Source organism: Panthera tigris, chromosome B1, assembly GCF_018350195.1.
Source record: "Panthera tigris isolate Pti1 chromosome B1, P.tigris_Pti1_mat1.1, whole genome shotgun sequence".
NCBI lineage: Eukaryota > Metazoa > Chordata > Mammalia > Carnivora > Felidae > Panthera > Panthera tigris.
Window position 1 is genome coordinate 203,247,860 of NC_056663.1, and position 137,292 is coordinate 203,385,151.

General features: G+C 60.5%; 3 protein-coding genes across 16 annotated transcripts; 2 read left to right on the top strand and 1 right to left on the bottom strand.

Moving 5' to 3' along the window:
- Positions 1–285: 285 nt before the first annotated feature.
- Positions 286–12,663, bottom strand: TACC3 (transforming acidic coiled-coil containing protein 3). Of its 4 annotated transcripts, none has more exons than XM_042985152.1 (16): positions 12,559–12,663; positions 10,498–10,660; positions 10,194–10,336; positions 8,546–9,478; positions 7,480–7,555; positions 7,226–7,331; positions 5,505–5,557; positions 5,097–5,200; positions 4,695–4,782; positions 4,379–4,495; positions 3,691–3,767; positions 3,570–3,613; positions 2,876–3,036; positions 1,078–1,184; positions 822–942; positions 286–508 (listed from the first exon to the last, which is right to left on the bottom strand). In XM_042985152.1, the coding sequence occupies exons 1-16, from the start codon at positions 12,570–12,572 to the stop codon at positions 443–445; spliced, it is 2,373 nt and encodes a 790-aa protein (XP_042841086.1). In that variant the 5' UTR covers positions 12,573–12,663; the 3' UTR covers positions 286–442. The 4 variants fall into 4 exon arrangements, with proteins under 4 accessions (XP_042841086.1, XP_042841085.1, XP_042841088.1 ...); XM_042985151.1 differs by having other exon boundaries at positions 7,226–7,379; XM_042985154.1 differs by lacking the exon at positions 8,546–9,478.
- Positions 10,667–18,509, top strand: TMEM129 (transmembrane protein 129, E3 ubiquitin ligase). 3 transcript variants are annotated; one of them, XM_042985156.1, is made up of 4 exons: positions 10,667–10,764; positions 15,491–15,965; positions 16,652–16,811; positions 16,942–18,509. In XM_042985156.1, exons 1-4 carry the CDS (start codon positions 10,746–10,748, stop codon positions 17,188–17,190), a joined length of 903 nt encoding a protein of 300 aa, XP_042841090.1. In that variant the 5' UTR covers positions 10,667–10,745; the 3' UTR covers positions 17,191–18,509. The 3 variants fall into 3 exon arrangements, with proteins under 3 accessions (XP_042841090.1, XP_042841089.1, XP_042841091.1); XM_042985155.1 differs by lacking the exon at positions 10,667–10,764 and adding an exon at positions 13,107–13,522; XM_042985157.1 differs by lacking the exons at positions 10,667–10,764; positions 16,942–18,509 and adding an exon at positions 13,107–13,522 and having other exon boundaries at positions 16,582–16,782.
- Positions 18,510–19,482: 973 nt separating this feature from the next.
- LOC102960084 (stem-loop binding protein) lies at positions 19,483–93,577 on the top strand. Of its 9 annotated transcripts, none has more exons than XM_042985160.1 (9): positions 19,484–19,646; positions 19,767–19,883; positions 24,034–24,138; positions 26,825–26,884; positions 27,177–27,314; positions 27,952–28,101; positions 29,592–29,673; positions 70,182–70,306; positions 93,454–93,576. In XM_042985160.1, exons 1-9 carry the CDS (start codon positions 19,588–19,590, stop codon positions 93,503–93,505), a joined length of 888 nt encoding a protein of 295 aa, XP_042841094.1. In that variant the 5' UTR covers positions 19,484–19,587; the 3' UTR covers positions 93,506–93,576. The 9 variants fall into 9 exon arrangements, with proteins under 9 accessions (XP_042841092.1, XP_042841093.1, XP_042841094.1 ...); XM_042985161.1 differs by lacking the exon at positions 93,454–93,576 and adding an exon at positions 86,099–86,153; XM_042985162.1 differs by lacking the exon at positions 93,454–93,576 and adding an exon at positions 81,886–81,957.
- Positions 93,578–137,292: the final 43,715 nt, after the last annotated feature.

Consider the following 137,292-nt stretch of genomic DNA (forward strand, 5'->3'; position numbering starts at 1 on the left):
ACCCCTGGCCAGAGTTCCATCCGCAAGGACAGCGGTCTCGCAAGGGACACAGGCTGACCGTCACCCAGGCTGTTGACAGTTTGCTTTTCCACACGAGAACCTTCGTCGTTTGGGTTCTGACCTGTGGTCGTGAGGTGGACACTCAGTCCCCCGTGGGGACCATGGGAACCGAGGGGCCACGTGGAGGAGAAGGCAGGGTCGCGGGGGCAGCAGTGCGGGGTGGGGTCAGCCTCCAGCCGAAGCCAGGAACCTGCAACGTCATCAAAACCAGAGCAACTCCAACACTTGAACTGAAGGGAAACTTTATTAGTCTTCTTGTTAAAGCAATCTAATTTAAAAACGAGCTGAAGTTAAGAAAAAAGAAAGAACACGACACCTTCCACAGACAGACAGACAGACAGACAGATAAACGGGGCAGGGGTGCTGGGAAGGGGCCTCCTGGTCAGATCTTCTCCATCTTGGAGATGAGGTCATCACAGATTCGGGTCAGTTCCTCGTTTTCCTTAGTCTGAAGGAGAAAAACAAATAAACAGGGGTTTGACTTTTTTAATATAAAGATTTTAGCGTCCACATCTACCGTAGAGCTTGAGCTCGCGACCCAAGATCAAGAGTCATGCGCTCCACTGCCACTGCCCAAGCCGGCCGGCCGGCCCGGACCCCTGGCTTCTACACGATTCCCGGGAGTAGACCACGGGGCCTAGAACTAGAAGGCCCGGTGCTAGAAGGGACTGGCGACCAGCCCCTGCTACGGGGCAGGTCCCCAAGCCGGGAGGGTCCCTCCCTTCACGTCCCACCCGGGGGCCGGGGCCCCACGTGCTCGCCTTCTGCTCAACCGTCTTCTCCAGTGACTGGACGCGCGTCTGCTCCTTCCTCAGGCTGGCCTGGAAGGCCAAGGCCTCCGCCTGGGCCTTGCTGCGCACCTGGGCGATCTCCTCGTTGGCGCTGGAGACGCAGAGGGCGGGGCTGAGACGGTCAAGGACCGGGGTCCGGGGGAGCTGGAGGGTCTCCCTCCCCAGGCTGGCCGGACTTTTCTCCACCCATTCCCAGCCCCGCTGGGCCCCTCGCGCCACCACTCACCGCTGGAGTTTCTCCTCCGCGTGGGCCTTCAGGGCCTGGTACCGCCGGGCCTCCTTTTCAATTCTCGCTATGTAATCCTCCACACATCTCTTCAGCGACTCTTCGTTCTTGAAAGAACGAGCAGACGTGAACCGCTAACTCTGTTGGAGCCCGTCAGGCCTGGCTTTTGGGGGATCCCGGGTCAGGTGTGGACGCGCCCACGACCAAGGGGCTCTGGGGTGTTAACACAACAGCTCTGACAAGGCAGGCTGCGTGGACGCGGCAGCGGGCCTCCCCTCCCGGCTTCCGTGGCCGCCCGCAGCCCCCCTACCCACCCCCCTCAGCCTGCCCGGCACGCAGAGCCCACGGGTAGGGCCCCGTCTCTCCGCTGACCACGGGCGGACACCAGGACACGTGGACAGGGCTGTCTACCTAAGGGCCACGTGGGGACAGCCGTGCGGCCAGTCTTCCGCCTGGTTTCGGGCAACGACAGAACCCACAGATGAGGAGCAGGGGTGTGGCCAGGGGGAAGGCTAGAGGCTGAGGCCCCATGCCCCCGGGGTCCCACGCCGTCCCCTGGCCCCATGTTTAAGAACAGCGTTGGCTCCTAAACCGTCTCCCGGTTGTAGAAGGTTCTCTGCCGGCTCCCTCCACGCAAGGAGTATGGCCCGACGGCTCTCGGGTCCCCCCCTGCGTCAGGCTGCCTTCCCCCCCCCCCCCGCCGGCCCCCGCCCTGGGGGCTGCAGTCAGGCCCCCACACCCCCTGTGCTGGTGCTTCACGGCAGCCGGGCTCGGCCGTGTCCCCCGAGTCATGCTCCGCCTTAGTCCTGGGCCCGAACCTCCACCCGGTCCTTTCCTGAGGGCTCTGCTGCAAGGACACTCGTCACTACGGGGATCAGGCGCCGTCGGCCTGTGGCAGTGCCTACCTGAGGGCAGTGCGGGGGTGGACGGGCCTGGAGGGGAGGAGGCAGCCGGGGGGGTGGGGGTGGGGGTCGGGGTCCTCCAGCAACGACAGACCGGCCCCGGGCGGCTTCCCCCACCACAGCTGAGAGGTGCAGGCACACCCCACCCCGGTCCCTCACCTGCCACCTTGTGGGTCTGTTTCTATGGACTGTGACCCTGGCTCAGGTGTTTCCAGTCTCCTGTGCTAACTAGTCAGCCATCTTTCAAGGAGTTTTAAGCTTTAAGGACTTTCTTCCGCACAGCAGGAACACCACCAGCTGCCCCAGAGTCATGGTGAGACAGCGCGAGCTCGGCCTGGTCCCCGTCCTCCAGGGCCCTTCAAGTCCCCACTCCTCACGGCAACAGGCCCTACCTTTCAGCTCTCTGTGTGGCTGGCTCCCTCCTGCCTGGCAGGTGGCACCTTCCAGGCCCCGTCCGGCCCTCCTCAGGGGCCTCAGGCTACCGCTCCCACCCCCGGCACAGGCCGGTCCCAGCATCTCGCAGTCACCGGGCCGTCCCTCTACCACGCGTGAGACTCCCTCTGCCCTCCTGCAGGCCCACCGTGCCCAACGGGCCAGGCCCTCCTCCAGAAGGCAGCCGCCTACTCCTTGGGGCCCGCGGGGCTCTGCCTCCAGTCTGGGCCCCTCGGCGCCCCTGCTCACGTGCCCGCACGTCCCTAGGCACCCGGTGGACTCCCCACACCTGGGCCCCCGGCGAGGAAAGACCTAGCCCGGCGCCCAGCTGAGTTATCTTCGTGGAGAGACTGCAGCTTCCTGGACAAGGTCAGGACACAGGACGGGCCTGGTCGGGGGCTGACCACAGCCCCCCAGGGACCCTCTGGGGGAGGACAGGCACATGCCTGCTCGCCGCCACCTACCGTGCGGTACCCCTCGATCACCTCCTTCTGTTTCTCAAACCGCTTGAACAGGTCAGAGAAAGACTTTTCCATGGAGCTCAGGTCTGCAGTCAGCTGCTCTTTCTCCTTTAGAATCTTCTGGATCTCAGCTTTTGCGAGTTCCTTCTGTTTCTGAGCCTCCTCTTGAGAAAAGAGGAAGGGGCACTGGGGATCAGAGGAGCACAGGCGAGGGCAAGCAGGGGTGGAGGGGTGGAGGGGTGGAGGGGTGGAGAGGCGGGCGACCCCACCCATGGTCCTGCTAGTGACTGGGTGACGGGGCCCCTCTCTGGGGTGACCTTGCAGAGCAGGGCCTGGGGGGGGCACAAGTGCCCGGGAACAGCCGTTGCCTCCACAGCAGCTGCGGGTCAGGCGACAGGAACCTAGGGTCCCACGGAGCCTGCAGCCACCGGTCTGTCCCCACTGTCCGTACTGCCGGGGAGTGGGGGGCTCCACGGGGCTCAAGACTCTGCCCCGGGTGAAGACTGGCCCCTCCGAGCCCCGCCTGACACATAGCCCCCTGGTGGTGCAGGGGCAGACCGCAGAGACAGCGCCCAGGGCGGCGTGCTGTCCTGATGCCTGCAGGGGCCCCAGGTACCCGCCCAGGGTCTGGCCCGTTTTGGGGCTGACCAGCACCAGGCCCATGGCACCGCCGGGGCTACAAGGTGCCAGCACTCACCCATCGCCTGGTACACGATCCCCTCGAACCCGTCCATTATCTTCCTGCGGGGAGAACAGACGTGTCTGTGGCGGCCCGCGGCGGGTACCCCGAGCTGCGCGGAGCCGGCCACGGGCCTTACCCCATTTCCAGGTTTTTCGCGTGGAGCGTCTCACACCTGCTCCTGAGCAGCACGTTCTCCTGTCGTGTGGCTTCCACCTGCACAGACCACACGGCAGGTGGTGAGGGGTGAGGGGTGAGGGGGGATGGGCGGTGGAGAGCCCTGCAGGGGCAAGGCCAGCTGGTACCCAGAGAGAGCACAAGTCCCCTGGGGGCATCGTCTGTCAGAGACGGGCGGGTCCCCCTTGGTGGGCAGGCATGTAGCAGGGGTCCCCGCAGCCCCCGGGAAGCATGCCTGTTTGTGGGGGATGCCTCCCGCTATAGGCGAGACTGAGAGAGCAGCCAGCAGAAGGGACGGGGCCAGCTCTGAGCAGGGCCAGGGGGCCAGGGGGCCAGGGGACTGGACAGGACGCTGCTGCTGGCAGAGGATGTCCCCATCTGGGCCCCTCCCAGCAGAGGCCTGGCTAAATACTGCCCAGGGGATGGTGGGGGCAGCGAGGGGACTCGGGGGCTCAAGGTCCAGCGGTCCTGCTTTACGACCCCTGGGGTGGCTCAAAGCAGTGCCATCGGAGGACACCCGAGACCCTCCGTGTGCAAACAGGTGCTCCGTGAGATGCCGGGTGGGAATACGGGAGCCCCAGCAAGCCGATACCCACGACCCTCCCTGCAGCCGCACGAGGGGAGCCGGCCGCCCCACGCCTCGTCCTCACCGCGGCGTCCATGTCCTTCTGGCTATACTGTGGCACCTCCACGATGGAGCCCACGATGGGGCCCGTGGGCAGCAGGGGACCCCCAGGCCCGAAGATGCACGGAGGGGCGTCCGGCACCTGCGGGGGTGGGGAGAGGGGACACAGCAGCTGGGCCACATGCTCTGACACGCACCTCCAGCTCTACCCTGCCATCGGGGGAGAGGCCCGCAGAGGCCGGGGGCCTCTGGTGCCGCACGGCGACCAAGGGGCCCTCACCCCCCCCCCCCCCCCCGCATGAAGTCAGGCCCTTGACAAGACGCATTTGTGCGTCACTTACGGCAGCGCCCGGGGCTCCTAGGAAGTCGAGGTCTAGCAGCTTCGCCGCGGGCAGGCTTCCCGAGGACGGCGCAGCCACGTCCTGTGTGCTGAGACCCCACGAGGGAAGGTAATCGCACCCGTTTCCCCCAAAGCCCAGAGAAGAACCGTCCTCGGGTTGGTGGGTCGCATGGCCTGTTGCAAGTGCTCGGGCTCGGCCTCTTGACGGGCACGGGGACGCGGGCACTGCACAGACACGGGACGGAGAGGGCACCCGAGCGCCCACGGAGCCTCATGAGCAAGGCCGCCCGGCCGTCCCGCCCACACCTGGCGGCTCCCGAGGCCGAGCCACAGTGTCCCCACTTGGTCCGGAGACCTCCCCTGCTGCACGGGGCCCACGGCCACGGTGGGGGGCGGGGGCTACCTGCTGGCGTCCGGGGCCGCGGGCACCGGTCTCTGAGGGCTGTCCTTCAGGAGCGGGTCAAACTTGAGGTACAGGGACTGTTTCCTCAGGGCTGACTCCTTAAACTGAAGGGACGGGCACGTCAGCGGGGTCGCAGAGGTCCCCGACAGGGGGACCACAGCACACCAGGAGCCGCCACCCCCCGGGCGGCGTTCACGTCCACACCGGGGCCCGAGACGGGGCCCCGAGGGGCCCCCGGGAGACCCGCGCGGCCGTCACCACGCCGGCCCCGCATCCCGCGAAGGTGCGGAGGCCGCCGGTGCCCGAGCACAGGGACCCGCGTGACCTCGGGGGCGCGACAGCGGCACAGGGCCGCTCTGGGAGAGCCGCGCTCCGGGCGAGGCTGCCGGGGCGGCGCCGGGGACTCACCGAGGACCTCCCGAACTGCTCCAGGTAGTCCACGTCGGCCCCCGTGCCTAGAACTGAGAGGCGGCGTGTCGGCGCGGCGGGCCGGCCCGGGCCGTGATCCTCCCCCACCACCCCTGCGGCCGGGAGCGAGCACCCTTCACGTTGAAGCGGGGTTCCTGGCCTCTAACGACGCTCGGGGCCACGTCACGCCGTGGGGCTGTCCCGTGTGCCGCAGGGAGCAGAGCGGCAGCTCTCGGGGCGGGACAACCCGGGGTTCCCCGGGGACCGGACCGCCCAGGTCGGGAACTGCTCTCCAGAACCGCTGTCCAGACTCCTGGAGTTCCTGACGACATCCCCCCGTCCTTAGCAGGCCTAAGGGCGCCTCGCACCACACGGACTGACCCACGTGAATCGAAAACCCAAACAGAACAACGCGAAAGCCTTGGAAGCCGGTGGGCAAATCCTCACGGTGTTGGATTTGACCATGGTTTCCTAGACCTCAGGCCCAAAGCACCAACAACGAAGGAAAAAACAGGTAAATCAGACTTCCAGGTCAACGTTTGTGCTTCAAAGGAGCGAGAAAGAAAAGACAACCCCCAGAAAGAACATTCTCCGAGCCCTAGATCTCACAGGAAACCCTTAGCGGGGACAGGTTTGAAACCCTGACCGGGTAACAAAGAGGAACACTCCAGGAAGACAACAGAGTACCCAGCAGGCCTTCCACAAAACCTGTGAGGGGACGTGAAGAGATGCCGGTCCCCAGGGAGGCGCCGAGGTGGCGCCTCACCGCCGCCAGGACGGTGGGAATCGAAGTCCGAGACGCGCAGGTGCTGACGGGGACCCCCAAACACCGCGGCTGTACGGTCGCCAAGCGGCGCCGCCCCTCCGGGAAGCCACCCGGCGGTGGCCCCGGCACTTTTCACACACCGCGACCCCGGACCCGGACCCCTTCCAGGCGTACGCCCAGGAGAGGCGGAAAGCTGACGTCCACACGAATCCGTGTACACGGATGTTCGCGGCAGCCTTCTACCAGCCGTCCAGAGCAAACGGCCCACGCGTCCATCGGCCGTTGAGTGCTTTGCAAGCGTGGTCCGTCCACACAGTGGAACGATCTCGGCCGCGACAAGGGCGCGCTGACACCCACTACGACGTGGACGAACCTTGAGAACGTTACGTTCGGTGAAAGGAACCAGACACGAGACCCCGCGTCACGGGACTCCAGGGTCCCTGTGGGGACGCGGGCCTGCCCCAGCCGAGCCTGTCCGCGGTTTCGGGACCCCCGTACGGTGAGGACCCTCGATCATCCTGCCACAGACGAGCCCTACGTGCCACTGCCAGTCTTCCCTCTGCCCGGACGTTAAGCAACCGAAATGGAGACCCCGGCAGGTTGTGTCACGTCTACTAGGGCAACTCGATCCCACCCGTGTTGAAGCTTCAGAGCTTCCGGTCCGTCAGCCTGGGTGCTCTGTCCTAACAGCAACTCTGCAACCCTGTGAATCTGCACAGAACCTCCTGCGTGACTCCCGCCTACTCCCCTGAGCCTCCGACCTCCGTTCCTAAAAGTCCTTTCGGTTTGCGGCTGTGCCCCGAGAACGACCACCTTCTGCTCAACCCGAAGCCCCTGCGTGGATCACTTAAAGCCCAGGAAGAGAGCTGCCGGGAAGCCGCCGCCAGGCACAGGCACGGACGGAACGGCAGGCCTCCAGCAGGGACAGACCAGTGACTGGGGACAACGTACGTACCCTCAGCGGGGTCTCGGAAGTGCTCCTCATCCAGGTCCGAGGGGGGCTCTGGCCCGTGCGGAGGAGGGGGTGGCGCTGACGCACTGGCACGGCCCGCGGCTCCCTCCTGGAAGGAGGATGGCTCCGTGGGGGCACCCTGGGGCAGCCGAAGGTCCTGCACGGGACCCCTCCGTCACCCAGTCTTGTCTGGGCACTGTGTCCCACCCGGCCCCCGTATGAACGTGAGGACAGCACACACGTGCACGCGGCCCTACCTCGCCCCCTGCACCTGGGGTCCCTGCCGCGGTCTGCATCATGGGTATGTCATCTGCTGAGGCCGAAGGCACCTGCCTGAAGAGATGGGGTCAGCCGGGCCTGCACCCCTGTGCCCCCACCAGCCAGGTGCAGGGGTGAGGCCTGCAGCCTGGCCCACCTCAACTGCACAAGAACCACAAACCTCAAAGGACAGCCGGGCCAGGAGCTCCGGGGCTGTTTCAACTCAAAAAGCAAACCCCAAGCCTTCATTTTTCACTAGGAAACTGGCAAAACACACTGGAGGGAGGGGAAGTGAGTGCTGGGGCCGGGAGGCCCTCCCGGTGTGGTTCCAGTACCGGGCAGGTAGGGTGCACGTGCCAGAGGGGCAGTCCCCGGATGCCCACCAAGGCCGTGTGTACCAGTGTGGGGGCCGGGCACCAGCTAAGCTTCTCTCGGGGACCCAGCACTTGGTGGCCACTCAGCAGCCATCTCCAGAGAGTGCGAGAGAGCATGAAACACCACCCCAAGCGTGGATGGCCACTCCACCGGCTTTGGAAGTAGACAGAACTTGCTAGAAACCTTTCTAGGTTTCCAGGTTCATTACAGATAATGCTCTTAAGAAAGCACAAAGACTTGGGGGGAGAAAAAAGTGCCTGGTTGGCTTTGTCAGTTGAACATCTGACTCTTGACTTCCATTGGGCTCTGCCCTGAGTGTGATGCCTACTTAAGAGTTTCTCTCTGCCCCTCTCCTCCTCTGCTTGTGCACACGCTCTAAAATTAAAAAAAAAATTGAAAAAACAAAATTGAAGAAACAAAAAAAATAGCACAAGAGTTGCCCACACCCCCGTGGAGTGGACGGAACGAGGCACCACTGTGTACTCCCCTCTGTGATCTTTCACCAGCCATCTAAGGTGGCCGCGAGCCCCCTCCTCAGTCTCAGGACCCACGACCGGCAGCCGCCTTGTGCAGCCTATGTATGCTCCGAGGCCCCTCCTCGGGGGCACGTGTAAGTGGCATCTCTGGCCTGGGGTCCTCTGGTGTGCTGAGTGACCAGCCACCCCACCGCCACCACCACCAAGTACTCACTGGCTCAGGGGGCAGTGCCCTGTGGCCTCCGGGCCGGCCTGCGGCTGCTTGGTCACAGTCCCTGCGGGCCTGCTCTGGGGGCACTCTGGGGATAGGGTCTGTCCTCCACTTTCAAATGGGTTAAAGTTCGGGTCATCCAGCTTGCTCCAATCCAGGTCGTAAGACCCCCGGGGGAGGGGAACGGGCCCTTCACCTGCCTCCTCGGGTGCCTTTTCCTGCCTCGGCTCTGGTATCCTAGAGGGAGGTTTAAGGCTGGGTCCCTTCCCCGCTTTCCCTCTGCTGACGACATTGGCAGACAAATCAAATTCTAGCCCTGTGGGCCCGCGCCTCCAAGAGGCAGCCTGCTGGCCGTCGGCTTCTTCCTTCTGAGGACTTGGGGATGTGACCCCTCCAGCGTTCAGGGGGCTGTCCAGGATGGTGTTCCCAGGACCAGAAGTGTCTTCAGGGCCAGCGGGGGCCTCGCCAGGCAGGTCTTCGAGGGGCCCTTCTCCACCTGCTCCTTTGAGGACAGTAGCAGGGGGCAAAGTAGCCCCGGCTGAGGAAGCAGGGACCTGGCTGGAGCTTTCTCTGGCAGCCCCACGGGGACCTTCCGTTCTGTCCTGGAGAGCCATCTGGGAAGGGTCTTCTAGGATTTCTGAGGTGGATATAATACTTTTCTCGAAGAAACAAGAACAAGCATTTTCCTCCAAGGCTTGCTCAGGGCTCCTAGACGTTTGTCCTAGAGATGCCACTTGATTTTCAAGACTTTCTGGCATCTGGGGAGAGCTTGAGGGACCCAGGCTGGCCAGGGGAGCAGAGGTGGGTCCACTGGAAAACGGCCCATCTTCAGAGGCTGGTCTCACATCCCCTGGAGGCAGGTTGGCATTGCCCATCAATGGTTTCTGGACAATTCCATTGGTCATTTTGGTGTCAACTTCCTTGGTGAACTGTTGGCTTTTTAGAAACAAACTTAGTTAACGCTAAGGAACCTGTTAGCTTTTTCACTAGACTTTAGTAACAAAACATGAGCTAAAGACAGAAGAAAAGAATGTTTAGTCGATCTTCTTCCTGGGATTAACTTTCTCAAGCGTTTCCTCCTAAGTCAACACTACTGGGCCAACTAGGTCACGTGGGTTTCCGAGAGACGTAGACAAACGAATAGTCACAGTTAAGGTTTTCTGTGCTAGCCTATCTTCCCTGTTCAGCCAGGACCACTAGCTACATAGTCAGGGACAGGGCACAGGTGGATCAAGGTTTTTCACTGCAGAGAAAGGCAAGGTCGAGAACTCTGCCCGCAGACACAGCAGGCTTTGACACCGAGAGTGTCCAAGCTGACGTGCAAGCAGAGAGGTGACCAGGGGGGTGTGAAACCAGGAAGAAGCCAGAGTGTCCTTCCTTAAAGATGCGATCAGACCTTTCATGAAAGAAACGCCCAGGCCGATTTGCTGGTGAAGGCACAGGAAGGGAGCAGACACGAAACTTAACCTTATTCTAAGCGTTTCATTGTCTGCTTTTCTACTAACAAATGACTCCCGACGCGAGCGCGCTGGGCACCACACTGCACACGCTTACAGAGGAAACCAGGAGGAACTCGACCAGACAGAATTTTCCTGCCGCGTCTGCTGGAGTGCTTGCGAACGGCAGCACACCAAGCAGCACCGACACTTACTTCTCTTTCTGGGCCCAGTTTTGGTGAGAATTTTCCAGCCCAACAGTGTCCTCCAGAGCAAAAGGAGCCTCGGGCTTGCTGCTCGTGCCAGGACTCAAGATGCGGTGCGTCTGTGGGTCTCGCAGAGGAGTCTGAAAAGTCACCTGTTGGGGAAGGAGGAGACCCGTTCAACAGCTGGCGTCTTCACCACTCTGCTGGCAGTGCCCCCCCCCCCCCGCCCACCCTGACGTCCCCAGGAGAACGAGTCCCAGGGTGACCTAACATGTGACACACGGTAGATGTGACACAGGCAAAACGTGCTTACTTTCATAGCTTTGACTACGCTCTTGGGTGGCACATTTTCTTTCTGGGACAGACGAAGCACAGATAATCTTCCGGTAGGTTCTGGTGGCGAAAACAGGAACTCACAGTTTTCTGCACTTTTGTCACCAGTGACGTTTTCATCGTTGCAGATCTGCAGACTCATCCTGGAAAAGCAAACAGTGCGTGTCAGCGTGAGGGCTGTGTAGTCCGGATGAACAGACACGACGACGAGCTAGCCCTGCAAGGCAGATGTCCCCTTCCTGCGCAGGTGGGTCACATCTCAGGCAGCACATCTTCTGCCAGGCAGTCCTTGTACTGCATCAGGGGACCTGCCGCCTCCCAAGACAAAGAGCTAGAAGGGCCTTCGGCCTGCAGCGCAAAGAGGAAGAATCGGGTTTTCAAAACAACTTGGGTTTTGTGGGTAAAAGTCAGAAGACGGGTGTGCTGGCCTCTCAGAAACCTGGGTCTCCCCTCAGGCCTCTGCTGAAGGCACCGAGGCCGCAGCACAGCTGGAGCAGGCTGCCAAGCTAGCAGAAGACAGGAAAGCAGAGGGGTGCTGTGACTTCTCTTCCACCACAGGCTGGGAACTGGGGGTACACCAGGGCCAAGGCCCAGAGGAAGAGCGGGACGAGGCAGCGACCAGCGAGGTGAGGAATTACTTGGTAGGGGTTGAGGAGCTTCTACATTGAGACTTGGGAGTCTAGAGACACGCACCAGGGACCTCCACTGAGGCCCAGGGGGCTCTAGAACAGTCCCCCTCCGCCCTCCCAGGGTCCTCATGATGGTTACCAGCATCACACTCCCAACCCAGGAGTCACAGGAGGACCTAGCCAAGGGAACATCACAGGTGTTTTGCTGGAGGCTGCAGCTTGAAGAGCAAGGCCAGGGTGGCTGGAACAGAGGGGGCAAAGGGGGCCTGGAAAGAGGCGAGGTCAGGGCAACAAGATGCCCTGGAAGATGTGGGGATGGGGCCGTGTGTGTGGAGGTTGGGGAATGGGCAGGAGGGAAGCGAGGGGTCAGAAGCTCCTGCAGACGGTCAGGGGTGGAATGACAGGCTCTGGCTTGGCCGGCAGGCCCACGAGGCACTTGGGAGAGGGAGAGAAACAGGAGGCAAGGACCACTCAGGTTTTTGGGGAACAACTGGGGAAAGCAAGAAGGGGGCAGGATGGCTGTGGGGTGGATGAGGGAAGGGTCTAGAGGACACCTTTCTGGCATTCTCTCCCCTGAGGAAGGTGGCCAGACCTTGGCGGGGTCTGTCGGGTTTGGCTTCCGCTGACGATGGCGGCCGGGAGCAGAGGCGGCCAGCCAGGCGGCCTTGTGAGCTGAAGTGTGGGGCAGGAAACGGGGGGGGGGGGGGGGGGGGGGGGCGGAGCTGCGTTGAGCAGGTGGGGAGAATCGGCAATACCGGGAGGGCTGGAGCCTAGGTTTCTGCGGCAGGTGCAGCTGGAGTCAGCCGTGGCTCCCAGGTGGGGTGTGGAGAAAGCAGCATGAAGCTGCCCCGCAGGGCCGGGAAGGGCTGGAGATTAGGAGCCCAGTCTCGGACACCACGCAGCGAGCCGGTGGTGTAAGGGTGGGAGGTGCACATTTGCAAGGCACGCCTACCGGTGGTATTTGAGGCTGGACGAGGTCAGGGGGTGATGGGAGGGGAGGCCAGCGGCCCAGGCCGCGAAGGACCCTGACGCATGGACCTCCCAGAGGGCGACGAAGGAGAAGGGAGGCGCCAGTAGGCAGGAGCCCACCAGGCGTCGGGAAGCGGGGAAGAAGTCAGCCAGCTCCACTCCCGGGCTGTGACCGGAGACCGACAGGACACGCGGGCTGCTAGGGGCCCCGGCAGGAAGGTGCCCCTGCAACGGCGGCCGTAAAAGCCGGCGGGCTGGGCTCAAGGGTGAAGGGGTGCCGTGTGGACAGGGGACACGGGAGCCTCCGGAGAAGCCGGAGAGGGAGGAGGTCCTGTCAAGGGCGGGCGTAGCCCTGCTGTCGCGGAGTCGGGAGCCGGGGCGCGGGACCGGGGGAAGAGGCGGGGATGGAGCCCCAAGCCCAGGACCCCGCCGCCGCCGCCTACCTGCCGGCGGCCATACAAAGCCGAAGGAGCGGGAGGCGCCGCCGAGTCCGGAACACCGTCCGCCCGCCGCCGATTCAAATACCGACGGTTGGCACCCGCGGCCAATCAGCGCGCGGCCGGGGGCGGGACGCACGGGGCGCCGGCGGCTCCACTTCCGGGGGCGGGGCACGCTGGGCGCCGGAAGCCGCCGGAATCGCGGCTCGTCTAGCTTGCGGAGGGGAAGGGAAGGGCTGCTGGCGGGCGGGGAGGTGACCTGGGCTCGCCGTCGCCCGGGGATCTCGGGTTCGGCTACGGACGCGATTGGGTTCCGCGGAGAGGCCAGGGCATGACAGCCATTGGCCCAAGCCGCAGTTTCCCCAGTTGTAAAATGGGGCTAGCTGAAACACCGCCCCCAAGGCGGGTCGTGGGATAGAGCCAAACCCTCGCGAGGACTGTCGCGGACTCGCGACTTCGGGCTGTCCTGTGCAGGGCGCTGCGACTCCACTTCCCAGAGTGCCCCGCGGTAGACCTGGTGGCGGGACTCCATTCCCCAGGGGGCCCCGCGTCGACGTGACGTCTTCTAGAGCGTCCCACGCCGATCTGTGGGTGGGGACCCACGGTCCAGAATGCCCCGCGGGCGGGGACACCATCTCCCAGAGCGCCCCGCGCCGGCCGGCGCCCACCTGCCGGCGCCCATCGGCTCGGAGCTGTCGGGTCTGTTTCCCGTCGGGTGCTGCGGGCCTCTCTCCCTGCCGGCTTCTTGGCGGCCGCGACAGCGCGATGGACAGCCCGGAGGTCACCTTCACGCTGGCCTACCTGGTGTTCGCCGTGTGCTTCGTGTTCACGCCCACTGAGTTCCACTCAGCCGGGCTCACGGTGCAGAACCTGCTGTCGGGCTGGCTGGGCAGCGAGGACGCCGCCTTTGTATCCTACCACTTGCGCCGCACGTCCGCCACGCTGCTGTGCCACTCGCTGCTGCCGCTCGGTGAGCAGGCCGGACCCTCCCCCAGAGAGTCCCCGGGGCGGGGCGCCGACCCGCGTCCCCCTTGGTGGACAGAAGTGGCCCCTCGGGCTCGCGGCCGAGTTCCGGGATCCCAGAGGTGGCTGGGCCGCGGGATTACCTCCGTGTGGAGAAGAGTCGGGGGAGAGTGAGCGGATCCCCGGTCGCCCCGAGCTGGGGAGAAACGACTGACCCCGAGAGCCGAGGCTGTGGGCCGGCCGCCCCGTGCGCTCTGAGCCGGGCCTCTCGCGTCCGCTGCTCCCAGGAGTGGAGAGGAAGGTGCTGGCGGCAGCTGGTCGCTTGCAGGTGGCGGAAGTGTAGGCTTAGAATACTAGCGGGGAGCCTAGTGATGCTTCGCCCAGCCAGGGCAGGTCGTGAGCTATTACGTGAGGCGGTGAGATTCCAACGGAAGGTGGAAGTGAGAAGGAGGCAGAGATGGGTAACCCCATGGGGGTGTCACAGGTGCAAAGGGCTGGGGCAAGACGCTTACACGTTGCCCAGGGGTTGGGCTGGGCGGTGATCCAGGTGCTATCCGGCCTCTCCGAGGCTTGTTTGCCAACTGGGCGGACACGGGAATTGGCTGGAAAGCCGGTTGCTGCCTGTGTGGGGGGGGAGTTCTCTGGAGGATACAGAGCAGAAGCAGGTCTGGAAGGGCTGGTGGCTGGCTGGTAGGGGGCCCTGTCTATGGCTCTGTGGACTCGGGAGTTTCTAGCTGCCGGCAGGGCGCAGCAGCCTGGGCTAGGTGTGGAGAGCCACCCGGAAGGGGCTGGGCTGAGGCCAGGCGTGAACAGGAGGGCTGCCTGCCTGATGGGGAAGGTGAGCAGAGGGGAGCCCATGGCAGGATGGAGACTGGGTCTTCGTGGTGAGCTGGTGGTCTCCATGACCAGCTTGGTCTCTCCACCTGCTGTCAGGGTAACCGTATGGCTTTCCCAGCCTGAGACCCCAGTACCCCTTAGTGCCCCTCAGATGAGGAAAGTGCAGTTCAGAACTTGGGCTCCTGGGAGGGTCGTGGGTTGGATTTCTGCCCCGGGAACTAAGGACCCCCCCAGTTTTCTGGAGTCCCTTTATCTACACCTTTCCTATAACCTGTGAGGAGCTGAGCCGTCACCATGCTGCAGACGGACAGAAACCAGAACTTGGGGAGCTGAGTGACTCATGCAGGTGGAGGAGATGATGCAGCCTGACTTGTGGCCAGTCCTGGAGTCTGTCTTTTAGGAACTTGTTTTGAAAAGCTTTGAAACGTTATTGTGTATTACCTGCTGCTACCTAGTAAGTTACCTTAAATGTAGCAACCTGAGCAACAGCAAACAGGTTACCATTATTTCTGGAACCTTAAGCGTGCCCACACAGGCCTTCACTATTTACTTTGTTTTGACATGCACATTGGCCTGGATCTGGCCTGCAGGGGCCCTGGAGCGTCCCCACGACTTTGTGCTGTGCGCCATTATTCTTTGCTTACTGTTTGGCACAGGACATCTGTGCTCCGGGATGGGCCACGCTCTGATTTGCCTCCTCAGAAGGGGTGGGGTTGAGAGGCCAAGGTCCCACCCCTGGGAGAGCCAGTGTGCAGCTCTGCCTTGGGGGGGGACACAAAATTCTCGTATTCGTTTTGGCATTTTTAGTTTTTCCTATTTCAGTAATTGTGTACTACTTATGTAAAACTGAAGATGTAAATTAAAAATGTTTTTTCCTCGTTTATTTTCCCGTTGTCATGGGCAAGGGTTGAACCGGGCCAGCCGTGGAGGCAGGTAAGGCTCGCCTGCCCTGGGGTACCATGGCCTGGCTGTGGGAGCCGACGGGGCAGAGGGCCAGGCCCGGGGCTGGGGATGAGGGGAAGCACCCCTCCCCCCTGGAGGTACAGGGACAGCACTGTGGCCCTTGGTGGGCACTATGAGGGGAGAACAATGGCTTGGCAGTCCCGATTTCCACTGAGACCCTCCCCATCCTTCGTAGGGTACTACGTGGGCATGTGCTTTGCAGCTTCAGAAAAGCAACTCTACTCCCCCAGCCAGGCCCCGGACACCTGGCGGCTCTTCCTCCTGCTGGCAGTGACCCTGCCCAGCGTTGCCTGCACCCTGATCTACTACTGGTCCTGGGATCGGTGGGCCTGCCACCCACTGGCCCGCACCCTGGCCCTCTATGCCCTCCCGCAGTCAGGCTGGTGGGCCGTCGCCTCCTCCGTCAACACCGAGTTCCGGCGGATCGACAAGTTTGCCACAGGGGCACCTGGTGCTCGCGTGATTGTGACGGACACGTGGGTGATGAAGGTGACCACATACCGTGTGCACGTGGCTCAGCAGCAGGATGTGCACCTGACCGTGACAGAATCGCAGCAGCACGAGCTCTCACCAGACTCCAACCTGCCTGTGCAGCTCCTTACCATCCACGTGGCCAGCACCAGCCCTGCTGTGCAGGCCTTCGACATCCGGTAGGTGTGCCTGTGGCTGGGGTGAAAGTGAGGCTGGTGCAGCCAGAGGCGGCCGGTGCCCGGGTTCCAGTCTGGCGCCTCTCTGGGAGGCCATGACGGATAGAGCGGGCTTTTCTGGCCGCCGCTCCTGCGGGACCCTCCCTCCAGGCGCCTCGGCCCCTCGCGCTCCCGGGTGTTCTCTGCTGCTCTTTCCATGTACTCTGAGCCGCCTTCCACAGCTCTTTTCGGGGGAGCACACTGGGGACATTTGGGGGTGGTACGGGACCAAGGCTTGGCGGCTGCCTTGGCTCTGGGGCCCAAGCTGGGGTCTTCCCATCCCATTCGGGCTGCAGCCAGTCTGCTGTCCCTCTCCCGGGACCCACTTTGGGCCTGACCCCGTTGAAGGTCAGGTGTTCTGTGTTTCGGCTGCAACCCCCCCCCCCCCCACCCCAGTCCCTCTTTGCCCTTGGCTGCATCCCTTTGGGGCGGGTGGGTGGTGCTGGTTTTGTGGGCTCTGGCTTCAGGGCTGTCTTTGCTGGCTGGTCTTCATCAGGCAGCTGGGCTGTGTCTGAGCCCCCTGGCGTTCTGGGAGGTCGTGGGTGCCGTCACCCTAGAGGCGCCTTGGCATCCCCATTAGGGACGAAGCCCCGCCCTGCAGAAGGGCCTTGGTCCGACGGCCCCAGCCCAGCAGTCCCCACCTTGTGCAGGCTGAACTCCACGGAGTATGGCGAGCTGTGTGAGAAACTCCGCGCACCCATCCGCAGTGCGGCCAACGTGGTCATCCGTCAGAGCCTGGGCGACCTGTTCCTGGAGACATTTGCTTCTCTGGTGGAGGTCAATCCGACCTACTCGGTTCCCAGCAGCCAGGTGAGGGCCGGGCGGGGTGGGTGGATTCCCACAGGCCAGGCTCCCTCGGGGGCGGGGGGTCGGGGGGGTGGGGGTGGCCCCACAAGGCCGCGCGGCCACACTGCTGGTGACCCTCTGGGCCCGCCCACAGGAGCTGGAGGCCTGCATTGGTTGCATGCAGACGCGTGCCAGCGTGAAGCTGGTGAAGACCTGCCAGGAGGCGGACGAGGGCGAGTGCCAGCAGTGTTACTGTCGCCCCATGTGGTGTCTCACCTGCATGGGCAAGTGGTTCGCCAGCCGCCAGGACCCGCAGCGCCCTGACACCTGGCTCGCTAGCCGCGTGCCCTGCCCCACCTGCCGTGCTCGCTTCTGCATCCTGGACGTGTGTGCCGTGCGCTGAGCCGGCCGGCTGGGCGAGGGAGTGGCCTTGGGGACCCCACAGCCACCGTGAGGAGCAGCCAGGCCTGCAGGCCCGTTTGTGTTATCAGCCAAGGGTTCTTTTTCCGGCATGATGTAGGAGGAGGGGAGGTTTTCTGCTGCAGCTCTGGCAGTGACCGTGGGATGGGGCTTCTGTGCCTCTGCTTCCTTTGCTTTCTGTTTCACCAGGTAGGACAGGTGCTGGACACAGAATCCGGTGCGGTGTGGGGCCTGCTTCTGGAGCATTCTGAGGCCACCTGAGCTATCTTCTGGGAGACCGGGAGTCCGCCCCTGTGGCTCTACCCTGAACCACTTGCCTTAATTTTATGCAGCACACTTGCCTCTTAGTTACGTACCGGACCCAGGTTTATCTAAACTGGTTGCAGTCTGTCCTCCAGGCTCCCATCTCCAAGCTGGCTGCTGGCCTTGTGGTGTTGTGTCTCCTCCGCACCCCACCAGGCTGCTCTGATGATCTGGGGGAGAGTCTGACGGTGCAGAGAGAGGCCTGGGGTGCAAGTCCAGGGCGGGAGCACTGTCTGGGGCTTCCTGGTGGCTGTTCCTGGATGGGGTGGCCCCTACCTGCTCCCTGCCTGGGGGAGATCCTGGGCTTCCTGTTAGAGGCTGGGTGAGGGGCTGGCTTCTCTCAACTCCCGCTCTTTAGTTGCATGCTTGTGGGGTTGCCTATCTCTTGGAGAGGCATGCACCTCCCTGCCTACTGCTGCCCCCATGAGTCCAGGGAAAGGCTAAGCTTCAGACTCCTGGTTAGAGGGGGCACTGAGCTGAAGACACACACAGCGACGTCCTACGTCCAGGCAACAAGCTTGTTGGGACACAGCACAGGGCCGGCCAGTAGGGTCCTCCTGTGTCAGAAAGGGATGTGTGCCTCTTCCCAATTTCTGGTGGCACAGTTGAGAGGGCAGTCCCGGGCCCAGCTCTGACAGATGTGGTTGCCGGAGGGGGTCCTCGCTTGGAGCCCTCACATTCGTAGTCCTAAGCCCCCTAAGCCTGGCTGTTTTAAGCAGGGGTGATGGACCCAGCCGTTGGACTTGCCCAAGGCCACACCGGAACCCCAGGGATTTGGCAGTGGAGGTGGCTCAGTTTTGTGGACCCCCAGGGTACTCTGCAAATGAAGGCCGGCCATCAGAGGGGAGGACAAGCCTAGCCTCAGCCCAGTTTCCGGTGCTGCCAAAGGAGGGCTAGGTCAGGTTATTTTTATTACAAAAGAAAGTTACTTAGTTTTATAAAGATAAACGTATTGTAGCTAAGCGATACGGTATTTAATAAAATGATAGTCTGAAAACATACCGACTTAAATGGAATATTTTGTTTTTCTTGATGTTCGAACTGGTAATGGGGAGAAGCCACCTGAGAAGGAGCAGCACTGTGCCCACTTCAACGTACCCATTTTTGCTTAAAATGAGAAGGGAGGCAGGCGCTGTAGGAACCTTACCCTCCCGTTTTTCCCGTTGCAGGCCAGGGTCTCAAGAAGTCCGTTTCCAGGGCTCCCAAGGGGGTGGGCCCAGCAGTTCTGGGCCTGCGGTTCTGGGGAGGGGGTTGTGGCCAGGGCCCTTGGGGTCAGCATGCAGGCACTCTAGATGTAGGGGCCCCCGTGGGAACACTGGTGGCCCAAGGGCGTGGGTCCTGGGTGAGGCCTCCAAGCGCAGGGGTCGGGGGTCATGGAGGGCCCGTGGAGCACGGACGGGGGGGAGGGGGAGGGTCGGAGAGCCGGAGGCGGCGCTGAAAGCGGCGGAAGTAAACTGCGCAGCGGGGAGGACTGACGGGGGCCAGCGGCGCCCGGCCGGTGCGGCGGCCGTGGGCCGAGACCGCAGCGTCAGCGCAGCCTCCCTTTCCGGGTTCCCGTTTCCCGCCAGCGCAGAGACCGCCCCCGCGGGGCCGACCAATCAGAGACCCGCCGCCTGCCCGCACCCCCTCCCCCCAGGAGCGCCCGCGTCGCGCGCGCGCCCCAATCTCCCGCCAAGACCCCCTTCCCCCGCCCGCGGAGGCGCGGCCGCCCCAATGCTAGGAGGGGGGCGACTTTTCTTCGGGCCTCTCCTCGTCCACTCGGACGGCGTCGGTCCGCCGCCTCCCCGAAGGCAACGTCGGGGCTGCGGGCCGGCGGCGCCCCGCCCGGGGTCGGGCAGCCCGCGGAGCGGGTTCTGCCGTCTGGACTCCCCCGCCCGCCCGGGCCCGATGGTCTCGCCCGACGCGGCGCGCGCGGGAGCTCGGAGGGGCGGGGCCGCCGGCGCATAAAGGCGGTTGGGGGCGGGGCGCGCGCGCAGAGCTTGTCAGCGCCGGCGCGGGAACGGTCGCGGCTGCCGGCCCCCGACCCCCCGCCCGAGGACGCAGCCCGGCGCCACAGCACCCCGCCGCTGCGCTCGATATGGCCTGCCGGCCGCGAAGCCCCTCCGGCTGCGGGAGCCGCCGCGACGGCGACGCCAGGTGAGGCGGGCCGCGCGTCCCGGGGCGTTCCGGGCGGGCCGGGGCGGGGCGGCGGGCGGGCGGCGGGGGGCTCGAGGCCGCTCCCTCCCCCCCCCCACCGACGCGGCCTCTCGTCCGCAGCCCGCCGGCCCCCGCGAGGTGGAGCCTCGGACGGAAGCGCAGAGCCGACGGGAGGCGCAGGAAGCCCGAGGACGCCGAGGGCCCCGCGAAGCCGCCGGGCGACTGCAGACCCGACAGGTGGGCCCGGGCCCCAGCGGGCTGCTTGAGGCTCCTGGGGTCCCCGTCCTGATTGGTTAAGGCGCCTGGGGGGACTCTGTCCTGACTGCCTAAGGTGCCCGGGGTCCCCCCGTCCCGACTGGTTAAGGCTCCTGGGTTCCCCGTCCTGGCTGCTTATGGCCCCTCGGGGTTACCGCCCTGATCCGCTCGTGGCGTCTGTGCCTCGCATTAGCTGATTATTTAAGGGGCTTGCGGTTTTGGACTCTGATCAATTAGGGTGCCCGGGGGGGGGTCACAGCTCTTTGAGTGGCCGCGCTGCCAAGTCCTACGACACTTGGGTAGCCACGGCGAGTGAGGGTCACTGCACCTGGCTAGTCACGTCACCTCTGGCGTAGCGCCTGACTAGTTCTAGTGAAGGCAGCTGTTTCCCCACACGTTTGGTTGAGGTGCCCGTATTTTCATTATCTGAGTGTGAAGCACCCTGTGTCACGTGACTGAGGTAGGTGACGTTCCCACAGGACCTCCGGTGATAAGTGTCAACAAAAACGGGTCTCAGCCTCAGCCGGCGAGCCTTCCTGTGTTTCAGGGACACTGGGAAGCTTTTAGCACGTTTCAGTGCAGCTGGTTAGGTGGGGTCTCAGAAGACTCAGCTTAGCGAAGTTGGGCGTCGCACCGCAGTGAAAACCGCGTAGGTGCCAGGCCACAGACCGAGATTTGAGTTCCAGATCCTTCTTGCTTTTTAAGTTTTACTTATTTGGAAAGTTTTTTTTTCTTTTAGTGTTTATTTATTTTTGAGACAGAGACAGAGCATGAATGGGGGAGGGGCAGAGAGAGAGGGAGACACAGAATCCGAAGCAGGCTCCAGGCTCTGAGCTGTCGGCACGGAACCCGAGGCGGGGCTAGAACTCACGAACCGTGAGATCATGACCTGAGCTAAAGTCGGCCGCTCAACCGACTGAGCCACCCAGGCGCCCCAAGTTTTATTTATTTTTGAGAGAGAGAGAGAGTGCATGTGAGTGCAGGTGGGGGAGGGGCAGAGACAGGGGAGGGGGACAGAGGATCTCTGCACTGACAGCAGAGAGCTCAACTCGGGGCTTGAACTCAAGACCTGCGAGATCATGACCTGAACCAGAGTCTGCACCTCTAGATTCCTCCTCCTCCTCCTCCTCCTCCTCCTCCTCCTCCTCCTCCTCCTCCTCCTCCTCCTCCTCTTTTTCTCGGGCACGTTTTTTATTCTCTGGAACATCAAATTCCTCCCTTCCTTCCTAGACCCTTCTTTTCATTCTGATGACTCCAGGTATTTTCTCTCTGAATGAGCCTTTGCTACAGCGTTCACGTGAGTTGTTTCTAGAGCGCGTTGTGTGCTGGGGAGGTTAGGACACCTCGGAAACCACGCTTTCATTTTCCTTGTGCTTGTACTCTGATGCGGGTGGCTCAGCTGGTCAGGGTATTTCAGAGGGACGGGGTGTGGGTGGAGACAGGGCAGGGACGAGGGCTAGGGTGCTCTTGAGAGGCCACAGGGAAGGAAGGCCTTTGTTGGGTTACCTCTGTGTGGTGACGGGACAAACCGGCCCACAAGGATCCGTGTGCCAAGGCTCCCCCCCCCCCCCCCCCCCGCCTCCGGGTGGGGATGCGTTTGGCCTGTTTGAAGCCTGAATGGAGGGGGACAAGGTGGGCGGGCTGTTAGGTTGAGGTGGAAGGGGATGGTGAAAAATAAAGATGGGGAGAAATATGTGGTTGACATTCTACTTTTTGAAATCAAAATTTATTAAAAAAATTTTTTTTGATGTTCGTTTTTGAGAGAGAGAGAGACCATGTAAGCAGGGGAGGAGCAGAGAGAGAGGGAGGGAGACATGGAATCCAAAGCAGGCTCCAGGCTCGGAGCTGTCAGCACAGAGCCCGACGTGGGGCTCGAACTCGTGAACTGTGAGATCGTGACCTGAGCTGATGTCGGACACTTAACCGACTGAGCCACCCAGGCGCCCCTCACGTTTGACTCTTTAAGGCAGGATTCCTGATGTTTGCTGGTGGGTTGGGTGCAGAGAGGGGTCTAGGATGACTCCGGCGTGAGCTGTGAACACCTTTGTTTCTTGTGGAACCATGTGCTGAGGTGAGGAGGTTGTGGGTAGAGCAGAGCTGGCATGGGGGGGAGTCCATAGTCAGGCCGAAGCTTCTCCCGTGAGCAAGAGAAGGTGTCGGGAAGGTATTGAGACCTGAGGGTGTGGATGGGGAGGCCACGCACGTTTTGCGTAAGTGTGAGTTCTATGCCTTTTAGAGACTTAGGACTAGAAGAGATACTTGGGAAGTGGTCTTGAGTGTGGGAGAGGCCCTGGACAGGGCCGGAGTGGATGTGAACAGAAGCTGTCAGACATCATTGAGGTCAGGGTCTGAGTCCTCCAGTGGTCTCCCATTTAGCTGAGGACGAGATGTTAAATCCTTGCGTTGCCTTAAAAGTCTTTGGTGTCCCTGTGGGTTCCCCTGTAGCTCATTAGCCACGTGGGCCTCCTTATTCATCTAACGTGGCAGAAATGCCCTTGTGTCTGCCGTTGGCAGTGCTTTTCTCCCCAGTCCGCCATGGTGAGGAGTGGGGAGTGCATACAGGTGCCTGCAGCAGATCTGTCGCGGGATGTGAGAAGTTCCTGTGGAGGGAGGTTAGCTTATTGTGTAAAATAGGCTTTGTTTTCTGTTCCAGCACCTTCCCAAAAAACGTTTTTGTTCTGAGATAGGATAGGTTGGTGACTATGACGTACTTAATCTGAAAAATAGGCTTGGAGTGCCTGGGTGGCTGAGTCGGTTAAGCATCCGACTTCGGCTCAGGTCATGATCTTGCCATTCGTGGGTTCGAGCCCCGCGTCGGGCTCTATGCTGACAGCTGGGAGCCTGGAGCCTGCTTTGGAGTCTATGTCTCCTCTCTCTGCGCCTCCCCCACTTGTGTTCTGTCTCTCTATCTCAAAAATAAATAAACGTCAAAAAAAATAAAAATAAAAAGAGGCTTCAGTTCTGCAAGAGGCATTTTCTTTTCTACAAAAATATGTGATGTAGCAAGAGGTCATTTGTAAGCGCCCTTTAAAAGTTCAGGAAACTGCCGTGGTGGAGACCTGAACCCCTTGATAGACTAGTGAGAAGTCCATGTCCAGCTCTGGACGGTCCCCCCATTGGATTCTTCTCTGTGTCTGGGATACGGTTACTGAGGCACATTAACTTTTGGTTCATTAATTTGACTTCAGACACTGCCACCCATTTTTAGATTCTGGAAATTTTCTTTTAGAAATCTAATTTTAGTTTTTCTAGGTGAGGAAACCGTAAGAGAATAAACGATAATTGCGCAAAGAGATTATTCATTTGTTACCGCAGTTGCGCTTCCGAAGCTCGCCGTTTGGTTTGCAGCTCAGGTACTGAAGGCTGCTTAGAGCTGCAGCTGCAGTTCGTGTCCAGCTTGGCTTCGCCCGTGGTGGCCAGTAGAAAAAGATCGGTTTATGTCTAATCTACAGATAATGGACATACCAGCAATTCTGACTGCCAGATTTCAAATTCCCTAATTTGACCAAAGATTTAACTTGGCCGAAGGTTTCCTTGATCTCCAGATAGAACTGAACCCCTAGTTTACGCTTAACCCAACTCTAGGGGGGGCACTGTTATCAGTGCGTTAAGTTCTTGTAGCGGGGACTCAGTTGCAAATTCTTACCCTCTTGTTTTAATTACGTGGTATATTCCGAATCATTACGCGCATCTGAAACTAACTAGTATGCGCCGTGTATTAAGTACCTTTCACGTGCTGGGCACTTTGCTTAGTATGAAGTATTACCTAAGGGTTTTTTAAAATGCTGAAAAGTAGCTTCTCATTTTACAAATAAAGGAAATTGTATTAGGTGCCGTTCTCAGGGCTGAACATGCCTTGTTGCCTTTGCCTTCCCCCCAGTAGACTTTTTCCTCCTGATTTAGCCAACACTGGCACATGGTAGGTGCCCAGAAGTTCGATAAATGAAGCCCAGAGAGGCTTTCAGTAAGTTGCCTAAACTCAGTGATCTAGTAAGTTATGGAGCAGAGATTGGCCCAGAGCCCTTTCCCTTGGCACCCTCCAAACAGCATGTGAACATTTCCTGACGTACTGTTTGAAAGGAGACGGAAAGTGTGTGCCATGGTTCACGTGTACGTTTTTATCTTATTGCAGTTTTACCACTCCCGAGGGCCCCAAACCCCGTTCTAGATGTTCAGACTGGGCAAGTGCAGTCGAAGAGGATGAGATGAGAACCAGAGTTAACAAGGAAATTGCAAGGTATACGTTGCAGACCGTTTGGAATGTTATTTATTGTGCTTTCAATTATGTGTTAAATCTGAGATGTGTCTTAGAATGATGATTTTTAAGAGTTTGGTCCCCATACCACAATGTTAGCAGTACCTGGGAACTTCTTAGGAATGCACATTCTCAGGCCCCAGCCCAGGCCTGCTGAATGGCAAACTCTGGGTGGGGTCCGGCCATGTCTTGAAGAAGCCCTCCAGATGAGGCTGCTCGCCAAAGTTTGAGGACCCCCGCCTTAGCGGCCATCCTTCCACCGTGATGTGCCCTGACCCACCACGTTGTGCTCTGCCACCCCAGCAAAGTGTGTTGTCTGACACCTGGCTCAGATACCGGCTTGGAAGTGGGAGAGCGCGGTGAGGGGTCCCCAACTGGGGGCCTCTAAACCCCTTGCAGTTGTACCCAAAATTCTTGTGTGTGTCCCAAGTTCTCACAAAGGCCAAGCCACTTCCTGTACTCATATGCACTCTTAAACACCGTTTATCTCTCTTGATTACAAATTCTGTCCCCCCCCCCATATATGCCATCCACCCCAGCTGAATGAATTTTGAGTTAAAATACTGTGGCTCATAATTAGCTGGAGAATGTTAAACTGAGTCCATTGGTTCTTAATTCTTATGAAAATGTGTCCTCTCTGCAGAGAAGCAGGGCCACATTGCCTGTTGCACGTCTGCAACAGAGAGGGAAACACAGAATCTGCAGCTTGATGGTATTTCTAGCTGCCTCCTTAAGAAAGGCACAGGCAGTGTGGGAGCTGGTTATGACCACACGTGTTGTGTGTGTGTTGGGGGGGCAATATACCTCTTGGAAAGGTGAGCCGGAAGTTAACAGGTATGGCTCCAGTGTTTTGTTTCAGAAAAAAAAAAAAAAAAAGATTTAATGTTTATTTATTTTAGACAGAGAGACAGAGATAGAGCATGAGTGGGGGAGGGGCAGAGAGAGAGGGAGACACAGAATCCGAAGCAGGCTCCAGGCTCCGAGCTGTCAGCCCAGAGCCTGACTTGGGACTCGAACCCATGAACTGAGCCAAAGTCGGACGCTTAATGGATTGAGCCATCCAGGTGCCCCTCCAGTGTTTTGAATTAGTTGTTTTATTGACGTAGATCTCGATTTTCCCAACTGTAGAGCTGGGATGTTTGATTTGGTCTGTGTAGTTTCTGTGCGATGCTCCTGAGGTTTATAACAGCTGTCATGGCCTCACCTGTGTGTGTCCTGACCCCCCCCTTCTCCCCTTGCCAGGGACTGTCCGCGGCTCTTGTGCTATGTGTGGAGATCCTGGTCTGTCTGGACACTCCTTTGGTGGCTCCTTCTCCTCAGTTGTCTCACAGGCCTGCCTCTGAAAGTTGTTCTGCTTTGCAGAACAGGCCTGCTCAGTTTTGGGCCACTCTGTTCCTGGATCACACCTTTCCTGATGGAAGGCTGCTGCTTTAGTAAGGCCTGGGTGGTCTGAGTTGCCGATGGTGGTGGCCCGCTGTACGTTTTACCAGAATTTAACTCACTGTGCTCTCAAGAGGGTAACACATACCACACACCAGCTCTCTGAAAATTGGAAAGTGAGTTTTAGTCCTACCTGAAGCCAGTCTTTTTCAACTAGAGTCACAGAGAGTGAAGCCCTGGGGAAAGTGATCCGAGGGCCTCCTCTCCGTGTTGTCACAGGCTGGCATAGAATTGATGTTTCCTGGGTTCACAGGAAGTCAACTCATTCATTACTGCCAGTGCCCAAACTGCTGGATGCCTCAGCAAACTTGGGGGTGGGGATTTTGGAAGGAGATGCAGTGATGACATACTTCAGACAAATGAGCTTCTGGTTTGAGGTGGTTCGTGGTTTCAGTGGCAGATTGTGTACAGTCCTTGGGCCGACATACCTGGGCAGAGCTGGGGCTTGGTAGTTGTTGTGATGATAGAAGTCAAATGCCTGGTGAAGTTTGCAGGGGACACAACGGGGGTGGTGGTGCCATTCTCCTTCCAGGTATAGGAGGAGGTTTGCGGGACTCAGGCACACGCGTCTTGTTAGTAACTAATTAGTTGTGGTATTAGAAGTTAACTTTTTATTTCAACTTTTGTTTATTTTCTTTGAAACTGGGCTTTTACGACTTAACCTGAAACTGTTAGGGACTTTATTTGGTTCAGAGAACCTCTGCCTTATTATATGTGGTGGTGCCCAAGGGCATTGAGGCAGCTGCTCATAGAGCCTGGTTGCCCTAAGCACTTGGTGCGATCTTGGTGTATAACTTATCTTCTTATGAGAGAAGATGACTGAGGCAGATTGAAAATAAGCCACCCAGGGGCTCCTGGGGGGCTCAGTCGGTTGAGCGTCCGACTTCAGCTCAGGTCACCATCTCGCGGTCCGTGAGTTCGAGCCCCGTGTCGGGCTCGTCGGGCTCTGTGCTGACAGCTTGGAGCCTGGAACCTGCTTCGGATTCTGTGTCTCCCCCTCTCTCTGCCCCTCCCCCATTCATGCTCTGTCTCTGTCTCAAAAATAAATAAAACTTCAAAAAAAAAAAAAAAATAAGCCACCCAACTGTGCTGTTACCTGTACTCATTAATCCAGACTACACTGCTCAGGAAGAAGACCTTATTCTTGGGGGCTGTTTCAGTTCTAAAAGCATTGTATTCAGTTAATTCAGTTATGCCTTAAAATCAGTGATGTTTATTTTGCTTTCAGATATAAAAGAAAACTCCTCATAAATGACTTTGGGAGAGAGAGAAAGTCCTCGTCGGGAAGGTAAATGCCACGTAAAGGTTTCTTTTTTAATTTGATGGGCCTGCAGTCTGTTAGTAGAAACAACTGTGCATGAGGTGCTGGGTGTCTCAGTGGCATGTACTGGGTTAGTCCTTTCCTCACTGCGTTGGAAGCTGTACCAATTGTGTAGTAAATTCCCACACACACAAAGATTTCTAGACTGTTTAAGATTAACATGGTTTAGAATCCAGAGGACAGATGTTCTTTCATGGTTGTGTTTCGCCGTTTTCTTACGTAGTGATCTTAAGGTGTGTTCTGTTCCTTGCCTCTTCAGTTCTGATTCGAAGGAGTCGGGGTCCGCAGCACCAGCTGACTTAGAGACCGATGAAAGCGTGCTCATGAGAAGGCAGAAACAGATCAACTACGGAAAGAATACCATCGCCTATGACCGCTATATTAAAGAAGTCCCAAGGTAGTCCTGTCTCACTGGCACATCCTGATGGAGCACGGGGCTTTGCAGCCTGGATGGTTACTTCAGGGGTGAATCTGAGTCTGGGCGTAGCTCACGTCTGCTGAGGACCATTGAACAACTGAGGCACTTACATGAGTGAAGAGGCACGGATGGGATCCCCGGGGACTTGAAGATAAGAAAATACGCTGTATAGTTCAGGGTGTTGGCAGACATTTCAGGTCTTACTTCACGTCAGACTTCTAGTGGTCTTATAAACGTAAAGCTATTAACATGCACGATGGGGGAGAAAGTAAAGTTCGGGTTGCAGGTTGTGGAGATGTTACTGGGGGAAAACATGAGCGTTGCCTCGTTTTGTCCAAGCAGCACGCCCTTCCTACCCTGCTCCCTCACACGCAGGTTGCAAAGCTTAGAGCGTCGATTTCTCAGTGGGACTAGGCTTCAGATGTACTTTTTTGGAGCACACGTCGCAGAAGAATAGTAGAATCGAAGGGGCGGTGCTGTTGTATACGTTAGTTTTGCTCATTTTATAGAGTCTCCGTTGATCTGTATTTTTTTGGTAACTCAACTCATAGTTGGGCTAATGTTGAAGCTGATGTGGGCAGAGTGTGTGTCGGAATAACCGCCCTGTTTCCTGCAGACACCTTCGCCAACCTGGCATCCATCCCAAGACCCCCAACAAGTTCAAGAAGTATAGTCGGCGATCGTGGGACCAGCAGATCAAACTCTGGAAGGTGGCGCTGCATTTTTGGGATCCTCCACCTGAAGAAGGATGTGATCTGCAAGAAATGTGTGTCTTTATTGCACTCTTGGCCTCTGTTTCTGCGACGTGTGCGGTGACCGATACCGCTTGATCGCCTGTGTGGCACGCTGGCCTCGTACTAAGTGCCCCTGGAAGTTTTCTGAGAGCAGGGTAGCCCGCTGCCCCGGCCTCGTGTCTGTTTTCCCCACACACACGTGTGTGCCGTTGCGTGGCTGCACAGGTGGTGGAGGGAAGAGTACGCTTCCTGGATTTACTTTTTGTAGCTAGAGAAAGTAGAGCTTGGTGATAAACCTAGTAATATGTGGGCTGTGGTCTATTAAGTTTTAAACTCAACGTTCTGAAAGGTATTTGAGTAACTTATGTTGAACTATGAAAATAAAAGGTCTCTTTTAGTCCAGGAAACCTTTTATCTTTTTCCTGTTGATTTTCTTTCTTTTTTTCTTTTTAAATGTTTATTTCTGAGACAGAGCACGAGTGGGGAAGGGGCAGAGAGAGAGAGACACACACAGAATCCGAAGCAGGCTCCAGGCTCTGAGGTGTCAGTACAGAGCCCGATGTGGGGCTCGAACTCAAAAACCGTCACCTGAGCCGAAGTCTGTCGCTCAAGCGACTGAGCCCTGCCCCAGGTGCCCTGTCCCTGTGGATTTTTAAACTGGAGCCTAGTTGGAGAGGCCTGAGGCCTGGGGTTTTGCCCTAGGGTTGTGTCTAGGGTTAGGGTTGGCTGTTGGACAGGGAGCTGGAGAGAATGGTCTTGTACTTGTGCCCTCTTGGAGCACCTCTTCTCAGCTCCCTCCTGACCTGAGCCTCTCCCTTCCTCAGAAACAGATTCGTTCATTTAGCAAACACTAGAGTTTTTGCTTTGTGCTGGGGAAATTAATAAACTCGTGTCTGAAATGATTTTTTAAGGTTTTAAGTGCTCTCTGGACTCCATGTGGGGCTCAAACTCAGAAGTCTTCCGCTGCTCCGGCTGAGCCAGCCAGGAGTCCCCGAGATAATTTCTAACATGGCTTTACAGAGTTAGTCTCACAGATGTCATCCTGTCATACAATTTTTCCCACTGTGTCGCTGTTGTTCTGTGCTCTTTATGAGTGGAAAATTGGAAACATTAGTGATGGTCTGCTGTATGGTTTGTTCTGGTGTGCACCTGCCCCCACTGCCTCCCCACATTGGGCGTATTATTGCTGCTTCTGCCTGGTAGGATGCCCTTGGGGGTGTAAACAGTTGCACCGTAGTTGAGAGCGGGCAGGTTGTGTGCTCTGAGCCAGGTGGATGTCTCCGCTTGCAGTAACTGTAGCCAGCTCTCCCTGTGCTGGTTGACTGGGCAGTACTGGGGCAGGGAGGGTTCATTGAAAACCGTTTCGATGCTTTCAGGAGCAGAGGAGACACGAGTGACCATTGTCAGAGGGCAGCATGGTGTTGATTGTGCTTGTGTTTAGTGAGCAGCCTTGGAGCACCTTCCTGCATCATGTGTCTCCTGGCTTTGGTGACTTACTTACCTGTTTGATTTCACTTCGCAGACATCCTGTGGACCTCGGGGAAATGGAGACTGAATCCGCAGAAAGCAGCTCTGAATCCCAGACAAGCTCTCAGGATAACTTTGTAAGTACCTTTTCTTGGTTTCCAGTTAATTGTTGACAATGTGTGCCACTTTGTAAACTGACATTGAGGCCAGAGTTTGATTTTGCTGCTTATGAGTAAGGGGCTCCTTATCCCTTTCTCCTGTTGTCATCAGAGTATCAGATTGAGTGGAGTCCCTCTGTATTGGCCTTAATCTAGGTTTTTGGTTTGATCCACCTAGTTAGTCCTACCATTTTCATTTTACTTATTCAATTAATTAATTAATTTGAAGTTTATTGCTTCTCGGCCTTTTGGCTAAGATAAGTGTAAAGTTTATTTTGAGAGAGAGCACACGCATGTGTGGAGAAGCGGCAGAGAGAGAGGGAGACAGAATCCCAAGCAGGCTCCGTGCTGTCATCACAGAGCCCGACACAGGGCTCGATCCCAGGAACTGTGAGATCATGACTTAAACCAAAGCCAAGAGTTGGGTGTTCAACCGACAGAGCCACTCAGGTGCCCCCACCATTTTCAGTTTAAAAGTAAAAAGCCTTGGCCACCCGGGTGGCTTCATTCTCGGTTAAGTGGTTAAGCATCCGGCTCTTGATTTCGGTTCGGGTCATGATCTCACAGTTCCTGGGATCGAGTGCCGCCTTGGGCTCTGTGCTGACAGTGCTGTGCCCGCTTGGGATTCTCTCTGTCTCTTTCTCTCTCAAAATGAAAATAAGCTTTAAGAAGAAAAATGTAAGGCTTTTTTCCCTTTGGTTCCAGTGCTTACGTAGGTCTCGTCACAGGAATTAATTTTAAGCTGTATACAGTTTGTGCTGGTGATTTGTTAGTACAAGAACCGTTTGCTAATTGTTATAAAATAAAGGTGTGTTTTGGGCCTAGGGTTTCCCCCATATTTGCCAATTTTTAAAAACGGTGTGTTTTTGGAGAAAAAAACTACAAAGATTAAAAGCAATATATAAAATTATCTCAGCTGTCAGTTGGGTAGTATTGATTGGGTAGCTGTTGGTTGGGTACATGTTCTTCCAGACTTTTCTGCGTGTGTACAAGCAGATATATACATGAGCAGTTATGCTTTACGTGAGGTCATCCTGTGTGAGGTCGTCCTGCACTGTTTGAACAGTTCAGAAGCCTATAAAATAAACGTGCATAGTTGCCTTTTTCCCCTTCATCTGTGTCACCTCCTTGGTAAGCCCAGCATAGGTCCATCCCGTCTTGTGGACCCTCTGTTGACCCACTCTTTGTGACCGTGAGGTGAGCAATAAGACAAATGTCAAACAATAGAAGACTAGCAAAGTTATGTTTCTGTCATAAGGTTTTTGAAGACTAATGCGGGAAATTGTTGAGATAAGTAAAAACAGGTTTTTTAATGGTAGAATGATCCCAGTTTTATGGATATTTATTCACACGTATGCAGGACTAAAAAGGAACCCATGAAAATGTCAGCTGGTGGTATCCTTAGTTTGGATGAAGAGGAACCCTTGTCCCAGCTCAAGAAACAGATTCTGAACATGCCACCTGCCAAATCAGAAGTTAGAGGGAGATGGCTCAGGCCCAGGGGACAAGGGGAGGGGGGGCCAGACCACAAAGATCAGAGGCAGGGGTCCTCCTGGTGGGAGGTCCTGGGGGGTCCAGGAGGAGGTGGTTCAGAGATGGCTGGGTTTGCTAAAGGAAGAGAAGCCTGGCTGAGTACCTTATTTCATGCTGTGAACACCCAGAACTGTGTGTATCCCTTACCCGCTCTACCAAGTGTGGACACAGCCACGGTGTCACTGTGCTCAGGAAATGCCATGTTGACAGAACACTGTCTCATCAGCATCCACAGTTGGGTTTTCTGGTTGCCCTGATGATGTCCTTATTGTAAGTTGTTTGTTTTTGTTTTTTTTAAATCCACAGTTGAATCAAGGGCTACTTGTCTGAATTGCCATTTCTTACATGTTCTTTAACTTAGAATAGTCTTCCTGCCTTTTCCCCCATGACCTTGGCTTTTTGGGGCGATTCAGGCTAGTTTTTATAATGCGGAATTCCTCATTGGGGAGTTCTGTTTCTTTAAGAACTAGATTCAGATTGAACCCTTTAGGCAAGAATATGACCATGGTGGGGGGTGTACCCAGGCTCCCCCCCAAAATAACTTTTTGTTTTAACTTTCATTTATAACTTTGGTTTAAGTTGGATGAAACATTGGACTTCAGTGGGTTTAAATGCCCTAAACTGTAAACTCTAAGGTTTGATTGTATGACCTTGTAATTAAACTTTTTTAACGAAAAAAGCAACGCCTGTTTATTGAAGCAGTTCAGAAATGCATTACACACCATTACCAAATCCTGCCTTGAGAGCCACTGTTTGCATTTTGTCTAGCTTTTCAGCATCTGTTCTGTGCTTGTAAAAGATGCACGTGGGTGTTCATATCTGGACTTTTTGTTTTACACAGTGCCTCGCGTATGGTACGTAACGGTCCCTTTGGCAGCGCAGTTATTAGAGTGAGCAAAGGCAAAGAGCTTGACGTGCGTTTTCTCTCACTTGATTCCCAAATGTGGGTGTAGGAAGTGGCCCCCGTGTTGGGGGTGAGGTGGGCTGGAGAAGGAGCAGCCAGGACAGATCCTCCTTGGCCGGTGAGCACGTGCCCTGCGGTTTGGTGCGATTCGGCGTCACAAGGCACGGTGCGTGGGTGATGGTAGGCTGAGTCCACTCTGCGGCCCCCTAGGGGTCAAAGGGCCGGGGCTCGGACGCCTTAAAGGTGTCAGCTTTTAGTCAGCCTCTGGTGGGGGTTGCTTAGCGGGTAGGGATTTGACAAATCCACCTCCAAGAAAGTGTGATGTTGCCCGTGAATTTGAAGTAGGTGATGGTTTGAATTCTCTCTCCCAAGCATCCTAGCGCGCATGGACTTTCGGCCTCCGGGGCCGTGGGCTCAGGAGGAGGCAGGCACCTCCTGCCTTGGGGCGCACAGCTTTGGGTTTGGGGCCAGCAGCAGCGAGTCCCACGTGTCTTGGGGGCTAGCCGTGACCGTGCTCCTGTTTTCTAGGATGTGTACTCTGGCACACCCACTAAAGTCAGGCACGTGGACTGCGGAGTGGAGGACGAATTTGACTTGGAAGCTTGTTTAACGGAGCCCTTGAAAGATTTCTCAGCCATGAGCTAACTGGTGCCACCTAGAGGCCACTGGGAGCGAGAGTTGCCTCTGCCCGGCAGGTTGGGGACCGGCCAAGCATGTGTCCTGCATTTGTAACCGGATGGCTTCTGTTCATAGTTCATTATCACATTAGCTCATGGTGAACTGTTATTCTTGCCTTATTTTCTTAAGAAGCGTTAATTTTATGTATAGCGAGTGTATTTTGCATGTTTTAAATTGTAAATGAAACTAAATCCAAGGAAAATTGAACTTGAAAACTTAATTGCTTAATCTCTGCCATTCTCCAAGTTAACCTGACAAACATACTTTTAACTGGTTCTCCACCAGTAAGTTAGACACCCGGTCTCCCCTCGTCAGGTGGCTGGTTTGGGTTTAACCACACGCTCACAGGACCAGTCTCATGGCAGCTCTCTTTTCCGGTAGCTGACTGAGTGTTCTCATAATTGGATAACTTGAATATCGTTACGGAAACTTAAATTTTGGGTCTTTTGTCAGTATGTCAAGGTGTGTTTTTTTGCCTCATCCACAGCACTGAATAGTCAAAGTTAGTGAATTGAGCCGTTAAGTTAATGGATTTTATGTAAGTTATACAGTCTTAATTTGGTACTTGTAAATAGCACTAGGGAGGCCTTCCACCCGTAACACTCCAAGAGTAAGGCTGCCAGCAGAGGGGCTTAGAATGGATGTTTTTTTACAATCAGTTAATTCACCATGTAAAGTTGCTGTAAATGATAATGTGTACAGATTTTCTGTTCAAATACTCAATTGTAAACTTCTTGTTAAGACTGTTATGTTTCTATTGCTTTTGTATGGAACGATATTGCAAAAATAAAAAGAAAAGAACCTTCTTTAGCTGATTTATTGCCAGCTAGGCGCCTGCTGAGGTAATTCCCACGTTTGGAGGGTCTAAGTATCTCCTTGTCACGTGACGCTGGGGGGCGGCACATGGGGGTGAAGGAAGCCTGACCCAGGATCCGGAAACTACCCGGTGAGGACGGGACCTCATGGGTTTGGAGCTCTTGGGGCATCTCTGTTAGGCTGGAACCATCCAGACCTGACGCGGCAGGGCCCGGCCGCGTTTGGCGTGTGACCGGTGGATGTGCAGAGAAGCTGGGGGACGGACCCAGGTTGGACGCTTACGGGGCATCTGGGGTGTCGCGGCCTTTCCCTCTTTCCGAGACAGACCCAGGCTGCACGTTCTACCCTGGAGCGGAGCGGGCCATGGACCTAGGTTTTGAGGGGTGCCCCCCCACCCCACCGCATGTACTTGGTACCCGTACACTTGAAACCCTGGAAAATCTGTCTACGGACCTTGCTGTTCGGCCACGGCCACGTGCCCTAAGGATGGCCCCTCAGAAGTGATGCTGAACTTGCCTCAGGCCAAGGGGGGGTTTTGGCAACTTTGTTCACGGTCTTTCAAAAGGGCAGGAGGCCCTCTTCGTGCCCTTTGTTGAGCCCGTGCCGTGTGTCAGTCCTGGTAGACACTGGAGATGTGCAGGAGACGGGGTGCTCCACAGTCTGCGCTCACGCTCCCGTGGGGACAGAAGATAGCCAATACGGAGTCGGGTTAAGGGGTGAGTGGAGACGGGCAGGGGGCAGGGGGACGCCCGGGAGGCGGGAGGTTGCCATTTTTTTCAGGCTGGGTGAGAGATGCCCGACAAGGTGGCGTGTGAACAGATGTGCTCTCCGGGAGGAACGTCCACCCCAGGAGGCAGCAGACGCAAAGGCCCTGAGGTAGGAGTTTGGTGTACAGACCGTTAGCAAAATCCTCACGTGTGGGACAGAGTTTGTAGCTGGTCAGGAGCTGGCGGGACTTTGGGGAGGAAAGTTCTGGGGGCCGCCTCGGGCTGCGGGGAGACCCAGTGGGGGTGGGTGGGAAGAGGTGAGAATGTTAGGGACCGGAGCCGAGTGGGTCCTGGCCATGTGGCGGCAGTTCAGCGTGGGGGTGGAAGATGACGGACCGGCTGGTCCGGACAGGATTTCGAGGCGGTGCCGAGGGCACCTCTGCGTCCTGCCGCCGAGGCTGGAAGGCAGGGGTGGAGCAGGAAGCCGGTGACGGGGCTTGCGTGCACGGGAGCGGCACCCCTTGGCCGCCTCGCCCTCCGCCTTCCCGGTGGCACGCGGGGCTGACGTTCAGAAGTGGCTTTCGAGCAGACGTCGGCGCGGGGCGGCCGGGAAGGGCGGGTCTGTGACGAAGCCGTGGGCGTGCGGCGTGAGACCGCCGAACGGTAGGACCGAGGCGCTCCGGAGCTGTCCCTCTGCAGACCCCCGAGACCCGGGGGGCTTGTTTTGGGGAGGCCTGCGCTTGTGGCTCTTGTGTGAGGAATCGTACCCCAAGAGGTTTCCCCGGGGACCCGGAGAGCTTTTGGGAGAATTGGGTTGTTAGAAAGCCGTGAGTTTGGACTGAGAGGCACGGGCAGCAGGAAATGGAAAGGGGCCTTTGGAGCCTCCCGAGTCACCTGGCAGGAAGCGGGCGGAGGAAGGCTCACGGCTGCAAAGAACACACGCTGCCTTCTGTGGAAAAGCGAGAATTCACAGGGTGGACCCGGCAGCCCAGACGCAGAGCCGGGACGCGTGGAGACCCCCTGACGGAGCGGGAGCCGCATGGCTGGTGGCGCCCGTGTCTCCACCCGCTCCGGACGGGTCCAGCCCGGCCCGCTGCTGTGCGGCGTGTGTGGTGGGGGCCGGGGACGGACGGCAGATCCGACGTCTCTCTAGCTCGGAGGCCCTCAGACTGAGAGCCCCTCTCGGGGAGGAGATTCGGGCCTTTGTTTGGGCTGGCGTGGGAGGAGGCGACTTGGAGGCCTTGAGGGGACTGTCCCTAACCTGTGGCCACAGGGTGACGGAAGTGGCCTTAAACGAGGGCGAGGAGGCCGGTTGGCTGGAGCCGGGGTGTGGCACACGTAGACTTGGGGCGTTACTCTTGAGTGAGGGGGGCAGCAGGGGACGTGCCCTCTGATTTAGGTTCTAGAAGAATCATTTTGACTGCTAGCTTTTGCTTTGCATTTGAATTCTTGGAGTGCCCTTAAGCGGCAGGGAAGTCACCTTTCAGGCTTTAGTTCTTGCCTTTTAATGCTGTTAACATAATCTAGTATTTTCTGTACGAGGTTACAAATAACCACCGGCTAGAATTGAGTCGTCTTTATTCTTGACTCTTGTACATCGAACCTAGAAGTGTCAGAACTAAATTAAGTTTGTCTGCCATGATTAATTCCAGGCTGATGGCTATCTCGTTCCCATTGGTGACTCATTTCCCTATCTCCCCACGCAGAGATGGGGTCCGCTTATCAGGGCTGTCATCCTCTGTCCCCAACTTACTTTTTTCCTGCATTGTGAACCATTCTTGCTTCTTGCTGGTCTATCTGGATCCTTTCCCTTTGGTAGGAAGACCTCGCCGGAGCCCCTCGGGTGAGTCCGCAGTCTGCCTGAACCAAAAGCCTGCGCTTCTGGCTTTCTGGACCCATGCGGGTGGATCCTCTGGTCAATGGAGTGGTTACAGGGTCTTTTTATTCCAGGTTAGCAAATCTGAAAAGTCTGCTAGGCAAAGTCCTGTCACAGTACTTGGCAAACTGAAAATGCCTTGGCAAGTTAATAGTTGAGCTGCCCTCTTTGAACCTGGATTGGCTGGGTGGGAGGAAGTGCGCCTTTTTAAAAAAGTTGTTTTAATGTTTATTTTTGAGAGAGAGAGTGTGGGTGGGGGAGGGTCAGAGAGAGGGAGACACAGACTCTGAAGAGGGCTCCGGGCTCTGAGCTGTCGGCACAGATCCCGACACGGGGCTCGAACCCACGAACCGCTAGATCGTGACCCGAGTTGAGAGCAAGAGTTGGGTGCTTCACCGACTGGAGCCACCCAGGCGCCCCACCTTTTTGATCCTGAAGCCTGCAGATTTTATTCAAGGGTGGTTTTTGTACGTGTGCCTGCATGCGTGTGTATGTGGTTTCGTGCTGCGTTGTGGCCGTCTTGTTTGCTTTCTAACGTGTAGGCCTCGCTTGGACCTCCGCCACCTCATAAAACTCCCATTTCAAAGACGCGTACGAAATTTTCCGGGAAAATAATCCCCTCAGTGTAGTACAGGGAGCCAGCTCCCCAGATAGCGGCACTAAGGGCTTTGGTGGCTGGAGCTGCAACAGAGGCACCGACTGTGTACGTGTCCTCAGCTCTCCGCCTGGCCTGGCCCGTTGGGGGCCGTTCGGTGTGTGCAGTGGGGGCGGGGCGCACACCTGCCACCCAGTCCCAGCTCTGGCTTTTCCAGCTGTGGGGCGGGGCCTTCATGCCCCCATCTATAGACCTGGGGTGACAGCGCCTACCTCGTAGGATGTCTCTAAGGATTAGAGGAGCCAGCGGGTGCCGCATGTTTAAGAACCTGCTGTGGTTGCCGAGGGACCCGTTCAGCGCATGCCCGTAGCCCCGCACGTTGGCTCATTCCTTCACTACCAGTCAGAGCGAGGATGGTCATCAGGCAGGCACTCAGGAAGAGGGATGTCGATTACAGAGACGTGCTAGCCCTTTCTTGGAGGCCGAGAGGTGGTCGCATGTGCCCAGGGAGGGGTCCTGGAGCTACTCCCTCAAGAATGCCAGGCCACGTGAGCAGCGAGTGGCATTTCGCCCGGTGGCCCTGAATGTGATTTTGAGAGTGGTTTTCAGTGTGCTGGCCATCAGTGCACTTGCCGTGCTCCGTAGGGAAAAGGCAGAATTTGAGTTTCCTGAGGAACTTCCTCCCCCTCCTTGGGCAGAACTGCCAGGGTGGGGGCCTGCTGTCGACACAGGCAGGCCCCTTGCTGCACAGCGGATTTCCCCGGGACTTGGTGGATCACAAGAACAGTATCTCAGTTTCTGTGGCTTAGTTGATCCTCTCGTCCGGTCTCTTGCGGGACTGCAGTCAAGATGTTGGCTCGGGCTGGGGTCTCTTCTGAAGGCTTGACCGGGGAGGGATCTGTTCCAGCCTCACTCTCGTGGCCGTTGGTCAGAGATTGCCCTCTGTTCCTCGGCATGCGGGCTTCTCCACGTGGCAGCTTGCTTAGAGCAGGGCGAGAGAGCAGGTTGCAGCCCAGATGGGAGTCACAGGCTTGTATCGCCTTCTTTTGGAAGTGACAGCCTGTCACTTAGTTTGATTAAGAAGCAAGTCACTGGCCAGCGGGCACTCTGGGAGAGGGGATCGCACGAGAGTGGGTCGTTGGAGCCGTTTTAGAAGTCTGCGCATCTCAGGGGGGCTTGCCGGGCAGGTGGACAGCCACGAGCCACAACCTAGATCTCACATTTGTACAAAGGTCCACTTAAAATGAGCCACAGACCTCCGTGTAAAGTATATAACTTGTAGGAGGTCATTGGGACCTGGGGCTGGGCAGAGTTCTTAAGTCTTGACCCCGAAAGCGTGATGCATGAAAGGAAACATTCTTCAGATATATCTCATCAAAACTAAAAGCTTTTGCTCTGTCAAAGACCCGGCTGCAGGATGGAAAGAAAAACTGCAGACACACATCTGGCCACACATCTGCCCAGGGACTTGCGTATGGAGTATATAAACAGTCCACGCAAAAGTGAAAGAAGTCTAATTAGAAAGTGGGTGAAGGGCACCAGGGTGGCTCAGTTGGTTAAGCGTCTGACTTCGGCTCAGGTCATGAGCTCGCAGTCCGTGGGTTCGAGCCCCGCGTCGGGCTCTGTGCCGACAGCTCAGAGCCTGGAGCTGCTTCGGATTCTGTGTCTCCCTCTCTCTCTGCCCCTCCCCTGCTCGCACTCTCTCTTTCTCTCCCCTTCTCTCTCTCTCTCAAAAATAAAAGTGGGCTAAAGGGTGTAGAGGGAGGTCTCCCCGAAGGGGCGCACGGGGGAGAGTGTGCTGTGTTCCTGGCGTTTTTCCCAGAAGTGAGAACACACATCACACAAAAACCTGGACACAAGCGTTCACATCCCCAAACTGGAGATGACCCAGATGCCCTTCAGCGGGTGAATGGGCAAACCCGGGAGTGCCACCCGGGCGTGCGTGGGTCCCCACAGGGACCGACTGTCCGTGCCGGTGTCCCCGTTGTGAGAGAGTGCTGTAATTTTGCAAGATGCTATCCTAGGGGGACATGACCGTTCACGAAGACCTTCCTGAAACACAGGATTTGAAAGCATGCCACGTTCCTGAATGGCCAGAATGGCCAACCCCAAGACATCTGCTTGTAAAATTACTGGACTTGAAAGAAAGAAAGAAAGAAAGAAAGAAAGAAAGAAAGAAAGAAAAAAAAAAAAAACCTTTGGACATCTTGGAAAAAAAGCACATTACTTACAAGGGAAAGCATTAGATGATCAGACTTCTTGACAAACATGCTTTATGCCAGGAGAAAATGGAGTAGTAGCATGTTTAAGAGATTCGAAGAAAGAAACGTGTCCCAAGGATTTTATATCCAGAAAACTTTCTGGCGTAAAGGGTGCAGAAGGTCACCCACGTGGGAGAAGGCCGAATTCTGAGAACATGCTCCTGGGAGCCCTTCCCGAGGAATGTGCTGGAAGATGGGCTCCGACGGCTAACACGATCAGGGACGTGGTTATCTTGGCGATCAGCGTGCTACCCGTGCGGTCGGCTGGCGCGCCAACACAAGGTGAGGAGCCTCAGCTCGGGTGCAGAGGGTGAACGCGTGGAGGGTCCTTGCTCTGGCAGCCGCTTGACCAGATGGAGCGGGGAAGGCGGACCACACAGAAAAACGTTTCACGTTCGTAGTGATCCTATCGTGGGTGTCGGCGCTCCTCGCACCACCGGGAAGACCCAGGGAGACGTTACGGGGTCTTCCGGCCCCCACGTCTGCTGTGCCCTCCGTGTGGGAGGAGAGACACAGGTACCCGGAGGAGAAGGGCTTCCAGAAGAGCTCTGTGGTGTCCGTGTGCACGGAAAGCGTCAGGAAGTACCGTGGTGTTTGTCGCGGCCAGCTGGGAATGACCCAGATGTCCTCCCGCGGGTTCTGGACACGCTGTGTGTCAAGGCGTCGTGCAGCCTGTGTCCAGCCCATACCTCCCTCCGCTCCGTATCTTATCTGTAACCGGCCACCAGTCTGTTGGGCTTACGTAGCCACATGTCCGTAGTCTGTATCTCCTCTGTATCGTCTTTGTCTCCCCTCCACCTCTTTCTGCCGAAAAGCTCTAGAGACAGTGACCAACCCGGCGCAGTGACCATCCTTTGCCCCCGTACCGTGGTCTTGAAATACCATCGCTCACTCTGAGGGCCTCTTGGAAAAATGGCTGATCCCAGGTGCGGGGCGGGGTGTCCGTGATGAGCCCGGGCCTGCGTCCCGCCGACCGCCTCACGGTTTGAGACTCCAGGAGGGTCACACCCACAGGACTCGGCAGTGACCTGAAGCGATCCCCCAGTGCCCCAAACTGGGACAGTTTGATCTCCAGTGGGGACAAGAGACGCAACGAATTAAAACCCATCGAAATGTTTTAAGTTAAAGAGCTCATAACGATATTTTGGGAAAAGCCAGAAACGGGTCCCTTTTGGAAGACGATGAGGGCCCCGGGGGCGGGGGGGGGACCACCTGTCTCTGGCCCAACCTAATTGAGCTGTGCCACGGGGTCTGCCCAACTGCTGACCCTCCTGACCGGTCTGGCCCTCCGTTGTGCACGTGTCCGCTGGATGACCTCTCTCGGGGCCCCTTGGAGACTGACACACCCTCAAAACGTGCCCGCCAAGACCAGAATGCAGGGACACTTGCTTTTGCCTCTGTGAATCTTACAGATGACAGTCGTCCCCCTCCTGAGGCACCGGTGGCCCCACCAGATCTCATACGAGGTTAGCTCTCGGGGTGCGTGCGAGCCCTTGGGTCTCACTCCCTGCCCCTCTGTGTGTCCCCTCGCTCTGTACCATCTGGGACTCGGGTCCGGGTTTTCAGGGAGTGACCACAGCTGTACGCATCGTCCGTCCGATGCCCCGTCAGGAAGTTACCCTGAATGAGACCAGGCGGCACGGAGTGGCCTGCTTCCTTTGTGGTCTTGAAGTGACTTCTCAGTTTGGGGGACGCTCTAGTGGCCCTCCCCCACCTTCTGACGGGGTCGGCGCACGGGTTGGAAAGGGACCTGGAGTGTCAGGACGTGTGACTCGCACAGGCACCGGCGTCACTGGCTGCTCGGACCCTGCGGCGGGTGCCGGCCTGCCGTTCGAGCCGCCCCTGGTTTGAGCGGAGGCCGACCCAGGCCCTGGACCTGGCTGCCAGCAGGCAGGAAGTCACGGGGAAGGAGGTCGTGCCGGCCTTTGCCCAGAGGACACAGCAGCCACGTGCTGACCGTGGGCCTCTCCAGGGACAGGCCCTGTGGTCCCGGTCCGTCGCGGTACAAGAGAAGGGACGGATCGCACCTCTGCGGGCCCGAGACCCCAGGGCGACATCAGGTACAGACACAGGCAGTGTCTGGGCTGTCACCTCCGGGCCCTCCAACTGTTTGTAAAGGAAGTGAGGATTCTGGAGCCAGGCTGATGGCGACTTGGGGAGGAGGAGGGTGTGCGCCTCTTACACAGCCTTGAGATCGAGTCCGCGCTCCGTGCACTTTGCTTGTTTCAAATGCACGCACGGTTCAGCGGCTCTTAGCACACGCAGGACTGGGGGTGCAGCAGCGCGGCCTGGCCCCTGCCTCGCCTCCGTGTGGCCTGGGTCCCCCGTCCCCGCTGCTCAGGGCGCTGCAGCCCCCGGCTTCCCCCTCGGGTCTGGGCGCCGGCGGCCCCTGCGCAGGCCCACGCTGCTCGCTCACGAGGCACGCGGTGACCCGTGAAGGCTGTCGGGTGCAAGTAAGGAAAGCCGAGGTGATCGTGCGGGGGGTGCAGGGGCAGGGCTGGCTCACGCCCGGGGAGCAGCCCAAGGAGACCTCAGATGTCTACGGATTTCAGTGTAGAACAGGTGCTAGGAGGTGGTTTCGGGGAAAGTTCTCATGACCTCTGGGATGGGGAAGGGAGACGCGCCGGGCAGGAGTGAACGTAAAAGGAGTTTCTGAGGACGGCCTTGGGCCGGGCAAGGGGGGTGGGGGGTGGCTTGGGCAGGAGGGGCCACCACCCTGGGCGGAGGGAGTGGGGTGAACCCTGAGCCCCAAGGCGGGGCGACAGGAACGGGCAGGGACCAAGCTGTGGGAACTGGAGCCCAACGGAAGCTGCACAGCTCGGGTCCAAGACCCAGCCCTTCTTCCCAGGGCTCCAATGCACATCTGTCTCTGAGGGTGATACCCCCGCACCTCCTATTTATGATTCGGTAATCGTAAAGCAAGAGAAACGGAAGCCAAGGAAAAAGAAGAAGAAGCCACATCATTTCTTTACTACGTAAGTATCAAAAATGAGTGGCGTCCAGCTGTGGGACCTTCTGGAGAAGGCGGAACCACGGGGGCTACGGGGGGAGGGGAGGGGGGAGGAGGGTGAACAGCCGGAGCCCGGGGCAGCTTTAGGGCAGCGAAGCAGCTCCGTGTGGCGCCAGGGTGGTGGGCGCCTGCCATCACGCGCTCGTCCAGACCCACGGGACGTGCACCACCGAGGGTGACCCTGCTGTGGACTCGGGGTGATGGCGACGCCTCGGCTCCAGCAGGCGCACTGCCCGGTGGGGATGTGGATCGCGGGGGAGGCTGGGGGGGGGCCGGGGGCGTGGGACATCCCCGTGCCTCCCTCACGTTGGCTGTGAGCCTAGATCTGCTCTCAGAATACTCTTGAGAAAAAAGATGAATGAATGTTAGACACAAGAGAAAAGCCGGAGTCGATAGGTCAGGGGCACCCACAGCATATAAGCTGTTTTTTCCCGTCGTCCTCATCCGCCAAGAGCATCTCCAGGCTGCTTTCTAAAAAGCCGTGTGAGAGAAACCCGGCCAGTGAGGCGCCCGGAGGAGGGGACCCCAGGGGCACGCGAGGCCCACGTGGCACACCCGCAAGGTCCTCTCACCCATCCAGGTGGCCACCATCTACACCTGAACCGGGCCCTCTGGGCGTTGCCGCGGGGCTCGGGGCGCTTGCCTTGGCCAAGCCGGCCGCCCAGCAGTCAGCCGGGGCGCCCGCTCCAAACTTGCTCTCTTCCTCCCGACAGGGGCAGGGGTCTTTGGGGCGGTACTTTGAAATCGTAAATATCCTGCCCATCCATTGTTTTTAGCGTCTATGTTAGGGTTCTCAAGAGAAAGAGGACCGATAGGACATGGGGAGACACGTACATATATTCCAATATTTGCCCCTTTTTCATACGAGAAGATATATATGTGTTTATGTCAGACAGAATCTGCCCTTCTGTGACTGGCTTATTTCACTGAGCACAGTGTCCCCAGGTTTATCCGTGTCGTGACAGGTCTCAGAACGTCCTTCCTTTTTCAGGCTAATATTCTGATGTATGTATGGATGGGCCACATTTTGTCCATCCATCCATCCATCCATCAACCCATCAGTGGGCATTTGGGTTCTTTCCACCTTTCGGCTGTTGTGAATAAGGCCAAGAATAGGGTACAAATTTCTCTTCGAGACCCAATTTTAAGTTCTGTGTTTCTGCACCCAGAGGTGGGCTTGCTGGGTCGTGTGCTAATTCTGTTTTTTGGGTTTGGAAGACCCACCCTGCTGCTCCTTGCAGCTGCCTTTTCTTCTTTTATTTTTTAATACTAGGCAATTTTACTTACTTATTTTAATGCTTGCTCATTTTTTAAGAGACAGAAACAGAGTGTGAGCGGGGGAGGGACAGAGAGAGAGGGAGACACGGAATCCGAAGCGGGCTCCAGGCTCCGAGCTGTCAGCACAGAGCCCGACGTGGGATTCAGACTCACGGATGCTGAGATCATGACCTGAGCTGATGTCGGACGCTTAACCAACTGGGCCACTCAGGTGCCCCTCTAATTTCTTTTAAGTTTATTTATTTTGAGAGAGAGAGAGAGACAGTGCAAGCGAGCACTGGAGGGGCAGAGAGACAGGGAGACAGAATTCCAGGCAGGCTCCGCAGGCACGGGGCTCGGACACACGCACCGCGAGATCGCGACCCGAGCTAACGTCGGACACTTAACCGAGCCACCCAGGCTCCCCTAGATTTTTTTTTTTTTTTTTTAAATAGCATTCCTGAACAAGCCTGTGGGAAAATCAAAGGAAACTAATTATAGCGAGCATCTTTAATGAGATGAGCAAAACCACACAGATTGGGTCTGAAGGACACTGACGTTCAAACAGATGAATCTGCTCACCCCCCCTCCCCCCGCCCCGTGCCTTCCACCACCTGGGTCCACCGGGTGTGACGGTGTGTGCAGGTCACTTGGGAGTCGTCTCGCTGGCGCTGCCCCAGGTGCCTCGGCTCCCCTCACCTCCATACCTGCGCCCGGCTCCCTCCCCACTCACCCGGGCTTCTCCACGTGTGTCTCTGCAGGAGCGCTAGTGTTGACAAGGTGTATCTCCTTGGTGCACGCGGTTTGTGCGTGTTCCCGCACAGCTCCTGCAAGCGGGCCGGCTGAGGGTGCGTCCCGTGGCGCTGTGTGAGGCGGGGGTCACCGGCTGGCACTTGCCGGGGACCCTGCGGTGGCGGGTACGACGTGGAGGACCTCCCCCTTTCTAGGCCCGGCTGGGGCAAAGCCCCCCCATTCGCTCGCCAGCAGCCCGCGTGGGGTGCAGGTGTCTGGACGGTTGTCTGTCCAGCCGTCTCTTACTGCAAGAGGTGAAAACTGTCACGGAAAGCTTCCCCTTGAGCCCTGGGCCCCAAGCTTCACCTGCCTGAGGGCCTTGGTGGAGCTCCTGCCCTGCGGGCTCCCAGATGGGGACCCTTGCTGCTCCTGGGTGTCCCTGTCCCCACGAAGGTCCTCCTGTCACCCAGCCCGTGCGCACTTCCCCGGAGGAGGGCCTTCCCACACTCTCTGCCAGAGCACAGGACGCGTTCTGCAAACCAACGACGCACAAAAGGCCCAGAGCCCAAAGCTCTACGGGCAGCGGGCCGGGAGGGGAGGCCCCAGCGTCTCACACGGCGCAGGTGCAGGCATGGTGCCCCGGCCCCACCTGAGCCCCCTCGCGGTCCGGACGACGGCCCGCTTCCCTGGCCACCCTGGTGTCCGTCGAGGCTGCTGCAGGGCCTGAGGGGGACCCAGACCCAGGCTCTGAGTGGCTGGTTTCCGGGCCTGTCTCGGGCACACACGTTGCAACCTCTCCGTGAGCCTCAGTTTTCTCATCTGTAAAATGGGAAGAGGGCATGCCCAGGATTGACGTGAGCCTGAGGGGAAAGACTGGACGCAAGGACACTTGACGGGCCACCAGCTTGCATCAGCATGGTAGGCTGCTCCCATGAGCACCTGGTGGGTAGGCCAGGGCATTCCCCGGGTAAGCCTCTCCCTTCTGGAGCTTTGCTTCTGGCTCAAATGAGGAGTTCTGTTTCTGCCCTCTGGTCAGAAAACCGTTTAGGTCCCCTGTGGCATTTCTTTTTTTTTTTTTTTTTTTTAATTTTTTTTTAACGTTTATTTATTTTTTTTGAGACAGAGAGAGACAGAGCATGAACGGGAGGGGTAGAGAGAGAGGGAGACACAGAATCGGAAGCAGGCTCCAGGCTCTGAGCTATCAGCTCAGAGCCCGACGCGGGGCTCGAACTCGCGGACCGCGAGATCATGACCTGAACCGAAGTTGGCCGCTTAACCGACTGAGCCACCCAGTCGCCCCGCTGTGGCATTTCTAACAAGCTTCCCTCAAAGTCTGGTCTGACAGGCGCTCTGGCATCACAAGTTCAAAGGACTCTGGCAAAGCTGTGTTCCACATCTCCTTAGAGCTGCCCGGTGACATTAGCACATTGAAGGCTCTGATAAGTCCTGTAATAAGGAAGTCGGTATAAAGTGGAGTTGCCAAGTGTTCCCCGCACTTATTGGACGGCAGGACCTCTTTTGTGAACATCTGTGGACAGTACGTGGAATGAATGCCTGAAAATACTGTGCGTCTTCACCCTGGGAGAAGAGGGGGCAAGTCACTTGAAAGGCTACTGGGCCTCACATCCCCGTCTGCACCTCCCGCTGAGTCCCTCACAGACTTGTCTGTTAGAAGTAGGCTGCACAGAGGAAAGTGACCCGACTCCTGCTTCCGGGTGAGTCGTGGCCTTGGCAGTCTGAGCGTGCGGTGGAGCCCGGCGAGAGCCGTCGGCAGGCTGGGACATCTCCTCGCCTAGCGAGGCCTCAGTGGCCTGTCTGTGGGGTCTCCCAGTGAGGGCTGCTGAGTGGTGGGCGAGCTGGCAGCTGAATGCCAGGAAGGCTGAGGGCTGCGCAGAGGGGGCACGGGAGGGGGATTGTGGGAGCCGTCCTGGCGGCGGCTGCAGCGGCAGCGGGGTGCGGGGGCTCAGCTGAAAACGGGGGCTCGGCCCCACTTGGCTCCTCTCGGACCCTGGCCTGCAGGGTCCTGGCTTCCTCTTCAAATGGGGCTTTTAATTCCTGTGTCAAAGGTCAAGTGAGAGGCCATCCCCTTAAGCATGGAGAGAATTACGAAACCGTGTCAACCTGCGAGGACATTTATCTTCTCGGAGAAAGTCGACGGCCTAAAAAGTCACTTTAAATGTGGCTGAGGCTGGCTGCCTCCCCTCGGAGTTTCCATCAGTGACAACTCCCCGGTGGGACAGGAGGCAGGCAGCAGGGCCAGCAGGCTAACTCCGCCCACCAAACCTGGAGCGCCCTGGCCTAGCCTGCGGTCCAGATTCCGTCCAGTCTGCAGAACTCTACACGCTGTTGTGTCTCCCCTGGGTGATGCTGTGGCACAGAGCATGGCACGTGTGTCACAAGAAGCCTGCAGCCCTCCCCCTATCTTGGGGAAGCCAGGCCCCAAGGCCCAGCCCCATGGGGGTGAAGGGAGGGGAGCCCCTCCTCTGGCTTCACCCCAGCAGGGCCACATTATTCGAAGGCCCTTCCTCCATAAAGCAAAACAAAACAAATATCACATTTTATGGCGGCGTTGGTCTAAAGACAAGTAGATTAATACTATATATCACAATTTATTTTTTATTTTTTTAAATTTACACCCAAATTAGCATATAGTGCAACAATGATTTCAGGAGTAGATTCCTTAGTGCCCCTTCCCCATTTAGCCCATCCCCCCTCCCACAACCCCTCCAGTAACCCTCAGTTTGTTCTCCATTTTTAGGAGTCTCTTCTGTTTTGTCCCCCTCCCTGTTTTTTATTAGTTTTGTTTCCCTTCCCTTATGTTCATCTGTTTTGTCTCTTAAAGTCCTCATGAGTGAAGTCATATGATTTTTGTCTTTCTCTGACTAATTTCACTAGCATAATACCCTCCAGTTCCATCCACGTAGTTGCAAATGGCAAGATTTCATTCTTTTTGATCACCGAGTAATACTCCGTTGTATATATATACACCACATTTTCTTTATCCATTCATCCATCGATGGACAGTTGGGCTCTTTCCATACTTTGGCTATTGTCGATAGTGCTGCTATAAACGTGGGGGTGCATGTGTCCCTTCAAAACGGCACACCTGTATCCCTTGGATAAATGCCTAGTAGTGCAATTGCTGGGTCGTCGGGTAGTTCTATTTTTAGTTTTTTGAGGACCCTCCATACGGTTTTCCAGAGGGGCTGCACCAGCTTGCATTCCTACCAACAATGCACACAATTTTTTCTTTGACCTAAAGTTTCAGTTTTCTTGGGACTTCCCTTTGCTCCCAGCTCAGCCTACTCATCTGTAACACGGGGACGATCTAATACCGTCCCGTGGCTAATGCCTAGTGGGAGCCTGACAGGTGGCACTGCCATGACACAAAACCCACGGCCCATGGGAACATGCATCCCATCGCGTTGGACTCCCACACATGGGCACCAAGACCCAGTGGTGACCTCCAGGCTGCCACTCCGTCCCCACAACTTTGTCCCTGGCTGCAGGAGTTTTACGTGAGATCACCAAGCCGGTGAGAGACATTAATGTGGCACAGACTGTCTTGTTCCACTGGAAGCCTTTAGGATTTATCCAAATAAGGGCTGAGAGGGGCAGCCTTTTCAATAAGCACAAAGGTGCCCTCGGTGACTCGAGGTGGTCGTCAGGGGTCAGGGTGAGCTAAGACTTCTCCCGGCACAGGTGCCCTCAGGTATCTGAGCCCTGCTCTGGCCTGGGTCACTCAGCCACTGGCCCTTGGCTGCCCTGGCTGGTGCTGACTGAGTCTCGGAGGGCCGAGAAGGACAGCAGTGAAGACCTGTGGCTTTGCAGGCCTGCCAGTGGAGATGGCCTGGGCACCTGCGTGCCAGCACCTACCCCCATGGCCCTCAGGTGTCGCCGGTGCTGCCCCTGCACCAGCCACACGGGCACTCTTGCTCTTCCAGACGGCCACAGGCTGCATCTTTCCCAGCCTGGCAGCAGCCGGCTTGGCCCCAGAGCCTGTACAGGCCAGGCCCTGCCTCGCCAGGCCCAGAACCTGCCTCGCCAGGCCCAGAACCCGCACCTCCCCTTGCCCAATCCCACGCTGCTGGGAGGTTCACGCTTCCACCTCCTTTGGGGACTTCCTAAATGCTGCTCCCTCTTCTGCCCTGTTGATGCCTTCTACCAGGGGCCTCCTACATCTGTCTGGCCTCAGGGCCTGCACAGGGCCCGGCCAGTGGAGCCCCCTCCTCAATTCCGCCCCTGCCCCCAGGCCGGGGTGAGCACACCAGTGGCAGGCAGGCAGCTTCCTGTCCTCTCCTCCTCACCAGCCCCAGGTTAAGCTCTGGACCACTTGGTCCCAAAGGCCTCTCCCAGACCTAGTGACTCCTCCCGGCTGAGGAGTGTCCTCCCGCCTGTGCCCTTTGAATGAAACCCACAGAGGCATTGCCTATGCAGAAGGGCAGGAGCTCCTGGCCGCCCCTGAAGCTTGATACAGCGCCTGCTATGGGGGCCTGGGGCAGTCAGGGGCCGCCTCCGACCAGGCAGGGACCCCTTCTGGGAGGGTAGGCGTTTGCTGGCCGCCCAGCCTCACACCCTAGAGACCCCCAGGGGTCCAGACACAGCGGGCCATTGTGCTCAGGCTGGCGGGAGCCCCGCTTCTCTCTGCCGCTCACACGGGGCAAATCCGGACGAGACCCGAGAGGGCCAGCGCCTTGCCCAAGGTCACACCGCGGGTCGCAGGCAGGGCAGGGATGGGTACTCAGGCTGCGGCCTCGGCGGCGTACGGTCCGGGAGTGGGGACCCTAAATGGCCAGATTGACGGCGGGGTCAGACCCTTCCCGCTGGCCCTGATCGAGCGCCCCCTCCTCCGCCGCAGGTCGCCACCGCCGCCAGGCTTCGCGGCCGCGTCCGGCGACCTCACCTCCAGCGCAGGCTGGCGAGCGCGCGGTGGGCGGGGCTCCGATCTGAGGGCGGGGCCAGGGTGGTGTCCTCGCCGGCGGCGGGCGGAGCTGAGGGCGGGGCTCCGAGAGGCCGCTCCCGCCCTCCGCGCAGGTCCGCCCTGACATTGCGTGCAGGCCCCGCCCCCCGGGCGCGCGGCGGAGGCAGCGGCAGCGGCGGCCAATGAGCTGGGCAGGAGGGGCGGGGCGCCGGTCGCGCGGGTGTTCCGTCGGGGCTGAGGCGCTGGGTTCCCTGCGGGAGGAGCGCGGCGGGCGAGGCTCCTACCGGGTGTGCGCGCCCGCCCGCCCGCGTGTGCGCGCCCGCGCGTGAACTTGCGCCCCGCGGTCCCCGCCGCTGTCAGCGCGCAGATCCCGGCCGGCGCGGCCCCGTGCTTTCTCAGATCCGCGTCAGCGTCGAGCGCTTTCGCGGCTGGACTCGGAGAGCGAGGCGGGCGGTCTGCGAGAGCGCGGGGCCTCCGGGACTCGCGACCCGGCGGCGTGGGGTCTCCTGCCTCGCGCACGGGCCCTCAGGCCAACCCGGGTCCCCCGCGCCCCTCCCCCACCCCGCCCTCCGGCTGTCAGCGGCCGCGCTGCCTCTCGCGGACCGGACACGCGCGGCTCCGGAGGGTCCTGCGCTCCGGGGCTGGTCGTCTTGTAGCGAGAGGGAGCAGGAAGGTGGACGTGCCAACCCGTGAAGGGAGGGGACCCCGGGGGCCTGGACGGCCACCCGAGCGGATTCCAAAGCCGCCTGCCCTGCGTAGACCGGCCAGGCGTGAGTCCGGAGGCTGCGCGGTGAGAGCAAGGCGCCTGGGCGGGTCACTGTCCTGCCGGGCCCTACCTGTGTCCGCCCGATCACGTCTCCAGCGGGGCTTCGGGAGCTTTTGCATTTTATCATGGGGTGCCTCTGCTTGGTCCCAAAGCCGCCCCCACGTTACATACTTCTGGATTTTCTTTCTGAAACTCAAACTCGACCCCTCCCTTACGTTTAGAGAGGTCTCTGAGCACCAAGAGCTTTTGAAGATGGGTTAGTTTGGGTTCATTCCACCACGTTAAGGGATCTGAGCTCATACATTCTGCTTCTTCAGACAGTCCGCTGTCACCTCACGCCCTCTTGAGTGTGTCCCTGATCAAAGCAGGTCCAGGAAGGGAAGTGAAATTGCCCTGAAAGAGAAATAAAAGTAGAAATTGTTTAGAAACAGTGGCTTGAAAGAAAATCGGGGCAGTTTGTGCAGGAATTCTAGACAGTGATTCTTTCAGACAATTCTCCTACTTCCAGTCTTCATATTATTTCCCAGGTCTGGTGCCATCGTCCACCTCCTAAGTCCCCTTTGTGCTGTGAGCAGTGGTGGGGTCAGTTGTGGCGCCCTCCCGTGGCTTGAATGATTCCCCTGGCTTTCCTCGCTGCCCATGAGCTTAGAACTTGGTTCGGAAGTTCTGTCCCTCTGTTGTGCCCTGGGATGGCACTTTGAGGGTCCTACTGCTAGGGGGGCAGCGTGTGGTGGGAATGGGAGCCGTCAAAACGATTCTGCCCTTTGGATGGATCATTATATTTTCTTGGCTTGCGTTGGATTTGGGCACCATGGAAAAGAGAACAGTTCTCACTGTTACTGGAAACATGTAATGGAGAAAACACCAAAGTTACTGTCATATATTTTTTTAAGTGGATCTATTGGGACCTTTCTTAGTTACACAAGGAGATTGTCATCCTTTTACTGGTAGATAAAGGGACCAGGAGAACACTTAGAGATAGTTTTCACAGGTGCCTTGCAAACATTCTAAAACAACTTTTTTTTTTTTTTTTTTTTTTTTTTTTTTAAGTAGGCTTCATGCCCAGGGCAGAGCCCAATGCAGGGCTTGAACTCATGACCCTGAGATCAAGACCTGAGTTGAGATCAAGAGACGGACACTTAATTGATTGAGCCACACAGGTGCCCCGAAAACAACTTTTTTAAAAAACAGCCAATTGAAAATTTTACATACACCCTTTTGGCTTTTTCTGAAGTGATATTTCCCGAAGGAAAGTTGAGTTTCACAGTCTTTTGAGCATTTGTTTTAAGTGGCCATATTTAAGTGTGTCCCAGGGACCTGGGCATTTTCACATGTGTTATGTCATTTAATTCCTTGTGGCCTCATCAAGCGGGTGATTCTTTACTGTTTTCAGCACAGAAAAGTAGACCCCGAGAGGTGGAGTCACCTGCTTAGGAGATCCCAGCGAGTCTGAACATGGTCTTTCTTCCAGCCAACTGGAGCCCTCCTTATGGCCTAGCTCTCAGAATGCAGTTACTTGCTGTGGCTTTTCTTCTTCAACGTGGGACAGTTCCCACCTATTGGTAGACAGGGGACAACGGTAATCTATTTTAAGATGTGAGTTTTCTTTCCTTTGTTGATTTGCAAAGGTATCACTTCAAAGACGTTTTCGTGCACCTTTAAGTTATGCCTTCGGCTGTCCAGACCCTCTTGTGGGTGTTAATGTTAGCAAGATGTCGCTTCATTAGGTCGGATGACTTTTATCTCTCTTTGCTTTGAAGTCTTTACAAAAAGATTTCAATGGTCTTGCACAGTTTATCAACACCACCAGCTTTGTGGCACCAACACAGAGCTTTAGCCGAGGCTTTTCTAGGAGCCGCTGATATGACATCCAGATGTGTCCGTTCAGGAAGGCGCTCAGCCCCTGGGACGGAGCCGTGCCCCTCTGCTCCACCGATGGCGACAGCTGTGATTTCGCGGTCCGCAGTAACCGCCTGCATGGCTTATCCCCCCGCAGCGTGAGTGTGAGCACACTCCTCTCCCCTTCCTGCCCAGCATCCGTGTGACGCAGGAGTGAGGCTTAGGTCTGGCTCCAAACTTTGGCTCCATTCGCTTTGTTAAGTGTCACCGCTTTACTTATTTTCGCAGCGTTACCAAAGCCTCCAGAGTTGGTGGCTTCAAACAACAGTAATCGTTCATTATTGCTCATGCTGTCAGGGGCTCAGAATTCCCAGGCAACTTGTCTGGCAGCCTCTGCTCGGGTTGGTCGGCGGGGGGGCTGGGGCTGGAGCATCCCTTGAGGGCGTCCCCGCTCCCGTGGGTACCTGGGGACCCGCGCTGGGAGCAGCGGCGGCCCCGGGCCCTCTATCTCCCCAGAGTGGTGGCTTTGGGGCGCGTCCTGTAAGAGAGCCTGGCGGTCGTAGCGCCTTTCCCACTTTGGCCTTGGAAGTCGCCTCACCTCTGTCCATGTTCAAGGGGCCATGTTCAAGGTGAACTGCCTCATGTGGGAGCCGGGCGGAAGGCTCTGCGGCTGCATGGGCTCAGACCACACACGGCTGCCTTCCCGCCAGACCGCGAGGTTGCTCGCGTGCTCTCTGAGAGAAAACTCGAGACCTGGGCCTGGATCTGCTGCGTGAGCGGTGAGCTCATGAGTCTGCAGGGTGCTCCTTTAGGAATGCATGCCGCCGAACAGTATCGGTGGGCTTGACTGTTGTCTTTTTCTGTGAAAACCCACCCTGGGCACCTGGTGATTTGGGGCTGTAGAATGGGCCCGGCCCTAGCCTTTCGTTACTGGGGATGGTTGCTGACCGTGAACTCTGGGGCAGGCTCCGGGCACAACAGGCTAGGCAGGTACTTCAGCTGTTCTCTGATTTTGTGCTTTGGAAACCATCCTGGAGGAGCTGGGGTGGGCCGTCCAGAGCCCGGACTTGAGCTCAGGTGTCTGACTTGCAGCCAGTGAGGGGGTCCAGGTGGGGTGCCAGCTAGGCCTCTGCCTGGGACTCAGGAGGCAGAGAGGGGGTTGGTCCGTCCGCCAGGCTCCCGCTGCGGGGGGCCACCTGGAGGGGACTGCGGCCGTGGGAAGCCCTCTGCGGGGAGGCAGTCCCCTCTCCCTCTCCGCGTGAGTGGAGAGCCAAGGTGACAGGCACGGAGCAAGCCTCCACCCTGATCTCAGAGACCAGAACAAGCAGAGAGGATGGGGGAGCTGAGCCGGTGCAGCAGTAGCTGCTGAGGGACGGGGTGTGGGCGTCCCCTGCGCCCAGGTGCCCTGCTCAGGAAGCTGCCACCCACACCTGAGCGGGGCTGGAGGTCCAGAAGGGCTGAAGGGTGGCCCCAGGCCTCTGACCAAACGAAGCGTGTTGGTCGAGTTTCATCGTTCTCTGGGGGGGGTTTGGGCAGGGGTTTGCACTGGGCAAAGACTGTGTGTGAGAAAAGCGGGGTTATTAACTTTGGGGAACTGAGCTGGGAGTGACGGCCTAGTCAAGGGGTCATGTAGCCATTTGTGGCGGTTCGGACGTGTGGGACCTGGTATAGGGACGTGTTGCCAAGATCTGCACCCTCTTCTTCCTCACCGTCTGGAGAATGTTCTGGAACGTGCAGGGTACCATCGTACACGGGTTATTAGATGTCGACAGAAGTAAGTGTGGCGCTGAGGGGTGAACGCGGCCACGGAGCGGAGCTGGTGGCGCGGACCCTCCGTGGGTGAAAGAAACGGCGGGATTGGTGTTTAGACCGCGCGTTGCCATGGTAAAACATCCGTGGCTTATTAGCAGCTGAACTGTGTCACCTAAGGGTCCAGATGTTGACGCCCTCACTCCAGTGTCTCAGAGTGCGACCTTGCTGGGAAACGGGGCGCCGCACCAAACGTGGGATGAGAAGGAGGAGCCGGTACTGGATGGGGCGGGGCCTTAGAGGAAGGGGTGTGGCCACAGACACAGGGTCCTGCCCCCACTGGCCCTGGAGCCGCCAGAAACCCCCCGGAGGGCCGGGGTCACGGCCTCCCAGCGTCTTCGCAGGGAGCGTGGTCCTGCCCACGCCTCGACCCCCACGCTTGTGGCCTCCGCGCCGCGACATCGAAGCTCTCCGCTGTGCTGAGCCGCCTCCTCCGTGGCCCTCCGATACGACGTCCCCAGGGCACTCGTGTACCTTTGCAAGTGCTGCCTCTGACTCTGTTAATCAACTGAAACGGACAAACAGAAATAGAGCCCGCTCGGGTGCCCTTTTCGGAGGTAGCTTCCCAGAGAATGAGAGGGCCACAGAAGCCAGCTAAGGAGTCCCAGTGCACGCGGGGGGCTGGCGTCTGCACCCGGGCCGAGTCCGCGGAGAGGGCGCGTCCCACAGCACCTCGCGTGCAGCGACGGGAGGGAGGAGCCAGGTGTGTAGATGACGCGCCGCGGGCCAGCCTGAGGATCGTGGCCTCTGTCCTCCAGCCACGGAGGGGGTTTCTGGGGCTTGGGGCTCCGGCTTGCTTCCTTTTGGGCTGGTTGGGGGGCACCAAGTGCCGGGAAGGGACAGCCCGGCCCCCGGAGGTGGGGTGCAGTGGGCGCGGTGGGGGACCCCAATCAGTGGTCTGCTTGCACAGAAGGACCAGCGCCTCTAAGGCGGGTGCTGTGTGGCTGCAGGGGTGAGACAGTTAAGGGAGGACGTGGGGTCCCAAAGGACGGCTCCCAGCACGCGGAGCCACAGCGGGTGTCCGAGCTCAGGTGTGCTTCCAGAAGTGCCCAGGAGCCCAGACACGCGTCCTGCGTCGGTCCTCGTAGCTCTCGGGCTGGAGCCCCATGCCCGCGCGCTTCACCCCTGTCTGTCCGTGAGCCGTCTGGTTCTCTCACCGGCACCCGTTGTGTGGGCCCCGAGCCGAGTCTGGGCTTTGCCTCCCTCTTCCTGGCACCTCCCCATCAGCGTCGGTCTCGGCTTCCTTGTCTGAGCCTCTCTGAGCCCCCGAAACTGGCTGCCCTGCTGCTTGCTTCCTTCTCCACACCTGCCTCCAGCGGTCATTGTTTGTCTCGTGCCTTTCCCGAGGGCAGCACACGTGTCCGCAAGGCCAGGTCGCCATCCTGAGCTGCGCTGTCCCTGGCTTTTCCCGCGGACCGTGACTGCATCACGCGTTATGACCATGACATCCCCTCCTGATGGTTTGATTTCTTTTTCTTTTAATTTTTTTTAATGTCTATTTATTTGTGAGAGAGACAGAGCACAAGTGGGGGAGGGGCAGAGAGAGAGGGAGACACAGAATCCGAAACAAGCTCCAGGCCCCGAGCTGTCAGCACAGAGCCCGACGCGGGGCTCGAAATCACAAACCGCGAGATCATGACCTGAGCGGAAGTTGGACGTTTAACTGACTGAGCCACCCGGGCGCCCTGAGGGTTTCCTTTTTCTTTCTGTGTGGACGTGTGGTGGGCCTGGTGGCCTTTCTGGAAATGGCTGTCCTTTGTCCACCATCGGTCAGCAGGTTTCCCACTCTCACTTCAGCCCCAGGTGGGGAGGCCAAGGCTTACGCGGAGGAGCTGGCCTGCCCAAGTCCCTGGGGAGCACTGTGGGGACACCGTGGGGGACTGTGGGGGGCCCGAAGGTCCGTGGGAGTGCCGTGGGGGGGCTGTGGGTCTGTGGGGTGCCATGAGGGGCAGTGGTGGGGGCTGCAGTTCCGTGGGGGTACTGTGGGGGATGGTGGGGGCCGTGGGGGGACTACGGGGGGGGGTGGTGTGAGCCGTGAGGGGACTGTCGGGAGAACACGGGAGGACTGTCGGGCTGTGGGGGGACCGTGGGGGGACTGTGCGAGAGCCGTGGGGGGACTGCGGGGGATGGTGGGGGCTATGGGTAGACCGGGGGTGACCATGGGGGCCCCTGGGGGGACTGTGGGGGTGCTGCCGGTCTGTGGGGAGGATTTGCAGCTGCTGAGAGACAAGTACGGATCCCTGATGGTGTGAGTGGCTTGTGTGTTGACGGAGTTTCCTGGTCGTTTCGGGGCTGCTTCCTCATCGTGGGTCTGACCGTGTCTCAGGCTTGGAGAACTCCGGTCACCTGGTCCGCTCGCCTGGGCCAGGTCCCACCAGCTTCACGCAGCCCTGCTGGGGGGCCGAGGCCCCGGGGCGGCCGTCTGTCTCTGCCCAGCCGGACTGCTGACGAGTGTCTTCTTTCTGAGTCACGAGGTAACTTTGTCCCTTGTGGGAAGCAACCGGAGATTTCCTTCTGATTGTATCTCTGTTTGGAAGTCACAGGACATGACCCCTTAGGAAGCTGGGCGTAATCGAGGTTACGTGCTGGTGCAGGTTGAAAGGCAACCAAAGCAGAAAGTCAGAAAAAATCGAGCGGCGCCGCTCCTGGACCCCCGCAAGATGGTTCTGTGTCCCCACAGCACCGGGGGCTTGCCCGGGGGCCCAGCCAGATGGCGGTGGCCCGTGTGCAGCCCCCAGGTTGCGGGCGCGGCACCCCTGGGGGTGGGCTGGGAGAGTCGGCGGAGGCAGAGCAGTAGAGGCTCGCCAGGGGGCCCCTCACACTCCACGGGGCGGATCGCAGCCAGGACACGGAGCTTGGTGGCCCCGAGCCAGAGGGTGGGGCCAGCCCGCCTCGCTGGCACCGGCACCTCCCAGGCCCAGCGCCCTCCGGGAAACTGGCCGTGGGCCCGTGCGTGTGGCGCTGTCCACGTCTTCCCGGAAGACGTGGCCCATGGGCTCCGCGGCCGACCTGAGCGGGGAGCGCGGGCGCGGCCGGTGCTGACCAGGGTGCCGCCACATCCCCGCAAGGCGTGAGGCTTTGTGTCAGGCCGCGTCCCGTCCCCCCTCAGTGGTCAGGGGCCTCGGCAGGGCAGAGAACCTGCCTTGTGTCCTGCTCCCCTGTCTCTGTGGCTTCTGTGGAGGTCTTGAGTGGAGGACGGGCTGCTGGAAGTCAGGCGGCCGTGGGCACACGTGGCCCTGACGGAGGCCTGGGTGCAGTCGGCGCCTTAGGTCCCAGGACGGCGCAGGGCCATTCTCGGCACCGCTGCCAGGCGACACCGCCGCTCCTGTTGGGGCCGGACGAGCAGACGCGCCCGCCGTGCACCGTGGTGCCCTGCGGCTCCAGCGTCTGGGCTCTGGGGTCCAAGAGGTGACGCCACGGTGGTGGGAGCGCCTGCCGCGGGAAAGCCCGGTGCCAGCCTGTCCGGGGAGCGCCACAATGCCAGGCCATGCCCTCCCCGGGGCCGCCCTACCTCGCCCACGGTGCCCCAGCTATTTTCCCCCGGCGGCGGCTTCGTGGCTGGCAGTGAGGGCACCTCGGCCCCCCCTTGGCGACCCGTAGGGCCCTGCGCTCCGACCCTGTCACGGCACCCGGCAGAAGCGGGCACGTCCCTGCTCTTGACCCGCAGCACCCCCTCGTCCACCCCGCAGCCGGGCCGGTGGCCGGGCTCATCCGGGCGAGGGGCAGGTGACAGGAGGGCACTCGCTGGACTTTCTGCAGTGAGAGGGGTGAGGCTCGTCTCCAGTGCGGTGTGCTCGCCCCACTGGCACCGCCCGCAGCTTGGGGTGAGATCCGACCGCTCGGGGCAGTTCTGTGGCCTGGGGCGCCCCCGCGGCGAAAGCTGGTGGCTCGGGGAGGTTCTGCCGTGCGATCTGGCAGCCAGCCGCAGGCTGTGCTGTGACGCTGGTTTCCTCTGGCGTGGTGATCTCTGCCCCTCGGCAGGAGGTGGGCAGCCCGGGAGGGCGCTTTGGGCTTCGCTGGGTTGAGGTGGCTGCGTCCCCAGCACTAGCACCTGTGGCCACGCCACCTGCCGGGCCTGGCAGGTGTGAGTCGCCCTCAGCCCCTTGTGCGTGTGCGTGCGTGCGTGCGCGCGCCTGAGCACACACCTGTACACACACCTGCTGCGCAGGCAGGTGTGCGTGTCGGGATCCTGGTCCCACGTGTCCCTGTGGTTCTCGCGTCCCCTGCCCTCCTGGGGGTGGGACAGCCGTGGCAACCCATCTGTACAGGGGGCCGGCGGGCAGGACAGGGCGGAATGGGGCTCAGCGGTCGGGTGGGCCGGCCCAGCTACACGCAGAGGGCGGGCTGCAGGGTCGGGCCAGGCGCGGCACGGCGTCGCCGAGGAACGAAGCCCGGGACGCGGGAAGCCTGTGTATCTCTCCGAAACGCTTCCCTTGGTCGGTGCGTCGCCGTGGCCCGCGCCCCGGTCCTAGAGCTCCGCCCGGCCCGCCCCGGGCTTCCGCCAGCCCCTGTGCCTGAAGCGAGGTGCTTTTCCGAGTCCCGCGAGCCACGCTGGCCGACCACGGGGCCCGGGGAGGGGGTAACGGGAACCCCGGTTCGCAGCTGGTCGGTAGGAGGCGCAGGAGGCATCTGAGGAGGGGGGTCTCGTGAGGCGGAGCCCTCAGCCTCCGGCATCTGCACTAAGCGCAGCGGGTGTCAGAACGGCGCCCGCGTCTGCAGAGAGCGCGACAGCTGGCCCTGGTCCACGTGGAGGCACTGCTGCTCCCGAGTCCTCACTCTTGGTGAGCGATTGCTTGCACGGGAAACGTGTAGGATTTTCTATTTTCATTGGCAAACCTGTGTTTCAAAGTTGAAATTAAGATGTCGTTACTGGAAGTGAGCAAGTTAGCCACGGTGCTGGCGGAGTCTGGCAACAGGTACCGGTTTTTGTGAACCGTGTTTTCACGGCTTTCGGAAGCTTTTGTGGCCGAGAGAAGATCTTCAGCCGCCTGCGGTGTGATGACAGTCCGCGTCGCGTGGCTCCCTGCCGCGGGATCCGTGTAGACTCCCTGCCGGACTCAGCTGCGGGCCCAGCCCCTGGCGTCCCGTCGGAGGCGGAGGGTGATGGCGGTGGGGGGCGCTCCCCCGTCGCCCGCCGGTGTTCGGGGTGAGGGGGCCGCGCCTCGCCAGGGAGCCCTCCACTGCCGCGGGCCTCCCGGGCTGACCTTCCGTCTTGTCGGGCCTGTTCTCGTCCACACGCGTCAGGGTCACGGACGGAGCGGCTGGTACCCGCTCTTTTATCGTTTCTGCTGTCGCCTTCCCCGAAGTCGGACCGACTGTTTTATAGGAGGTTCGTCTCGTCGACTCTGCGTTAACATTTCGCAACTCGGTCGTTCTCCTGTTTTGTTACTTACCTGTAGGTGGAAGGTGATGCACGTGGAAGCCGCGGGCAGAGGTGGTGGCAGTGCCGTGTGGCGATAGCCGGGGGGCCGCTAAGCCTCGGGGGTCACACTCTGCTCCCCATTTCTGAGAGAGTCAGTGCCGGGGTCAGGTGTGGGCCCTGGGGTCAGGGGTCAGTTGTGGGTGCTGGGGTCAGGTGTGGGCACCAGGGTCAGAGGTCAGGTGTGGGCATTGGGGTCAGAGGTCAGGTGTGGGCATTGGTCAGGGGTTAGGTGTGGCCACTGGGGTCAGGTGTGGATGCCAGAGTGAGAGGTCAGGTGTGGGCACTGGGGTCAGGGGTCAGAAGTGGGCACCAGGGTCAGGGGTCAGGTGTGGGCACCAGGTGAGGCTCGGGGTGGGACCTGTAGGGCCCGGGTGGCTGAGGCACCAGGAGTGTGGCAGCCCCGGGCGTGAGGTAGGGGAAGGTTGTGGGAGCCCACCCATCAGGCCCACCATGGCCTTCTCCTGTGGGGTCAGCATGGATATTTGAGTGGTGACAAGGGCATCCCCACAGGCTGCCCCCCCCCGCCCCTCCCCCAGCAGCCCAGCAGGTGCTCTGTGAACGGTGGGATGCGGGGGGTGGGAGGCGCCCCGTGGTCCGACCTCTGGCGAGGTCTGGCTGCCAGCGTCCCTCCAGGGTCCCACCGTGTCTGTTCAATGGAGCTGCTTCTTGAGAGGGGCTGCCAGGAGGGTGTGGTTCGGGACCTTGTGAATCCGAAAGGGTCTTCTGTCTTGTCTCCGTGGCGCTGAATCCGTGGGAACAGCTTCTTTCAGACTCTGGATGCCTTCAGGGCCGAGCGCTGGGCCCCCTGCTTCCTCTCTGGGGTTTCTGGGTGACAGACCGGTGCCGGGGCTCCGGGCTCTGCCGGGGCTGTGTGGGGGGCTTCCTGGATTATCCGGGGCTGATTGGTGGCGCAGAGGTCCCTGGCGTCCCCGGTGTCCCCCACTCTGAGATTGGGACCCTGCTGACCCTCACATTTCCTGTTTCTCTGTTTACCTTCTGTCTTATTTTGGGGGCGGAGCCTTGGGTCTGGGGGTGATTCTTCCTCCTGCACTGCCTTCCCTCCGGACCGCCGGCCTGTCTCCGTGTTCACGTGCGCCTGGGCACCTGGGACATTTGCTGGGACATTTGCACGTCTCCTGGTTTCCCACCAGAGGCTCTGTCTTGCGGCCCTTTGGCCTGAGCTTTTGGGGGGTGAGCTGGGTTTCCCGCCTGCCTGGAGCCCCGTGTCTGCATCTCTCCGGGTTTCCTTTGGGGTCGGGCTCCACAGGGAACGCGTCCAGCCCCCTCCTGGCCAGGCTGCGAGCACAGGCAGGGCCCCCGGGCTCAGTGTCCCACTCTTGTGCAAGGCTGGGAGAGGCGCTGGCCCAGACGTGGGGGGTGGGGGGGGTCTAGGGATCCAATTGTGTCTCCAGTGAGGCCTCCTTATTACAGCTCCCTCACCCAACACACACAGACACACTCCTGCACACGCGTGTGCCGGCCTGTGCACACGCACACCCTCACCTCCGACCATCTCTGCCCCGACCTGTGGCGGGGACATCATGAACCCCACAGGCCTCGGTGGCCTCGGCTAGGCCGGCCTTCTCCCTTTGCCGTCTGAGGGAGGCACTGGAGTTCGTCACATTGGCCCCACGGCCAAGTGCGCGTGAGTGCTGGGTTCCAGACCCCCGCCCCGCCCCGGGGCTCCTGCTCAGCTCCGGCCTTCTGGGAGGGCTGGGACCCCGTGGACAGGGCCTGCTTTGGTCCAGCACAGACGCCGTGAGCTTCGCACACGTAGCTGGGGCCGTGCTTTGCAGGAGCGCAGATCTGTGTGCTGTGGTTCGGATTATGGCCTGTTGCCTCAGCCGGTGCACCGGGCGTGGGCCAGGCCCTGGATCCTCGCTGAAGGAATTTGGGATGGCTCACAGGGGCGTTTCTGTTTTCCCTGCAGAGTCTCACCAGCTCAGCTGTAGCTGGTGACCTCGGCTTGGGGTGGTGGAGACATGATGTGGGGGGGGTGGTGCTCTTGCCGGGCAGGAAGTCGGGGCCTGTCTGTGGGTGCATCCCCACAGATGGCACACTAGTTGAAGGACTTATAACTCAAAATCTGACTTACAGCTCCGAGTCTTGACCTTTGGGTTTGGAAAAAAAAATTAATGTTTGTTTATTTATTTACTTATTTATTTTTTAATGTTTATTTTTGAGAGAGAGACGGAGAGAGAAAGAGAGAGACAGAGTGTGAGTGGAGGAGGGGCAGAGAGAGAGGGAGACACAGAATCCGAAGCAGCTGCAGCACAGAGCCCGACGCGGGGCTCGAACTCACGAACCGTGAGATCACGACCTGAGCCGAAGCCAGACACTTAACCGACTGAGCCACCCAGGCGCCCCTTGAAAAAATATTTTATGTTCGTCTGCTTAGATGCAGGTGATAGGAAACCGAGTGATGGTCCAGAAGCAGGCCTGTCCAGTGATAAGGGTCGCACATGTCAGTGTGGCCCCGGGCCAGGTCCGAGTTGGCCTCAGACCCTGGTTTCCTCTCTGCCGTCTTCAGCCACATGCCAAGGCCCGCCTCCGGGAGAGGTGGTGGTGACGCCCCTTCTCGGGCCACGTGGCTGATGCCGAGTGTAGATTCACTGCTCTGCTCGTGCTCTTTTGTGTGGCGGCCACCACGTCTCTTTCACAGATGGCGTGTAGATGGGCTCGTGCCCCGGCGACGGAGGACCTCTCCACAGCGGCTCTCCTGCCCCCGTCTCGTCACTGCCCCGGGGACGCTCCTGCTAGCTTTCGTGTGTGCTGTGGGGCCAGCGCCGTCCACGCGTGGACCAAGGCAGGGGCGGGAGCCAGCACGGCAGCGGAGGCGAGGGGCCGCCGCCCCGTCTGTGGCCCTGTCCCGCCGGCCTGCAGAGACCAGCCGTGGCCTCGAGGTGGGCCACGTGGCTTGCAGAGAGGCGTGAAATCAAGTCCCCCTTGATTTGAATAAAGAAATTACTTCATGAATCCATGTTTTGTGACCAGGATGTGTGGCCAGTTGTATCTTTAAAGGTTTGGATCAGTCGTTTCTCAGTGGCTTACTATTAGAACAACCGGAAGAGGGAGGCCGACTGTCTTATAGAGCCACGTAATTTCCTTAAAAGGGCTGCTTTCAAGGAGGGACTCTGGGGACGCTGGGTGCCTCAGTCGGTTAAGTGTCCACCTCCTGATTGGCTCAGGGCGTGGTCTCACGGTTTGTGAGTTCGAGCCCCACGTCGGGCTCTGAGCTGACAGTGTGGAGCCCGGAGCCTGCTTCCGATTCTGTGTCTCCCTCTGTCTCTGCCCCTCCCCGCTCGTTCTCTCTCTCTGTCTCTCTCAAAAATAAATATTGAAGGGGCGCCTGGGTGGCACAGTCGGTTAAGCATCCGAGTTCAGCCAGGTCACGATCTCGCGGTCCGTGGGTTCGAGCCCCGCGTCCGGCTCTGGGCTGATGGCTCGGAGCCTGGAGCCTGTTTCCGATTCTGTGTCTCCCTCTCTCTCTGCCCCTCCCCCGTTCATGCTGTGTCTCTCTCTGTCCCAAAAATAAATAAAAACCGTTGAAAAAAAAATAAAAAAAAATAATAAATATTGAAAAAAAAATTGAAAAAAAAAAAAAACAAGACAAAACTGAAAAAAACAAAACACAACAAAAACCAAGAGGGAGTCTGTTCTAAGGGGGAAGTGCTCATGTACTCGGGTTCCCCGTGGAACTCTTTCTAAGAAGTCCTCCCGCCAAAGAGGGAGACAGCCTGTTTCGGGCCAGGCGGTCGCTCGGGAAGGTTTGTGGTGCTGGCCCGGCTGGCGTGGGTTCTGGGCCCTGTAGGTGCCCGTGTGCGGGGGGCCTGTAGAAGCCCCGAACCACGTGGTGACACCTGTCCGGGACAGTGTGTCTGTGGCCCCGGAGGGGAGGCTGACCGCCCGGTCACCGAGATCACGCCTAGCAGGTGGGGCCGGGCGGGGGGCTGCTCCGGCAGAGGGGTGAGCACGTGGCAGGCGACGCACAGGTTCAGGACCAGGAGTTCAGGGTCAGGGCCGGGGCTCAGTATCAAGGGGGACAGGGCGGTGGTCGTGCCACGAGTGGTCAGGAGGTAGAGTGGGGAAGCCAGCACACTCCCTCTGCCCAGCCCTGGATCAGGAGCCCTACGCACGGTTGGGGTGCGTCTGCTGGGTCTTAGACTCTGTGGGACGGCCGAGGACAGGTGCCACCGAGTGGACGGGGCTCAGTTTGCAGTTGAGGGGAGATTGCCCTGGGAGCCTCTGTCTTGAATGGCTTGGGGAAGAATCGACCCCGCCCCCTCGCCCGCCTCCCCCCCCCCCCCCAGGGAGTCGGGTCTCAGCGGGACAGCACCCTGGCTCAGCCACTGGGGGCCTGCAGAGTGGGGCAGGCTTGAGTGTGGTGTGTGACTGGCGCACAGGGGACCACGGATACTTTATGTGAACTTGGACGCCCATTTCCGGGCCAGTGGGATGCTGCCTCCTGCGTAACCCCCTGGAAATGCTTTACGCCTGTATCTTTTCTCTTTTCTTTTCTTTAAACATTTTTTTAACGTTTATTCATCCTTGAGAGAGAGGGGCAAGGACGAGTGGGGGAGGGGCAGAGAGAAAGGGAGGCACAATCCGGAGCAGGCTCCAGGCTCCGAGCGGTCAGCACAGAGCCCGACACGGGGCTCGAACTCACGGACCGCGAGATCATGGCCTGAGGTGAAGTCGGACACTTAACCGACTGGGCCACCCAGGCACCCCAGCCCGTATCTTTAATGTTGCAGACTTTAAAAAATTCCAAACACCTTTGCTCCCTTGATTTTGAAGAAGATGACACCCTAGGGGAGAGGCCGTGTCCTCCCCGTACGACCCATGCGGCCTCATGGGCAACGTTATGCCCGCCGGCCCACGCAGCATGTGCCCAGGCCCCGCCACGTCAGCCCCTGCCCGTGGGCCCCTCGGGAGCCGATGGCCGCTGAGGGTGAGGGCAGGAGCGACAGAGACCCCACGACTGGGACAGCGCGGGGGAGGAGGGCGTCTTCTCTCCCGACTGCTGAGAGCTAGACCTGGGGCACATCCAGAGCCACTGACCCCGGGGCGGGCGGGTTGGGTGTCGGGGGGCCGCCTCCTCGTGTCTTCCCGGCGTGTGGAACGTGACGTGTGATTCGGGTCCAGCCTTTCCTAAAGAAGTATTTTGGAGTTTTATGGCTTTTACAGTTCTGGAGAAAGCGGCTGTACTTTGAATTCTCATCAAGCGGGAGCCCGCGTGCGGACCCCGGTGCGGGTGTGTGTCCTTCGGTAAAAGGCCTGCCGTGAAGGCGCCGGAGGCCCGGCCCCGCTGCTGGGCGCTGTCGTCCGTGGGTGCCGAACGGCCAGCCTGCCGCCTCCAGCGTCCCGCCTGCCCTTCCGAGCGGCCGTCGGCGGTCTCTGCGCTGAGGAGCTTCTGGCCGGGCCGGGAGGACCGTGGTCCTGGCAGCGCCTGCTCTGTGACTTTAGTAAAAGGCCTTGCGTTACACGCGTTTATTTCCTGGTTTAAAGCAGTCAGGCGTCAGGCCCGTGGGTCTGGGGTAGCACAGGACAGAGGGGTGTCTCTTAGTTTTCATTCCTAATTTAATAAGATCAGGGATTCCTACCGAAGTCCCTGAGCTCAGGAACTCTGGGTAAGAGGAAGGAGTTTGTGATAGAGAAAACGTTAACAATCATCGGAGACATGTTCTTGATTTTTGTCCCCCTGAGAAAACGTTCCCAGGTCACAGTCATTCGCGGAAGCCACCTTAACTGCCGCGGACTGCACATCGAAGGTGTGTGAAGCTGGGAAGTGTGTTTCCCCGGATTGGCCTTCCTGAGGCCGAGCGCCAGAGCCCGGAGCAGGACGAGGGTTGGGGGAACTGCTCGCCAGCCCCTTCCCTGCACGATGGGGGGCAGGGCCCCACGGCCAGTCCTTCAGGCCCGCCCTGCGCTGACCTCTGGCCACGTGGGCAGATCGGCAGCACCAGGTCTGACACGTTGATTTGCAGAAGTCTGCAGTGGCCATGATGGCTTCTCTGAGGGTGTCAGAGAACTTTCTCTTCCTAGAATCTAGGCTGTAGTCTGAGGGGCCCTGAGACTTCCAGAGGGGCACCGCTCTGTCCTGGAGCTCACGGGCTGGACTCCTGCGGGAGCGGCGACCGCGTCCCTGCAGAGGGCAGCATTCAGCACGTGCCCTGTGGCCCGCGTCAGGCGGGTGTGGAGAGCCTGTCCCGTGAGTGGCTCTCAGCCACTGCGGAGCTTAAAAAGAAATGGCGCCTGGGCCCACGCGGGGTGTCGCCTGCACGGCGGGGCTTTCTGGAGCGTTCCGGGTTTAACCTGAAGAGGAAGAATGAAAGATCCGGGTGCACAGAGCCCTTTGCTCTGCGGTGCGGGGCGCCTTTGGTCAGCAGCAGGCGGGGCCGCAGCGGCGTCTGGGTGGGGCCGAAGCTGCTCCCCTCCCAGAGCTCACGGGCTGAGCGTGGGTCTGGAGTCGGACCATAGCCAGCAGGCCACCTGAAGTGCAAAGGAGCCTTTGGGGTCCTGCTGGTGCCTAAAAGTGTCACCAGTGTCCCCGGAGCCTCCGCCTGGCCACTGATGGGGTGGAGGGGCCCAAAGAGCCTCCGGGATCTGCAGGCAGGCCCTTGGGGGGCACACGATTCGGGTCCTGGGACCCCCGCATTGGATTTCCAGCACATCTGCCAGATTCTACGCTGCGAGGCTGTGCTTTGGGGTGAATTTCTGGAGTTAGGCTCCATGCGCTTACCTGCATAAAGCTGATGGTTCCCGCTCGGCACTCTGCTCTGGGGTTGACCTGTGGATCCCGTGGCGGGGGTGGGGTGGGGGTGGGTGACGCTACCAGATGGCTGGGTGTGGGGCAAGGTCCCTGTGCTGACAGAGCCCGGGTCACGGTGCTGTGGGGCCTACAGGTCACTGATGGCCTCTGGGATGGGGCAGCCTGGGCAGAAACAGGGGTGGGGGGAGATGGGCAGGGGCCTTGGGGGACATCCTGGAGGTAGTGTCAGGTGACTGGAGAGCCCTCCCAGGATGACTCCTTGGCCGTAGCTGGATGGGGATCCTGGCCTGGTGGGAAAGAGCGGGAGAGGATCAGAGAGGGCAGGCACTGTGGGTGGGAGCAGGCCCAGCTGGCCTCCCAGACCTGAGGACTCTGGGCAGGTGGCGGGTTGGTGGGGGGCGGGCTCCTCACATCCAGGTGGCCGGGAGAGGGCCTACACCATGTCAGTGGCTGGTTTTGCAGTGGGGGCAGTGGGGAGCGGGTGGGGGCAGTGGGGAGCTGGGGGGGGAAGTAGGGAGCTAATGGGGGGCACTAGGGAGCTGGTGGGAGGCAGTGGGGAGCTGGTGGGGGGGCAGTGGGGAGCTGGTGGGGGGTGGTGGGAAGGGCCAGCACAGTGGGGGCCTGTGTCACAGGGGTCAGGCCAGGCCAAGGAAGTCCTGGCTGTGTGGTGGCAGGAGTGTGGACTCCTGTGAACCCTACTGGTAGATGAGGGGCCCAGAGGACACAGCTCCCTCTGAGGACCCCTCACCCCTGTGCCCTGGAGGATCCTTGCCGTCCCTGGTGGTGACCGTCCTGTGTCCTCTCCTGCCGGACGGTGAGCAGGCTTAGGGAGGCGTCCCCAGCTCAGTCCCCTGGGAGCAGGCCCTCGTCTGGGGCTGGAGCACGTCCCACCTGTTCTCATGATCAGACAGCTTGCTCTGCGCCCCCACTGAGCAGAGGGCCTGCTCTCCTGGGTAGGTGGGGGCAAGGGACTGGGCACCGACTGTGAACTTGACCCGCCCCTCCCGACCTTTAGATGGTGCCCTCAGCCCCTCCTGGATATGGAGCAGCCCTGAGGCTGCCCTGGGCCCTGCAGCCTCCCTCTCCCTCCCTCCCCCTCTGCCTTCCCCCGTCCTGTCCCAGCCTGTCCTGGCTGCTCCCTCTGGGGCGGGGTGGCCTCCTCTCTGAGACCTCACCTGCTTCTCTTGGGCTTCCCGTCCCCTCCCCCTCTACTGGAGCTTGCTTCTGGCTGCCTTCTCCACCCATTCCCCACCCCCATTCTGCACATCCTGCCCCCACCCCCCCCACTCAGGTGTCCCACACCCCGCTTAGGGGGCGGGATTAAGAGCCCGCCTGTCTCTGTCGGGGTCTCACTTCCACCAGCTGTGGGTGTGGGAGGGCCGGTGGCTGCCTGGGGCCCTTACCCTGCCCTGGGGCCCTGGGCGCAGGGCCTGCACACACAGGGAGGAGCTCCTGCAGTTTTGTTTTTTACTGAAGCCACTTTCTCACCCACGGGCGGGCCTGACGTTGCTGACGGCCTTTCCTGGGGACCCGGGACGGGGCGAGGCGGGAGGCCTGGGAGGAGGCCTGCAGCGCAGCCCAGCCTTTGGGGCCCATCCTCAGCATCTGCCTCAGCACTCTGTCCTCGGCAGGGTCCTCTGGGTTGGGGCAGCCCCTACCCGGGCAGCGGTGGCTAGAGGGCTGGACACCGTGGCTCTGGGGAGTGGGCAGGGGTCCGGGTCTCAGGTGACAGGGCTTGGGCTGCGGATCTCCAAAGCTACCTCTTCCACCTGGAGGCTGGGCTGCTCCAGACAGTTCCCTGCCCCCACCCGGGGCTCCTGCTCTCCCCCCAGACCCCGTCCCCTCTCCTGGGCCGCCCCCACCCCGGGCCTCCCAGGGCAGGGGGCACTGGTGGGCTCCGGACAGGGAGGGGGCTGAGGCTGGGGGTGGGAATGGGACAGACCCCTCCACTTGCCCTCACAGCCCAGGCTCCCCATAGCCCTATCCTGCCTTCAGCCATCACTCTCCCGGAGACCCCCACAGCGGGGGTTGGCCCCAGCCTTGGGCTGCCCCCTCCCTGCTGTGGCCCCAATGTCCCTGCTGAGGGACCTCTGCAGACCAGGTCCAGGGAAGGCAGCCCCTTGGGGATGGGCCGGCCCTAGGACCCCCGCCCACGTCACCAGCCCCCCTCTCTCTGCTGGCCTGGGCCTGGGCCTTCCGTGGCCGCCGTCCCCGCTGACTGTGCGCCTGCCTGCAGTTCCCTCCACCGGGCGGCTGGGGTGGCTCTGAGGGAGGGGGGCGCAGACTGGGGCCTCAGCCGTGGTGGGCGATGCCGGGGTCTGCAGGGACAGCCTGCCTTCCTCGCCCCTTGTCCCCGACATGGGTTTTCTCTGGCCTCCTGTGCCTGAGTGCCAGTGCCCAGGCTGAGACCACTGGCCTCCCTCCAGGCTGTAGCCAAATGGTAAAGGGCAGTGGTGGCCTGGGGTGGGGTGTCTGCAGTCTTCGCCCTTCCCCCAGCGTGTCCCCCAGCGTGTCCCCCAGCGTGTCCTCTGCCCAGTGGGCCAGTCAAAGGTCTCATCTGCTGTGAGAGCACTGGATTTAGCTCCCGGCCTGTTTGGCCTCTGGGTGTAAGGGGCGTCCCTGGAGGGTCCCGAACCCCACGCTGGCCCCAGTGGCCTCCTGACACCTGCCCTGGTGGGCAGAGGCAGACCCCTCTGTAGAAATATCAGAGACCCAGGTCTCGGGAGCCCACATGCTCGCTCACTTGGCGGATGAATGGTCCCTGGCCGAGGGTGCGGGCGCAGGTCAGGGAGTGGAGTGGGGAGGGGAGGGGAGGGTGCCTGGGGTGTATGTTCGGCCCTGCAGAAGCCCCCAGGCCAGAGCACTCCTGGGTGCTCGAGGGCAGCCAGGAGGCCAGGGGCTGGAGCGCACAGAGCGAGGGGCAGGTGGGACGGGGTCCTCGTAAGCTCTGAATGGAAATAGACTAAAATTTGCAATGAGCGCGAGGGACGCCTACACGTTTAGCTATTTCCAGAAGTTACACGCTACAGCCAAAGCTCACACAATTACAAGCAGAAACTCACAAATCCGACATTCTGCTGTGAGTTGATGCCCCTCTCTCTGGTTAAGTAGACCCAGAAGGAAACCAGACACAAGATGTGATCACCCTGGTCAGTGAGCTCTGGCTGTCAGTGGACGTCTGTGGGATGTACCTCTAACAAGGGGGATTTCATCGATGCCAGGCACACACGGCAGCTGCAGGAAATCGACCACTAATAGGCCAGAAGAGAATGTCAATATATTTCAAGGACTTGGTGGCACACAGACCATGTTTTCTTGCCACACCTCAATAACAACGAGAGAGCCAACAAAACCTCATGCGTTTAGGAAATTAAAAATGCACTCTATGTAACTCACAGGCCAAGGAAAAAGCCATAGTTCAAGTTACAAAATACTTAGACGCATGCTCATGAAAATGGCCCATATTGAAACCTGTCGAATATATCTCAAGTTATAAAAAGAAGGGCATTCGTAACCTCCATGATTATGGTGGAAAAAATAAACGTGGAAAATCAGCCAAGCTTCCAGTTTAACTGTGAGGCAGAGGTCAGCAAACGTCCTGGAAAGGGCCAGATTGTAAATATTCCGGATTTTGAGGACCGCAGGTGGTGTCTGTCCTTCCCTCTTCCTCCTCTGATTTCGTCCGCACACTTGTTTGCTGACCCCTGGATTTGGGCAATGAAAGAATGAACCCAAAGGGGAAAAAAGGAAGGAGATAATAAGAGCAGCCATGCTTGAGCCGGACAACAGACCTGAGCGAAAGACCCTCTGACCCACCTGATGAGTCTGCGAGCCGCGCGGAGAAGGGTGGCGGGGGGGAGGGGGGGAAGGGAGGGGATGGGGAGGGGGCCAGACCCGAGGAGCGGCGGAGGCCATAGGACAGGGGGGATAGTAGGAACAGCTTGGAAAAAGTGGACAAGTTCCTGGAAAAACATTGCCAAAAACTGACTCAAGAAGAAAGAGAAGCCAGGGCTCATCCTGGAAACCGCGATATAAAACGAAACGGTGACTTCACGTCTTCCTGTAAAGAAAACACCAGCGCCAGCTGACGTTTAAGGCAAGTCCTGCAAACTAGACGCGTGTCATCCTGACCTGAGATCCGGACACGGACAGCGAGGCTGCTGAAGGCCGTCTGCTGACCGCCGTGGCCAAGGTGGCGCAGAGGCCCCCTGGGGCTGGCCTTCCAGATGGCGTGGAGGGGACTGGGCGGCCAGGGACCGAGCCCGGAGGGTAAGCAGGAGCCTCAGCTGGGCCCGCCTGGGCAGTACGCCCCGAAGCCACCCCCAGGACACAGGGGGTCCTGTTTGTACGAAGACTCAGGGCCCTCCCGCGGCATCCCCAGGTCAAGGTCCTGGGCAAGCAGGGTCTGGCTCCTCCAGCCCTCATCCCTGCCCTCCAGGGTCACCAGCCCTGTGTCCCCGCAGCTCCACCCCTCCTGACTTCTGCCCTGCTGTTACCCGACGCCCAGCGCCTTTTCGATTTTCCCGCAGTTATGGATAGAACTTCTTTAGGCCTCGTTGAGTTAATTTCGTTAATTTCTATTGTCTTAGAAAACCGTCCATTTCATCGAGAACATCAGACGTACGCTTGCTACTTTGCGTCTTGGCTGCCCCGTCTCCCTGTGCGCGGCCCTCACGGTGCGGGTCCTGCTCTCCGTTGATCGCACTGGTCAGAGGTTGGTTTATTTAATGTATTTATTTGAGGACTGGCTCCTGGATTTACTGATGAGCCCTTCCATTTTTCTTGTTTCCAATTCATTAATTCGCCTTTATCTTTACCCCTCCTGCTTGTGGATTTACTTTATTGTTCTGTTTTCCCTCCTCGTGTCGAATGTTTAGTCCATTTATTTTCAGTCTCTCTTGCTCAGTAATAAAAGCATTTAAGGTTGTGAATTCCCCGCCGGCCCCTCCCCGAGCCGGCTCGGCGGACGTGCGTCTCTGCTTTCGGCACGGCTGTAAATCGCCTGTCCCGGTGACTTTTATTAACTCCCTGACCCGGGAGTTATTTAGGCAAGCGTCTTCAAATTTCCAAATCATCTGGCTTCTTTTTTAGATCCTTTTATTAATTCTTAGGTTCGTTGCATTGGTTTACATAATGAGGCCCCCAAGCGTTTTTCTCTTTGGAATGCGGTGAGGTATGTGTACACGCGAGCACACGTGGGTCCGTGTGTCCGTGTGTCCGTGTGCGTGTGCATGTACATGCACGTAGCATGTTCTGTGGTCTCTGACCAGGCGAGTGTCACCCAGTCAAGGATGTCCATGAGAGGCCTCAAGGCCCTTGTCCTCACTCCAGTGTCATCCCCGAACCTGGGTCTCCAGGTGAGGGCGGGGCCATCCGGCGCTCCGACAGGCCCGCCTCCTCGCTCACAACAAATACTCCCGATCTCACACCCCTCGTTTAGAGCCCGAAGGCCAGGTCTGCTGTTCACAGGGCACAGAGACGTCTCAGGGGCCCCTCGGTGGGTGACTGGGGAGAGGCCGCGGGGCAACTCCAGAGTATTGGTGTTGAGGGGGACGGCTGTCTCTGGCCCAGGCCTGTCCTGTGGCTCAGATCGTACTGCCCCCTGCCCCCCCGACCTCGGAGGGCAGCCTGGACAGATGATCTGAGTGCTGGGGTGGGGTGGGGGTGGGGGGGCCCGGGCGGTTCTCAAACAGAAAGTCCAGTTTAATTCCTAGTCTGCTAATTATAAAAAGTTATGAATAGATGTTAATTTTATGTATTTATTTTTTAAGTTTTGACGTTATTTATTTGTTTTTAAATGTTCATTAATTTTTGAGAGAGAGAGTGAGAAGAGCCAGAGCACGAGCGGCGGTGGGGGAGGCAGAGAGAGAGGGAGACGCAGAACCCGAAGCAGGCTCCAGGCTCTGAACCGTCAGCACAGAGCCCGATGTGGGGCTCAAACTCACGGACGGTGAGATCGTGACCTGAGCCGAAGTCGGACACTTAACCGACCAGCCACCAGGCGCCCCTGATTTTACTATTTTTATTCATCTATTGAGATGATTATATGACATTTCTTTTTTAATCTGCACATGAGTTTTCTAGGGCAGCTGTAGCAACTACCACAGCCCGAGGGGCTCAAACAGCACATTTATTCTCTCAGTCCTGGAGGCTGGGGTCTGAGATCCAGGGTGAGTTCCCTCTGATGCCCCTCTCCGTGCTGTGTAGACGGCCGTCCTCTCTCAGTATCCTCACGTCGTCGTCCCTCCGTACATGGCTGTGTCCTAATCTTTTCTTCTAAGGACACCAGTCGGACTGGATTAGGGCCTGCAACAGTGACGTCATTTTACCCTAATAACTGCTTTAAAGACCCTATCGCCAGTTTGTTTATTGTGGTAAAATATGCATAACATAAAATATATCACTGTAACCGCTTTCACGTGGGCAGCTCCGTGGCGTTGGGCACGTTCGCAGCGGTGAACATCCCCAGCCTCCACCCCCAGAACTCTCTCATCTTCCCAGGGGACACTCTGCTCCATGAAACACCAGCTCCCCGTCTCCCCCGCCCCCAGCCTCTGACCCCCACCATCCGCTGTCTGTCTCTATGATCTGCGTCCCCCACGGGCCTCCCGTAAGTGGAATCATCCGGTGCTTGTCCCCTCGCGACCGGCTTATTTCACGGAGCACAACGTCCTCCAGGTCCATCCGTGTGGCGGCCGGTGGCGGGACGTCCTTCCCGTTCGAGGCCGAGAACATTCCACCGTGCGGATGGGCCACGTTTTCTCACCCGCGCGTCTGTCGGCGGACTCTGGGTTCTTGCTCGTCTTAGCTGATGTGAACAGTGCTGCTGTGAACGTGGGGTGCACGCACCTCTTGGAGACCCTGCTCTCAGTTCTTCTGGGCTCACACCTGGGCCAGACATGGGCTTGCTGGATGGCAGGGGGAGGCGGGCGTCGGCTTGCTGGATGGCAGGGGGAGGCGGGCGTGGGCTTGCTGGATGGCAGGGGGAGGCGGGCGTGGGCTTACTGGATGGCAGGGGGAGGCGGGTGCGGGCTTGCTGGATCACAGGGGACTCTGTTTGATTTTGGGGGGACCTGCCACATTGTTTTCCATGGCGGCTGCACCAGTTTACATCCCCACCGACAGAGCATGGGCTCCCAGTTTCCCCACACCCTCGACAAGGCCCGTGGACCTGCTTTTCTTAGGGCCGTCTTTCCCCGGGGTGTGACGTCGGGTCTGTGGAGTTTTTTGCTGTTGAAACCTGACTTACCTGCATTATAATAGGAAATTTATTGAGACTTTGTGGCCTCAGATCGCCAATTTGTATAGATATCCTACCTGTTCTTGAAAAGGAAATACATTCCAAAAACGTCTGCGGCCTTCTGCATATGTCTGTAAGGTCCACGTTTATTGTACAGATTTTCTCCATCCTTACTGAGTTTTTGGTCGATCTGGTGCACCAAGAACTTAGACTCTGGTGCTGATTTGTCTGTTTTCTCCTCTGGTTTCTAGTTGCACTCACGTTTGGAATCGTTATGTATTTCTGTTGCTTTGAACTTTTGTAATTGCAAACTGGCCCTGTTTGTCTCCGGTGGTCTGTGTTTACCCCATTTGCTTTGGTATAGACGCGGTCTTTCTTCCAGTCACCGTGTTGGCCAGTTTGCATGCTTTTCTCCCTTCCGGTGGATCCGAGGTTCCATTGGGTGTCATTTGTCTGCAGCCTGAACGTTTTTCTTTAACATCTGCCATAGTCAAGTACGGTGTCTCAGCTTCCATTGATCTGAACATACATTCCTCTTGCCTGAATTTTTGCAGGATGGTTTTGCCGGATACAGAATTCCAGTGTGTCTCTTCCTTCCTAAGGTTTAAAGAAACAATTCCATTGCCTTCTGGCTCGTATAGCTGCTGATGAGAAGTCCGAAGTGATTTTGTTGTTTTCCCTGTATGTCACGTGTCTTGTTTTGTTTTGTGTTTCCTGTGTGTTTCCTGGAGGCTTTTCCAAAAATTTCTAAAAGTTTTTTAATGTTTGTTTACTCTTGAGAGAGAGAGAGAGAGAGAGAGAGAGAGAGAGAGATAACAAGTGGGGGAGGGGCAGAGAGACAGGGAGACACAGACTCCGAAGCAGGCTCCAGGCTCTGAGCTGTCAGCACAGATCTTTCTCGTCATGGCTCAGGGTGGTTTTCCGTAGCGCCCTGTCTGCTTCCGTCTGGGACTCTGGCTTCACGTACGTCACACCACTTGGTGGCTCCTGCCGTGGCCCCAGTCCCCGTCCGCGGACGTGTTTTCTGCAGACCCACAGAGCCAGCGAGGTGCCCACCCTGGTCTGGGGCTGCTCCGAGGCTCTGCCCACCGGAATGGCTTCCCTCACTGGCCCTGTGACAAAGCAGGACGTGAAGTGTGATGCCTCTTGTTGCCGTGGGACCCAGGGCTAAGCAGAAGTGGAAGCCAGCGCGTGTATATTTTACATCCTTTTACGCCGAGTCTCTCTGGAGCCTTCCATGTCAGGTCTTTGGAAGACCAAAGCAGTTTTCTTAACCCGACCTTCAGCTTTTACCTGGAATCTTTCGTGTGTTTTTGTTTATCATTTCTGTCACCCAAAACTGTGCCTTTTGTCCCTTATTTGTGATGCTCTGAATTCTATTTCTGACCCATAAGTGGACACCCCAGACTGTAACAAGCACCCTTACGGGATAAAGCTGAAGCTTGTCCGGTCTACACCCTCCCCCTGGACAGGACCAGAGCCTCGGTCTACACCCTCCCCCTTGGACAGAACCAAAGACTCCGTCTACACCCTCCCCCTTGGACAGAACCAGAACCTCAGATCCCTTGAACCCCATCCGCTCCCCTCTTGCTCGCGCCGTCCTGCTGTTGTGTTCTGGACAGTTTTGTTTTCGACCCCACGAGAGAGACGCTGTTACCCCCGTGGTGCCCAGCTGCTGACCATCTGGTGTCCGCATGCACTTTCCTCTCGGGTGGCCCTTTCTGGGCAAATGCTTCTTCCAGGGTCGTCCTCGGCTCCTGCCCCGCGGGCCTCTCCACAGGAGGGGCGAGCCAGCCGGCAAGTAGGGGATGGTGCCCCCACCGCGGGGGCCGTGGTCTGTGGGGCCTGGTCCTGGCGGCGACGTCTGCGCCCGGCCACGCTGTTCACCGGACGTGCGCCCCAGTGCGCGGCCGTGCCTGGCGGGAGCCCCGGGAGGTGGGGGTCGTGGGACATCTCAGCGGCCACCTGAAAGGCCGCGGGTACAGAGCCCTCCCTTTCTGCGGTGAGGGCTCCTTTAGTCCGAAGGACCTTCCTCGCTGGCCGCAGTGTGCCGCGTGCTCCCCCAGGGCTGTCTGTCTGTCTGGGATGCGCTCGGGGGACAGGAAGCCACGCCGCCAAGTGACAAGTGACACGCACGACACCGTCCCCAGACCCGCGGGGGTGAGAGCTCATCGTGGCACCTGGGCCGAGCCCGAGGCCCCGGGTCGGACCTGCGCCTGTGTGGCGGGGGCGATGGGGACCCCGGTGGACTGCAGGCCGGGGGCGACCGAACTGGTCTCTGTCCGTTGTGTTACTGTTAGTTTATGGTGTTCTAGTCATTTACTGGAAACATCCTTTTTACTGTTAGTATGTGCGACATTTGTCATTTGGGTGTTAATTTTATATATTATTGCACCTCCGAACCAATCATCCTGTGTCTTAATCTGTTTCTGAGGTGAAATTCACGTGCCATATCGTTCAGTGCACTCACGTGGCTGTGCCGCAGCCACCAGCTCCCTCCGGTTCGAGACGCTGGGTCCCGGGGCCCAAAGGAAAGTCCCTGCCCTTGTCCGTGTCCCCCCGCCCCCCACTCCTCCCTCCCCACCCCCCAGCCCGGCGGTTACCGGGCCGCCCTGTTTCTGTGGACTGGCCTGTGCTCCCCACAGGAAGGGACCGACAGAGGGGCTGCTCGGGTGTGGAGCGTGTGGGCCTGGGGGCGTCAGGCCGGGAACGTCGGGCTCCGTCCACTTGGGGCTCAGGGAGCGAGAGGCCGGGCCTCGTCCCGCCTGCTGGGCTCCAGCCGCCACCTCGTTCTCCTCTGTCCCCGAGACCCGCCGAAGCCCAGCGTGGGAGGGGCTTGCCAGCGTCTCAGGCTGTGACCACGTGAGGCCCCCTCACGGGGGGCGGGGCTCTGCAGTGAGTAGCCCCCACCCCAGAAATGCTCACCCGGCGCCCGTGGACGTCCTGGGCCCTCAGGCCGGGGTGTGGGTGAGGCCTGAGCAGCCGGGGTCACGATGGGGACGCCCCCTTGCCCTCCTCGGCCTGGGGATCCTGGGGATGCAGTGGGCAGGCACGGGCTGGCGCTGTCTGGCGGCGTGGGGGCCCCCAGTTCCGACGGCCTGCTGCCGTCTGCGAGCCCAGAGGCACCGCCTGTCACGTCTGAGCACGGGTGACACTCCAGCGATGGGGAGTCCTGTGCTCCCGGGGTGGCCACACACACCTGTAGGAGCCGGAGGGGGACTCCGAGGGCGGCGGACGGCTCGCCTTCTCTTCCCCGGAACTGGGGGAGCCAGGATGGCCACAGGCCGAGGCAGTGACCGCTGCGCCCCCCGGGGAGGGTGGTGTCCTGCTCTGCCCAGAACTGGCCTGAGATCCCCCTCTCGGCCCCCAGTTGCCCTCCGGCATGGGCTCTAGCCCAGGGTGGGCTCTGCTTCCCCCGGCTGGTCCCTGGAGGCCCTGCTCTCTCCCACCCTGCGGCTGGGTGGGTGGTCCTGCAGGGCCCTGCAGCCCCAGCCGCACTGCCCCTGGCGGCCGCGGGGTGGCAGCAAAGATCGCCCCTGGCAGTGGCTTCTTCGGCAGCCTGCCTGGGGTGGGCAGGGCTGTGGGGGGCCTGGAGCCCGGGGGCTGGGGGTGCAGACCCTCTGGGGCCCTCGTCAGTCCCTCCGACCCCGGTGCTCCAGGCCCTCCGGTGGCTCCTTCTACTGCCAGGCCGGGGCTGGTCTGAGGACGGGATTGTGCTGCTGTCCCCAGAAGAGAGTGTTTGGCCTCCTGGGGGACGTGGATGGGGAAGAGACGGCCCCACCCTCGTGAAGCCCAGCCGTCCAAGGGTGTCGTTGAGTGTGCCAGCCCTGGGTGGGGTGGGGCAGGGTGAGCTGCAGCTGTGTGGCCCCATGTGACTCTGTGTGGTCCTAGGTGAGTGTGGGTATGGCCCCAGGCGGCTGTAGGTGTGAGCTCAGGTGGGCTGTGGCCCAAGATGGCTGTGGGTGTGGTCCCAGGTGTCTTTATGTGTGTCCCACGTGGCTGTGGGTGTGGTCCAGCTGACTTTATATGAGGTCCCAGGTGGCCATGTGTAACTTATGGAGGGGACCTTGAGCCCAGGGAGTTGCGGTGACTTTCCTGAGGCCACAGAGCTCACAGCAGAGCTGGAATCTTCCAGGGGTCACTCCGTGGTTTTGGGGGAGCCATGTGGGTTCTGAGGAAATGGAGCTTTAAGCCCCAGGCCCCCACTGACTTGCTGCATGACCCTGGGGGGGGGGCCACCCCACTGAACAGAGAGCCTGAGAGGGGCTGCTGCTGGGACCACAGGGGAGGCGTGAGGGGCTTGGGGCCCCTGGAGGGGAGCTCCAGAGGGAGGGTGCTAGTGAGGGCCTTCGCCTGGGCTCCCTCCCCCATTGTACATTGGCCTTGGCTGCAGCTCTTGGCCACTTGGCCTGGTGTGGCCACTGGCTCTTGTCACAGGTTGGGGAGTACAAGTAGGGTCAGACCCAGGCCCTGTGGGGGGTGGGCTCAGAAGGTGGCGGGCTGGGTACCCTCGGACTCCCTCAGTCTGGGGCCCCTGGTGCCACTGATCCTGAGACTATCGGAGAAGTGACCGTGACGCAGAAGGGTCCTGGGAAGTGTGCCATCCAGAGGCAGTCCATGGCAGATCCCAGCTGTCACTCGAGGGTGTGGCTGGTCAGGGACAGAGCCACCAGCTGATCGGCTGCCTGTGGCTTTGGCAGGGTCGGGCCCGGCCAGACCAGACGCACCCTTTGGGGCGGAGGGCGGGGGTTGAGTCCCCTCCCTGCTGGACCAGGAAGGGTCCCTCATCCCCCGTGCTCGGCCTGTGGGAAACTGGCTGGTTCCCACGGAAGCCGTGGGGGGGACTCGGGCCAGGCTGGGGTGGGCACCGGGCGAGGGGGCCACAGCCTCTGCAGACCCGGCAGGGGCCAGAGGCAGCGCCTAGATTGGGGCCTAATGGTTCACGGGCAGATGTGGCCCCCCGCACCCTCCTGGCCCGGCACCAGACACGAAGGCCTCCGTGTGCCCTTCTCTGACCCTCTCTGGACCCCTGCAGGATCTCCCTCAGGCACTGGGCCCGGCAGAAGCAGCGGGCCGTGTCGGGGGAGGAGGGACTGCCTAGAGCCCACCCGGGACCCTGACCCAACCACCGCAGCAGCCCCAGGGTTGACCCCAAATCCCACCTGAGCCTAGACCCAGCCACAACCCCCACCCATCCCAAATCCCAAGCCCACGCAGCTCGCCCCCACCCTAGTGCCTCCCCCTAACCCCACCCCACCTGTCCTACCCTCCGGTTACCTCACTGAGACTCGCTACTGCTGGGGGTCAGGGGTCCGGGACCCTCCTGCCCTCCCCACAGCCTCCCAAAGCCCAAGAGACCCCAAATGGGAGCTGCCCACTCCTGACTATGGCTGCAGCCCTTGGAGGTGGACAGGTGGGGGGGGGGGATGGGCAGGAGCTGCCCCAAACCCGTTGTCTGTTACCTGTTATCTCAGCCCGGGGCCTCGCTCTGCTCTCTGGGGGCCACCACATTCCAAGCCCCGGGTGTCCCACCCGCAGCCCTGTGCTGGGGCAGCCTGCCCACCTGGGGGCCTGGGGGAGGGGCCGGCCCCTCCTCCCCAGAGAGGGGCACAGAGACCCCATCTCTGCCTCGGGACTCCTTTAGCCTTTGTTGGATGAACGACACCTGTGCCCAGGATGTCGTCCTCGGGTTTCTGTCTAAGTTGCTCCAAGTCCTTGACAGACCCTTCCTGGGGACCCCCCTGGATCCTGTGGCAGGTAGGGCTTTCCTGTTGGGCCCGTGAGCCCAGGAGTTTCTGTTGTGATGCTGCTTCGTGACCGCCAGTCCCAATGCGGGTTGATGGCAAGGGTGTCGCTAATGTCCCATGAAGGGCAGGCCAGGCACAGCTCCTCCCGGGCCAGGGCAGGGGGCAGGCCCACCACGCAGCACATCACATCCCCCCACGTCCTGTTGGTCAGGTCAGGTCTCTGGCCTGAGTCAGGGGGTGGGGACACCCTGGCCAGCCTCCCAGACAACCGTGCAGACTCCTGCAGAGGAAGCGGCTGTAGGAGCCTACACTGGGAGCAGGGCAGGGGGCTCGGACCCCTCGATTGCCCCTGGCCACCTGGGCTCGGCCCTCCACCTGGGGCCCCTCTACCCAGGCTCTGCCAGCACTGACCACACGGGCCAGGCCCGGGTCTGTGCCACCTCTCACGCCGCGGGTGATGTCCTTGAGCGAGGCCTTCGGGAAAGGCTGTGAGAGAACGAGTGGGGAGGGGTGTTTCTGCCCCACCTGATTCCAAGGGCAGTGTCGCTGGGACAGAATTCTAGGCCGGCTTTCTTGGAAAGACCCAGCAGCCTGGCCTGTGCCCTGCAGCGGGGCCGGGCCAGCTTGCCTGCCGTCCTCTCTCCCCTTTGTTCACTGGTAGGATTCTGTTATGCTTCCGAGGGCCTAGAACGTCTCCTAGTGGGTCCGGGGTGGGAATCTGCTGGTGGGTTTTGCCGGGATCTGGTTCCCCCTCCACCCCGCTCCCTGGCAGCTGGCCCAGCAACCCCTGGGTCGCCACATCTGGGGCTCAGAGTGGATAGTCGTGCCTCGTGAGCTCCGTTTCCCCCTTGAGGAGTGGGATGCCGGGACCCACTGGCACCCTGCTCTCCCATCTCCTGGGGCTTATGGAGCTTTCCCCCCAATGCCACATGGCCGAAAGGGACACGGAATACCTTGGGCTCCAGCCACCGTTGCCATACTGAGGTGAGCTCTGGGGACCTGCCCTCTCTCTTTGCATGTCGAAGACAATTTACTGACCCTCCCAAGGGATCTCGGGGGCGTCCAGCCTCAGAAGTCACTGCGCGAGTCCCGCTGCGGCCCTCCTGCCCCTAACCCGCAGTGCCCTGGTGGTGGGGACCGCCGTCCCCTTTCAGGGACAAGGGGCAAGGCCCAGTGGGGCGGGGAGGCCTCCTGGAGGGGACTTGAACTGGAGCCAGTCCAGCCGGGTCACTCCTCCAACCCCTCCCCAGTCCTGTGGGCGAAGTGGCTTTTTCCTCCTCGGCACGACCAGGGGGACCTCTCCGGAGGCAGCCGGCAATCCCTGTGGACACCGAAGCCGGACAGTCAGACAGACCGCCAGGCGGGAAGGCCAGCCCTGGGCCCTCGGACATCCTGGGGTCTCTGGGGAGGGGACGCCCTGTCTCCCCGGGCCGGGGGCCGTGCCCATCCAGGCACCGGGCTTCTCGCTGCCCGCCGGAGACGTAGCCCGTCAACGCTGCCCCCTCGACTTTTTTCTCCTCCCCAATTAATTAATTTAAATTGACCATTAAGTCAGCCGAGTTTTTGATTGATATTTTCATTAGCAGCCCTGTCCGACGCCCCAGGAATGTATGGTAATGTCCAATCTGCGGGCGGGCCGCGTTCCTCCTGCCGCACGCTGAGTTATGGCTGGCACCCTCGCGCGTCTCCCAGGGTAATTTGAATTCAGATGAGCTGCCGCAGTGTTCCGGAGCCTGGCGGCCGGCCGCTGACGGATGGCACTCGGGTTATCACAAGGTCACTGGTGCAGCCGCCACCCTCCGCGGGAGGGGCCGGCCAGGCCTCCGACGCTGGGGAAGGTGGGCAGCCGAGTGGACTCCCGAAAATTGCCCGCCCAGGGGCTGACGGAGCGCGGCCGTCCCCGGTAAAACCCGGGCGAGTCAACCTTGGGGCCCGTGTTCCCCGAGGCCATGGCTGGGCCTCACGAGGAATTAGAAACCCGCCCCCCCCGGGGGTCCACCTACGACAGCCCCTCCACAGCAGGGGCAGGGGCAGGAGCCTTGCCCCCCCCCCCCGCCCCCGGAAAGCACTGACCAGTGCGGAGCAGCTGCCTGGTGTTCAGGAGACCCTGGTCCCGGTGGCCCGGCCGGGATTGAGCCCGGGAGCTGACGGTAGCCAAGTGTCCCTCTCCTGGGAAGGGCCACTGTGGGGGCCTGTCCAGCTGCGTGACCACGGTCACCAGGTCACCTGAGCGCTGTGTGCCTTGGTTTCCCCACCTGTGCCACGGGGTAGCACCGCGCGTCCTGTTTGTAGTAAGGTGGGGGGCAGAGGTGGCAGCACGGACGCAGCGTGAGGGTCTCCGGACGCTCCCGAGCCCGTACGTGGGACCTCCCCTCTCGGCTCGTGCTGTCCGGCCTCTTCCCGCCACGCGCTGCTCTGGCGGGGAAGGAGCAGCTCCGTCCTGCCCCCGCCCGGGGACCCCGCCTGCTGACCTCAGGCCTGATCCCCGGATGTCTGCAGTGTGGCGGCCGACCCCGAGGGCTGGGACCTGCGCTGGGCCGGAGAGAGAGGCCGAGGCGGATCTCGGTGGGGGGGCCCTGGGGGCCCCGCGGGGAGGAGGGGCAGGGCTGCTTAGAGGGCAGGGTGGAGGGGTGGGGTGGAGGGGGTGGGGGGGCGGGGAGGCCCCAGGGAAAAGGTAGGGGGTCCACCCCCGGAGGGCCCGGCGGGGGGGTGGGGCGCTCAAGGGGCCGGTCCAACCACATCTGTCTCCAGCCCGGGTGTCCAGGCCTGAGCTTCGATCGTCACACGGGCCAGACAGTGTGACCCGAGGGTGGCCTGTGTCCGGACCCCATTGCAGGGGTGCTGAAAACCGTGGGGCCGACAGGCCATCGGCCGCGGGTGCCCGGACAGAGACCGTGCAAGACCTGACGTCTGCCCCAGTCGTTGGGCCCTGCTGCGGTCTCGGTGCCGGAGAGGGTGGGGCCGTGGGTCAGCGAGGGCGAGGGCTGGGGGGCCCGCCCAAGCCCCCCCGGGGAGCGGCTGCTGCTGGCTCTGTGGTGGGGACCCTGTGGGGCTCATCCCAGCCCCTGTCCTTGCCCTGTGCTGAGTGGGGAGCAGACGTGCGGCTGCTGGGGTCCTTGCTTGTCAGGATCAAGCCAGATACCCTCCCAGAACCGCATTCCCGAATCTTCCTGGCAGCTGGGTGTGGCCATGTGACTGTTCTGGCCGACGTGAGTGCAAGTGTCGGGTGGAACTTTGGGGGAAGCTCCTTACAAGTGGAAAAGCACCCGTACCCTTTGCATTTCTTCTTTCCCGCTTCCTGAGCAGAGGTGTGATGGCCGGGGCTCTGGCAGCTGTTTGAACCAGGAGGCGAACTCGAGGCAGAAGGCCACGCACGTGCAAGGAGGTGGGGCAGGAAGACAGAGGCGCCTGTGTCTCTGATGACTGTGGGGCCCAGAACGGCCCGGGTGTGGCCACCTCCAACTCTTGTCTCCTTGAGAAATGAACCTGTGTCCTACCGAAGCCACTTTCGTTGGTGGTGTTTTTGGTGGGCTATCGGCCGGCACCGTTCCCAACTGAGGCAGAAACCGAGGAGAAGTGCCCTGTGTGGAAACAGTGTGAGGCTCAGAGTGGACCCGGCTCGGGGCGGGGCCTGTGGGAGGCTCTGTGAAAGGAGGGGTCATTTCATTCCCCGGCCGCGGCCAAGAACACTGGGAACCACCTATCAAGAGAAAATGAAGCGGCGCCTTACGAGGCGTCCCCGGGTTTTTAACATAATGTCGGGAAACGTGGAGACGCAGGACACAATGTGAACACGAGGTGGCTGAGGGAGACCACGGGGTGAGGCCGGCGTGGCTCAGAGGGACTCCCCGCGCCAGCTGAGGCCGCCCTCCACGCCCTCCCTGCCCGTGGGAGGTCCCAGCGGGTGAGACACTGGTGCCTGGTGGGGTGATGGCTGCGGTGGCCCGGGGCAGGCGGGACAGCGCCCCTCCCCAGCTTCGTGATTTGTTTAGTTAGAAGGGGCCGGAGCCCAGGGGTGGCCTCGAGGAGGGCGAGGGGCTCAGGCCGCCCCCCCCGTGCGGCTGCTTCGCGGCTCCCGGGCCATCTGCCGCCGAGGGTCCCCAGTTACCGCCCCCGCTGACCCCAGGGTCTTCCTTCCGGTGCCCCCACCCCAGACCCAGCAGCTCAGGTCGGGGTGTCTGAATGCAGGAACCCGCTTACGTATCGGACCCATTAAGGGTCCACTTCCCAGCTGCCCCAGGGAATCCCTGAGCCCTCGGGGCCCCACAGCCCGGGGGTGTCTCTGCTTAGCCCAGCGAGGCCGCTGCTGGTCAGGGACCCGGTTCCTTCCATTGTCAAGCCAGGGTCGGCCCACGGCGGGACACGGGGGGCGGGTGGGTTGTGCCCAGCCGGTTCCGGTCTGCCTAGCGGTTCTGGCGCGCTCTCCTGTCCACACCTGACAGCAAGGCCGCTCCGTGCCAGGGGCAAGGGAGGATTTGGTGACCGTTTAGCAGCTGGCCAGCCTACCCCGAAGCCACCAAGCGGCCTTTCCTCCGTCTCACCACCGCCCCAAAAGCCCCCGTCCTCTCCCCACACCCCAGCCCCTCTCCCCACACCCCAGTCCCTCTTCCCACCCCCCGCCCTTTCCCCACATCCCTGCCCTCTCCCCACAGCCCCCTGCCCTCTCCCTACACCCCAGCCCCTCTCCCCACACCCCAGCCTTCTCCCCACACCCCAGTCCCTCTTCCCACCCCCCCGCCCTCTCCCCACACCCCAGCCCCTCTCTTCACACCCCAGCCTTCTCCCCACACCCCAGTCCCTCTTCCCACCCCCCCGCCCTCTCCCCACACCCCAGCCCCTCTCTTCACACCCCAGCCTTCTCCCCACACCCCAGCCCCTCTCCCCACATCCCAGTCCCTTTTCCCACCCCCCACCCTCCCGCCCTCTCCCCACACCCCCCTGCCCTTTCCCCACACTCCAGCTCCTCTCCCCACACCCCAACCTTCTCCCCATACTCAAGCCTTCTCCCCACACCCCAGCCCCTCTCCCCACACCCCAGACTTCTCTCCATACTCAAGCCTTCTCCCCACACCCCAGCCCCTCTCCCTACACCCCCACCCCCCTGCCCTCTCCCCACACCCCCCCGCCCTTCCCTCACACCCCAGCCCCTCTCCCCACACCCCAGCCCCTCTCCCCACACCTCAGACCCTCTCTCCACATATCCCAGCCCCTCTCCCCACACCCGTCCCCCTGCCCTCTCCCCACACCCCAACCCCTCTCCCCACATATCCTAGCCCCTGGATCCCCAGCCAGCAGGGCCTCTCTCCTGGGTCACCTGTCAGGGGCCCCCCTGAAGTGGGCACTGGGGGGCGGGCACGTTCTTTGGTCATGCAGGGTGTGGAGCTGGGGTGGGGCTCAAAAGGTCCGGGGTCTGTGCCCTGGGGCCCAGCCTCAGCCCAGGTGCTCCCTTGCCACCAGCCCAGTCCCCACGTGTACAGGACTCTGTGGGCCTGCGGCCTCCCTCCGCCGTGCCCGGAGCTCTGATGGCCGCAGGGAGCCTGAGTGTGAAGGACAAGTTGAGGACTGCGTCGCCGCGGGCGAAGCTAAGGAGACCACCCGCTGACCTGGTGGGATGAGCCACCTCTAAGCAGTAGCCTGAATGGTGCCGTGAAGGGACATGCTCCAGATCATTTAGATAAACGTGTAAATGACCCCCAAACTCATGGAGACAGTCTCCCGTGGCTTTTTCCCAGAAGATTGATAGTTTTGGCTTTTAGGTTTGGATCTGTGATTAATTTGGGGTCTGTTGTGGGTTACGTTACACACTCACCTGCTGTCCCAGTGCCATTTTTGGAAAAGACCCCCCGTGAAGGAGCCCTGGTGTCCCATCAGAAGTGAATTGGTGGCGTGTGTACGGGGCCTGTCTCTGTTGCCCTGTCTCACCCCCGTCACGTGGCCTCGATGACTGTGGCTTCACAGAAAGACTTGGAATCAGGTGGTGAAAGCCTTCCGGCCTTTTCCTTTCTGCCAGAAATCTTAGGCCATTCTAGTCTTTCTGCAATCCCATTTGACTCAGCAAGTTTTACCAAAAAAGGCTGTTAGTATTTTGATTGGGACTGTGTTAAATCTACATACAGTTTGGGGGAGAGCTTCTGTCCCAGTGCGGTTGAGTTTTCCAACCCCTGGACACGGTTTGTGTCTCTGCTTAGCTGCCTTCTGTGATTTCTCAGGGTCTGTGTGAGGTCTCGCTCATATTTCATTGGACTTCTCTCCATGCATTTTATTTTTGGTGCTCATTTAAACAGATTTTTAAAAATTCATCTTCTAATTGCTAACTACCAGCTTCTAGAAGTAGAATTGAATTCCGTGTATTGATCTTGTTTCTTGTGATGTCGCTAAAGCCATTTGTCAGTTCTAGTAGTTGTGTTGTGGGTTGCTTGCTATGTTAGTTATTTATTGCTGCTTCACAAATCACTCTCAGAAGTTACTCGCTTAAAACAATAGCTGTTGACGATCTCCGTTTCTAAGCGTCAGTGGCCCATGTGTGGCTTCACTGGGGGTCTCTGGCTCAAGGCTGTCCTCACGCTGTTGGCTGGGGCCACGGTCTCATCTGATGGCTCCACCGGGGTGGGTGGGGATCCACCTCCAAACTCACCCCCTGGAGACCCTCCTTACCCCCTGACGTGGCAGCTGTGGCCCCAGGCGAGTGGCCCGAGAGAGAGGGGAGCGAGGTGGGGATCCTTTCATGGCTGAATTCCCCGAGTGATGCCATCACCCACGTGGTTCTGTCCATCTGACGTGAGTCACAACGTCCAGTGCACACCGAGAAGGGACGTAAGGTGTGAGTGCCAGGCCGTCCCACAGGCTTCCTGCCAGGCCAGGGTTTTCCACATGAACAATAATTTCATCAGTGAATAAGCGATAAGATTTTGAAACAAGATTATGATCTAATCATTCCCGTAACGCGTAAAGATATTGAAATACACTCTCAAGTATGAAAGGACTGAGAATAGCCCACCATGTCCCCTTCCTTTAGAAATTACTTAAAGGTGTCCTCCTGGAAGATGGATCAAAATAAGGATAGCTGACAAAAGGAGAAATGGCGTTCAAGGTCATGTTTTTAATGCACATGTGACCACACATAAGTTTAAAACCCAGGATGCGTGTTCACTTCTAAAATCGCTAATGAGAGGGGCGCTTGGGTGGCTCGGTTGCTTAAGCGTCCGACTCTTGATTTCGGCTCGGGTCATGATCTCACTGTTCGTGAGTTTGAGCCCCACATCAGGGTCCATGCTGACGGTGTGGAGCCTGCTTGGGATTCTGTCTCTCCTTCTCTCTCTCTACCCCTCTCCAGCTTGCTCTCTCTCTTTCTCTCTCTCTCTCTCAAAATAAAAATAAAAATAAAATAAAATAAAATTGCTAATGAGAAAAAGGCAAGGAAAATCTAACTCTTAGGCCAAAAGCAGAGGTGGGGAGAACAGGAAGCAGGAAGAACCTGGCTCCTGAGGTACAGAAGTGTGACAAGCACATGTCTCGACAGCGGGCGAGGACGAGTCCACACGGCACGGCAGCGGGCGTGATGAGTTGAACACCCGTGAAAACGTAACGGCGGTGTCTGTGTCCAGGTCTGTGCGGGACACAGCCTGGGCTGGTGCTCGCCCCGTCGCTCCAGCCTCCTCGTTGGGACTGGGGTGGCCTCTGCCTCCTGCTGGGGACCTGACGTGTGTGCCAGAGACAGAATCGCGCTCATGGGGTACGAACAAGCGGGTAAACGCGGAGCCGAACGGAGAGGGGAGCTACTCATCCTTTGCCACGCGGCAAGTTAGCCCCAAACTCAGCAGCTCAGAAAGTAAACGTTGATTCTCTCACACTGTCCGGGGTCACGAATTTGGGAACAGCTTAACTGGGGGCTCTGGCTGGGGTCTCGCGCCGGGTGGCAGGGAAGCTGTCCGCTGGGGCTACGTCATCTGAAGGCCCAGCCGGGGCCGGGGCCCGCAGCCAAGATGCCTGGCTCGTGTGGCTGTTCCTCCACACGTGGTCTCTCTGGGGTGGGGGTGGGGGTGGGGCTCAGCGCCTGCGTCCTGCACCATCACTTGTCCCACCCTCCGCGGGCCACCGTGTCCAGCCCACACTCAAGGGACAGGCGTTCAATGCCTCATGCTGGACGGAGGGGTGTGTGGGCATTTAAGAAGGTCCGCAGGCTGAGTGTAATTAAAGGTAGAAGCTTTAAATTGGAGAAAAAGTAAATTTCTATTGACAAGAGGTAAAATCCACAATGAAGAGATCAGAGGCATAAACTTGTAGCTGATGAACAATATGGCATCAAAGCATTTGAAGGGACGGCGCTTCCAACAGCAGAGGAGCCGCCGCAGGGATACACTTGCGGTGCCCTTGGCCTGAGCAGGTGTATGAGAACCCGTGTGTATGTAGGATCTGAGTAAAATCGCTCAGAGCTAATTTAATGTGTGTTCATATGTACCCAGCTTCACGCTGCACATCCAGAACACCTTCATTTTCAGCATTTAAGGAACCTTCATTGAAAAGCAGTATCTGATGGCCCACAAAGAAAGTCTCGATGAATTCCTCAAACAGAGGTGACACCATTTATATTCTCCGGCTACAATATAATAACGCTAAGAATCAATAACGAAAGCCAAACCAACTAAACAGCCTCACAGCCGGTTAAAAATTTAATCTCTTTCTTTATTCCTTAAATCACCATTGATTCAAACAGGAAACAAAAGCCCAACCATTAAGGGCAATTCAGAAAATAATGATACCGAGAACATTACACATCAAAACTCACATGCTCTGGCCTTAAATTTGGGTATTAACTTAAACAAATGAGGACGATAACGAACCGCCTTTGAATAACGGAGCCAACTCCTGCAGGTGCCCCCCTCGCCCGGCGACGGGGGCGCGCACCTGTCGGGCGGGGCTCCCACACCCGCGCCGGCCCGTGAGGCCCCACCTGGCACATCTCCCGTTTGTCGTTTCACGCTTCGTTTTGATTCGCTGTGGCTCGTCGTCCTCCGGGAACCATCTCCTCCCTGCTTTTCATAACAGGGCTCCCCGAGCGAGCCTGTGGCCCGCCTCACAGCCACGTGGCCCAAGTTTGGCCGCGGGCTGTGGCTAGACGCGGCCCGTGTGGCTGAGGTTGTCCCTGCCGCCCTGCGGGGTGGGTCGGGGCCTGGGGCCCAGCGCCCCGGGGAGGGTAGGCGGCGGTGAAGTCAAGGCCAGCTGGTGTCCGAACAACCGGCCCAGCGTCCCCCGAGCATCTCCACCGCTACCCCCGTTCCCGCTCCTCCCCCCAGGCTGCAGACGTGGTCGGTGCCTCGCTATGCGCGCGGCTCCTGCTCCAGGGCCTGGCACTGTTTCCGTGCGTGCGACTGACACAGATTCACCTGCCCGCGGACGCTCATTGGTGACCCCACGACTAACCCTGCCGGCGCTTTCCCGGTCATCCGGGGACCGCCCACAGCAGCGAGGAATCAGTGTCGGGACAGGCACGTCCGGCCGGAGGCGGCAGGAGGCCACGCCCCGTCTCCTCGCTTGGGCTCACGCTGTAAACACGGGTCCTTTTTGCTGTCCGTCTAGCGCGACGTCTCCCGCAGTTTTGTGCTTTTTGTTGGTGACTCCACGGCTTGACACGGCCCCCCTCCCCGCCCCCCCGCCCCTGCCGCGTGCTGCTCAAGTCCCCCCAGAGGCCGAGATGTGCCCGCGGAGGAGACCCTGTGTCAGGTGGGCCCCGTCGGGGCGCGAGGTCCGCTGACGCCGGCGTGGGGACTCTGTGCGAACGGATCGACCACGTGTTAGGTAAAGTGTCTTTGGACGGAAGTACGCACCGAACACGGCTCCGTGCTGAGCCGCGGATGAAAACGTGACCCGACGCTCCCAGGGAGCCGACCCTGCGTTTCCCCGGGAGCCGGTGTTCCCGCGTTGACGGAGCCCGGCGGCCGCGGACGCCACCAACGGACTGCACGTTCTGAGCTTACCCGCGGCATTGGGCCACCCTGCCTACCTTCCGCGTGGCCTTCCAGCTGCGACCCAGTGTGGCTCTGTCTCCTGTGCCGTTCTGGGTGCATCTTCTGTCCCCCTCTCATCCCTCCCGCGACGTCAGATACCTGGGCGGCCACCGACCCACACAGGACGAGCCTGCCCGTGGCACCTGGGAGCCCGGCCACGTGGGCCCTGGCACGAGGTCCGCCCACACCCCGGGTCCCCGGTCCCCGGCCCCGGGACCCTGCCAGCGCTGGCATCTGAGCAGTGAGTGTGTCTGATTTTGCATGAATCTGATTCCTGTCGGGGTCGACCTCTTCATGGAGGGGTCAGCCTCCCTCTGCAAATCCCCCGCTCACTTATTCTGTTCTGTTTTCCAACTTTTTTTTTTTTAATGTTTTTGTTTTTGAGACAGAGAAAGACAGAGCCTGAGTAGGGGAGGGTCAGAGAGAGAGGGAGACACAGAACCCGAAGCAGGCTGCAGGCTCCGAGCTGTCAGCACAGAGCCCGACGCGGGGCTCGAACTTACGGACCGCGAGATCGTGACCTGAGCCGAAGTCGGCCGCTCAACCGACTGAGCCACCCAGGTGCCCCTCCAACTTTTTCTTACCAGTTTCCAAAACTTGCTGATGTGGCCTCAGCCTACGTGGGGTCCGAGCTAGGAACACGGCTCTGTCGTTCTCCATGCGATGATCCGATCACCCTTCATTCCTCGTGTTTGAGAGATTAAACAACAAAACACCAGAGATGGCTAGTTAGCACGTACACTCTTTGCATTTTTTGAGATGATCATGTGGTTTCTCTCCCTTAGGCTCTCGGTGGAGCTGAAGGCACGGACGTGTTTTCTGAGGCGCCTCCTGCTTGGCCACAGGGTCACTTAGAACACAGAAGCATTTCACTTAAAATGCGTGGATCTGTACTTGTGCACACGTGTACCTCTGTGCGCACACACCTGTACGTGTATACACACGTACCCGCGTTTTCTCGTCCGGGTTCTGAATCTCTCTTCCGTGCTGTCTGCGTGTGCTTTGCTTTGGCATCAGCGTCATCCCCACCTCGTGAGCCAGGGTGCGGACTTCTCTCGTCTGTTTTCTGGAACGGCTTACAGCAGGCAGGGGAGTCGGAGCGGCTTGAGAAGCCTGGGGCTGGCTGGCTCTGGGGCCTTGCGTGGGGCATGCTGCACTTTTCAAGTCACCCACCTTGATGCATTTTCTGGATGGCGTTTTGAGTACTTGCTCTGGGCTACGTGGAGGGGATGGGGGAGGCCGGCTGGGGCAGGTGGCCGTGGGGAGCCGTGAGAAGCGTGAGAGCAGGAGCGCGGGGAGGATGCCTGCCCCGGGGGCTCGGACAGGGCCGGCCTCGGCCTAGCCGGCTTGGGGTGGAGAATCAGCCTGGGCTGGGTGCACCGGTGGTGGGGGTGCTGGGGCCACTGAGCGCATTTGCCTGAATGTGAGCCCCCACCAGCGGGAGGCCTGGGTGTTGGGCGGGACACTGAGTCTGCAGAGGTGGCTGGCTGGAGAGGCCAAGGACGGAGAAAGAGAGATGTGCCCTGCTGGACTGGAGCCCCTCTCTGGCCCCCAAGCCAAGGGGGGGAGCCCTCTCATCCTCCAGGCTTGCTGCTGGCATCGCCTCCCCCAGGAAGCTTTCCTGGGTGCCCAGCTGGCTTCTCTAGTGACTTGGTGGTTCCTGGTGCCTGGCCGAGCTCTTGCCAGAGGACACGTTGGCTTGAGGGGGGGCATGGGGGCCCGGGGGGCACCTGTGCGTACGTCCTGCCCGCGTGGGCAGGGGGGTAGCTGGGTACCTCGATGGGGAGGCTTCTCTCAGCCCCCGGAAGCCCAGGGCCAGTGGGGGTGGAGCCCGCGGCCCCGGAAAGGGACCACGCGCGACGTGGGGCTGGCCCTGCTTCTGCCACTGCTCAGACCCTCGGTCCCTGGGGAGCGAGAGCCACTGGCAGGGGCGTGTGCGTGTGCACTGTGTGTTAGTGAATTGGTGAAGCTGGGCAGGTACCCGTACCCTGCCATCTGCCGTGTGTGTGTGCCTGAGTGTGCGTTTGAGGGTGTGAACACACACGTGTGGGCGTGCTGGAGTGACCGAGTGCGTGCCCACATCTGTACAGAATGGCGCTGGCGTGTGTGTGTGAGTGTGTACTTGTGGGTCTACTCCGTGTGTGTGCACAGCGTGTTCATGCACATACTCGCCTGCACAAATGTGTGCACACACACACAGGTCACTGCAGCACACTCACACCCACTAGCATGTGTGTGCTTGGGTCCGTTCCCTTGTGTGCCCGCACGAGGGCTGCGTGTGTGTGCACATGTGGCCTGTGCGTGGCACGTGTGAGCACGTGCGTGTGCCAGTTCACGGGTGTCGGAGGGGCCCCGGCTGTGGGCACAGGTGGACGCGGGCGTGGCCTCACCTGGCCCCCCGCGGGCTTCTCTGGAAGGTCCTCGGGCGGGGTCCCACGGGCACGGCCGCTGTCCCCTTCACCATCAGAGGCCCCCACAGGACTTGGTGTAAATACAGCAATCCCAACTTCAGGTAAATACAAGATGCATCAAAAGATTTAAGGCACCTGTTGTGTATTAAAAGAATTATATCTTGTTTATGGTTCGGTGTAAAACGCACAGCTGATTTATGTAGCGGCTGGCCCATCACAGAGGAAATCCTATTTCAATCATAAATGGCAGGGTTTGATTTAAGAATTCATTCTTTAATGGGTCTGCAATGTTCAAATTTAAACCCATTCAATTCATCAGCCAAATATTCAATATGGGGCACAGGGAACTCATTTAGGCAAACAGAGACTTTTAATATAAATTTTCCGGGAGATTTCTCCATCGATTCCGCAGTTTAGTGCAAAATGATTTGTGCGATACATTCTCGGGGATCAATGCTGCCGGTCAATGGCTCCTATAAAACCGGCCCCCCCGCCCGGCGCGGGTCAAGGGACTTTGGCTCTCGGGGCGCTGCCGGCCGGCGGATGCGGCGCTCGGACAGGGTCATCGGCCGCTGTGCTTGTGCTGAGGCCCGCCCGGCGGCAGGGGGCCCGCCGAGAATCTCAGGCTGACCTCGGGGCCGGCCTGTTGTCCGCTGAACAGACGAGACCCTGGGACTCGGGAGCCGGGCTTCCACGGAGGCCCGGCCCTGCAGCTGACAGGTGCAGCCCGGCCCGGTGGGCGTCCGGCTGTGTCTCGCGGGGCCCAGCCCGGGGCAGAGACTGTCCGGCTGGCAAAGTTGCTTGTCCTCTCTTGAGCCTGCGGTGCCCAGGAGAGGCCCTGTCGGCTGCGCCCTGGGAGCTGGTTAAAGGGCATTTCGGGCCAGGCCAGAGCCGCCCTCCATGGCCGGGGCCTGGGTCCGAGGGCTGGTCTCTGGGACAGATGAAGAGGCAGACGAACTGCAGATATCAAGGCATCGGACTGGGGTCTGTCAGTGGGAGGGTCTCCAGGGGTCCAGGGGCTGGACCCCCGGCCCAGGCTGAGCAAGCAACGCGAGGGCGAGGAAGGAAACGACTGCCTACGTCGTGTGCTGCCTGTGTGCCTGGCCCGCACCGAGTGGGAAGCCCCAGGTGGCCCGGGGCTCTGTCCTGTGCCGTTTCCTAGGCAAGGTGGCTGGGGCCTCTAAGACCCACCCGAGGTCATCAGACAGGGATCAAAGCCACGAGGTCTGGTCTAGTGCCTTGCAGCCGACGTGGGCAGGAGAGGCCGGGCCATTCTCAGCAGCATCATTAGGGGGCAAGGGCAGTGCCCACGGCGACTGGGCATGTGACAGCCCTGGTGGAGGCCCCTGCCCCCACATAACTGTCCCGGAGAGGGGCCACGCTGGACCCTCGGGGCCGCAGGAAGGATGGTCCCAGGGCACCAGCGCGTGGGACACGTTACAGGCAGGGGTGCTGGGCTTCCCTGCCCTTACCGCTGGGCACGATGGGGCCAGGTAGATGGCTTGGGGGGCAGCTGAGGGCCGCAACTCTGGGCCAGGCGCACTGGCCCCCAACGTACCAACCCTGGGGCAGGAGGGGCCCTCGGGATGCTTCTCTCTCCCCCATTCCATGACCTGCCCCACTGCATCTGGGCCTCCTCCCCACTCCCCCCTGCCAGCACTCCCTGTGCTCATCCAGGACCCGGCCTCAGCATGGCATTGGATGTATCTTGTTGGTTCATTCATTCATTCGTTCGTTCCATTGTTCATTCATTTGTTCACCCATCCCTCAGCTGTTTGCTTCCTCTGTGCCCTGAGATGAACCCTAACCCTGCCCGACTAGGACCCCCAGTTGAGAGCTGGCAGGTGGATTGAGGCGTGGGGGGCTCTGGGGAGCAGCACCGTATGGCTGTGTGCCGGTGGGTGGGGTGCGGTGGCCCTGCAGGGGGGTCCCGGGCAGGGGAGGAGCAAGTCGGATGCAGGGCAGCCTGAGTGCTGCAGTGGGGATCGTGCAGGGAGGTCAGCAGTGACCCTCCGGGGTCACGGGTGAGCTCAGGCTCAGGGGAGCCCCAGGGGGGTGTGGCCGGAGCACCCACCTCAGTGGCCTCAGTGGAAACTCGGGCTTCTGGAGACGCCTGCGTGGGCACGGTCGGGGCCTTCCCGAGAGCTGAGGGGACGGAGCCTGTGGGGGGAGGGGACAGAGCCCCTGCCAGGCCCTCAGGTGGGGGCTTCCTGTCGCCAAGGCTGGAGGGTCGCCCTTCTCCGAGGTGAAGAGGTCTCTGCCCTGAACTCGAGGCAAATGTGAGTCCGGGGCCGTGCTGCCCCCACCCTGCCCGCTGGCCCTCGTCTGAGCAAGCCAGCTGCCTCGGCGGCGTCCCTGTGCACGGGGATACGCCAGGAATGAGAAGCAGGGCCCATATTGATTTCATTCCCAAATTATTAATCAACTTCACAGCTCAACAGAAATATTGTATTGTTCAGCTTGGGCAGGTCCAAATGGCTCTCCCTCAGGCGAGGAGCAGGGGGCCGGTGAAGGACAGCGGGTGATAAACGTCCCAGCCTCCGTAGAGGCCGACGGGCGCCCACGAGGAGCTCAGAGCGCTGGGCCCTGCGCACACTCAGCCCTCCTATCTGACCAGGTGAGTGCCGGGAGGAGGCTGGGCTCGGGGTGCCTCGTGGGTGGCACTGCCAGCTGGGCAGGGGCCCGAGGTTCTGGGGCCCCGGCCCCACCTCTTCTGGCCCCTGGGGAGCGGGAGGGCAGTGGAGAAGGAGGGGCAGCATCCCATCGAGGCTCCCGTGAGGCGCCACCCTGCCCGCAGCTCCCTAACGGCCTCCTCCCCCAGCTACACCCCCCTCCCCCCACACCAGGTTCAAGGGCCTCCCTGTGTCCCTGTCCACCTGTCCGGGGGCTATCCCAACTCCCCCTGGCAGACTGGCCACACCCAAGCCTATGGGTGCTCAGAGGTTTGGAACCTTTCAAGGAACACTGGGCCTTTACTGAGGACCGACTGTGTGTCGCTCTGAGGCCAGGGCCCTGCTGGGGTATTGGTGGGTTCCGACCTTGCACTCTCCAGTGTCCCCTGACCCTGCCTTCCAGGCACTCTGCGGGGAGGGGGCCGGGACCCCGGATGCCACAGCACCACACAATTCAGGGTAGGACGGGTCGGGGCACTGGGGATTCTGGGATTTTTTTCTCCGGGTGCAGGGAGGGTGTCAGGGGGGTGCTTGGTGGGACTCAGTCTCCCATGGCATGGGGAGTGGCGTCGGGCTCACTGAGGTCCTGCTGTGAGCAAACCAGGCGTCAGGAGAACACCAGAAGGCACCGGGAGACCACACTGGAGATTTAGAGGCGGTCAGTTTCAGCGGATGGCACACTGTGGTCACGGTAGAAGTCTCCTTAGTTCTTAGAACTGTTCCCCGAGGCACAGGCAGATGCAACCAGGTGTGTGTGGGGGAGGGCACTGCAGGTAGCCTGGGCCGGGCCCGACAGACCAGGTGCGGGCACTGAGCCTGTCCCAGGGCGTGGGGACACGCAGGGACACTATTGCTGTCTAGCTATTAACATTTCCACAATAATGCAGAGCGGAACCAGGAGACCGCACGTCACACCCCGGGGGAGACGGCCCTCCGAAAAGTGGGTCCACGGGCCTTGGCGAGGGTGTGGGGAAACTGGGACCCTGTGCTCTGTCGGTGGGGACGTAAACTGGTGTAGCCGCCATGGAGAACAATGTGGCGGGTCCCCCCAAAATCAAACAGAGAGTCTCCCTGCCATCCAGCAAGCCCACGCCCGCCTCCCCCTGCCATCCAGCAAGCCCACGCCCGCCTCCCCCTGCCATCCAGCAAGCCCACGCCCGCCTCCCCCTGCCATCCAGTAAGCCCACGCCCGCCTCCCCCTGCCATCCAGTAAGCCCACGCCCGCCTCCCCCTGCCATCCAGTAAGCCCATGTCTGGCCCAGGTGTGAGCCCAGAAGAACTGAGAGCAGGGTCTCCAAGAGGTGCGTGCACCCCACGTTCACAGCAGCACTGTTCACATCAGCTAAGACGAGCAAGAACCCAGAGTCCGCCGACAGACGCGCGGGTGAGAAAACGTGGTCCATCCGCACGGCGGAATGTTCTCGGCCTCGAACGGGAAGGACGTCCCGCCGCCGGCCGCCACACGGATGGACCTGGAGGACGTTGTGCTCCGTGAAATAAGCCGGTCGCGAGGGGACGAGCACCGGATGATTCCGCTTACGGGAGGCCCGTGGGGGACGCAGATCATAGAGACAGACAGCGGATGGTGGGGGTCAGAGGCTGGGGGCGGGGGAGACGGGGAGCTGGTGTTTCATGGAGCAGAGTGTCCCCTGGGAAGATGAGAGAGTTCTGGAGGTGGAGGCTGGGGATGTTCACCGCTGCGAACGTGCCCAACGCCACGGAGCTGCCCACGTGAAAGCGGTTACAGTGGTGAAATATATATAATATATTAAACACAATTAAGAAATAATAATGAAATATACCAGAAACCAATGGATTGTATAGTCTAAGTGGGTGAATCGCATGGTGTGTGAATTTCATCTCAACAAAGCTGCGTTTTAGAGCATGAGCGCGTGACCGCGTGTGAACGCGTAGACCCAGCTTCTGTGCCAGCGGCCCGAGCAGGGTGGAGGCCCCCCCCTCCCTGGGAACCACTGGGCGGACCGAGGAGGCGGGAGGGAACAGGGCACTCGGGTCTCTGGCTGAGGACGCTGGCGGGGGGCAGTCACTTTGGGAGGAGGCTGGGAGGAGCGGTCTGGGAGGGGGAGCCAGGAGCCCAGGGTGTACCAGATACCCCAATAAAGCTGCTCAAAGAGGAGAAAGCTCTTCCAGTCTGGGGTAAAAAGGGCAGGGGTGGCACAAAACGAAGACTGTTCCTGGCCCCTGAGCTCTGACGGGCGGAAACAAGGTGAGAAACCCTTCAGTAGCTAACACAGGCGGAATTTCAAGAAACAGGAGGGCCCATGAGAGGGCTGACCAGGGTCCGGAGAGCCATGGAGACTCTTCGGAAGGAGCGGGTCCCATGTAAGCTGTGTGTCTGCCAGGTGCCTCCCCCGTCAGGTGCCCACCGTGTGCCCCGCCAGGCGCCCCGCCAGATGCTGGCTGTGCGTGGCAGCCTTCTTGTCAGGAAGGACCCAGGAGCTGCTCAGGCCGCCGCAAGGAGCCCAACCCCTTCCTGGACATGTGAGTTGAAGCGCTGTGGGTCCAGAGCCTGACCTGTGGCGGTAGTGGGGTGAGGCCCTGGGGGTCTGGGGCGAGGGGAGTTTGCATGGTGTGTGGGAACCGTGACCAGAGGGCAAACCGGGTGCTTTGCGACGCGCTATCATTCCGTGGGTCTTGACCCCCCACCGCCCCGGAGGCGGGCCCATGTTCCCGACCCCGGAAGCAGAGTGACTTCCAAGGTCAGTGAGGGCCAGACTGCTCCCCTGTTTCTCTTGGGACAGCGCTCCTGGGACCCGGCCCCGGTCTGGGGGGAGGTTGGGATTCTGGCTGGCCCTGCCCTGAGGTCCCAGCCGCAGACGTGGGAGAAGACCCTGCAGGTGGTGTGGCCCCAGCCTTCCGGTCGGGCCCAGACTCTGACCCTTTCCGAGGCTCAGAGTCTGGAGAGAGGCCCGCCAGCCCTGCTGGGTCTTGTCCGAGGTCCTGACCGTGGCTCTGCGGGCACCGTAACTTGTGGCGTTGGCCGCTAGCCGTTGGAGTGGTTAGATTTGCTGCAGTAGGTAATGGAACGCCAAAGAGCGAGTGTAGACAGAGAAGAGGAGGTGCCAGGACGGCACCTGGGGCGTCAGTGTCTACACACACGGGGAGCAAGAGAGATGGAATGGGGCGCCCTTGCAGCTGAGAGGGAGCCGAGGCCTGTGTGAGGGGCGGAGACTCAGCTGCAGACGTGGGGGGCAGAGGCTGGGGGCCGTGTAGACGGCTCCAATGCTGTCGGGAGCAGGTGGGGTGGGGCGTGGTGTCCGGTGGGGATGTGCTGACCTTGGGGTGCTGCTTCTCCCCTGCAGGCTGTCACCGTCCCCCACAACCCGACCTCGCTCCCTCCTCCCACTCTGTCCTCAGCCCTGCAGTGACCATGTCCCCATCTGTGTGGATTCAGAGCCTCCTGCTCCCAGAAAGCTCATGACAATGCAGGCCCCCACTTCCAGGGGACCCTACCCTACCAGCAACCCCAGGCCCCCCAGGCCCCTTTCCCATCCCAAAAAACCCACCCAGGTGCCCTCTGCATGGAGCCTTGGGGTATAAGCAGAATGAAGCAGCTTGAAGTGGCCCGAGGAGGTGCTCAGGGGTTCTGGATCTCCCCAAGGCCTTCCCGAGGACTCCTGCCCCCACCCCAATGTCTGGATAGGAAGGGTGCCGTGGCCACTCCGTGGGGTTGTCTGCTGGCCCCGGGCATTGGCGGGGGGGGGTCCCATGGGGGTCCTGACAGCAGCCGGGGGGTCATTCCTGGGTTCTGCTGGCCCTGGGCATGGGGGGGGGGGCTCCCATGGGGATCCTGACCGCAGCCGGGGGGCATTCCTGGCGGGAGACAGAGGTGGTGGCACTACTGGATGCCGCTCAGAGCCGGGGCGTGTGCGCTGGATGGTGGGTGGGGCCTCCTGGCCCTGTCGCCCTGCCGCTGAAGCGAGCGTGGAGGCTGGGGTGTCGCTCACTGTCCACACTGCACAGCCAGCAACTTCTGCCCTGGGGGCCTCACTCCCTAGGAGGCCCAAGTTTGTGACATCTCTCCCTTTTCTCTCTTTTTATTATAGACAGAGAGTGAGTGCAAGCAGGGGAGGGGCAGAGGGAAAGGGAGAGGATCCCGCACAGGCTCGGTGCAGATCCTGATGTGTCTCGATCCCGTGAACCGGGAGATCGTGACCTGAGCCAGAATCGAGAGTCGGATCCTTAAGTGACTGAGCCACCCAGGGGCCCCATCTTCCTTCTCTTTAAATTCGCTTTAATCTTTTCTTCTGAGAGCCCCTCTTGGCCACATTTTGACGTGGCCACAGCGTCTGCCAAGCCCTTTGTGGACATGACCCCCAACCCATAGGGTGCCAGCCGTGTGGGCACTGCTGGTGGACAGCAGGGCAGGTGGGGCGCCTGCCTAGTGGTCTGGATGTCACGGCTCCGCGAGCTGGCCCTGACGTGTTGGGCCGGGCCTACTGCAGTGGGGTGGGGGCCCCACCCTCAGGACTCCCAAAGCCAGGCCTGGGACCTGGGTGGGGGCTGGGGGCGGGCGGCGGGGAGCTGCTCTGTACTCAGGAAGCGCAGGGGCGGGCCGGCCGGCCTCGGCAGACCTCACGTGGGGGAGCTCCGAGGGTCTTCTGGGGTGAAGGACGGAGAAGGGAGGTGCGCACCCCGTGGGCCCAGCCACACGGTCAGTGGCCACGGAAACTGGCGCGGTGGGCGGTGGGCGGCCGCTCTCCGAGGTCCAGGCACTTGGGGTCGTGGGGAGCCGGCCGGCCGCGGTCTCTGGTTTATACAGTCCCTAGAGGCGGCCGCGTGCGGAGGGGCTCCACGGTGGAGGCCCGTCCCTGCGGAGGCCCCCGAGTGAGGGCCACCAGTGGGACCAGGCTGCGGGACAGGGCGGGCCCGCACTCGGGCTGTCGCTTCGGCAGAACCCGCAGGAAGGGTGTGGGATGACCTCTGGGCGTCCACAGGCTCTAGGGGACTGGTTCCCTCCACTGAGCCCCCAAGGGGCCCCCCCCAACGTCGAGTCTTGCATTCAGGCCTAGTTGGGAGTGGTGGCCCCCTCGACAGGGCCATCGGGTTCGGCGGTGGCATGTCAGAGCCAGTCCCCCGAGGGGAGAGGTCTCCTCTTGGGGAATGGGTGTGGGGTGGGGGCAGGGGAGGCGGTGCCAGGGTCAGGTGGGGGCTTCGGGGGCAATGTCAGAGGTCACGTGCAGGTGACACGGGCTGCCCAGAGTAGGGGGTCCTCCTATTGTGGGAGCCGTAGCCCCAGGATCAGGGACCCTTGGGAGGTGGTGGGCCTGCACCAGGAAAGCCGACCGGACTGCTCGGGGGCCAGATCTGGGGCTGATCCAGGGAACTGGGCCTCTCTCTGGGAAGGTGTGGGGCAGGGGAGCCACGGGGTCACCCAGTGCTGTGCTGCGCTCCTGCCGGGGCCCTCCCGGGGCCCGAGCGGCCTCAGGCTCCCGCCTGCCCGGGGGGAGGCCTGGCCGGCCCAAGGTCTGGGCACCCAGCACAGCAGTGGCCTCGGCCGCTCTGATGATGGGCTTGGTTAGCCCAGCGCTGCCTGCTGCCCATGCGCCCAGGACACCTGACCTCTAGGAGGCCTTTGCTCACCTGCAGAGGGGGCGTCCTCAGCCCTCCGTTGCTGATGCTGCCCGGAGGGTGCCGTTCCAGCGTGTGACGTAGACCTGTCACGAAGGGGCACCTTGGCCTCGAGGTTACTGCCCTGGGCAGCCCACACACTGTCACCTGTGTCTTAGTCAAGGAAAGTGAAGCTGGAGAGGTTCCTCGCGGTCCCGGGCCCCCTGCTAGTCCCCCAGTGCTGGGCTCCCAGCGGACCTCTGCCCTCAGAGCCCCCGCCTGTAACGGGGAGCCCTGGGAAGGTGGCTGGCGGTGGAAACAGCCGGGAGGATGGGCCGTCTCCTCGGGACCAGGGTGGCACGATGTCCCCTCCCTCCGACCCACCCTTCCCACGCGGGGCCGGCCACGAGCCCTGGGGACGGGGGCCGATGCCCTACACGGGGTCTCCTCCCAGGCTGGCCTTGCTGCCGTCTGGGGGGAGGGCAGAGCTGAGGGCTCTGAGCGACGGCCTGAAATAATTCACTCTCTCCCCCCAGTGTTGAAGTGAGTCAATTTTTTCAAACCACATTTGCTCTCTTATTGTTTATTTTCGGGCAGCAGCAGCAATTTTCGATACCCACCTCAGATATGGCTCGGGTCACCTGTCATTCCAGAAAGGTCAGCGATTCATTTAAAGTTCCATCGCTGCACATAAGCAGGCAAACACAGTTTCATTTGCCGCAGCCTTTGTGCGGGCCAGAGCCCCGGCCTGTCGTCTCCTTCCAGGCCTGGGAACTGACAGCGAGGCCATCGCCCCCTGCGGGCGGGTCGCACCCCCGCCCAGCCCGACACCCTGCGCCGCCCCCCCAACCTGAACAGACTCTCATTTGGAGGCAATTCGGGGAGCCGGAGCCCCAGCTTGGCCCTTCCCGTGCCTGGTCTCTTAAGACGGAATTATCCAATTACGCACCCCGCCCTGGCCCCCCTCCCAGGCAGGCCGGCCCCGTGGGGCTGCAGACTGGCCTTGGACCAGCCCCGGATGCGACGGGGGGCTGAGGGTGGGATCGGGGGCCTGGGGCTCCGAGGGACCGGGGAGCTCCTCCCGCCACGTTTAGCTGAGGCCCAGTGGCAGCGGCGGCCGTAGGGCTGGGCTGAGAGCCCCACAGTGAAGCCTGGCGGGGTGGGGGATGTCTCGGGTCCCAGAGGACAGGCGGCCCCGAGACCAGGTGACCCTTGCTTTGCTGCGCCCAAGTGTGGCAGTGTGGCACTGGGGGGTCTCTGGGGCCTTTGGGGTGCCCACCTGCTGGTGTGGGAGCTTCACGCCCCCCTTTCCACCACCCTCCAGGCCATGGGCCCCCAAGGACAGGGCTGGGTCCTGGAGTCCCTGATGTCCAATGCCCTGCATGGCCTGAGCCTGAGGGATCCGTCCGTCTGTCCTCATAGGCCACCTACTCTGGAGACGGCTTAGGGCAACGCGTGCAGATGCCTAGAGGGCAGGAAGACGCGCAGCCACGGTGGCCCCGGGGCAAGGGCAGTGGGGTGACACAGCAGGTGGGGCCGGGGGCGGGGCTGGCAGCGAGCGGTGGGGGCGCCAGGCACCTCGGTCCACAGCGCTCGGAGTGGAAGACGCAGCGGTCTGCTCCCCGTGCACACTTCTCCCCGAGGGCTGCCTGGGGCAGAGGGGCACTGGATGGTGTGCACAGGGCGGGGAGCCGCCTGGGACTCAATGCCGGGGTTGGGGCGCGAGCGGAGGACACAGGTGTTGAGGGCTATTCCTCTCTTGGCCTATCTGCCCCCCCCACCCCATGTGGTGCTTTTGGCTCCTTCTGGCCTGGGGGGCTGCTGTGCCCACCTGTTCACATGACGGTCTGCCTCCGTGGGCACCTGGGTGCACACGCAGCTGGTGCAGAGACCCCCTCCCACCCCCCTGGCAGAGGGCAGGCTCCCCCAGCCCCAGGAGAGAGGCTCTCCCAGCATCAGGGGCCGGCCTGCCCCCTCACCTCGGGGGGTCACCCCCACCGTGCCAACCCTTAGCCCCAGGTTAGCAGGTGATCAGTGCAGCCCCAGCCACCACGCCCCGCCATCGACATCGGCCCTGAATGGCAGTGACTGAGCCTGGTCCCCAGAGTGAGGGAGAGTCACTCTCAGCCACCTGGGCTGCCTGGTGCCTGGTGGTCTGTGATCTGTCCCTGGGGGGTCAGCAGCGGGGAAGCCAACCCGAGATGTGAGTTCTGCCAACCCGGTCCTCGGCCTCACCCTCGGACTGCCCCCCGTGACCTGGGCCTCCCAGGACCCACACAGGGAGCCACTCACGAGACTCGCTCTCCTGGGCACCGCCTGCCAGGTGCGCGTGGGACCAGCCCGGCTGCAGCCTCTTGCTCCTTTAAGCCTGGGGGGACCCTGCTCTTCTGCCCGCCTGCCCGCCTGCCCCACAGTGGCAGCTTGAGGAAGCCCAGCATGGTACTGGCTGGCGTCCTCCGTGGGAGCGCACACACCCTGGCAGCCCCGGGTCTCATGTGTCCCCGGAGCAAGAGGGCTGCGACGGCGGGTCTTGTGGACGGTATGGCCTCGTGGGCCCAATGGCCGGGGTTGAGGAGGCCGAGCGGGGGCCCCACACACGCCCGGCTCGGCTCCCTGCCGGCTGCCCTCCCCCCCCACCCCCCACCCCCGTCAACACCCCATCCCGCTCCTGCAGCTCCAGTGGCCTCGTGAAACTCATCTCCTTCTGGGAGAAACCGTTGGAGGCCGTGGGGCTCCACAAAATTAGCTGAAAAGGGGGAAGTCATGGGGCTTCCCAGCTGGGTGAGTGTGTGGGCGGGAGGCGGGGCCCCAGCCACGGGGTAGGGGTGGGGGTGGCCGTGCGCCCATGGGGGGTGGGGAGGCCTGGGTGACAGCAGCTGAGAGCAGCTGGGGGTGCGCGGTGGGGAGGAGCCAGGGCCCTGCACGGAGCGGGCAGAGCGGCGCGTGTGTGCGTGTCTGTCTGTCCGTCCGTCTGTGGTGTGTGGGGGCTGGGGTGGGGGGGACGGAGGGGGCGGGTGGGGGGAGTGTGGCCTCCGGGCAGGGCCGAGCTGCGGGCACCACTCCGGTCCCCGCAGAGGGGAAGTGGAATCGTCCTTCAAAAATACCCTGCCATCTGCACGATGATTTTTCACATACAACACGCCCGGGCCTGGGCGAGCCTGGCAGCTCCACTGGCCTCCGCCTGCCCGGCCCTCACGAGGGAGTTCCTCGCTTGGCCCCGCCTCCTGGCCCGTGAAACGGGCCAAGCCACGTGCTTGTGCTCGTCCGTGGCCCAGGGAAGAGTCCGGGCAGTGGGCTCCCACGGGCTGGCCCATTCCTCAGGAGTACAGCTACCAGAAGATTCCCAGTACCTCAGTGGGGCCAGGGGCAAGCTGAGACCGCTGGGGTCTGGCTCTGCCGACCACTCCCACCCCCCTGGTCTCTACCGTGGGAGCCGCGGCCCCTCCTCTCCACCTGCTCCACTGGCCAGGGGGCCCCTTCCCCACAAAGCTGGCCTGGAGCCCCCGGTCTCCCCCTGGTGCCCCGTCGGTCCCTGCCAGCCCCCACCCCATTTTGGGGACTCACGTGTCTGCTTCCTCAGGGGTGGCGGGCAGGGGGTCGGCCAGGAGCAAGGAGGGGGTGAGCTATAAGCATTGGCCGCAGGGACCGGGAGAAACCGGGGCCCCTGCTCCGGAGTGTGGGGAGTCCCCTCCTGGTCTGAACAAGAGGTCCTCAACGCTCTGGCCTCTGCAAAGTAGCTCCCAACCTAGCCCACGGATCCGGGTCGACCCTAGGCGCTCTACAGCACTCCACGATAGACATCCACCGTCCTTTCCACCACCACCACCCACCCAGATGTGTCCATCCATCCCCCCTTCCTTCTTCCCCCCTCCACTGTCCATCCTTCCATCCATCCATCCATCCATCCATCTGCCCATCTGCTTATTCATCTGCCCATCTGTCCACATGTCCATCCATCCATCCACCCACCCATCTGTCCATCCATCCATCCATCCACCCACATCCACCCACCCATCTGTCCATCCATCCATCCATCCACCCACCCATCTGTCCATCCATCCATCCATCCACCCACATCCACCCACCCATCTGTCCATCCATCCATCCATCCACCCACCCATCTGTCCATCCATCCATCCATCCACCCACCCATCTGTCCATCCATCCATCCATCCACCCACCCATCTGTCCATCCATCCTTTCCTCCATCCTTCTATCTGTTCATCTGTCCATCCAGCCCCTTCTTCCCTCCCTCCACTATCCATCCATCGGGCTGTGTGTTCATCTGCCCATCTGTTCATCCATTCATCTATCCATCTATCAGTCCATCCACCCATCTATCCACCCATCTGCCCTTTCATCCGTCCATCCACCCGCCCATCCGATCGGTGAGTCCACAAACGTGCATAGGACACTGATGGGGCCAGGCCACGGTCTGGGCACTGGGAACTCAGAGGGCGAGTCCCTGGCTGTCGGCTGCTGTAGAGAACACAACGCTGTCTCGTGACTCACCTCTGCACACAGGAGCAGGCAATGAGGGAGGTGCAAGGACCGGGCTGGGCCTGGTAACCCTCCACGGGGGTCACTGGGGTCCCTTCTGGGGTCCCATCTGAGCCCCTCAGTTCAGCCTCAGTGTCTCCCTTCACCCTGCTCTGGGGCAGAGCCCAGGCCTCCCGGGCACACGGCCCTGCCCTCTCCTGGGCTGCCCCTCCCACCCCACCTCACCACCACCTTGCTGGTCGGCACCCGGGGCCTGTCTCTGGGACAGCCCAGAGTCGGGGCTGAGTGAGGGAGGCCCTCTCCCCGGACCCCACTGTGCACCCAGCTCTCCCGCCTGAGGACACCTGTCCCCTGCCACCCCGCTGGCTCCCACAGAGCGCCAGGCGGGGCTTGGGGCGGCGTCTGCCCTCCAGCGCCTCCTCCAGCGCCCCCAGATGATCCGGTCACGGACGTGGAGGGTCTGCCGGGCAGGGAAGGGGTGGAGGGAAGCAGGACGGGGGTGGGACGGAGAGGCAGCGCCGCACCCACACGCACCCCTGCGCACGCCGCAGAGAGGAGAGAGAAAGATAACTGATGGGCAGTATTTTAAGGCATATTAACTCAATTACAAGTATATTTTTACAATCGTGGCTCCAACATTTATCACGCGGCGTTTATTAGCCCCCGGAGCTGGGCTGTGTCATGAAGAGTACGAGGCGGGAGCATTTCATTACGCTCTGCCCGCGCCGGGCGCTCCGTCCCCAGCCTCTTAAACCGCACGATTTTATCAAAATCTTCGGAAATTGAAGCAATCACTAAAAGGTGTCGGGGAATTAAAATGTTCTGTCTCGGTGAAAGAGATACACTCCTTGTAACATATATCAGCGGCTCTTGTTTTTTTGAAGACACATTACTATGCAGAGAAAAGGCACCCGAGCAGGAAGGGGGCATTCCAGAAGGATCCGGCAGCAGGGACTCTTCACACTTAAAAATTGTCTCGGAGAGACGTGCCGCTCGCGAGGGCGCCTTCCGCGCCTCCCTCCCTCCCCTCGCTCCGTGTGTTTTTCCAGGTTTCTGTTCTCGCCCTCCTGGTTTGGGGGTGCTTTGCTCCAGACCAGCCTCAGGTGTGAGGACAGGACATCTGAGCGGCAGGGCCAGAGCGGGGAGCGGGGGGGGGGGGTCCGGGCCCCCCGCCGCCCCCTGTGACCCTTCCAGCCGTCGTCCGTGGGCGCAGCGTGACAGTCACGGCACCGGTGTCCCAGAGCCCGTGGCCTGAGCACGGCGGGCGCAGTCCCAGGGCTCAGGGGACCCAGGCCGGGGGGCCGGCCACGACTCCCCCCGTTCCACCAACACCCTCACCTTTGTCGGGGACGGGCGGGCACACGCGGCCGCGTCACCTCTGAAGCTCGAGGACTGCATTCTGCAAGGAGCAGATGTCCCGGAGGGTTGACGGCCCCCAAGGACGTTCGGCCGTTTCTGCCTCTTCCCCTGACCTGCCCCCTCGGAGGGCACGGCACGGTTTGTGTGTGGCCAGTTCTGAGAAAGGGGCCGGGGGTCAGGTCGGTGGGCAGGTGGGAGTCTCGGGGGGGGGGGCGGCGCCTGGTGGGTCCCCTTCACACGAGGGCCTTCAGGCCTCTGCCCAGCCATGGGGACAGAGCCGGTCCCATCTGCTAGTGTTTGGGGTGGGGCCTGTGGAGGGGACAGACGGGTTCTTGTGGGGCAGCGCTTGGGCGCTTGGCAGAGGGCCCCGGCCAGGTTTGATCGGTCGGCCTGTTTCAGCCGAGGCCGGAGTGACGTTTGGAAGCTGCTCTACCCCTGGGGCGGTGGTGGGGAGACCCTGCGGAGGGGCGGGGGGCAAGAGCCACACCCCAACAGGACCCAGACGGCCTGCTGGTGTCACCAGGGGGGCTGGACCTCCAGTGCCTGCGGGGTGTGCTCAGGGGAGCTGCCGGGCCCACCCAAGACTACGGGGGGGGGTGTCTCCTGTCTGAGCCTCATTAAAGTGGGGTGACGGCTGTGAGCATGGGTCCCAGCACAAGCCTTTCCCGGCCCCTGAGTGGCCGGTCTCTGCGTCCGTCTCTCTCTGTCCTTTTTTTTTTTTTTTTTTTTTTAACGTTTTTTATTTATTTTTGAGACAGAGAGAGACAGAGCATGAACGGGGGAGGGGCAGAGAGAGGGAGACACAGAATCGGAAGCAGGCTCCAGGCTCGGAGCCATCGGCCCAGAGCCCGACGCGGGGCTCGAACTCGCGGACCGCGAGATTGTGACCTGAGCCGAAGTTGGACGCTTAACCGACTGAACCACCCGGGCGCCCCTGTCTGTCTTTTTTAAAGAAGTATCATTTCGGAAGCTTCGGCTGCACAGCTGGACACTTCAGCGAGTGACGGGCATGTGGTGGCCGTCCACACCCGAGTGTCCCCCAGTGGGAAGCTGCCCCTCCCCTGCTCGTGCTGTCTCTGTGTCTCTCAAAACAAATAAAATTTAAAGTAAAATAAAATAAAGGAAAAAAGCCCCTTAAACTGACAGAAGCCCGAAAAAATTAGAATAAAAGAAAAATAGAGAAATTAAAAGCACAAAAGAAAGTTAATTAAAAACAAGTTTTAGAAAACAAGAAACAAGTTGTACAGCAGGTGTAATAAAAACGGAAGATGGAAAGATGCAGGGGGGCCCCGCCTGCCAGCACCCGGCCCCTGGAACCCGGCACCCAGCACCCCATGGAGGGAGATCTTCCTCCACTCGGCTTCTGTGTGAGACTCCGTGGCTGCAGCCCGCGCGTGGCCCGGTGGGAGCTCGGGCACTACCCACAGGGATCACAGCTGTGATCCACAGGGAAGGGACTTTGGGGCTCCCCTCCCCGCCCCCACTAGTGTCTGCCTCCTCCCGTGTGTCGGTGGGGGGGGGGGTCCAGGACCCTTTCCCAGGGCGGGAGGCCCGGCGAGGGTGATACAGACCAGCTGGGGGAGCGGCTGGCTGGGCGCGCGGCGTGGAGAGGGCTCAGCCCTGCAAGGCTGAGGGGGGACACGCCCCATGCCACACCTTCGTATGGGACAGGAAGGGCCTGCCACAGCCCGGATGACTGGAGGGAGGAGCTGGGCGGCGGGCGAGGGTCTGACTCCAGCCTGGGGGCGCTGCCGCACCCCTCACCGGGCAGCCCAAGGGTACGTCTGTCTGTGGTGTAGCCTGCGGTGGCCCTGAGCCATCGGCGTCTTCCCTCCCCTTGTGCCGCTGTCACTGTGTGGGTCCTTAGCCTGGCTCGGAGGCAGGGACCCCACACGCCCCCTCAGGCCTGACGGCCACCCTCTTCTGTCCCTCATCCGTCCTGTGCTCAGCCTGGCCTGACGGTGACCCGCGGGCCCCACCCAGTCCTGAGGGGCCCCCGTCAGCATCTGGGTGGCCCAGAGGAGCAGCCCGGGTGCTGGTTTGGGGCTGTCCTTCGAGGGGTCAAGGGAGAGGAGGAGACAAAGGGCCTGTGCGGATCACAGCCGGGCCCCGCTGAGAGGCCTTTTGGCTCTTCCTGGTCTGGCTGGGTTGAGTGGGGACCACGTTCTCGGGTGGGCCCTGAGCAGCCTTGTAGGTTCAATGGCACGAGTTTACGTGCGTCGTTTCAAGGCCCCAGGGAGGGGGCAGCTGTGTGGTGGTCTGGGCCGACCGACCAGAGGAAAGACAGACCCAGGGCCCCTGCACCTGGCCCAGGAGGGCTGGTGGCTGGGGCCTGCTGTCCCCGCACACCCTGTCCTCGGCCTTCGACAAGCAGAGGCGCCCTGTGTCCGTCTTCCCGTCTCTCTGTGGCCCCCGGGTCCCCACGTGTCCTATCCTGCCCTCTGACCCCAGCGGTTCTGGGTTCTGTGGCCCCACTGGCACTTCTGCCCTGGGGATAAGCCCCGTCGGTGCCCCGAGGGTGCTGCTGGGCAGGGCGTCCCTCACCCGGAGCTGGCGTGGGGAAGGAAGGAGGCCTCTCTGACAGCACAGTGCTCGCTTACGAAGCAGGTGTGAGCCTTCAGATCTGAAACCCCGGTCGGAACTGTGATGTCACAGGCCCGCATTTCGGGAAGTTTGAGAGGAGAAAGAGACAAAGCCCCGAAGTAGTAGCTGTTAGGATCATAGCGGTCTCCACTACCCGCCCCTCCCCCACTCCCCATGTGCCCCTCCGTCTGGCAGGCGGTGTGGTCAGCCTCTGACCCATGACGGGCCCCCCGGGGCCCCCCAAGGGCTGCTGAGCCCCTTCCTCCCTCCCCTCACCCTCCACAACATCCGTCTGCCCCTCTAGGCCGGCTGCCCACCTCTGCCTCCAAGAAGCCTTCCAGGCTGTGCCGTGAGCTGTGGCCCCCGCGTTTGTCTGCCTACCCAGCTCTGCAGCCTTGCGGCAGGGGTCCCCAGCTGCCGGCTCCTTAACCGGGGTGGGTGGGGGACGAGGGACTCCGCCCGGGAGGGGCTCAGGATGTGGCTCGGCTGGTCTTTGGGGGACAGGCGGGGGCCGTCCCACGGCCGCCCCGACCCGCGGCTGCAGCGTGACCGCGCGATCGCCGGCTGGGAGCTCTCTGTCCGTAAATTTTGAGTGGACGGCGGTCTGCCGAGACCGTATCTCCTGCTTGTTGGTGTCGAAGACTCTGCCACGCTGGGGTCAGGAGTTATCCGGACCCGTCGTTTGTGTTCTCAATTTAATTGTTGTGCTCCTTCCCTCCCTTAAAAAGATCAGTAAAAACTGTTAATTTGATCAATACTTAATTTTTTCACCCGGAGTGCGTTTCTTCTGCTGGCCCGTGATAAGCAGGCAGCGGGGCAGAGGGACGAGTAAATTGTCAGGGACTTCTCCACTCTCCCGCGGCCACTCCGCCACTTAGAGCCGTGTAATTTATACCCCGGCAGTCGCTCTGCAATTACCCTGTCTATTGCTGTCGACAGTATCGCACTATCTTTTAAATAGATCCGGCTCGGCTGGTCCAGACGAGCCAACAGGACAAATGACGCCATCCCTCATTCCGCGAGCCCTAAAGAGATAAGTCCCTTAAAGAGGGGCCCATTTATCAGCTGATACAAGCCGGGTACTTACAAGCCTACTTCTTTGTTTGGGCTCTCTTCAGATTTCCAAAGCTATTGATCTACCGAGGGGGAGCCAGGCCGGGGCGTGGGGTGTCGTGGCAAGGGGCAGCCCCGGGGCCCCAGCTCGCCCACGCCGTGGAGACTTGCACCGGGGGGGGGGGGCGCGCTGTGTGGCCTCCCTAGCCGCCGTGCAGGCCCCCACCCCGGCCTGGCCCGTCCGCAGGTGCCAGCTCTTGGCCACGCGACCAGCTTCCGTCCCTGGGGCAGGCGAGGAGGCCGTGCTGACGGGCAGGTGGGGTGGGCGGGTGCCCCTGCTGAGCCCTGAAGTTGCGGGTTGCAAAGCGCCCGGCGACCCCTGAATGGCACGAGGCCTCAGTGGGAGCTGACCCAGGTGGGATGGGCCCAGCACCACTGGCCGCTGGCCCAGTACCTGCTTCTCTGCTCACGGCCACCTGTGCCGTGAGGAAGGCCACCTCTGTGCCCTCTTGTGGCAGACGCCTGAGACTCCACGGTGTCCCAGGGCAGGCGTGTGGCAGCCTTTGGGGTCTGCGCCCAGAATCCGTCAGGACTTCGCGTTAGGGCGATGGGCGCTTCAGAGGATGGGGTATCGAGCTGTTCTGAGTCTCTTCCCGGAAAGGCCAGGCCTGGTGCCGGCGGCCGGGCTCCACCTGTGAGGGCCACCTGCCTGGGGGCACCCTTGGGGCAGAGGTGGGGCTGATGGGGCTCCGTGCCCAGGCACCAGGGGAGGGGATCCCATGGCCCCCGACCCCCTCCCTGCTCTGGCCGGTCCAGGTGGGGCCTCTCGCTGGCACAGGAACCCCTGTGAGATACAGAGGCGGCCACGGTGTTGTGACAGCCAGGATGGGACGGTGGTGTCCCCGCCCACCTCGCCCAGCTGTGAGAGCCCTCGGTGATGCCCCTCCGCCCCACGGGTGCCCGTGCCCATTCAGGTGCTCCCAGGACTTTGGGCTGTGGGCAGCGAGTGGACTGTCCTTGGTTCCCCAGAACCTTCCCCTCGTGCCAACCCAAGATGGCGCCTGTGGGACAACGAATGGTCCACCAGGCTCCCGTCGGGGGTGGAAGGAAGAAAGGGCCTCGATACCCAAACCTGCCCCAAGAGCCGCTTCCACGAGGACAGAGGCCGGCCAGGGCCTGGGAGAGCAAGGGCAGTGGCCTGACCCTTGGGGCAAGAGGGGGGCTGGGCTTTGGGGCCTTCTCTTTGTGCGTCCCCTGACCCCAGCCGCCTAATATTTTACCCTTTGTGTGCACCGGAGGGGCGCAAGTTGGGGGCCCTCCAAGCTGTGCCTCAGGCCACGACCTCGCCTTGAGGCCCCGGGCTGGGCGGGCAGGGCACTCAGTGACACCCCAGCAGAGGCCCCGGGCTGGGTTCCCGCTTTGCCACCGCCACGCCGAAAGCCGGCAGGGGGAGTATGCGCGGGCGCAGCGTCAGTCCCGCTGCGGCACCTGCTGGCTCTGAGCCGGGACAGTGCCTGGGAAGCCCGGGAAGCTGAAGAGGGGGGTGCCCTGGCTTTGGGGTCCGAAGCTCATGGAGCCTGAAAGAGGAGACGGCATCCATGGGGCGCCGTGAAGTCGGGGGCACAGACAGGCAGGTGTGTCGGGGCTCCGGGGCACCCCGAGAGGCAGACGGTGACACCGGCATACCCGTGGGCACCCCGGAGCAGAGACCGACCCAAAGGCCTGCCTGGCACAGGGGCACCGACCCCGAGCCTGGATTCTGCCCCGAGGCCCAGTGCCCCGGGCAGCAGCCTGACCTCAGCCAGGGACCCCCAGGCCCCCAATGGAGCCCCCACCCCCGGGCACTCCTGACGACCTGTGGCTGTCACACACCCGCCAGCCAGCTCCATATGGCTTCCACACTGTCTGGGGCCTGCAGCCGGCCCGATCTCACTAGCGGAGCTGGGCCCAGGGGCACGGGAACATGGCCTAGCACAGGGCCAGGGGAGCAGGTGCTGGGGTGGGGGGACCGCCACGGCCCCTGGCAGTTTCCAAGTGGCCTCGGAGCCTCCTGAGGACCAGCCCCGAGTGAGCATCACGACAGAGAGAACTGACAGGCGGACGGGCCGGGGGCGGGGACTCCACGCGGGGACAGGCCTGCCTGGGACCCTCCCCTCCGGCAAATTCCCGGGGCGGGGAGGGGGTGGTGGGCAGGCCCCGCGCTCCAGCCGGACACGTCCTGGGCCACGTGGGGGCTGAGACGTGGGGCTGTCTCGTCTTCCCTCTGAGTCCGCGGAGACGGATGGGAGCAGCCTGCTGGACGTGGCTGATGCAGGCGATATGCCACGGGTCATCTGTTTGGTCTTAATTTAGAAAAGCTTCCTGAGATTATTAAGCGGCATTTTTTCCCTGCGGAGCTCGATGGTATCGTGTGGCTTCAGGGCTCAGCCTCCCGTTTATCTCCCTCAGAGAGCTGCGTTAATACGCACGCACACGGCGCGGACCGAACCCCACACAAACAAATAGAAATGATCTCTGCAGCGTCTCCCGTTAAACACAGCAAACGCATTTGTCATCCAGGGGTGGTGCTGGGCCCGCGCCCGCGGCCGGGGCAACCGAGTGCTTCGGGCCTGAGCACGTGCTTTCCCGCCAAACCCTCTTCCTGCAGTCCTCTCTTCCGCTCTGTGCCCCGGGGGCAGGCTGCCGGGCAGAGGTGGGCCGAGCGTCCCCACTCGCCAACAAGCGGGGCCCCTGCACACCCTGCTGCGGTGCCGGTGCAGGGACGTGGGTTCCTTCTACTGTGGAGACCCCTCCCCGACCGCGTCTGCAGGGGGAGGGGCTCACGCTGTTCCCACCAGGGATGGACCCCGGACCCGCAGCTGGCAGGTGCCGTGGGGAGGGCAGGGCCTTAGAGCCGCCCGTGTGCCCAGCGTGACTGCGGAACCACCCGCTCGCTCGCTCGCTCGCTCGGTCACCAGAATACGGACGGAGGCCCTCGGCTGCGCAGCTGCGGGGGACACGGACGGCGGCCGCCCTCCCCTGCAGCTCCCCCATCCCGGCTGGTGTTCCGGGCAGGAACCGTGTCGCGGGGTGTGGTCTCTCGCCTCCCCGTTCCTGGCGAGGGCGGGGAGGGCGGGCTTTTCCAGGCGGACGAAAGGCCCTGCGGGCCGAGGCCCGTGTGTCCAGAGAGGGGCTGGCCTGAGTGGAGAGCGGGCAGAGGCAGGGTCCTCGCGGCCCCGGGGAAGCCGGAAAGGAGAAAGGCAAACAATAAACCAAGTACGGGAATTTGAAACCATGCTAGACGGCATAGATCAGCCTTAAAGGACCGAGTGCCATAAACGCAGCTGAGTGAGACCCAGGGATCCGAGGAGAGGCACGGTGTAGCCGAGACCCAAGAGTTTGCTCATGGGACACGTTTTAAAGGGAAGGGCTCAGAGGGGACTGAGCAGGCACAGAGGTGGAAGGCAGCCCTGAGCAGCGGCAGTGACGGCGTCGAAAGCAACTTGTCCTTCAGAAAGCAGATCCCAGACGTCGGGGCCCCTCCGGAAAGACAGCCAGGGATGTCTTCTGGATGCGGGTCGAAGGGCCGTTACTGCAAACTTGTCCAGACCAGAGCAGCATCGCTAGGACGTGAAACGTGGCCCGCGGGTGGCCACGTGGCCGCCAGCAGCCATCCCGCCAGACACATTGATGCGGGCCTGCTGCACTCCGAGGAGCCCCCGGGGGGCCCTGGGCCGGAGCAGGTGGGCAGGTGGGCGGTCCCCGTCGTTCCCCAGAGCCCACAGCTGCCGCCTGGGCATCCAGGTGCTGTGACTAAGCCACCCGTGGATGTGGGGCCCGTGTCAACTGAAGGTGGGCGGGGAAACATCTGTGCCGTGTGCTGACCTGGCGTCTTGAAAGGACCTGATGTCTGTCAAACTCCGGCTTTGAAAGTTTCTCAGTGTTGAGGTTTAGCACGTAGATGCATTTCTGTCATTGGATGGTGCAGCTCCCGTCAAGGCCGCCCCGGCCAGCTCTGAAGGCCGCGCCCTCACAACCCGGCCACACCCGGCGGACCACAGCGTCCGAGTCTCGCGAGACGAGACCGCGGTTTTCTTCAATAGCGGGGTTCCCTCCCGGGGTGCCCGTGTGAAAAAGCACGAACCACGCAGTGCTCTCGGGTTGTTTCTTTCCGTTTCTTATTTTCCAATTATTTATTTATTTATTTATTTTAATGTTTGTTTATTTTGACAGAGAGAGAGAGAGAGAGAGGCAGAAAGAGAGGGACGGAAAGAATCCCAGGCAGGCTTCCTGCTCCAAAGGTGAATCCAATGTGGGGCTGGACCCCAGGACCTTGAGATCACGACCTGAGCTGAAATCAAAAGTCAGATGCTTAACCAACTGAGCCACCCAGGCACCCCTAATGTTTAAATTTTTTTTAAAGGTTATTTATTTTAGAGAGAGAGAGCACCAGCAGGGGAGGGGCGGAGAGAGGCAGAAAGAGAGGATCCCGGGCAGGCTCTGCACTCCCAGCACAGAGCCTGACACGGGGCTTGATCTCACAAGACCCTGACCTGAGCCGAAATCAAGAGTTGGATGTTCAACTAACTGACTGAGCCACCCAGGAGCCACTCCATTTTTTATTTGACAAGCGTAATAACTTAATTACAAAGTAATACATGCTGGTTATGAAATTTCAGAAAATACAGAGAGTTATAAAGTAGGAAGAAAGAAAGAAAAAGAAAGAGAAGAAGAAAGAAAAAGAAAGAAAAGAAAGAAAGAAAGAAAGAAAGAAAGAAAGAAAGAAAGAAAGAAGGAAGGAAAATTGACAGATGGAAAAAAGATACAGAAAGAAATTTGGAATAGCAATTCTAATGTCAGACAACATAGAGTTAAGGCCAAAAATATCATAAGGAACAAAGAAGAATATGAGACATTGATTCAAAGGAACGACAGGTCAAGAAGATATGATGATCATAAACATACATGCACTGAATGATATAATCTTTTTCTGTAATTTTTTTACTGTTTATTTTTGAGGAGAGAAGCACAGAGCGTGAGCATGGAAGGGGCAGAGAGAGAGAGGGAGACGCAGAACCCGAAGCAGGCTCCAGGCTCCGAGCCGTCAGCACGGAGCCCGACGCGGGGCTCAAACCCAGGAACTGCAAGATCATGACCTGAGCTGAAGTTGAGCTGAAGCTGGACGCTCAACCGACTGAGCCACCCTGGCACCCCAAAACCAGTTCTTATTTTTAAAAGCTGTCAGCATCAAACATCAAAAACTGGAGTCAGACCGCTCATTACGGCCTCAAAAGAAAATGCAGTGAGTTTCAAAGAATCGGCATAATACCGAATGTAGTCTCTGACAGTCATGTAAAGAAATAAATAACAAAAGCATAGTGAAAAATAATGACTCTAGCTATCTGAGAAGGGAAAAAACCCAAGTACTAAATAACCTTTGGGTTAAGAGAAAAATCATAAAGTAATTATAAAATATTTAAAGCGGCACACGTCAAGAGTTGTGGAATATACTTAGAGCAGTACCTACGGAAAAATTATGGTTTTAAATATGTTTATCAGAAAATAAAATAAGATCGAAAGGAAGTGAGCTGAGCATCCAGCTTAGGAGGCTTTAAAAACAACTAAAGAACGTATGTAAATAAGAAGACAGAGCAGAAATCAGCGAGCTAGAGAACATCTTTAACATTAAAAAACTAGAAAAGATTTACAGCTAAAACTGGTCTCTGTAAATATAATAAAACTGACTCCTGGCAAGTCCAATGACAAAAAGAGAAGAAGCAAATCAAGTAAACGCAGAACAAAAAATGGAAAATAATTGAAACAATTTTAAAGGCAAATTATGAATGGCGATACACCTAGCTAAAATCAGGAAACCTAGGTAAAATGGGTAAATTTCTGGAAAAATAAAAAATACCAAAATTGACACCGAAATAAATAGAAGACTTCAATAGACCCAAATCCATTAAAGAACCTGAACTGGGAAATGAATAATTCCTCATTAACTTTCAAGAAAGATAAATTATTTCTTATGCAAACTCTTCCAGAGGACAGAAGATGGAAAAATCTCTCAGCTCATGTTATGGGTTAGCAATACCCTTATTCCAGAATCGGGGGGGGGGGGGGGAGACAATCACAGCCCTTTCAGTAAAAAAGATCATAAATAGAGTAATATCAACCACAAGTATGTATTTTAAAAAATATTTTTTATTTGAAAAAGTATATCAAATATATCAAATGGGCTTATTCCAGAAATGTGAAGATGGCTCAAAATCAGAAAATCTGTCAATGTGATTTACTTCTTGAATGAAGTAAAGGATAAGAATCATGTGATAATCTGAATAGATTCTCCCCCACCGCCCCCCCAAAAAAGAGAAATTGATCATTGTGATGGTTAATTACACGTGTCAACCTGACTGGGCCATGGGGGACCCAGACATCTGACCGAACGTTATTGTGGGTGTGTCTCTGAGGGCTTTTCTGGAAGAGATTCACATTTGAATCTGTGGGCTGGGTAAAGCAGACTGTGTCCCCTCCCGCGCCCACCTCCTCCAGTGTGGGTGGGCCTCAGCCAATCAGTTGAAGGCCTCAGTAGAACAAGAAGGCTGAGTAAGCGGAAACCCCTCCTGCCTGACTGTCTGGGCTGGGACATCAGTCTTTTCTGGCCTTCAGACTCAAACTAGAAACATGTCATACCTTGGAGCTGTCCAGAGTTGGCCGTCCTGGTCCTCAGGCCTCAAGGCTTGGACCAGAGCGATACGCTGGTTCTCCTGGGTCTCCAGCTTGCCGACTGCAGGTCTCAGGACCTCTCAATTTCCGTAATTATGTGAGACAATTCCCTATAATAAATCTCCTATAGGGCCGCCTGGGTGGCTCAGTGGGTTGAGCATCCGACTTCGGCTCAGGTCGTGATCGCGCGGTTTGTGGGTTTGAGCCCCGCGCCGGGCTCTGTGCTGACAGTTCAGAGCCTGGAGCCTGTTTTGGATGCTGTGTCTCCCTCTCCTGCTCACGCTGTCGCTCTCTCTCTCTAAAATAAATGAACTTTAAAAAAATGTTAATCTCTCATATATATACACATACATGTGATAAGGACTTAACATTTCTATGACTTGAACTAGTCACCAAGAAGAATGAAATAAGAAAAACAGGAGGCTATTTGCTTGGAAAGGGAGGAAAAAACCCTATTAGGTGCAGGCGATATGATTACCACATAGAAATCCAACAGAACCCACAGTAGGTCACTGGAACCGGTGAGAGCCCGTAGCCAAGCCAGTGGACGTGACACGTTGTCCACGGCGGTGCAACAAATTGCCACAAAACGCAGCAGCTGAAAACGATAAACATCAAAGTCTCATGACTTCTGGGGGTCAGGGACCTGGCGGCAGCCTAGTTGGGTGGTTCCGGTTCCAAGACCGTCACGAAGCGGAGACCAAACGTTGCTGCGGCCGCATCATCTGAAGGCCTGACTGGGGCTGGAGCATGCCTTTCCGGGATGGCTCACCCATTGGAAGTCCTTAGCTCTGCCGGCCTTGGCAGGAACTTTCGCTTCCTGACCGTGTTGACCTGTCCATACGGCTATGTGAGCATCTAAATGACATGGCGGCCAGCCTTCCCCAAAGTGGGTGACCTGAGGGTGGGTGCTACAGTGCCTCTGTGACCTGCTCTCAGAGGTCGTCGGCCACGTCCACCATATTCTAGTCTTAAGTGAATCGCTAAGTACCACTGACAATCAGACGCAGGGGGATCAGCCTCCGCTTCTTGAGGGGAAGAGTATCAAAGTATCTGGGGCCGTATTTGTAAAACCACCATGATTATCTTACAGAGCTCCTCTGAACCAGCTACATATGGGTGGAAAATATAAACAGCAAGGAACCACTACAACGACATGAAAACAATAAAGTACCTAGGCGTTAACCTCACAAAGAGTGCACAAGGTCCTTGTGCAGAAAATTGGAAGCCTCACATTCACCAAAAAGGCATGAGAGAAACAAAAGCTGCATTGTGTTTGTGGACGGCTGGCTTTGCATCGTAAAGATGCCGGTGTTCCCCGAGTTAACCCATCCATTCAATATGATTTAAATCAAAGATTTTGAAAAATGTAATGGATTAGAGAACTTCTTAGACATTTTTGAAAAGCAAGAATTAACGGAGAGTAGACTTCCCTACGGTTATTAAAATATGCCCCCAAGACACAGGGAGAAAAACCCAATGGCAGCGGCACTGGAACAGATAAATAAAAACAAACAAACAAAATCCTAAATACAGATTTCCCCAAACAAATCCATGTATCTGTGCCCACTTGACATACCAGAGAGGTGATATAGGAAATCTTTGGAAAGAGGATTTTTTATTTCATTTTATCTTTTAGTGTTTACTTTTGAGAGAGAGAGACCATACGTGACTAGGAAGGGGCAGAGAGGAGACTGAGGATCGAAAGCAGGCTCCACATTGACAGCAGAGAGCGTGGGGCTCGAGCTCACAGAACCGCGAGATCATGACCTGAGCCAAAGTCAGATGCTTAACCTACTCCGCCCAGGTGCCCTAAAATGAATAGTATTTTTTCAAAGCAGGTCTGCAATACTTTGACATCCCCCCACTAAGAGGTGGTGTCTATGTCTCCTCCTCTTGAACCTGGACTGATCTTTGTCACTTGCTTGTAATCAACAGGATGAAATAAATGAGGTACAGACATCCTGGGCTAGGTCAGAGGAGACCATGCGGCCCCTGCCTGGTTCTCTCGGGACACCCTCTCTGAGGCCAGCCAGGCATGAGGCAAGAAGTCTGTCTACCCTCAACAATGCACAGACAGCCACGTGAGTGGCCAGCCTGGCCTTGTGCCCCAGCTGAGTGACTGCATGAGAGCCCCTAAGAGACACATCCTGCAGAGCCCTTCCCCAATTCCCAAAACTCAAAAACGTGGGCAAAAGAAGATGCTTGCCTTAAGCTGCTACATGATGGGACAGCTTGTAATGCATCCGCTGGAGGGGCCCCCCAGTCAGCTCGGTCTGAAAGCATATGATTCCTGATCTCGGGGTCGTCAGTTCAAGCCCCATACTGGGCATAGAGCCTACTTAAAAAAATAGGAACTGGAACAAATAATATGGGGAAAACAGAAAGTAGGATTCCCTACCTCACACCATATACGAAGGGAAACCTAAATGTAGATAGTAAAACTGTAGGCTGATAGGACGCCTTGCGTAGGACAGGACCTCCTAAGACTCCAAAATAAAAAATCATAAGGTGTGAAAGTGATGGAACGAAGGATCTGCCCCATAAAGGATTCAATAGACCGTGTTAGCACGTGGGCGCCAGGCTAACAGACGACATTTGCAACGTCTGAACGTAGCGAGGGCTTCATAGGCTGTACTACAGGAAACCGCTGAAGGTCAGCTTGAAAAGGACGAGGGCTCCTAACGAAAAGTGGATGGGAGGCATGAACCTGAGAGACGGCGAACGGCAGGTTCGCCTCCCGCAACCAGAGGACTCCAGCCAAAACAAGTCCGCGTGCCAGAAAAGCAAAAGTTTGATAACTGCGCTGTTCCAAGTCTGCGCCAGGATGTCGGGAGGGGAGGGCCCCGGCCCGGCCGCGGGGTCCTCCGACGGCAACCCGGCAGCAGGCTGTGGAAGCGAGCGGGGTCCGCCCCAGGGCCAGCAAAACAGTGCAGCCGACCTGGCCCGGGGGTCCGCGCTCCCGGCTGCAAGCTGACGGCCCACCGCGTCATCTGATGTGATCCCACAGACCGCCAGCGCAGAGGTCATGGGGCAGCGTGGCACAAGGGTCACCAAATGGAATCCCGCCCCCGCGGCCACGAGCCTGCTCCCTGGGCCTCACTTCCTGGCCTGCGTCACGGCAGGAGGTAGACACGGGTGTCCGGGGCGAGTGTGGATGAAATGAAAGAATCCGTCCAGAGAGCGTGCTGGGCGCTGTTCGGCTCGCCTCGGACCAAACACGGAGGGGTGAGTGTGGCGCCCATGGGGGGCACGCAGGACCCCCTGCACAGAACCCACGAAACTGTTCTGTCCGTCCTCCCCTTTCCCTCCCCCTACCGGGGACACCCTGCCCTTCCCCCTTCTCCTGCTGTTGGTCCCCTCCCCCACATTCCCGACGACCCGGCCACAGTGACAGGCTGTGCCCCGGACCTCCTGTGGGCAGGATCCTGGCGGTCTCTGGACCCACACGGTACGTCTTCACCCCTTCCTCAGCCATCGCCCAGGACACCCGGGCATTGCCACATTGCTGAGTTGACCATCGCTCGTCCGGGCTCCTGAGAGCCACTCTTGTGGCAAGTCTGTCCCATCCCCTGGGTCCTCGCCGGGATGTTAAGTCCCGCACCAAGAAAGAGCCCCAGGTCAACGCGTTTTTGCTCCCCCAGTCTGGTCCCTCGAGCAAAGGCCCTACTGATCTAGTCCCAAGGGCAGCCCTCCTCGAGGGCCTTCGGGCCCCTCCCGGGCCTGACCGCCCAGCTGGGACTTAGCACAGACTCTGGTCCTGGGTCCTGGGTCCTGGCCGCTGGGAGACCCCGAGGGATCTCTTGCAGCAGGGGGGCGGGGGCGGCCTCTGCCTGGTATTCAACACCACGAGCGCCAGCTCCTGTCAGCACAGCTTCTGTGGGCTGGGTCTGCAAGCCCGGAGGCTCAGGGGGTCTGCAGAGCCACATCCACTGTCCCCTCCACGTTTGGGGGGTCCCGGGCCCTCCTACCAAGCCCTGCCTTCTGATTAACGGTCATGCCTTGGCCGACCAGCCCAGCGTCTCTGGAGCCCTAGGCTCTAACAGTTAGGTCCTCCGGCTGCCTTCCCTGCAGGGGCCCGGCCTCCCTGTGGACCCCGCGGACCCCGCTCCCACCTCGGTCCTCGGGGTAGGCCGACTGCCTCCTCTCACGACCCCACGCCGGGCGGTGCTGGGAAGCTGCTGGGCCACAGCCCGGTCTGAGTCCCGTGAAGGCAGCTGCCAGGGTGGGAGTGTCTTGCACCCGGGTGTGGTCCCAAGGAAGCTCAGGAGGCCGCTGGGGGCCTGTGACCCCGAGACGCGCTCAGGGAAGTCCTACCTGTCCTGAACAGAAGCAGGGAGGGTGCAGGGACCGCCAGCGTGTGGGCCCGGGGCTACTGCGGCGCCCTCTCTGGTTTCAGTGGGGGTGATGGGACCCCAGGATGCGGAGGCCAGGCCGCTGACCGCACGTCAGAGGCAGGTGGGCACGTCGGCCACGGCCGGTGGCAGGGACTTCCTGCACAGGAGCTCGGAACGAGGCGCGGGTGGCCTGCTGGAGCCGTGCTGGCTGGGGAGAGCGAGGAAACACTAGGCCAGCCAGTCGGAAGCCTGCTGTAGCCCACGGGCTGGAGCCCCAGGCCCGCCGGGAGGTGGCGTCGGCCCGAGGAGGAGGCCCCCACGGGGCCACGGGGGCGCCCTCCTTCCTCTGAGCTTTCCACCAGGGACATGGGGCCGCTCCCCGGCGACCGTGCCGAAGGAAGGAAGCATCCCCAGACCTCGGGCGGGGGTGATGGGGGTGGCGGGCGTAGATGACAGATGTCCACTCAGAGCTGCCGCTGGTCCCCAGCGACCACAGGTGCCACCTGGCCCACCCGCAAAGTTGTGGGCAGGCCGGGCCCCTCACAGATGGTCTGTGGACCCAGTTCTCAGCGCACGACTGGAAAAGACGGTCACGACTGGCAGAACGCCCCCGGGGGCTGTGCCCATGGGGCAAGGGCAGTGGCGGGGCACTAAGCAGAGGCCCCTGCGGCCTCCCCTCCCCACCAAGGCGGTAAACCAAGGCAGGACCGCATCCCTGGGGAGCTGCAGAGACGTGCTCCTCCCCCAGGCACAAAGGACCAGGGTGGTGGTCCCCGTCAGGCCCCCCGTTTAACCGGCAGCGGGGCCTGTGCAGAAGCCGCCGTCCGGGGACTATCGTGACCCCGATCCGCGGGCGCCTGCCTGCTCTCCAGCCCCGTCTGCCGGGAAGCGGTTTGCTTTTACCTGAGCGGGCCGGAGGGACCCGTGCACGGGCCGTGTCATCCTCGTCCTGCGCTTCGCGTCACGCTGACGGCGGCCGTCCCGCCGTCCCAGGAAGCAGCGCGTGGCCCCCTCTGCTGCCGACATCCTGCCAGCGAGTCGGACGGGGAGGAATCAGATGCCCGAGCGGGACGCACGCACACGGGGCGGGGGGTGGGAGGCAAGCCCTGCGGCCTGCGGGGACCAGTGTTCGTCCAGCCCCACGTGTCACCTGCTCCACAGGCACTGTGGTGACCGTACCACCTGCACTTTGTGTCCGCGTGCTGCCCGGTGTGTGGTTTCCCGAGGGGCTGTAGGAGGGATGGGGTTTAGGACACTTTAGCCGCAGTGTGGAGACCCTTCCTCCCGGGGACCGGCCTCCCCTTAGCCACTGGTCACACCCGAAGGATGTCTCAGGTCCAGACGCCGCGCAAGGGACCCTGGCCTTTACCGGAGGGGTCCCCGGCCTCCTGACCGCCCAGCCTTGATTCATCGTGATTGCACGCGCTGAACAACACCCTTGTGTCCCCAGGGGACCCCGTGTTCTGACAGCCTCTCCGGAGCCCTCTGCCAGCAGCTTCTGCCCCCAAACTTGCCCATCACTGTGACTCGCTCCCGCCTCACTCCGAGGGCTCACGAGGGCCCCTCTGGCCTCTGTTAGTCGGGATCCTGGTGCCCGTTGCTGTCAGGGAGCCCGTTCCTGCTGTGGCCTCTCCCGTGACAGCCTGGAGCCTGGTGGGAGTCTGAGACGGGGTGAGCGTGTGGGATGCCCACCAGGGAGGCTCTGGGGCTCGACATCCGTGGTGGCGGTGATGGAGGTAGGGGCGGCAAGGCAAGAGCTGGGTGGTAACGGGGTCTCCGTAGAGGCTGCAGGTCCCCCCGCCCTGGAGACAAGGGCCCTTTGCAGCCCTCAGGGACTCGTAGCCGGGACTGGCTGCTCGGGCAGGGCGCGACCTTGGGGAAGCGACTCTCTGGGGCCAAGGTCAGGTGCCCAGGGTGGAAGCTAGCGTGAGCGGCGAACACAGCATCCGCCCTGCCCACTGGACTGGCAGCCAGGTGCCGCCACCCCGGGTGCCGCGGTGAGCTCCGGTCCCACCCGCAGGGCACCGTGCCTGCCAGACCGTGGCTGCCTCAGTGGGGCATTTCCATGAACGAGGGTCTTCCAACAAACCCCAAACCCTCAGTGGCATTTTAACTACAGGAGCATCTCCTCACCGATCGTCACTCCTTTGGAGTGCAAACATCGGGCACCCGTTGTGTGCCAGCCTCGCTGGTCCTGGGGCAGGGGCAGGGCTGGGGAGGGGTCCTGATGGCGTGGGAGCAGCTGTGGGCCCTGAGGGGTCACTCCGAGGCAGCAGGGAGGCTGGGGAGGGGGGCAGCCCTCCTGGATGAGGGCCACTGGAGGACGGGGCAGGGACGCTGAGGCCCAATAACCAGCTGTCCGTTGCCTGAAAGGGAGGACTGGGGACACCTGCTGTGGCTGCCCCCCCCCCACCACCGAGGGCGTGGATCCGGGTGAGGACCCCCGGAGTGGACTGTGCAGCCGTGTGCAGCTCAGTGCACATCCTGTGCCCACGGCTCTGAGCAAGACTGTGCTTGCTGCCTTCCTTAGTGCTCGTGTTAGTTTTGGCCTCTGCTGCCTCCTCCTCCTCCTCCAGGAAGCCCTCTGTGATTGCATTTTCCAACAGCCCTTCCCCCTTAATCTCTCTTCGCAGGGAGTCCCTCCCTCAGGTGGTTTCACTTTGAAGGTATCACTCCGCTGGTCTAGTTGTTTCTCTCCTCACTGGACTCCTAGCTCCCCAAGCACAGAGTGCAATCCCAGGACCCAGAACTGCCCCTGGGCACTAGGGGTGCGCAGTCACTGTTGACCCTGGGCCCCGGAAAACATGTCTCCCTTTGTCAGGAAGCCCTCTGAATCTGCCACCTAACCAGCTCCGGTCTGCCTCCTCCAGGAAGCCCTCCCAATGCCTCCTGGCCCTGGGAACCCTGCCCACCCTCTTTGCTTCGTCTGGACGCTGACCGTCTCGAGTCTCCTCTCTGGCTGAGGGGTCTGGCGACTGGCCCAGCTTTTGCCTCTGGGTCAGAGTCAGGGTCAGGTACAGACGCTTCCTCCTACAGGGACGGCGCCCAGGGCTGCCTGGACCAGCCGGAGCTCTCCTAGGGGTGGCCAGCCAGAGAAGGATGGGCCTTCTGAGGCCTCTCTGGGACCCCGGGGCCCAGCTCGGGCCTGGGGCAGGACACGTGTTCAGCAAAGGTTTCCAGAAAGAAAGAAGACTGAGAGGGAGGGAGGGGTTCTTCCCCAAACCAGCAGCCGCCCTGACACTGGTGGTGGTTTGTCTGCAAGACACAAATGCTCGGGCGTCTAGAAACAGCACGATGTCTCCGGAAGATCAACATGAACGTGGCCACCGGCTCTCAGCCTCAGTGTCCAGGTGTGGGGGGCAGCACAGAGACCCTCCGTGTCCCCTGCTCTGAAGAACCTGCCTCTGGGGCTTTTGTGGTTTTGGACAGAAGAACATTCGCCATGGTTCTCGAGGGCCACGGACGGGCGTTAGAGCAGATCCAGACTTGGGCACAGACCCATTGCTGGTACTCTGTGCAGAGGAGAGGAGGGCCGGGGCGGTCAGGTGGGGGCGCACACCGCCGGGCTCTGGGTGGGTTTCAGGCTGAGCTGTGTGACTAGTGCTCAGAAGCCTGGGTAGCCTGTGTCTGTTTCCCTCCGTGGAGCCCCGAGGTCCGACCTCTTCCCCACGGGCTCGGTGACTCAGTTACTGAAATTAGTTCAAGGATCTGCTACAGACCAGATGTTTGTGCCCCCCAAGCCCCTATGTGGAGGAGGGGGGCCTTTGGGGGGATGAGGTTAGATGAGGTCATGAGGGTGGGGCCCCGAGATGGCACGGGTGTCCTCACAGATGTGGGGGAGGGGGGACAGGTGTCTCTGTCCTCTGTGAGGACACAGCGAGAAGGTGGCCGTCTGCAGGCAGCCACCTTGACCTCAGACTTCCAGCCTCCAGAACCGTGAGAACGAAATGTAAGGCCCCAGCCCGTGGGCTTTTGTGAGGGCGGCCCGGGCAAATGACATAGACTTTGTGATGGTTAATTTTATGTGCTCACTTGGCCAGGTGGCGGTGCCCAGCTGTTCAGTCAAAAGCCAGTCTGGAGGCCATGCTGAAGGTATCGTTAGATGAGGTTAACAATTTAAATCAGTGGACTTTGAGTGAAGCAGTTTTCCTGACATACCCTGGGTGGGCCGCATCCAATCAGTTGAAGACCTTAAAGAAAGACTTCTGAGGAAAAGGGAATCCTGCTTCCTGCACCCACTCCCTTGTCCCTCCCCTACCCCCAGCCCCACCCCACCTCTGCCCCCCACCCCTACCCCCTGCACCTCCTTGGGGGGTTCTGTACCTCCAGAGGACCTTGACCACTACAGGGTGTGCCGTGGTGCCCTGGGAGCTGCAGCCCCTCTAGTCTAGTCATCCCAGCGTGCGTTGAGAGCACCAGGCAATTGTCACCTTCCAGTCACACTGTCACGGTGCCTTCTGGAAGCATCATCCGCCTGCAGGCCCTGCCCCCACAGCAGGGATGCCGCTTGCGTGGACTAAATCCTAAACACTAGAATGGTCCGTGAGAGCAGCCTGTCTTACCGCTCTCGGGTCGTGTCCGGGGCTGCCGAAGGGTCGGCCGCTTCCCCACGTTACCTTCCAGTGGTCCGTCCGCGGTGCTGATGAAGGGCACCTCGCCCGTTTGGGGAGCAAACACACACGGAGGGCCCCGTGGGGTGTCACTAATGGCTAAAGAAGCCGCAGGACCACACGGGACGGAAAGCCGGCTAACTTCATGCACCGGCCAAGCTGAGCACATGTCCAGAGAAAATAAAAACACGGACTTGATTTTGTGTCTCATTAGCACCTCCAGTCAGGTCTGAGCACGGCGTACAAAGACGGGGTGCAGAGGCGGGCGGGGGTCTCCGGGCTCAGGGACGCTTTCTCTCCATCCTGTTGTGCTGCCCGGCCTCGGGTCCCGGCGCTGGGCTCCCCTCTCAGCTTCGAGAGCCCTTTCCTGGCCACGTGGGAGGCCCGTGGGCTTCTGGAAGCTTCGGCCTGATGCATGTCCTCTCCCTGCCCAGGAGGCCTGGTGCGGGGTGTGGGGGTCGAGGGTCCCTGGAGCAGGGGCAGGGGCCTCCTCACCCGCGCGGGGACAGGCCTGCTCCGCGAGGTGGGCCCGGCTGCCCAGGGCGCGGCCTCCCGCGGATTGGGTCTGGTTTCAGCTGGCGCGGCGGCCGCGGGAACCCCATTCACACTCCATCATCGACGGATGACAGCGGGAACGGTGGGAGTTCATTACAGGGACCATGAATTGTTGGAGGTAATTTAGATTACAATTTAAAGTTTAATTTAAAAATCTATCAACAAATGTGAAAGTACTGGGGGGGCGTTTTAAAATGCGCTTTAATCTCGCCGGCACAAATAGCTTCTCGGGGCTCTAAACATCATCACCTGGAAAAACAGTAAAACTTTACTGCAGCTTTAATTAAATTACAAACACAAAGGATAATTAACTTTTTTATTTTTATTTTATTCGTGCCATTGTTTCTCCTCGAGTCAATATCTTCCGGCTGCAGCAGCGGGGCTGTTATGAGGAAGTTTACAGCCTCGAGGCCCCTGATATGATGCCGGCTGCCTGGAGGGATGGATGTCCCCGGTGCAGACAGACCTGCGGGAGGGGGCCGAGCCCACGGGAAGCGGGGGATCTGCACGGGTGGCCCCGAGGCCGGTTCGCTGGGACGTCCCACCCGCCTGGCCCGCAGGCGCACCGGGCCCCGCCCCGTGCTCACACCAGGTGAGTGTGGGGCAGGCTTCCTCCGAGCCCGGCCGGGCTCCGGGCGCTCTGAGGATTAGCTCATTCCTGCCTCTCAGATGGGGAAACTGAGGCACGGGGAACTCGAGGACCCGCCTGAGGTCCCGCAGCTGGTCAGTGCGAGCAGTCATCCAGATGTGCGAGTGGCTACGGCAGCGGCCCCCACCCGTGACCCTGGCTTTGCGCACAGAGGCTGGGGGCGCCGAGGCGGGGGCTTGGCCCTAAGGGTGGCCGCGCTGTCCCCGACCGCGGGGTGGGCCGGGCGGCCCTGAGGCGCTGGGGTGGGGAGGGGGCTCCTGAAGGGGCGCGGGCCGCGGCGCCTTGAAAGTTCCAGTGCGGCCACCAGGGGGCTCCCTGTAGACGCGGGCGGTCGGCTCTAGGCGCTCCCGGGGGCGTGAGGTCTGGGGTCCCGACCACGGAGCCTCGTGGGGGCAGCCTCTCCCCCGCCGGGGTTCCGCGCGGGGCGCCCCGCGCAGAAGCGTTCGCAGGAGGAGGGGCGGAGGCGGGGGAGACACCCCGGCCCCTGGCGGGCGGGGCGAGGGGGGAGGTCGAGGGAACGGGGGCCGCAGTGGGTAGGGGCGGCGGCGGGTGGGGACCCGGTCCCGGTGGGAGGGGCAGGAGTGCTCACGGGGTATTGGGTACCCGGCAGCTGCTAGTGCGCCGGCTGTGGGGGGGCGGGAGAGCCTCCCAATCCCCGGCCCTCCTTCTGCTCTCTTCCGCTCCCTCCCCCCTTCTTCCCCCTCCTCCCCCTCCCCCTCCCTCCTCCGTCCTGCTTCCTTCCTTCTGGTTGGGTGGGACGGGGACGAGGGGGCGTGGCTTTGGCACCTTCCTTACCTGTCCGTGCCCGGTTTTTTGGCCTCATCTGCCGAGGGGTTTGGCTTGGGGTCCTGACCTCCCAGGCCCGCGTGTGTGGGCCGGGCGCTCTCCCCCGGGGCGCAGCGTTCCCGGGCAGGTCCGTGACTCCTGCTGCTCTTGTGCGATCTCGCCCCCAGGAACGCCCCTCTCCTCCGGTTTTCCCGGAGCCCCAGCCCCAACTCCCTGGTTTCCACCTGAGCCGTTATGTCACCTGCACCCGTGGTGCTGGGGTGGGGGCATCACCCCGAGGGGCCCCGCACCTGGAACCCCAGGAGGGTTCCTCAGGGGCTTCGAGCTGTGCCCCGTCACGCGCACACCGATGTCCACCCACACCTTTACACACCTTCACACGTGCGTGGCCCCGTATGCACACGAGTGCGCATTCACACACATGCGTCCGTCCCACCCACACCGCTGCACATGTGTGCAGCCGCTCTCCTGCTGACACATGCACCCCTGCATGTGGAGACACACCCCACAGCCTGCTCCCGCCTCCCACACTTCCACACCAGCCCCACGCACCCCACCTCCGTGAGCACACAGCCCTCACCATGTCGCACCCCAGGCACCCACCGGGACACACCCTCGCGGTCACCCACTCTGCCTGCAGGGTCACTGGCTGCCGTTCGGGGAGGGGCCGGGCGAGGGCTGTGGTGGCCCGTCCTGCCACTCTGCGTCTGGGCAGAGTCCCCTAGGCTCTCCCCCTGCCCTCTGGCTGGCGCGGCCCGGCCCCTGGTGCACGGAGGCGGGGGGGGGGGGGGGGGGGGGGGGGGGGCGGCGGGCCACCGGGGTATTCGGTTTTAGTGCGGTGGCTGCTTAATTATTGGTTAATCTAGCAATTTAGCATGCTTCATTTAATTCTAATTAGGAGAATTAATAGTCAGGGAATAGCGATTTCAATAGAGTGGCACAAAACAAAACCCAGCCTGGACACGCCGGCCGGGGCTGCGTCCAGCCTGTGCGGCTCGCGGGGGCTAGTCCTGGGGGAGTTGGGCCGGAGGGGCCGACCTGCAGGGACGCGGGAAGGTCATGGTTGTGGGAGGGGGACTGGGGGGGCTGGGGGGAGAAATTCCTCTGGTGCCTCCTGGCCCCGGGCCTCGGAGGGTGGAGGGGTCCTGGACGGCCCGGCCGCACCCCACAGGCAGCACCCCTCCCACCCCCGCCCGGGCCTCCTCCGGCGCCTCCCAGGGCCGGTGGCGCCTGTCTGTTCATCAAGCCGGCTCCCTGACAAGGCCCGACATTGGACAAGACTGTTCCTCTAATTAAGGTGCTAATTGAATTAAATGGCTGCGGTAATGAGCAGATGAGCAGCATAAAAAGTAAAGAGTCAGATAGGCCAATTAACAAGCGCGCAGAGCATAATTATAACATTGGAAATACATGCAGCCCGGCTCCAACATTGTTAATTGTTACCGGGGGATTTATGGTAATTGGCCCCACAACAGGCAGCAGCCAAACCTGCCTGGACCGGTAATTAAAAAAATGATATTCTACACAAATGCCGGATGGGCTAATTAGGACTTGATTTACATAAAGGACTGGAGGAGGCCCTGCCCCACCTCCCAGCTCGGGGCCGCAAGGCGGCACCGAGCCCGGCCGGACCCCCAAATGTCCAGGGCCCCCTCGGCCGGCAGGGGCCCCGAGTGCTGCCCAGAGCGGCCATGCTCTGAGCTGTGCTCCCGAGGCGGGACACCACCCCCCAGGCCGGACCGGCCCGCCGGATGGCTCCCTCCTGCCGCCACACGGGCCCTGCCACCACCCGGGCGGGGAGGACCTCTATCTGGGGCCAGCGGCTGCACGGCCCTCCATCAGTCCCATCCGGGCGTGCGGTTCTCATGGGGGTTCATGGCCACCCTTGAGGGCCAGGCCTCCCCTCCCCTCCTCTCTCCCTGTGCATGCATGGCTGTCCTTGCTCTGAGTGTCCCCAGTGCGTATGCCTGGACCTGGGGACATGCCAAGGTCATGGGGCACCCGGCCGGTCAGACTAACCTGCCCCCTGCCTCCTACCCCCAGCTGGCCTGTGCCCAGCTCCGTCTCCTCTGAGGGCAGTCCCAGCCCCAGCCCTGGGGTGGGACGGAGATGACCCCCCACCCCCACCCCAGCCTGGGAGAACCGGGGCGGGGGGGGGGGGCACGGGCAGGCAGACAAGGTCTAGAGGGAGGGGCCGGACGGGTGCAGAGGGGAGAATGGGAGGCAGGCGCGAGCCCCCCAACGCCCGCCCCCGGAAGGCAGGGGGGAAGTGGTACTGCTTGGGCGCCTCCGTCACCCGTCCCGCCCCACCTGCCCTGAGAAGGCCGCCCCGCACCCCACGTCACGGACGGAGAGCGGGCTTCAGAGACGCTGCCCAGGGCCCGTCTCGGCGGACCAGGCGTCCCCTCCTCTGTGACGCTGCCCCGCGGGACCCACGCCGTTCTGGGCGTCTTCCCGAGCGTGGACCCCCGCCCCGGGCACGGGCAGGTCCCCGTCGCTCCTGTGCCACCCCTGCCCGCCACCAGCCGCTCTGTCCATGACTCCTCAGGCAGATTTACCGTGACGTTCACACTCTGAACAGAAAAGCCTGCCTCATTTACAAATGTGATTTCAATTGAGGGTAGTTTTCCAATCTCCTTTCATTTGAGCCCCTTCTCGCGGCACTGATGGCATGATTAGACGGCGCGCACCGCGGCAGACTGGTCAAGCGCGGCCCCGTAAATTGGGAAGGATGTTTTATCAGGCCCCGTCGCCGCCGCCGCAGGCAGCCGTGGGGTGCTCCAGGCTGTCCCCTCAAATCACGGTTATGGAATAATTTAGCCCTCGATTCTCCGCGATTACTGCCGCCACTGATCACGCTGTCGCATTCCAAGTGAGCACTTCATCCTGCGTTTATTCATGCCAGATCTGCTTTGCTTTTGTAATGAGCACATATTACCCCCGCACAAAGAGGGCCAAGACGTCCGCGGTGATAGATAGACGCGAGATTAAATGAGATCTTTATGACTTCTGCAGCCATCAGTTCTGACTGTGTGCTAAGGCGGCAGGCTTGGGCCCTGATTTGCTCTTTATTGGCCTCGATATTAGCATGCGCGCGCTCACCGGTGCGCGGGCCGATCAGACCCATTTAAGGTGGAATCGGGGGATGCGTGCGGGAGAGGCGTGAGACAGGCTGTGGCCCCGGCCGACCCCACCTGTGCGGGACACTTCCAGCTGCGGGGGGGGGGGGGGGTCGGGGGGGGGCCAGGTGGCTCCGCCTGGGCTTGTTGGGGGGGCCGGCTGCACGCCCACCGGCTCCTAGCCGCCCCCCCAGGCCCCCCAGCTTCCCACTAACACACCCGGCAGGGAGGGAGGTTGTTCATTTAGGTCTGGAGGACGCCAGGCCGCTCCCTGGGTGGAGACAGGAAGTGGACCGCTTGGACCATCCTCCCGCTAAGGGGACAGGTGCGCCCCAGCATCAGCCCCAGCCTCCAGCACCACCCCCCGAGCCCCCGCCCAGCCTGCTGTCACAGCTGCCCTGGGGAGCTCTGGGTCAGCCCCCAGCACTGTCTTCTTCCTCAGTGCCCTCGGGACACCCACTTCTCAGCTGTGGCCTTGGCTGAAGCCCTGCAGCCTCAGGGTCACTGGCCCAGACACAGCCCAGGTTCTACACGGCAACCCGACCCTGTCCCCGTCCGGTCCCCCGCAGTCCTGGAGCTCTGTCTCCTCCCTGAGGGACAGGGTGTCCTGTTCCTTGTGCCAGGGCGTGGGCCCCTTTGCAGTGTGGGGCAGACCATCGCACCTGCCTTCGAAAGAGCAGAATCGGCCCGTGAGGCTGCCAGTTCGGAGCCTCCCTTGCTCGCCTCGCTGGGGAGCCAGCCAGCCACGTGTCCGTAGTGTCTGCGTCGCACAGCTTTTCACCCCTTGGGTCAAGTTTGTTGAGGCTTCGGGAGGTGATGAGATGTCGTTGTAGCCAAAGGGCACACATAGTCTGAGCCTATGGCAGCCGGGCCCCTGACATCCAGGAGCCCAGCCCCCACCTGCCGTGCTTTGGGGTAGAGCTGCCCAGCTGCTCTGAGCCCCTGTCACGTGCTGGCCGCCTCCTGTCCCCCCTGCTCTGCTGCCCACCCCCGCCCCCCACCCCGGCCACCAGGGGCTGCCTGCCACACTTCCCATACTGCCTGTGAGAGCCCGAGGGGTGGCACGTGCAAAGGGCCGGCACTCACGTGCGCCAAGTAACAGCGGGGCCCTTGGTAGGGCTGAGCCTGGCGCTGTGGCTCGGCTCATAGTGACCGGGACAATCCCTGCCACACTCCACAGGGGCAGGCACCGACCAGGGAGCAGACAGGCCACTCTGGTGGGTGGTAGGGTGGCCAAGGACGCCTGGCTGGGGGCAAGGACCCCCGAGCAGGAGTGGGGCCTGCTGGGCAGGGCAGGAAGGAGGGGGAGAGTGGGGCTCGTGTGGCATGGCTCCCAGGCCTCGGGGTCCTGGGGATGAAGGGTATGTGCGGGGGGGGGGGGGCCCGGTGGGTGTCTCTGAAATGTGCTAGAACCTACAAGTGGGCCAGGCACAGGGTCCCCCACCTGCCCCATGGGCCACCTGGCCGAGCCACTGTCCCTGGTAGGAATGATGTCACCTGACTGTGAGACAGAGACCAGACAAGGCAAGCTGGACATCCTACAGGACGCCAGGCTAACCCTGAAGCTGTCAAGGCCGAGAAAGACCAGGAGAGACTGAGGGCTCAGGAGAAGGCAGTGTAGGGTCCAGCAGAGGTCCTGGGCCAGAGAAAGGACACCGTGGGGAAAATGGAAAATTCGACCAAGCTTGGGGTTTACTTGAGGGTAATGTGCTGCCGTTGGGTTCCTAGTTGTGACCCAGGCACCTCCTGATGACGGTGAAGGGCAGGGACCCTGGGCAGGTGTGTGGGGCTCTCTCTCTCTCAGCTTTGTGACTTTGGTCTAAATCTAAAATTGTCCCCAAATTATAATTAGAAAAAGAAGAAATCCCTCTGGCTCCAGTGTGGTGTGCCTGCTGGAGGGGGAGGAGGAGAAGGGAGAAGGAGGAAGAGGAGGGGAAAGAAGGGGAGGGGGAGGAGGAAAATAAGGAGGGGAGGGGGGAGAGGAGGAAGAGGAGAGAAAGGGAGGGAGAGGGGAGGAGGAAGAGGGGGAGGGTTAGGAGAGAGGGAAGGGGAGGGGAAGGGAGGAGGGGAACGGGGAGGGAGAGCAGGGAGGGGAGGAGAGGAGGCATGGGGAGAGGAGAGAGGGGAGGGAGAAGAAAGGAGGAGGGGCGGGGAAGGGGGAGAGGCGTGTTAAAGGCAAGGCCCTCGGGTTTGTGGAAGGCTGTGTGTGTGTGTGTGTGTGTGTGTATGTTGCGGTATATTCTCCCATGAGTGTATGTGAGGGGTGTGGTGTGCCCAGGGGTGGGTGTGTATTAGTGTGTTCATACACGAGTTTGTACGTATGCTTGTGTGTCCCCGTGTGCCCCCGGGACTCCCACACCTGTGAGGAGCCGTCACTGGACCCACACACGCTGGTCACCTGCTCCAAGTCACCTGCACCCACAGGAGCTTCTACAAACGGCCCGGGGCTCAGGCTCCCAGGAGGGAGTGGGGGTCTGACCACCTCGTCTGGCCCTGGGGACCCCCACGTTGAAATCTCCACCTCTGGCAGCTTTCAAGCCCGGTGGCATCCCCTCCCAGGCCCAGGCTGTCCCCACAGGACTCGGTGGGTGGCCAGGGTTGGGGGCGTGGGGCCCCCGCTGCTCCTCCCCCCCCCCCAGCCTCCCCTTCCCCAGGCTAGGGGTGGGCACCCACAGGGCTGTGTTGGGCGACGTCCCTCCCGCGATTACCCATCATCACACGTAATAGGAACCCATAAATAGCTCCACTTGCTCATTTAAAGAGAGAGTTCGTTGTTTATGAGCACCCCGAGAGCGACATTTATGAGCCTGAAGGTAAGTCGTTATTGACACTGGTCCCCTGACTGATAAGGACAGGGCTTCCCTTTCTCATGCAAATGTCAAGCCCCACACTCGCTGGTGGAACTGGGGCCGCCCTTCCTTTTCATCTTAAACGTGGACCAGGAGCTCCTCAGCCCGGACAGGGACCGGCCCCCACCAGAGGGGCAGCGGGCAGGCAGCCTGGGGTGTGAGGGCTCCAGGACAGGGGACTTGGGGGGCCCTGGGCCGTGGGGGCCTTGGCTCTGTCAGAGTGCCCGTCCCCAGAGCCTGGGGCCCAGGGGGCAGGGATCCACCAGCGAGCCTGGCTTCGGCAGCACCTAGTGCTTTTAAATAAAAATAAATACCCGTTTCTGAATCTTTGTTTACTCCACGTTTGTTGAGCACCTACTACATACCGACCTGTCCCAGGGGTGGCTGCCCGCCCAGGTTGGCATCGAGCCTGGGGAGGTGTGGCAAGGCGGGCGCGGGAAGAGCATCCTGGGGACGCAGGAGCACGGCGGCTCCCCCTGGGTCCCTCCTCCCCTCCTGTGCCCACCCCACAGAGGGTCCTCCCCTCCCCCCCTGCACTGTCCCCGTCCCCCCTCCCTGCCCCCCCCCAGCACACCCCTCACCCTGTGTGCGTGGGCACCTGCCTGCGAGGCGAGGGCTGGTCACGCTGCGCTCTGGCCGTGGGTCACCCACGCCTGCCTCACACCTCCCTCCCCTGCACGCACAGCCCCGGCTTTTGTCCAGATCTTCCCGGATCTGGTCCGGAGGCCTCTCCAGGGCGTCCACTCCCTCCTTCCTCTGTGCCACCCCCGTCCCTTGGGCCTCGAGCCCACCCTGTGTGGCCTTCCCCTCCCTGTCCCTCCTCAGGGCATCCCTGCCACCTGACAGGCACCCGCTGCCCCACCTCACACGGCAGCAGTGTGGGTTTTACTCGGGGTCTGTTCTGTGGTTTGCTGTGTCCTCCCGGACCGAGGGACGGGCGGGGGTGTCAGGCTTGGAGGGCAGAAGGAGCCCCAGGGTAGACAGGGACCCACACAGCAAGAGTCTTCGGGGCCGGGGGGGGGGGGGGAGCCCTACGGCCGACCTCGGGGGTGGAAAGGGGCTGGTGCCTGGGGGGCACACTGCAAAGACGCCCCCACAGCTGCTCAGTCCACATGGGCTGTCGCCGCTCCTGCGGCTCGGACTGTAGCCCTCACTCCGCGGTCAGCCAAGCCCGGCGCGGGGCCTGGGGCATGTCCTCGGCTGCCGGGGAAGGGGGGTTCTTCTTGTCCCCCCGGGGCCCCTGCCCGGACTCACGGTGTTTGCTGAGTGACCGAGCCCTGAGTCCTGCGGCGGGGAGTGGGGGTGGGGTGGGGTGGGGAGCGACACCCGCTGCACCTACCGCGTCCCATGCAGCAAGCGGCCTCGAGGCAGGAGCCCGTGGGCCTGCTGTCACCCACCGAGTGCCCTCCTCGCCTCGGGCCAGGCCTGTGCCCCTCGGGCGGTCCCACCAGCCAGTCCCCCCCCTCCCCCGCCCCACCCAGCCGGGTGAGCACAGTTCGGTCCACAGTGAGCCCCGCAGAGAAACCTCGGTTCTGGGTGGGGGAGCCTCCCGGGAGTCCGTGGGAGGGCGGGCCGTCCTCCAGGGCACTGAGGGGACCCCCGATGGTGATGAGTCCCGGTGGCTGGGGTGGGGGCTGCTGTCCCGACCCGGGGCCCAGCCCCCCGTTATCCGGCCATTTCTGAGGCTGCGTAAGCTATCAGGCCCTGGAGGTCGTCTGGGGTCATCTAGGATGGCTTTAAGATTTCCCAGCAGCCGCAGCCTCGGGGGGACACCTGAGGAACATTGGTGGAACTGCCCCGGGAAGGGGCCCACCGGGGACCCCTCCCACAGCTCCTCTGAGCACCCGGAGGGCCACCCAGGCTCTGCAGAGGGAGGAGTAGACCCCTCGGTACGGCCCCCCCGGGCCTGCAGACGACGCCCAAGGCCCAAGGCCCAAGGGGCAGGTGGCCCTGACTCTGACTGTGGCCCTGGCCAGAGTCCCCCTTCCCCCCGCCCCCCCGGATGCACAGGGCCTGTCCCAGACACCCTGCCAGGAGCCTGGCCAGCAAAGCCTCGGACAGACCAGCCGCCCTACCAGCCAGCGCAGCAGGCCCAGCGTCAGCACGGGCTCGCAGGGAGCGGCCACTGCGTGGCTGCCCCTGGCGCCCTTGCCTGGGGACGTCCGCACGGTCTCCTGAGGAAATCCAGCCCTGCCTGGTCCCTGGGGCCCGCACGCTCGCCTCGGCCTTCGGAAGAGCTTTCGGTTTTTTAATTCCCACGGGCGCTCGGTGCCCGGAGCGTGGAGCGCCGTCAGGCAGCTAGAAAATTGAAGGACACGGCAGCTACCCCCCTGCCCCCACCCCGTGAGGCGCGTGGCCCCTGGCTTCTCTGTCCGTCCATTTCCTCTCAACGACTTCCCGGGAAGCGGACGGTGGATGCGTTTGACAATGGAATGACAGATGGCCACAGCTCACATCGCTCTGCGCTCAGAGGGGCTGGGGGAGCACCCTCAGGCGAGGAGGAGGAGGAGGAGGAGTCTGGGGCTCTGTGGGCCGAGGGTGGAGCTGAGACCATGGAATGGGCGGCACAGCCCTGGGGGGTGGGCCCACGGGGGCAGATGCCCGTGTGAGGGTGCTCAGGCTGACATAGGCCCCGGGGCACCGGGACACGGAGGGCCGGCCTGGGCACGGTGGGCCCCAGGACAGCAGGGAGGGCCGCAGACGCCTAGGCCCCAGCTGCCGGCCCGGCTTGGGTCCCGCCCCGTCTCCAGCTCTAGGGCCTCGGGCTTGGTCCGTGGCCTCTCTGTGCCTTGGTGCCCTTGTCTGTAAAATGGAACCGTGCTGGCCCTGCCCCGAGGGCCGCCTGAGCACGAGGACGGCCCTGCAGGGTGCGGCCTCCCTTGCGTGCTGGGTGCCCCCTGCTGAAGGGTGTGGGCCGGCCCGGGCCTGCCACCAACACTTCCACCTTAAGGTGCGAATAGCCGAGCCCCCTCCGCCCCCGCGCCCTGGTGACAAATACTAATGTCTAAATCAGCAGCCCGCCCGCTGGCCCGCTCCCGCTCATGTTCTTTGCTGAAATGTCACCTGTTCCTATCTAACGATTTGCATAATGCAAAGCTTCTCACTCGTAAAATACAGATTAAGAGGGGAAGCGGAGTCATTCTGGAACCAGGGATCCATTTCAAGGCGCGGGAGGGAGGGAGGCCGGCGGCACGCTCTTAACCCTGTCCCTGCTGGCCGTGCTCTCTGGCATCCCTGCCTAGACCCACACGGCGCCCCTGGGCCCACCGCATCTCGCTGGGCACCCTGTGACTGCCGGGCCCAGCTGCTGACGGCTCCGAGGACCTGGCTTGCCTAAGCGGCCAGGACCACCTGGGCTGAGGGCCACGTACTGCCCAGCCCTTCTAGGCGGGCCTGACGGGGACGGGACGTCCCCCACATCTCCCGGGAGCCTGTGACTTTGGAGGAGAGGGGTGGAAGGGCTGGGCCTGGCGCTGACCAGGCAGACCCTCTCTGTGGTGGTGCCCACCCCCCAGACTCTGGCTGGAACTGAAGATCTAAGGGTCACCCGGCCCCAGGACATTTCAGAGGCGTGCTTTGGGCTTGAGGAGGGAGGGGCCAAACCCACATTGTCACTAGGATTTCTCTGCCGTCCGCCAGCCCCTGACAGCCCAACCTGGCTTGTTTTGTGGCCTCAGCAAATTTAAAGCAAATGCCCAGGAGATGGGCCAGGGGCTACGCGGCAGCTCCCCGCACTCAGCCTCAGTGAGGGGCCACCGCCACGAGGGAGGGCCGCCGGTCCATCCCACAGGGGGCGCCCGGACAGCCAGCTGAGGCCTGACCCAGAGGGCTTCTAAGAGGGCCAAGATCGGGGGCCTCGCCACCAGGAGGGAGCAGCCGCTGCCCCCAAGGGCGGTCCCGTCCCCTGAGCTCCCTCCGTGTCAAGGTCAGCCTCCCTTCCACCAGGTCCCAGCCTGGCCTCCCCCCACATCATCTGCAGAGCTCCTCTCTCGGTGCGGAAGGAGCCCTAATGCTGGCCGCCTGACCCACAGTGGGGTTGGGGGTGCTGTGGTGCCAGGGGCAAAGTGAAGGAGGAGGCAGAGAACCGGGGTTAGGAGGGGAGGAGGCAGCCGTGGCCCAAAGTGGCTCCTGCACCCGGACCACGTGTGGATGAGCACAGGGGTGCTCGGCGGGGGAGCGGGGGACCCTTGGCTGAGCCCCCTGCTCTGGGCTTCGCAAGGGAGGGGTGGTTTACTCACGGCTCACGGCCCAGGAGAGGGAACCGGGGCCCCGGTCCGTCAACCCCGGCCTGAAGCTCCGCCCGGAGCCTTGCCCCTCTGCCCTCGGTTTCCCCACCTGCAGGTTCCCTCTGATCACAAGCTCACGTCGCTGGATTCACCTGCCCGACTGTCTGACACCCAGTGAGCTCATGCTAGCGTCCGTGTCCCCTATGATCCAGGGGTTACATCCTCTCACCTTGGTGCTCACAAACACTACGGCCACCAGCGCCACCAGCTCTGCCACCATCACCATCACTGGACAACCATCACCAGCAGCAGCAGCAGCAGCACCTCTTCCTTAGCTTCATTCTGTGCCACGTGTGGCACTTAGAGCGGCATTTATATCGCCTCATGTGATCGTCACAACCCTGACGTTAGTGTTTCACCGTCCTCGTTCTATAGTCAGGGAAACTGAGGCAAGGAGGCGTTCAGCTGGGATGTGGACTTGGGCACTCTAGGCTGTGGCATTTCCCTGTGTGGGGAAGAAGTTACGTAAAATCTGGGAGGTGAGCCCCTGCGGGAAACTTGCTCTCATCCTGAGCCTCCACACAAACCGTCCCTGCTCCTGGCCCTTGTCTGGGAACGGGGGGCAGATACAGTCAGTGTCCCCAGTACCAGTGGGATAATGCATCTTCCCCTGAACACGTCTCAGCTCCTGGGGGAAATTCAAGATGCCATCCTGTACCCAGCC

Coding starts and splice junctions, on each gene's coding strand:
- TACC3 (XM_042985151.1), bottom strand. Junction 5,201..5,504: donor AGCAGTTCGGGAGGTCCTCG/GTGAGTCCCCGG, acceptor CCGTCCCTTCAG/TTTAAGGAGTCAGCCCTGAG. Junction 943..1,077: donor GCGGAGGAGAAACTCCAGCG/GTGAGTGGTGGC, acceptor CTGCGTCTCCAG/CGCCAACGAGGAGATCGCCC.
- LOC102960084 (XM_042985158.1), top strand. CDS start 19,588: ATGGCCTGCCGGCCGCGAAGCCCCTCCGGCTGCGGGAGCCGCCGCGAC. Junction 24,139..26,824: donor GTTAACAAGGAAATTGCAAG/GTATACGTTGCA, acceptor TTTTGCTTTCAG/ATATAAAAGAAAACTCCTCA. Junction 28,102..29,591: donor GGATGTGATCTGCAAGAAAT/GTGTGTCTTTAT, acceptor TTCACTTCGCAG/ACATCCTGTGGACCTCGGGG.
- TMEM129 (XM_042985155.1), top strand. CDS start 13,318: ATGGACAGCCCGGAGGTCACCTTCACGCTGGCCTACCTGGTGTTCGCC. Junction 13,523..15,490: donor CCACTCGCTGCTGCCGCTCG/GTGAGCAGGCCG, acceptor CATCCTTCGTAG/GGTACTACGTGGGCATGTGC. Junction 16,812..16,941: donor ACTCGGTTCCCAGCAGCCAG/GTGAGGGCCGGG, acceptor GCCCGCCCACAG/GAGCTGGAGGCCTGCATTGG.